Source organism: Panthera leo, chromosome C1 (genome assembly GCF_018350215.1).
Source record: "Panthera leo isolate Ple1 chromosome C1, P.leo_Ple1_pat1.1, whole genome shotgun sequence".
NCBI lineage: Eukaryota > Metazoa > Chordata > Mammalia > Carnivora > Felidae > Panthera > Panthera leo.
Genome location: NC_056686.1, coordinates 81,675,020 through 81,819,198, shown reverse-complemented (window position 1 = coordinate 81,819,198; position 144,179 = coordinate 81,675,020). Strand labels below are relative to the sequence as shown.

The 144,179-nt window shown below is 35.5% G+C and overlaps 1 protein-coding gene across 5 annotated transcripts; it reads right to left on the bottom strand.

The window, feature by feature from the left end:
• Window positions 1-35,273: 35,273 nt before the first annotated feature.
• Window positions 35,274-116,760, bottom strand: PTBP2 (polypyrimidine tract binding protein 2). 5 transcript variants are annotated; one of them, XM_042952966.1, is made up of 14 exons: window positions 116,642-116,760; window positions 114,912-114,942; window positions 89,010-89,085; window positions 72,330-72,502; window positions 71,322-71,465; window positions 65,509-65,673; window positions 65,306-65,416; window positions 59,304-59,499; window positions 44,478-44,632; window positions 42,971-43,004; window positions 42,461-42,553; window positions 35,914-36,130; window positions 35,736-35,813; window positions 35,274-35,574 (listed from the first exon to the last, which is right to left on the bottom strand). In XM_042952966.1, exons 1-14 carry the CDS (start codon window positions 116,647-116,649, stop codon window positions 35,442-35,444), a joined length of 1,614 nt encoding a protein of 537 aa, XP_042808900.1. In that variant the 5' UTR covers window positions 116,650-116,760; the 3' UTR covers window positions 35,274-35,441. The 5 variants fall into 5 exon arrangements, with proteins under 5 accessions (XP_042808900.1, XP_042808901.1, XP_042808902.1 ...); XM_042952967.1 differs by having other exon boundaries at window positions 35,274-35,571; XM_042952968.1 differs by having other exon boundaries at window positions 44,478-44,617.
• Window positions 116,761-144,179: the final 27,419 nt, after the last annotated feature.

Sequence of the window (144,179 nt, the reverse complement as noted above, 5' to 3'; positions counted from 1 at the left end):
AAAGTCTATAATCTGAATGTTGTTTTGATGCCATAATATATATCTTAAAATATACTATCCTCAGAAAAACAGAATGCTGAGTAGGACAACTGCAAAGTTTTCAAATATTTTATAAATCAAATCACTATTAATATCAATTACGCACTGTGAGTAGTCAATAATGGTAAGAAATGCACAGTTACTGGCCCTCTTTATTGGTTTGAAAAGTATGCAGTAACTAATGGTGAAATGCTTATTACAAACCTGATAGTTATACAGGTATATATTAAGAACTGGCACAAAAATGATAAACTGAAACATAGAAAAGAGATTTTGAAGCAATTACTAATCAGGAAAAGATTCTAATAAATCAATCAGCATTAAGGTTGCTCTTCATCAGCTAGATTCATGGTATTGAAAATTATTTACATTTTTAAATGGCTCACCTGGCTTAGCAATGATATTCAAATAATTTCCATAATATCTCCTGACAAGGACATCTTAGAAAATTGTTTATTTAACTCTAAGATTCTAATGGAACAAGGAGGGTGTGGGGGAAAAATAAAAGAAGGAAAAAAACAACCCCACCAAACCAGATAAGAGGAAAATATAAAGGGAAAAATACCAAATCTACAGGAATAAAATGTTAAGTATCAGCAAATATAGAGTCAACCTATCTACACAGAATGTAGGTATAGATGTAGAATTGTGTAATTTCTTTATGATAGCATATCTATAAGTAATTTACATCACTACAGAGTAAACACTGGTAGTCTAAGCCCTTTTTCATACAGTTGGTGCAAACCATATAGTACATAAGCCTATTTGTATTTTTTAGCCTTTTTGATTAGGATATATTTAAGTCTCAAAGAAGAACAATAGAAGTAACAATACATCATTAATATTGCTTTCCAAAAAAACTAGTACTTTTTCTATGTTCTTGAAAAGCCTCTAAGGTATAACTGTGTCTAGCATTGTATAGTAAGTTCTACAGAGCATTCAAATTTTTCCCTGTGGTGGAATTTCATTATATTATACACCTTGCCAGAAATTACTTTCCAAATTACTCTCTGTGCTGAATTGAACAGAGAGTACATAAGCAAAGCAAGATAAGTTCTTCCAAGATAAAAGATCAAAAAGGGGGAAAACTTCTTAAGTGAATACTCATACTATTTTCTTCTGCTGGGCTCTCAGAAACATATGAAATTTGACTTAATCCCAACCCCCAGTGGGCACATGATTTGCTTGGACAAGAGGACCAATAGAACAAATAAAAATAAAAATCTCTTCCAACTCTCTGTACATGATCTTATCCACTCCTATTGCTTAAACTGTTATATATAGGGTATGGCCAAAAGACTTCCAGAATAGTATCTATACTCCCGTGCTTCTTATACGCTTTTACAACCTAAGTGGGCATTTCAACAGTTTTTTCAACCAATAAAACCATAATACAAGAGCTAATTCGTTTCCTACTTTTTTCTTAACACAAATAATAGCACAAATACAAATAATAGCACACTGGTTGTCAACTCTTCCTTTTCCTTCACATCCTTTCATTTAATTGGTTCCCTAGCCCATCTCTGAAAATATCTTCAAATTCTCTCTACTTACACTGTCAGGGGTCACAGCATAATCTTTGGCTTACAATGTTCTAAGAATTTTCCCAACTGATCTCAATTACTCCATATATATATATATATATATATATATATATATATATATATATCTCACATCTTCCTTGTTCACTCATCTATCCATGGATACTTATGTTGCTTCCATACCTTGGTTATTATAAATACTGCTTCAGTAAACACAGGGGCACATACACATTTTCAAAATAGTGTTTGCATTTCCTTGAGTAAAAACTCAGTAGTAGAATTGCTGAATTATGTATTTCTATGTTTATTTTGGGGGGAACTTCCTACTGTTTTCCACAGTGGTTGCACCAGTTTGCATTCGCATTAATAATTCACAATAGTTCCTATCTCTCCACATCTTCACCAACACTTGTTATTTCTTGTCTTTTTGATACTATCCATTCTGACAGGTGTAAGATGATATGTCATTGTGGTTTATTTTTTTATTTAAGTTTTTATTTAAATTCTAGTTAATATATATTGTAACATTAGCTTCAAGAGTAGAATTTAGTGATTCATCACTTACATATAACACCCAATGCTCATTACAAGTGTGCACCTTAATATCCATCACCAGTTTAGCCCATCACCACCCCACTCCCCTCCAGCAACCCTCAGTTTGTTCTCTATAGTCAAGAATCTCTTATGGTTTGCCTTTCTCTCTCTCTCTCTCTCTCTCTCTCTCTCTCTTTCCCTCTCTTCTCTCCTTTTTTCCCTTTCCCCTATGATTCATCTGTTTTTTTTCTTAAATTCCACATGTAAGTAAAATAATATGGTATTTGTATTTCTGTGACTCACCTATTTTGCTTAGCATAATACACTCTAGCTCTATCCACATCATTGCAAATGGCAAGATTTCATCCTTTTTGATGGCTGAGTAATATTCCATTATATATTTTATATATATATATATATATATATATATATATATATATATATATAATGTGATACTATATTATATAATTGTATTATATAGTTATATATATGTGTGTGTGTATACATATATATATATATATATATATATATGTATGTATCTCACATCTTCTTTATTCATCAGTCAATGGACATTTGGGTTCTTTCCATAATTTGGCTATGACTCATTGTGGTTTTGATTTGGGTTTCCCTGAGGATTAGTGATGTCGAGCATCTTTTCATGTGTCGGCCAACTGTATGTCTTCTATAGAAAAATGTCTATTCAGATCCTCTGCCTATTTTTTAATTGGATTATTTGGGGTTTTTTGTGTAGAGTTGTATAAATTCTTTATACATTTTCAATATTAATCCCTTATCAGATATATGATTTGCAAATATCTTCTGTATTCATCAGGTTGCCTTTTCATTTTGTTGATGGTTTCCTTTGCTGAGCAAAAGCTTTTTATTTTGGTTTAGTGTCAATAGTTTATTTTTGTTTTTATTTCCCTTGCCTAAAGAGACATACTTAGAAAAAATGTTGCTAAGACTATTGTCAAAGAGATTACTGCCTATGTTTTCCCTGAGGAGTTTTATGGCTTCAGATTTCACATTTAGTCTTTAATCCACTTAAAGTGGTCCCAGATTCATTCTTTTGCATGTAGCTGTCCAGTTTTTCCTACACCATTTGTTGAGACTGTATTTTCCCTATTGTATATTCTTGCCTCATTTGTTGTAGAGTAATTGAACTATAAGCATCAGATTATTTCTGGGCTCATTATTCTGTTCAGTTCATCTAGATGTCTGTCTTTGTGTCAATACAATACTGTTTTGATTACTATAGCTTTGTAGTGTATCTTGAATTCGGAGATTATAATACTTCCCACTTTGTTCTTTTCAGGATTGCGTTGGCTGTTTGAGGTCTTTGGTGGTTCCATACAAAATTTAGGGTTATTTTTCCTGGTTTTGCAAAAAATCTTATTGGAATTGTGAAAGGGATTGCATTGAATCTGTATATTGCTTTGGGTGATGTGTTAATTTTAACAATATGAATACTTCCAACCCAAGAGCATGGTGTATCTTTCCATTTGTTAGTGCTGTCTTCAATTTCTTTCATCAGTGTTTTATAGTTTTCAGAGTACAGGTCTTTCACCTTCTTGGTTAAGTTTATTCCTAGATACTTTATTCTTTCAGTACAATTGTAAATGCAGTTGTTTTCTGAATTTTTCTTTCTGCTACCTTGTTATTAGTGTATAGAAACACAACAGATTTCTGAATATTAATTTTGCATCTGGCAACTGTACTGAATTTATTTATTACTTCCATCAGTTGTTGGGTAGAGTCTTTAGGATTTTCTATGTATATATCATGTCATTTACATGTAGTGACAGTTTTATTTCTTTCTTGTAAAGTTCATTATGTTTGTTTTACTTGTCTGACTACTGTGGCTAGGACTTCAAGTACTATGTTGAATAAAAGTGGTGAGAGTTACATCCTTGTGTATTTCCTGACCTTAGAAGAACAGCTCTTAGTTTTTTACCTTTGAAAATGATGTAAGCTGGGTGTTCATCATATATGGACTTCATTATGTTGAGGTGCATTCCCTCTAAAAATATTTGTTGAGAGTTTTTATTACAAATGGATGTTGAATTTTGTGAAATGCTTTTGCTGCATCTATTGAGATGATCATATAATTTTTATCCTTCATATGGGTTAATGTATTATGTTGACTGAATTTGCATCCTTGCATCCTCAGAACAAATTCCACTGGATTGTGGTATTATGGTAAATGATCCTTTCAATGTATTGTTGAATGCAGCTTAGTAATATTTTGTTGATGATCCCTGCATCTTGTTTATCAGGTATATTGGCCTATGATTTTCTTTTGTGGTATCATTGTCTGGGTTTGGTAGCAGAGTAATCCTGTCCTTGTAGAATATATATGGAAATTTTCCTTCCTCTTCTATATATATTTTTAATAGTTTGGTGAGAATAGGTATTAACTCTTCTTCAAATGTTTGTTAGAATTCACCTGTGAATCCATCTGGTCCTGGAATTTTGGTTTTTGGGAATTATTTTTATTACTGATTCAATTTTGTTACTATTAATTGTTCTGCTCAGATTTTCTATTTATGCCTGATTCAATTTTGGAAAATTATATTTTTCTAGGAATTTACCCATTTCTTCTAGGTTTTCCAACTAGTTGGCATATAATTTTTCATAGTAGTGTCATAATCTTTTGTATTTCTGTGGTGTTGGTTTTTACTTCTCCTCTTTCCTTTCTAATTTAATCTATTTAGTTTCTCTCTCTCTCTCTCTCTCTCTCTCTCTCTCTTTTTTTCTTGATACGTCTGGCTAAAGTTTTACCAATTTTGTTTTTTGTTTCATTTTGTTTTGTTTTCAGAGAATGAGACCTTGGTTTCATTAATCTTTTCTACTTTTTTATTCTCTGTGTCATTTTTCTGATCTGATATTCGCAATTTCATTCTCCTATTAACTTTGGGTTTTCTTTGTTTTTCTCTTTTTAGTTCCTTTAGGTGTAAGATTATATTATTTAATCAATATTTTTCTTTTTTCTTGATGTAGGCCTCTAATGCTATAAATTTCCTTCTTAGAACTGATTATTCTATGCCCCAATATTTTGGACAACTGTGTTTTCATTTTCATTTGCTTCCATGTATTTTTTTTCTTTTATTTATTGGTTGGCCCAATGATTGTTTTGTAGCATGTTGTGTAGCTCCATGTGTTTGTATTTTTCCAGTTTTTTTCTCTTATAATTGATTTTCTAGGTTTATACCATTGTGGTCAGAAAGATACTTGATATCGTTTCTATCTTCTCAAATTTATTGAGACTGACACTGTGGCCTAACATGTGATCTATCCTGGAGAATGTTCTGTGTGCACTTGAAAATAATGTGTATTCTGTTGTTTTTGGGTGGAATGTTCTGTATATATATCTTATGTCCATTTGTCCAGTGCATCATTCAAAGACACTGTTTCCTTATTGATTGTTTTTGCCTGGGTGATTTATCCATTCATGTAAGTGGGGTGTTAAAGTACTATCATTGTGTTATTTTCCATTTGTCCCTTTATGTCTGTTAATATTTGCTTTGTGCATTTAGGTGCTTCAATTTTGGGTACATATATATGTACAATTGTTCCATCTTATTGAAGTGATCCCTTTATCATCTTGTAATGCCATTCTTTGTCTCTTATTACAATTCTTATTTATTTATTTTTATTTTTTTAGAGAATGCATGCATGGGTGGGGGAGAGGGACAGAGAAAAAGAATCCAATGCTTAACACAGAGTCTGATGGAGGGCTAGATCCCACAACCTAGGGATCATGACCTGAGTTGAAATCAAGAGTTGGATGCTCAACCGACTGGGCCGCCTAGGTGCTTCATAGCCATGTTTTAAGGTCTCTTTTGTCTGGGGAGGAGTTAAGATGGCAGAGAAGTAGGGGGATCCTGGGCTTTCCTCATCCCTCAAATATAGCTGTATTAATATCAGATCACTTGGAACACCCAAGAAACTGATCTGAGGACTGGAGAAGGATATCCACAGTTGGAGGGAGACAGAGTGGCAGGTGCAAGGTATGGAAATGAATTGGGGGAGAGAAAAATAGTGGTGAAGCAGAGGGAAGGAAGCTTTTCCATGGAGATATGAAAGGGAGAGTAAGAGGAGTCTAGAGACTGTGGCATCAGGCTTGCACAAGAAGAAAACCTCTCTGGACCATGGACTAGGGAGTGAGAGGTATTGAGTGTCACACGTTTTTGGCAAACAGCATGTGGAGCTCAAACTCTGAGGTTTTGGAAGTGTACCACTTTCTCCAGAGCTGAGCTATGGCTCCCACTCTTGGGGAGAAGGAGGGCACTGGCTCTGAAGTACATAGTGTAGTGTAGGAATCTCCTGAGTCACACTGGGAGAGAACATTCCCCTTCTGGAATACATTTGGAAGAGAGTATAATGCCTCTCCAAGGACAAAAGACCCTGCAGGCACCAGAAAAAGGCCTTTCATTGGCAGGGGACAGAGATACAGAGGGCAGAAACCTGGTTGCTCCCTTTTTCAGTGCCTCACTATAGATTCCATGAACCTTTCAAGTGTGGGACTGTTTTTCTGGGACAAAGGACATAAGAAACAGCACAGAAAGTCTCTAATATTGGGAGGGGGCAGGTCTGCCAGGTCCACTAAGATTTCAAGGTTTGAATCCTACCAGAGTGCTGAAGATAAAACTTGGGGGAACTGTGGTGCAGGGTGGACTGACAACCCTCACTTTTCTGTGACGGCTTCCAGAACAGCAAGGGGTGTGAGATCCCATTTTCCTCCTCAGTACTAACATGGTGGGACTTCAGAAAGCAACACAGAGGCCCCCAGTGGAGGTGGGACCTGCTTACACCAAACCCACACGCTGTGCCTGGCAACTGCATATTTACTGGGGCAGGACTGACTGAGCCAGTACAATGGGTGTCTCCTCCAGAAGACCAGAAACGGCAGCACACTGCATGCACCAAGCATACTGATCATAGAATGCTTCAATGTGTCACATGCAGTTCTGGTGTGAATAGGACTGGGCTTACTTTTATTCTTCTTTCTTCTTCCTCCTTCCTCATTCCTTTCTCCTCCTCCTCCATCGACTCCTCCTCCTCCTCCTCCTCCTCCTTCTTTTACTTCGGAATAGGATTATAGTTTTTTGTTAGTTTTTACATTTCATTTTCGCTTTTTTTTCTAAGACCAGGTTTCTTTTTTCTTTTCTTTTCTTTTTCTTTTTCTTTTTCCTTTTTCTTCCTTTTTTTTCTCTGGAATAAGGCTTATAGTTGCTTGATTGTTTGGGTTTTTGTTGTTGTTGTTCCTTTCCCTTTCCTCTCTCTCTCTCTCTCACTCTCTTTTGATCAGCCTTTCTTTTTCCTTTATTTCCAGGCATACTTTAAAAACAAATAAAAGCTAACCTAGTTAAAGGCTCAAATATTTCCCACTGCAAGCAAGGAGAAAATCTGCAGAGTACTGATCAGTGGGAAAGAGCAGCCAAAACACAACAGCAGAGTGCACACAGCATGCAGGGATTCTCCTCAAAAGAAAAGTCAAGAAGAAATCACAGCCAGAAACTTGTTCAGAACAGATATAAGCAATATATCTGAATAAAAATTTAGAGCAACAGAATTTCGAACTACTATCTGGGCTTAAAAAAAGTATAGAAGAAACCAGAGAACCCCTTGTTGAGGAAATCAAAGACCTAAACCCTAGTCAAGCTGAAATAAAATATCTCATAACTGAAATGCAAAACTGACTGGATACATCACAACAAGGACTGAAGAAGCAGAGGAGAGAATAGGTGATATAGAAAATAAAATTATGGAAAATAATGAAGCTGAAAAAAGGAGGGAAAGGAAACTATTAGATCATGAAAGTAGACTTAGGGAACTCAGCCTCCCATAAAATGAAACAATGTCCATATCATAGGAGTCCCAGAGAAGAAGAGTGGGAAAAAGGGCAGAAGGTTTATTTGAAAAAATTAAAGCTGAGAACTTCCCTAATCTGGGGAAAGAAACAGACATTCAAGTCTAAGAGGCCCAGAGAACTTCCCTCAAAATGAACAAAAATAGGTCAACACTACAACATATCATAATGAAACTTGCAAAACACAAAGATAAAGAGAGAATTCTGAAAGTGCCTAGGGACAAAAGTCCTTAGCCTACAAGGGTAGACACATAAGGTTAGCAGCAGACCTGTCCACTGAAACTTGGTAGGCCAGAAGGGAGTGGCAGGAAATAATCAATGTGCTGAATGGGAAAAATATGCAGCCAAGAATTCTTTATCCAGCAAGGCTGTCATTCAGAGTAGAAGGAGAAATAAAGGGTTTCCCAGAGAAATAAAAACTAAAGGAGTTCGTGACCACTAAGCCAGACCTGCAAAAATGTAAGGGGTACTCTTTAATGGAGGGAAAAAAAAAGAAGGCCAAAGCAGCAAAGACTACAAAGGACCAGAGAACATCACCAGAAACACCAACTTTACAAAAAACACAAAGTCACAAAATTCATATCTTTCAGTAATCACTCTGAATGTAAACAGACTAAATGCTCCAATCAAAAGACATAGGGAATCAGAATGCCTAAAAAGCAAGATCCATCGATATGCTGCCTACAAGAGATTCATTTTAGACATAAGACACCTGCAGACTGACAGTGAGGGATGGAGATCTATCATGCTAATGGATATCAAAAGAAAGCTGGAGTAGCCACACTTATTTCAGACAAACTAGGTTTTACACCAAAGACTGTAACAAGAGATGCAGAACATTATATTATAATTAAGTGGTCTAGTCATTAATAATATCTAACAATTGTAAATACTTATGTCCCCAACTTGAAAGAAACTAATATATACATCAGTTAATAACAAACATAAAGAAACTCATTGGTAAGAATTCCATAACAGTCAGAGACTTTAATACACCACTTACAACAATGGAAAGATTATCTAAGCAAAAAAATCACCAAGGAAACAATGGCTTTGAATGACACAATGGACCGGATGGACTTAACAGATATATGCAGAACACATTATCCTAAGCAGCAGGATATACATTCTTCTTTTTTTTTTTTTTTTTTTTTTTTTCAACGTATTTTATTTATTTTTGGGACAGAGAGAGACAGAGCATGAACGGGGGAGGGGCAGAGAGAGAGGGAGACACAGAATCGGAAACAGGCTCCAGGCTCTGAGCCATCAGCCCAGAGCCTGACGCGGGGCTCGAACTCACGGACCGCGAGATCGTGACCTGGCTGAAGTCGGAGGCTTAACCGACTGCGCCACCCAGGCGCCCCGGATATACATTCTTCTTAAGTGCACATGGAACATTCTCCAGAATAGATCGCATACTGGGTCATAAATCAGCCCTCAACAGGTACAAAAAGATCGAGATCATACCGTGCATATTTTTGGATCATAATGCTATGAAACTTGAAGTCAAGCACGAGAAAAAATTTGGAAACCCTAAAATACATGGAGGTTAAGCCAGGAAATTAAAGAAGACATTAAAAAAATACATGGAAGCAAATGAAAATAAAAACAGGACAGTCTAAACTCTTTGGAATGCAACAAAGGCAGTCCTAAGAGGCAAGTATATTGCAACTCAGGCCTATCTGAAGCAGGAAAGGTCCCAAATATACAACCTAATCTTACACCTAAAGGAGCTAGAAAAGGAGCAGTAAAAAAAAAAGCCTAAAGCTAGCAAAAGGGAAATAATAAAGACTAGAGCAGAAATAAATGATAGGAAAACAAAAACAAAAACGAGTAGAACAGATTAATGAAACTAAGAGCTGGTTCTTTGAAATAATAAACAAATTGATAAACCCCTAGTCAGACTTCTCAAAAAGAAAAGGGAGAGGACCCAAATAGATAAAATCATGTAGGAAAAAGGAGAGATCACAACCAACACCACAGAAATACAATTATAAGAGAATACTATAAAAAATTCTATGCCAACAAATTGGACAATCTGGAAGAAATGGACAAATTCCTAGAAACTCACGCACTACCAAAACTGAAACAGGAATAAATAGAAAATTGGCACAGATCCATGATCACAAAAAAAAAAAAAAAAAAAAAAAAAAAAAAAGAATCAGTAATCAAAAGTCTCCCTAGAAACAAGAGTATGGCTTTCCAGAGGAATTCTACCAGACATATAAAGAAGAGTTAATACCTATTCTTCTCAAATTGTTGAAAAAAAAAAAAAGAAATAAATGGAAGGAAAATCTCCAAACTCATTCTATGAAACCATCATTACCTTGATTCAAAAACCAGACAAGACCCCACTAAAAATGAAAATTATAGGCCAATATCCCTGATGAACATAGATGTAAAAATTCTCAACAAGATACAAACAAATCAAAATCAACACTACATTAAAGAATTATTCACCATGATCAAGCGGGATTTATTCCTGGGCAGCAGGACTGGATTAATATTTGCAAATCAGTCAACGTGATACACCACATTAACAAAAGAAAGGATAAGGACTTGGGGCACCTGGGTGGCTCAGTCGGTTAGGTGGCCGACTTCAGCTCAGGTCATGATCTCGCAGTCTGTGAGTTCGAGCCCTGCGTCGGGCTCTGTGCTGACAGCTCGGAGCCTGGAGTTTCGGATTCTGTGTCTCCCTCTCTCTGCCCCTCCCCCGTTCATGCTCTGTCTCTCTGTCTCAAAAATAAATAAACGTTAAAAAAAAAATTAAAAAAAAAAAAAGGATAAGGACTATATGATACTCTTAATAGGTGCAGAAAAAGCATCTGACAAGCATCCATGCTTGATAAAAAACCCTCAAGGTAGGGATAGATGGAACATACCTCAAAATCACAAAGGCCATATAATAAGACTCACAGCAAATATCATCCACAATTGGGAAAAACTGAAAGCCTTTCCCATATGATCAGAAGCAAGACAAGGATGTCTACTCTCACCCCGGCTATTTAACATAGTACTGGAAGTCCTAGCCACAGCAATCAGACAACCAAAAGGAATAAAAGGCATAAATCGTCAAGGAACAAGTCAAATTTCCTATTTGCAGATGACATGATACTCTATGTACAAAACTCGAAGACTACACCAAAAAGTTGCTAGAATGAATATGTGAGTTCAGAAAAGTTGCATGATATAGAATTAATGTGCATAAACCTGTTGCATTTTTATACACCAATAATGAAGCAGCAGAAAAAGAAATCAAGGAATCGATTACATTTATTATTGCACCGAAAACAGATACCTAGCAATAAATCTAACCAAAGAGGCAAAAGATCTGTACTCTGAAAACTATAGAACACTTATGAAAGAAATTGAAGAGGACACAAAGAAATGGAAAAGCATTCATGGATTGGAAGAAGAAACATTTCTAAATTGTCTACACTAACCAAAGTAATCTACACATTCAATGCAATCCCTGTCAAAATAATACCAGCATTTTTTCACAAAGCTAGAATAAACAATTCTAAAATTTTTATTTAACCACAAAAAAACCCCAAATAGGCAAAGCAATCCTGAAAAAGAAAAAAAAAAATGGAGGCATCACAATTCTGAATTTCAAGCTGTATTAAAGAGCTGTAGTCATCAAGACAGTATGGTACTGGCACAAAAACAGACACATAGATCATGGAACAGAATAGAAAACCCAGAAACAGACCCACAAGTATATGGTCAACTAATCTTCGACAATGCAGGAAGGAATATCTAATGGCAAAAAGAGTTTCTTCAACAAATGGTATTGGGGAAATTGGACAATGACATGCAGAAGAATGAACCTGGACCACTTTCTTACACCATACACAAAAATAAATTCAAAATGGATGAAAGACCTAAAGGTGAGATAGGAAACCATCAAAATCCGAGAGAAGAACATGGGCAGCAACCTCTCTGACCCTGGCTGTAGCAAATTCTTACTAGACATGTCGCCTGAGGCAAGGGAAACAAAAGCGACAATAAACTATTGGGACTTCATCAAGATAAAAAGCTTCTGCACAGCAAAGGAAACAATAAACATAACTAAAAGGCAGCATACAGAATGGGAAAATACATTTACAAATGACATATTTGATAAAGGGTTAACATCCAAAATCTATAAAGAACTTATCAAACTCAACACCCCAAAACCAAATAATTCAGATAAGAAATGAGAAGTCATGAATAGACATTTTTGCAAAGAAGACCTACAGTGGTTAACAGACACATGAAAAGATGCTCAACATCACTCACCATCAGGAAAATACAAACCAAACCATGATGAGATACCACCTTAAACCTGTCAGAATGGCTACAATTAACAACACAGGAAACAACAGATGTTGGTGAGGATGTGGAGAAAGGACACTTCTTGCACTTTTGGTGGGAATGCAAACTGGTGCAGCCACTCTGGAAAACAGTAGGGAGGTTCCTCAAAAAGTTAAAAATAGAACTGCCCTATGATCCAGCAACTGCACTACTAGATATTTACCCAAAAGATACAAAATACTGATTAGAAGGGGCATGTGCACCCCAATGTGTAGAGCAGCATTATCAACAATAATCAAACTATGGAAGAGCCCAAATGTCCACTGACTGAGGAATGGGTAAAGAAGAAGTGGTGTGTGTATATAATGGAATATTATTCAGCCATCAAAAAGAATGAAATTTTGTCATTTGCAAGGACGTGGATGGAGTGAGAATGTACTATACTAAATGAAATAAGTCAATTAGAGAAAGAAAAATACCATATGATTTCATTCATGTGGATTTTAAGAAACCAAACAGATGAACATATTGGAAGAGGGGAAAAGAGAGAAGAAAGGGAAACAAACCACAAAAGACACTAATGATAGAGAACAAACTGAGTGTTGATGGAGAGAAGTGTTTGGGAGATAGGCTAGAGGGGTGAGGGATATTAAGGAGGGCACTTGTGATGAGTACTGGGTGTTGTGTGTAAGTGAAGAATCAATGAATCCTACTCCTGAAACTCGTATGGCACTATATGTTAACTATACATTTTTTTTTTTTAAGTCTATTTTGTCTGATACAAGTATTGCAACTCTGGCTTTTTTCTTTCTTTCTATTTACGTGGAATATCTTTTTCTCTTCCTTCAATTTCAGTCTATATGTGTCTTTAGGTCACAAGTCAGTCTCTTATAGGTAGCATATAAATGGGTCTTGGTTTTTTTTTAATCCAATCTGTCATCCTCTATTTTGTGATTAGACCATTGATATTTAAAGTAATTATTGATAGGTATGTTTTTATTGCCACATCTGTCATTGTTTTCTGCTTGTTTTTGTTGTTCATCTCTATTCCTTTCTTTTGCTATTCTCTTATTATTTGATGGCCTTTTTTAGTGTTATATTTGTATTCCCTTCTCTTTATTGTTTGTGTATCTATTATGGATTTTTGGATTTTGCTCACCATGAGGTTCATATATAACATCCTAAACATATAGCCGTCTGTATTGACAGTCATTGAGTTTCAAACACATTCTAAAAAAACTTGATTTTTATTTTCCCCTCCACATTTTATATATATGTTGTCATATTTTACATATTTGTATTTTGTGAGTCCCCTTAAGTAACTTTTTAGATATAATTGCTTTTACTGCTTTTTCTTTTAACCTTCATACTAGCTTTATAAGTGCTACACTACCTTTCCTGTGCGTTTGCTTTTACTCATGACATTTTTTCCTTTCCTAATTTTCTTATTTCTAATTATGGCCTTTTCTTTTCTATTTTAGGAAGTTCCTTTAATATTTCTTGCAATAATGGTTTAGTGATAATAAACTCCTTTAACTTTTTTTGTCTGGGAAACTCTTCAACTCATCTTTAATTCTGAATGATAACCTTACCGGGTAGAATATTCTTGCTTTTAGTTTTTCCTACAGCACTTTGAAAATACCACAGAACTCTCTTCTGGGCTGCAGTTTCTACTGAAAAATCAGATTATTTTTTATGAGATTCCCTTGTATGTAACTAGTTGCTTCTCTCTTGCTCCTTTAAAAACTCTGTTTCATCTTAGACATTTTAATGATTATGTGGTATGTGGACCTTCTTGAGTTCATCTTGTTTGGAGCTTTCTGTGTTTTCTGAGCCTGGATATATGTTTCCTTCCCCAGATTAGAGTTTTCAGTTATTATTTCTTCAAGTAAGTTTTCTGCCCCTTTCTCTTTTCTCCTTCTGGGATCTCTATAATGTGAATGTTTGCTTGATTGATGTTGTCCAAGGGATCCCTTATTTTATTTTCATTTTAAAAAAATTCTTCTTTTTGCTGTTCAGATTGGGTGCTTCCCATTATCTTGTTTTCCAGATCGTTGATCCAAGGTTCTGCATTTCCTAACATACTATAGATCCTTTCTAGTGTATTTTTAATTTTGGTTATTGTATTCTTCAACTCTGATAGTTTTTTTTTTCCTCTTTGTTGAAGTTCATCCACTTTTCTCTCCAGTCTGGTGAGCATCTATATGACCATTACTTTGAACTATTTATCAGGTAGATTGCTTATCTTAGTTTTGTCTGGTTCTTTTTTTTTTTCCTGAGTTCTTATTCTTTCATTTGCATATCTTATTCTTTCATAGAGCATAGTTCTCTATCTACCCATTTTGCTTGACTTTGTGTTTGTTTCTATGAATTATGTGGAACAGCTATGTCTCCTAAGCTTGAAGGAATGATCCTGTGTATGGTTGTCCCTTGAGTAGACTGTATGTGCCTGGTGACTTTGGGGAGATGTGGCTGACATGGGTTGGGTGTCCTAGGGCACTCTGTGCTGGAGTTTTCCTGGTGGAATGGCTGCAGCTGAAGCAGGCATGGGTTGTGGCACTCTCTATGCAGGGGACACACTGGCAGGACAGCTGAAACTGAATTGGGTACAAGATAAGGGAGGGATCCTGTGGCTCTTCATACAGAGGGGGCCCTAGAAGGACAACTGAAGGTTAAGGGGACATGGGCTGGGGTGCTCCTAAGGCTTTCTGTGAAGAAAGCAACCTGGCAGGACAGCTGAAGCTGAATTGGGTACAAGACAGGGCTCCCTGAGGCCACAGAGCCCCTATTTAAATATTCACAATTTCTATCTATAGGAAGATTAAAATCTTCAGCATGAAAGCAGAAACTTACCAACTTTCCTAGACTTATCTCTTACCACTCCCCACCTCTCATACTGTTTCATCAATACTGCACTATTCACATGCGTGGAAAATAGCATGTCTTTGCATTACTCTATGCCTCTGCACAAATCTTTCATCATACCTAGGATTCCTTCTTTATTCATTTCTCCTGGCAAATACTTACTTACCCTTTAATTCTCTAGTCAAATGTCACATCCCTTGTGACATTAACTTATCTTTCCCATGTGTTCTCACAGCACAATTATATATACATCTCTATTATAACCATGGCAATATGGTTGTTTCTTCTTCATTAGAGTGTGGGTCATTTTTGTAATTTTTGCTTAAATAGAACAAATCTGGCATGTGCAGTGATAGAGATAAACAGTTGGTTAGGAGAGACAAAATGCAAGTATGGGCTGAGAAATCAGGTAAGGATTTCAGTAGTACAATTCAGTTTTAAGAATAAATACAAGTCAGGGAGTCTGGCTGGCTCAGTCAGTAGAGCATGTGACTCGATTTCAGGGTCATCAGTCTGAGCCCCACATTGGGCATAGAGATTACTTTAAAAAATAAACACAAGTCCAGGCTAGGAACAAAGAAAGTTAGAATATCATGACAGGACAAATGTGTACCAAAAGTGAAGTTATGTTAAATGATCTCTCAGTATTTGCTGGAGGCAAAGTTGGAAATATGCAGAAAAAGAGAATTGACCTTGATCCATAAAATGATTAAAAGATGTTGCAAAGGACTCAGATAAGTTGAGCTATTATTTAAAGGTGTATGATTTTGTTCAACTATACTTGGTGATTTGAGCAAACAATTTAGATTTTGATATGGATATGAACTGGGATTTGGGCAGGTATGGCATAAGTAGACAAGTATAAGGAAAATGAAGATTTTAGTGAGAGCAGTTCAAATGACAGTTCTTGGTTTCAGATGAGGTAGAACTGGGAAGAATCAAGGCACACAGGCTGTTTTCAAAAATCACATATACAGGGACTAAGAAATTAAAAGTTGCAATTTATGGATCTAATAGATATTTATTAAGCATTTACTAAGTGCCAAATACTATTTCAGGTACTGAAGATACAGCAGATTTTTTTTAATTTATTTATTTTATTTATTTTTTTTCCAATATATGAAATTTATTGTCAAGTTGGTTTCCATACAACACCCAGTGCTCATCCCAAAAGGTGCCCTCCTCAATACCCATCACCCACCCTCCCCTCCCTCCCACCCCCCATCAACCCTCAGTTTGTTCTCAGTTTTTAACAGTCTCTTATGCTTTGGCTCTCTCCCACTCTAACCTCTTTTCCTTTTTTTTTTTTTCCTTCCCCTCCCCCATTGGTTTCTGTTAAGTTTCTCAGGATCCACATAAGAGTGAAACCATATGGTATCTGTCTTTCTCTGTATGGCTTATTTCACTTAGCATCACACTCTCCAGTTCCATCCACGTTGCTACAAAAGGCCATATTTCATTCTTTCTCATTGCCATGTAGTATTCCATTGTGTATATAAACCACAATTTCTTTATCCATTCATCAGTTGATGGACATTTAGGCTCTTTCCATAATTTGGCTATTGTTGAGAGTGCTGCTATAAACATTGGGGTACAAGTATCCCTATGCATCAGTACTCCTGTATCCCTTGGGTAAATTCCTAGCAGTGCTATTGCTGGGTCATAGGGTAGGTCTATTTTTAATTTTTTGAGGAACCTCCACACTGTTTTCCAGAGTGGCTGCACCAGTTTGCATTTCCACCAACAGTGCAAGAGGGTTCCCATTTCTCCACATCTTCTCCAGCATCTATAGTCTCCTGATTTGTTCATTTTGGCCACTCTGACTGGTGTGAGGTGATATCTGAGTGTGGTTTTGATTTGTATTTCCCTGATAAGGAGCGACGTTGAACATCTTTTCATGTGCCTGTTGGCCATCCGGATGTCTTCTTTAGAGAAGTGTCTATTCATGTTTTCTGCCCATTTCTTCACTGGGTTATTTGTTTTTCGGGTGTGGAGTTTGGTGAGCTCTTTATAGATTTTGGATACTAGCCCTTTGTCCGATATGTCATTTGCAAATATCTTTTCCCATTCCGTTGGTTGCCTTTTAGTTTTGTTGGTTGTTTCCTTTGCTGTGCAGAAGCTTTTTATCTTCATAAGGTCCCAGTAATTCACTTTTGCTTTTAATTCCCTTGCCTTTGGGGATGTGTCGAGTAAGAGATTGCTACGGCTGAGGTCAGAGAGGTCTTTTCCTGCTTTCTCCTCTAGGGTTTTGATGGTTTCCTGTCTCACATTCAGGTCCTTTATCCATTTTGAGTTTATTTTTGTGAATGGTGTGAGAAAATGGTCTAGTTTCAACCTTCTGCATGTTGCTGTCCAGTTCTCCCAGCACCATTTGTTAAAGAGACTGTCTTTTTTCCATTGGATGTTCTTTCCTGCTTTGTCAAAGATGAGTTGGCCATACGTTTGTGGGTCTAGTTCTGGGGTTTCTATTCTATTCCATTTTTCTATGTGTCTGTTTCTGTGCTAATACCATGCTGTCTTGATGATGACAGTTTTGTAGTAGAGGCTAAAGTCTGGGATTGTGATGCCTCCTGCTTTGGTCTTCTTCAAAATTACTTTGGCTATTCGGGGCCTTTTGTGGTTCCATATGAATTTTAGGATTGCTTGTTCTAGTTTCGAGAATGCTGGGGCAATTTTGATTGGGATTGCATTGAATGTGTAGATAGCTTTGGGTAGTATTGACATTTTGACAATATTTATTCTTCCAATCCATGAGCAGGGAATGTCTTTCCATTTCTTTATATCTTCTTCAATTACCTGCATAAGCTTTCTATAGTTTTCAGCATACAGATCTTTTACATCTTTGGTTAGATTTATTCCTAGGTATTTTATGCTTCTTGGTGCAATTGTGAATGGGATCAGTTTCTTTATTTGTCTTTCTGTTGCTTCATTGTTAGTGTATAAGAATGCAACTGATTTCTGTACATTGATTTTGTATCCTGCAACTTTGCTGAATTCATGTATCAGTTCTAGCAGACTTTTGGTGGAGTCTATCGGATTTTCCATGTATAATATCATGTCATCTGCAAAAAGTGAAAGCTTGACTTCCTCTTTGCCAATTTTGATGCCTTTGATTTCCTTTTGTTGTCTGATTGCTGATGCTAGAACTTCCAGCACTATGGTAAACAACAGCGGTGAGAGTGGGCATCCCTGTCGTGTTCCTGATCTCAGGGAAAAAGCTCTGTTTTTCTCCATTGAGGATGATGTTAGCTGTGGGCTTTTCATAAATGACTTTTATGATCTTTAAGTATGTTCCTTCTATCCCGACTTTCTCAAGGGTTTTTATTAAGAAAGGGTGCTGGATTTTGTCAAAGGCCTTTTCTGCATCGATTGACAGGATCATATGGTTCTTCTCTTTTTTTTTAATGTGATGTATCACATTGATTGATTTGCAAATGTTGAACCAGCCCTGCATCCCAGGAATGAATCCCACTTGATCATGGTGAATAATTCTTTTTATATGCTGTTGAATTCGATTTGCTAGTATCTTATTGAGAATTTTTGCATCCATATTCATCAGGGATATTGGCCTGTAGTTCTCTTTTTTTACTGGGTCTCTGTCTGGTTTAGGAACCAAAGTAATACTGGCTTCATAGAATGAGTCTGGAAGTTTTCCTTCCCTTTCTATTTCTTGGAATAGCTTGAGAGGGATAGGTATTATCTCTGCTTTAAACGTCTGGTAGAACTCCCCTGGGAAGCCATCTGGTCCTGGACTCTTATTTGTTGGGAGGTTTTTGATAACCGATTCAATTTCTTCGCTGGTTATGGGTCTTTTCAAGCTTTCTATTTCCTCCTGATTGAGTTTTGGAAGAGTGTGGGTGTTTAGGAATTTGTCCATTTCTTCCAGGTTGTCCAATTTGTTGGCATATAATTTTTCATAGTATTCCCTGATAATTGTTTGTATCTCTGAGGGATTGGTTGTAATCATTCCATTTTCATTCATGATTTTATCTATTTGGGTCATCTCCCTTTTCTTTTTGAGAAGCCTGGCTAGAGGTTTGTCAATTTTGTTTATTTTTTCAAAAAACCAACTCTTGGTTTCGTTGATCTGCTCTACAGTTTTTTTAGATTCTATATTGTTTATTTCTGCTCTGATCTTTATTATTTCTCTTCTTCTGCTGGGTTTAAGCTGCCTTTGCTGTTCTGCTTCTATTTCCTTTAGGTGTGCTGTTAGATTTTGTATTTGGGATTTTTCTTGTTTCTTGAGATAGGCCTGGATTGCAATGTATTTTCCTCTCAGGACTGCCTTTGCTGCGTCCCAAAGCATTTGGATTGTATTTTCATTTTCGTTTGTTTCCATGTATTTTTTAATTTCTTCTCTAATTGCCTGGTTGACCCACTCATTCGTTAGTAGGGTGTTCTTTAACCTCCACGCTTTTGGAGGTTTTCCAGACTTTTTCCTGTGGTTGATTTCAAGCTTCATATCATTGTGGTCTGAAAGTATGCATGGTATAATTTCAATTCTTGTAAACTTATGAAGGGCTGTTTTGTGACCCAGTATATGATCTATCTTGGAGAATGTTCCATGTGCACTCGAGAAGAAAGTATATTCTGTTGTTTTGGGATGCAGAGTTCTAAATATATCTGTCAAGTCCATCTGATCCAATGTATCATTCAGGGCCCTTGTTTCTTTATTGACCGTGTGTCTAGATGATCTATCCATTTCTGTAAGTGGAGTGTTAAAGTCCCCTGCAATTACCACATTCTTATCAATAAGGTTGCTTATGTTTATGAGTAATTGTTTTATACATTTGGGGGCTCTGATATTTGGTGCATAGACATTTATAATTGTTAGCTCTTCCTGATGGATAGACCCTGTAATTATTATATAATGCCCTTCTTCATCTCTTGTTACAGCTTTAATTTAAAGTCTAGTTTGTCTGATATAAGTATGGCTACTCCAGCTTTCTTTTGGCTTCCAGTAGCATGATAAATAGTTCTCCATCCCCTCACTCTCAATCTAAAGGTGTCCTCAGATCTAAAATGAGTCTCTTGTAGACAGCAAATAGATGGGTCTTGTTTTTTTATCCATTCTGATACCCTATGTCTTTTGGTTGGCGCATTTAATCCATTTACACTCAGTGTTATTATAGAAAGATATGGGTTTAGAGTCATTGTGATGTCTGTATGTTTTATGCTTGTAGTGATATCTCTGGTACTTTGTCTCACAGGATCCCCCTTAGGATCTCTGGTAGGGCTGGTTTAGTGGTGACAAATTCCTTCAGTTTTTGTTTGGGAAGACCTTTATCTCTCCTTCTATTCTAAATGACAGACTTGCTGGATAAAGGATTCTCGGCTGCATATTTTTTCTGTTTAGCACACTGAAGATATCGTGCCAGTCCTTTCTGGCCTGCCAAGTTTCAAAAGAGAGATCAGTCACGAGTCTTATAGGTCTCCCTTTATATGTGAGGGCACGTTTATCCCTTGCTGCTTTCAGAATTTTCTCTTTATCCTTGTATTTTGCCAGTTTCACTATGATATGTCGTGCAGAAGATCGATTCAAGTTACGTCTGAAGGGAGTTCTCTGTGCCTCTTGGATTTCAATGCCTTTTTCCTTCCCCAGTTCAGGGAAGTTCTCAGCTATAATTTCTTCAAGTACCCCTTCAGCACCTTTCCCTCTCTCTTCCTCCTCTGGGATACCAATTATGCGTATATTATTTCTTTTTAGTGTATCACTTAGTTCTCTAATTTTCCCCTCATATACCTGGATTTTTTTATCTCTTTTTCTCAGCTTCCTCTTTTTCCATATCTTTATCTTCTAGTTCACCTATTCTCTCCTCTGCCTCTTCAAGCCGAAACGTCGTGGTTTCCATTTTGTTTTGCATTTCGTTTAAAGCACTTTTCAGCTCCTCGTGACTGTTCCTTAGTCCCTTGATCTCTGTAGCAAGAGATTCTCTGCTGTCCTCTATACTGTTTTCAAGCCCAGCGATTAATTTTATGACTATTATTCTAAATTCACTTTCTGTTATATTATTTAAATCCTTTTTGATCAGTTCATTAGCTGTTATTATTTCTTGGAGATTCTTCTGAGGGGAATTCTTCCGTTTGGTCATTTTGGATAGTCCCTGGAGTGGTGAGGACCTGCAGGCCACTTCCCCTGTGCTGTGGTGTATAACTGGAGTTGGTGGGCGGGGGCCGCAGTCAGTCCTGATGTCTGCCCCCAGCCCACCGCTGTGGCCACAGTCAGACTGGTGTGTGCCTTCTCTTCCCCTCTCCTAGGGGTGGGATTCACTGTGGGGTGGCGTGGCCCGTCTGGGCTACTTGGACACTGCCAGGCTTGGGGTGCTGGGGATCTGGCGTATTAGCTGGGGTGGGTAGGCAAGGTGCATGGGGGCAGGAGGGGCAGGCTTAGCTCGCTTCTCCTTAGGTGATCCACTTCAGGAGGGCCCTGTGGCAGCGGGAGGGAGTCAGATCCGCTGCCGGAGGTTTGGCTCCGCAGAAGCATAGCATTGGGTGAGTGGTGCAAGCAAGTTCCCTGGCAGGAACTGGTTCCCTTTGGGATTTTGGCTGGGGGATGGGCGAGGGAGATGGCGTTGGCGAGCGCCTTTGTTCCCCACCAAACTGAGCTCTGTCATCCGGGGGCTCAGCAGCTCTCCCTCCCTTTGTCCTCCAGCCTTCCTGCTTTCTGAGCAGAGCTGTTAACTTATGACCTCCCAGACGCTAAGTCGCGCTTGCTGTCGGAACACACTCCGGCCCCTCTGCTTTTGCCAGCCAGACTCAGGGGCTCTGCTTGGCTGGCAGGCTGCCCCTCCGCCCTGGCTCCCTCCCGCCAGTCCATGGAGCTCGCACCCCCTCGCCGCCCTTCCTACCCTCTTCCGTGGGCCTCTTGTCTGCGCTTGGCTCTGGAGACTCCGTTCTGCTAATCCTCTGGCAGTTTTCTGGGTTATTTAGGCAAGTGTAGGTGGAATCTAAGTGATCAGCAGGACGCGCGGTGAGCCCAGCATCCTCCTACATCGCCATCTTCCTATCTCTCTCGATACAGCAGATTTTTAAAAAGACAATAATCCCAAGATATTTGTTGAAGTTCAAATTTTCAGAGGTAAAGTAGTTTTGAAGATTTAAAGATCAGACACGTCATGGGAAGGGATGACTGAAATATTGTGGTCTGAGTCACTAGAGTTTAGGGGAGCAAGAAACTCTAAGGAAAATATATTCCATACGTTATAAACATGGATAGCAAATCAATCAGGACAAGTCAGCACTTGGGAGGTAAGAAAAAAAGCCAGGTGCCAAGTCTTCAATGAATGTGGAGTTAACAGGAGGCTGCTACAGTGTAGAGATGGAAACAGGCAGAAGGCACAGTGAGATGCAAAATTTTCATTAGAGTAGTAATGTTTACTTTAAAGTAGAACATGGAGAGAAGTGGAGGTTGAGAGAAAAGAGCATGCCCTACCTTCTGGCCCTGTGGAATACATGTACAATGAGAAGAATCAGGTTTTAATTAAGGAAGTGGAAAAAGCATTATATGAACTCTCTAAGGCTTGTTGACCATGGATTGAGGAGTGAAGTGAGGGTTCGCACTGAAAAGAGCAAGTGCAGAAAACTATGAGGATGAGCGTATTGCAAACGATAAATGACATGAGGACTTTCACTTTGGGCAGTGTTCAAAGGATGGCCCTAGCAGACTCAAGTGTTTCAAAAAGCATAGGTACAATAGGTTGAGTCCGGGTGCTAGACGGAGACTTCCTAAGTTAGATTTCTAGCTTTACCACTTGTATATAAACTCTATATGACTTTGGAAATTATATACATTATGTAGAGCTTACACAGAGCAATTCTTAATTATTAGCTATTATTAGTGTTCTGAAGCCTGAGGAAGTTGTGGGAGGTTAGACGAAGACAGTCACAGGCCTGTTTTATAACTGGTATAGGCTGAGGCCCTAGAAAACAAAGGTCTGATCAATGTCAACAGACACTGAAATCAATCTAAGGTCCCTGGTGGAAATGGAGGCAAGGGTCTTGAGAAACTCACAGAAGACTTGAGGCTAAAAACAAATAGCCAGCTTCAAAACTTGGTAGCAAAGAATCCCATCACCTGGACTCTAACACACTCTCACTGAAAAGTGAGCCTAGTTTGGGGCTTATTTGCCCCATCACCTGCCTCTGAACTCTAGAGCCTGAGGTAGCACAGTGACAAGACAGGCTTAAAAGTATATGGGTTGAAACGACTCATATTTATGAAGGCATATGATAGTTATCATCAAGGTCTGTAGGCCGAGATGTTGGTGGATTAGCATTTAAAACAGGGGCTCAGGCTTTGCCATTTACTAAGTGATTTTGGTAGTAACATCTGATCCTCACTTTCTCTAATGTGGAAATAATTTATTTACTTCACACTGCTACCATAGGAATCAAATGTACGAATGTATAAAAATCATTTCATATGTAAATGTTACTAGAAAATCTTTTTTGAATTCTGCCGATGATTTACTACAGGACCACAAATCTAGACCTATTGGACATTAGATTTGTGTTTTCTGTCACCACTGCTCCAACATTTCCTAAATGTGTACTATTTCCTAAAATCCCCCATTATCTGAAAAGGGGAAACAGATGTTCTCATGCTTGACCTGTGGGAAAAAGATGGAGGACAGCTGAAAGTTCAGGCTATCTAGTGCAAAAATTCAGTTAGACCCTATGATAAAAAGATTTACATCCAAAGGACATAAAAGATGTTAATGTAATTGTGTCAGGGATAAGAGTTATACAGATAAATAACCAAGATGGACAGATTCAATAAAGATCTTTTCTTCATCTTTCTTTGAAGAGCTATCATACAGATAATTTGCTTTTTAGTTATGGTTGTATAGACAAATTAAAGAAATTTGTCTTCTTTTGGTGCTGTGAATCTAGCAAAGTTAGATTAGGTCCATGGTTGGCTCTGACCATGTCTTTGTCACAGATTCTTATAGAATACATAACATTTTCTCCCTTTCCCCAATGGAAGAAAGGGCAAGAAAAGGCTCACACTGATTTCAGATCTCCATGCAGTGAAGTGTTGATTGTTGTGTATAGATACAAAACTGGAAAAAGACACACCTAACCATATTTGTTTTCTTTCAGAAGTTCTGTTACATGTTATATGACTGCTGCTTCTGTATCTTTATAAGCTGGATTTCCTGTCATTTGCTTGCTCAATGAATTTATAAGGAACCATGTACTTCAGCTCTCCAAACCCATCAGAAGACAAGATTCTAACTCTTGAAAAAACAAAAAATTCTTGTGCTAGCATATAGTACTTGTGTATATCATGTTCAGATTTAGAATTTAATAAAAAGTGAGATGGCAAATGAAAACAAAATTTGGATTAATTTTGCCAGTTATTATGCATTTGCTAGGCCACATGTTAGACCAAGATGGTCTAACTTCTCCTTAGGTGAACACTATTAAACTATTTACAACTAAATTACATCTGTTCAGTATGAAGTCATTTAAAATATATATCAAAAGTTTGACAGTCTTTTGGAGTTTCTAAACTGGAATTTGGCCTGGATATCAACTCTATACACCATCCCAATTAGGAATAAAATAAATAATACAACAAATAAATAAAATAAATAATAAAAACAAAGAGAAAAAGATACTTGAGGTCTCGAGAGAGCATATAGTAGTAAGGAACCTCTCTACAGAGTTCCAGGTTAAGTATGGTAACTCAGTGATCAGAAAGAAAGCAAATGCTGGGGCACTTCGGTGGCTCAGTCGGTTAAGCCTCCAACTTTGGCTCAGGTCATCATCTTGCAGTTGTGTGTTCAAGTCCCGCATCAGGCTCTGTGCTGACAGCTCAGAGCCTGGGGCCTGCCTTAGATACTGCATTTTGCTCCCCCTCAAGGGTGAATAAATGTTAAAAAAAATAAAAGCAAGCAAATGCTAACACAAGTATTTCTGGCAATTCTCTTTATCATGAAGCTCAGTATTCCCATAGACATCTTGTTTTCTTGATTTCAAATAATTTTCATTAAACTCAATTACATACAGCTTTTGTATACAAAATGATAAGCCAGAGTAGATAGCAAATTCAGAGGCACAGGTGGTAAAGAAAAGTATGTTGAATTTCCAATCATTAAACTGGCTTTGAGTATGGTTGTAAACTCAAGAATATAACGCAAGTATAATTTTACTTGAACTAGTTAAAAGATAAAGTATGGTTAACATACTTCTATTAGGAAATATTTAAATTTTCTGTGAGACTTCAATTCCTTTTTAATGATTAAAACACTTTTATTAAGGGGTATTTGTCTACACCAATTCTTTTGACTCAATAAAATTGGCATTTCAGATTTAAAACTTCTATATTACTTAAGAGTAGGGATTCTTAGAGTTCTTCAAACCAAATAGCAGTCTAAACAGCAAAGGAGAGTGAACTGATATTCCTGGATTATCGTGATGCACAACCTAAAATGGTCCTTAAAGCATGGTGGCTAAAATACCATGGTTGCTTTGAAATTTCATTTTAAATCTTACGTTGTAATTTATAAGCTTTATATTTTGCATTCTTCTAATGACAGAACATGATATGTCCATGTTTAATGGGAAAATATTTTTAATTACCATTTAAAAAGACAATCCAAAAACATGCAGCATCCCATGCCTTTGTCTAATCCTTATTATATAGAAAAGCATGGGCATAGGGTTTAAACTGTCAGGATAATGCATTAGAGTAAGCGTCTTTTTAATTTATGGTATTCAACAAAAAATACTTTTGGAAGCCTTAACTTTGTATTCTTTAATTCAGTATCGTTTTGTTTGAGATTCTTAGATGTAACGGTTTAAATAAACTCAGTTTTTGTGTGACTTTTTTAGAATCAGAAAAAAAAAAACTTCCTATTTAAAAGAAGTATTTTTTAATAAGCAGGGTAAATTTACCAGTTTTGTCACATCAACCCTGTCTCCTCTCTCAAATCCATTTTACCAATAATTGTGTTTAAAAATCACTGGTCTTAGATTCCAAATGCTTTATTTACCATGGCCCATAATCTGGCCTCTTACTATCATAACGCGTTTCTCTACTTCTTCTGTTTCATAATCTACAAACTAATCATGTTAAATTTATAATTTCTCTAGGGTGCCATAACCTTGATTCAGGTGTCTTTCTTTTAAACACACTATTTTGTCTTCAACCCTTCCCTTCCTCATTCCTCCCTCCAACCCAGCTCTTAAGTATAATTACCTCCAAGAATCCTTACCTGATAAAAGTTGAGTATGATATATATATGATAGCGCCCAGTAGTTTCTCCATAAAACTCATTAAACTATGTAAGTGCTTATTTACTTATCTCGCACCAGATTGAAAGCCCCATGATAAGAAGGAACTGTGTTTTATGTGCTGTTTCACAGCATCTAAGATGGCACATGGTTAGCATGTAGTATTTGTTGAATGAAAAAAATAAATGAATTCTCAAGAGGCAAAAAGATGTTAGCAGATAAAGTAGAAAATCCTTCTAAAATTGACTTATATTTCTAGTTGGTAGAAATCATAGTTTTGGGGGCTAGTATTTCATTTGAAAGCACAATACTGGATGTTTCATACTGACAATCTTTAAAACTGGAATCTCTTTTCAGGTGCTCTCCTGTAGTTAAAGATAAATAAATTCAGTTATTTAAAAACACGCAAGTGGTAATAACCACAGAAACTTACATACATTGTGTTATTACTCACTGTAGTGTAAAGAGCATGGGCTTTGAGGTTAAAAAATATCTCCATTAGCTCAGAAAAATTTTTATAATCACACCACCTTAAAATTGGCCCTTTTGGTAATCTTTGTACAAGACATTCCCAAAGCTCTATTTCTACAGGAATTGGTATTTTATAAAGTGCTTGCATAAATTATCTTGGTTGAAACTAAAAATAACACCCTGAAACAGAACATAGATGAGAAAATGGGCTCAGATAACTAACTGGCCTTGCTCAAGCTACCACGATCAGTAAATCGTGACGCCCAATATCAAGTCCTGTTTTCCAATGTCTATTGTCTAATATTTTGCCATATACTGTCTTGTCATAATGTGAATTAGACTAGAAGCTCCTTGAAAGTAGATAGTTCTACTATAACATAGCATAAACATTTCCAGAAACTTCCACATCATGCAAAATCACAAAATAAAAACTACAGGGCTATGGGAAAAAATGGGTTTGGAGAACAATACTCAAAAACTTCATCAGAAACTTTGCCAGAAAAATGGCAGCAGTTTTACATATGGTAAGTGATTAAAAAATATATATTGTTATAAATAGGACTTTATTTTGAAAAAGACTTTACATTGCTCTTGTTCAAGTGGCGATGGCAAGCAGTTTGGAGCTCGTGAGTTATTATTGTACAGTGTTGGTTACCTCAAATTGGACAAAAAGTTGACACCAGATATGGGTTAAGTGTGGTACCTAATACATGTGGAGAACTGAGGTATCCAATAGATAGATATCTGAGGAGTGTACATAAACACATTTTGTGTAAATTTCTACACAGATGGTTTAGCTGGGTGCAGCTTTTTGCTTTCATCAATGTTTCCCGTGATGAAATTGCACACATGTAAATGTGAAATTCACGTAATGCTTAAATTATTCCCTAACACTTATCAAATATGTTGGAAAATTGTTATAGAACTGACTGTATTGTGGTTCTATTTGGTTTTGAATTCCCTGTAATGCACATAGCAAGTGTCCAATAAATGTCTTTTGAATAAGAAGCCCAATATAATATTTAGGGAAAAAACTTCCATAAATGGAATGCAAAAAATCTTTCCCAAGCAATGGAAAAGAAAAACTATCAATAGCATGGAACTGTATTCCACATACAGTCCCACAGTGAACATCTGAGGTAGATATTATCCCCACTTTACAGATGGGACAGTTAAGGCTTTTAAAGGTCTCACTGTTACTGGGTAGCAGAAGATAGCTTGAATACAGTTTAACTGAACATCAATGCCTACACCTTTTCCAGAATAATAAAATATAAATACCTCACATTATAAAATTCCAAACTTATGAGAGAACTACAGTAATGTTATTATCTCCCCTGGAGCTCTTTCACTTACATCTTTAAAAAATATAAGTAATTATGCCTTTGAACATACATGTTTTACTTTCTAGGTATCATGACTAAATGAACTGGAATCACCTTTTAGAATTTTACAAGTCTCCTTAAAAGAACTCTTTTAACAACAATTCTTTGACAAATTCCCCTCCACCAGAACTGAACATAGTGATAAACACACCAATGCTTCCTTCATGTTTCTGGAAGACTTCCTAGTGATTTGAATCATCTGGAATTGTTACGATCCCAAAAACTAAAAAAGCAAAATAAAAATAAGGCAAAAGGAGTTTAAGCTGAACCAGACAAAAATAGGAAAACATCTAAATATTACATACAATGCACTATCGTTTGTCAGTTCATTAATCAGAAAAAGGAGTAATGTTAATTGGTTGGTTATGGTTACAAAAATGAAAGTCACAGGAGCAAGAAGCTTAATCACAAAGAAGAGAGGAGGGATGAAAAATGAGAGAAATGAACAGTGTAAATGACAGCTAAAGCAGCAACGAGGTTTAGAGACAGCAATAGGGGTGGTAAGCAGGAAATATTTAGCAAGACAGGACACTGGAGAAAACAGCTAGCCAAAAGAACACTAAAAACTATACTAAGGGTAATAGTCCCCAAGGGCATGCTATGACAAAGCTAAATCTCTGTTTGTACCACAGCTCTAACTATGGAGAGTACCAGCAAGATCACTCAATGAGTGTTAGGTATTTCAACTATGAAACTGCTATCCAATTGGGAGTCGGGAAATGGATTGAAGAAGCATTCACTGAGTCGAAAAGCTGTCTATTTACTGAAGTGACCCAAGGGCATCATTTTATTTTACCATTATTTTAATTAGGGTCAACACTTAAAAGTGTTACTTTCTAATCATTTAAAATCAATTCACATGGAGTTTCTTTCCCTGTCCAGCTAAATTTTATGTTTAGTACTGAATTTAAAAAATTATATTGATTTCTACTATTAGCTTTTATTAGCTATTAACTTGTACATTATAGTTTTAATTAGCAGGCCTCTATGTCTTTTAATTGTTAGGACACACTGGAGGACTGGACTGGGAACCCAAGGACCTGTATTCTAAGTACAGGTAAGTCAATATAAATATGTTGCTAAACGATTCATTTGACCTCTCTATAAGTTTGTATTTAAAACAAGGTTAGAAACTATATACATTTGTATCTCTACATATAGATATATGTATACGTGTGTACTATATATGCGCGCACAGTCCTTTTCAGTTTTACAATTATTCCTTAGTGTTACTAACAATATGTATCTTTCAGCAACTTAAAATACTAAAAATGTTCAACAATTTTCACATCAGAAAAAAACCCACGTTTTAAGCTGATTTTTATGACTGAAAAAGCATATTCTAGAGTGCTTCTCAAACTTTAATGTCCAAATGGATCTCACCTGCCAATCTTGTCAAAATGTATTCAGCGGGTCAGGGACAGGGCCAGAGACAGTTTCTAATAAGCTCCCAGGTGATACTAATTGTTGCTGGTCTGGGGACTGCATTTTGAATGGCAAGGTTCTAGGATCTGAAGAAACTGTAATGCTGACTAGTGAGGCTAGCCCAGGTATTACAGACTAGCAACTATGACCAGGAATCAAACACTACAAGGAAAATATACCAGAGAGTCTCATGATGATATAGATATGGGATTTGTATTAGTATGGAAGGTGAGAAGTTGTGGAGGAACAAGAAAGGCTAAGTTGGCAAATGAAGCTCAATGATGGGGGGCTAGCCTTCTGTTTGTTTGTGCATTTGAAATGTTTCACAATAAAGAGTTAAAATTCCTGGACTAAAAAATCTTATATAACAACACTAATGCCAATTAAGGGAATGAAAACAAAGATGCCAAGTACTCTTTCCATTGAAACAGGAGGGAGGCAGGAAGCTGCAAGAAGGGTAGCTATAATGGGAAGCTAGAAAGGATGCATTTGTGTTTAAGACTCTTACACCTAATTTCAGCCTTTAAGATACTAACAATAGTTGTTTACTTTTTACATCTTTACATTAAGAGAAAGTTGAAACTCTAACAGCTTACTCAACATTTATTGAAAAAGAAGTGATTTAAAAGCCTTCCTAAAACTGGTTAAATGTCATGAGATTTTATAAGGGGAGTATCTGAATCTTAAAAAATTATAGTTTATGTGTTGGACAACAAAATATCATCTCAACATCATGAATAATGGGAGTATTTGCAGTATTTAGATAGAAAAATAAATTTAGGCTATAGAATACACAACAAATTCCCTTTGAAAAGCAACCACTGAATAAGAAAAACACCACTAAATTCAAGGTAATGATTGAATTACCTTGTGTAATTGAATTATGTTTGGTAGGGACTAGATCAAGAAGAGGTAGTTCAATCTAATGTTTTATCTCAAATATTAAAATTATACATAAAGTATGGAAAATGTCAAAAGAATCAAGTGCTAAGTGCATAGGTGTTCAATACATTTTGTCTGTATTCTTCTGCAGATTTGAACACTTGTTTGTCCTTAATGTGAATAATCTGACACCTCAACATTTATGCTTTTATTTGCAAAACCTAAAATGAAAAAAAAAAAAAACAAAAAACCTGAAAAGGTGTATATTTAGGAGAATAAAGAACCATAAAATTAAGATTTTTTTTGATGGGGCACCTGGGTGGCTCAAACGGCCAACTTCAGCTCAGGTCATGATCTCGTGGTTCATGGGTTTGAGCCCTGCATCGGGCTCTGTGCTGACAGCTCAAGAGCCTGGAGCTTTTGGATTCTGTGTCTCCCTCTCTCTCTGCCCCTCCCCCACTTGCGCGTGCGTGCTCTCTCAAAAATAAACATTTAAGAAAAATTTTTTCTAATTAACTGATACACAGATTCCAATACTGTGGCTTAAAATTAAGATTTTCTAGAAACATTTAACTACAATAGAAACCAATGTATACTCAATTTCACTAAACAATACTCAGGATTCGTGAGATCAAGACCCTGGAGTTGGGCTTTGCACTGAAAGCACAGAGCCTGCTTGGGATTTTCTCTTCCTCTCTGCCCATCCCGTTCTCTCCCTCCCTCAAAATAAATAACCTTTAAAAAATCCAAACCAAAACACTCAATACTATACCCTCTTTTCCTGAATGAACAAACATGTTTTCAGATTTATGTTCTATTTAAAATATTAAATCAGTGAGGAAACTTTAAAGTCCTATGCTACTCATGAGAATATCCTTTCTTCCTTTCATAGCCTTTACGTGTTACAATTACCTCCACGTTTCACAGCAACGTTTAAAGTTGTACACATAAAAAAAAAAAATGTTTTAAGCGGAGCCTAAATTATAAATACGTATTTTTTTTTAATGTTCATTTATTTTTGCGAGAGAGAGAGAGAGAGAGAGGATGTGAATAGGGAATGAGGGAAGAGAATCCCAAACAGATTCCACGCTGTCAGTGCAGCACCCAATGCAGTGCTCGAACTCACAAACTGTGAGATCATGACCTGAGCTGAAATCAAGAGTTAGACGCTTAACCAACTGAGCCACCCAGGTACCCCTACATATCTATGTTCAATTACATAGATATTATTATAGTAATAATATTACTGGGATATTAAAATAGTTCAAACAAAATACAAGGCTAATAATAATAAATCCAGTCTCCTTTCATTTGGCTTTGGGATGCCATTATATATTTCCATTCTCCATCCTTTTGTTTTACCAGGCTGACACTTATAAAATAATTTTAGATCATTAAAAATACTTCCCTGTGGCAAAAAAAGGCAGTAGGGTAAGATTTATTGTGGATAAAGCTTACTACTGGCAAATCTGGCAGTCCTAAAACTCTGGTGGTGTTACATTTTCTCCTATATAAGCAGTTTACCAATTACACAGTATTTCTGCTTTTGTTTGAGCTTCACAATAACCCTGGTGAGGTGGGCAGAGCGGAATTACAGTCTCCACTTTATAAAGGCTACTGAGGCTTAGAAAGTAACTTGTCCCTCTAGAAACTATATGGTGATCCAAATAGAACTACAGGAACAAATTCAGTTTATTATAATTTGATTAGACTAACCTTAAATCTTAAAATGCCTCAAAAAAGCATCAGTTAATATATTCCTAACATAACTAATAGAATGATTTGTTACCCTTCCTGCTTAAGTCAAGCTATTCTTAGTGACTTTCAAATGCTAAATTCCATTTCTATCGTTAAATATAACATTAGATATAAATACATATGAATCCATTCCTTTGAAACCCATTTCCAAATAAATATTAATGTCAAAACCAAGTTTTTCTAGCTCAGTTACAGAAAAAAATTCTCTTCCTAAATCTTCAAGGTAAGGCCTCTATATTAACAAGCAGCTAAGTCTTAAGAACACTTCCCTGTTAGCCAGTTCGCTGTAAAAGACTGCAGCATATAGTGGTACTACTAGTGATGATGATGACTGGGGTCAATTTAATGTACCAAATTTTAAATATTCTAGAATGTCAAAATTACCACTTCATGGACTTGGTGCTTTGGAAGGAAGGCTGGATCACAGTGTACTCTTAAGAGACTGAAGAATCTGCCACTCCCTGGATGGGAAGAACCTTGGTTGCTAGTCATGCCTGATCAGAGGTATTGTGAACTCCCCCAGGTCGGCAACTGGAGCAACCCAGTTCCTACGTGCATTTCAGGACTTCTCTTTCTTCTTCCAACTCAAACTTCTCTTCTCAAACCACAGAAAACTACTTGAAATGTGGCAAGTACTTACTATCAGCTGTTTCGACCACCACCCAATAGTTCTGAGAAAAAGTTCAGAGAAACTTTGTTCAATTACGATTCATTAATCATGGTGTTGGGTTTTTTATACACTTTAGGCACATCTGTTGCTCAGAGTGCTTCGGTAACACAATCCTATTTTAGGAAGAAAAGACATGAAGGAGATCACCTAGCTTCTAAATAACCTCATTGTTGCTGACTCAAATTAACAATTATTTTTATTTACTATATTCTTATTTCTTGGAGAGGAGTGAATTGTTGTATTAATATAGCACATTTAAAGTTACCTCCTACTCCAATTGTTGTTTATTCTCCTAAAGTAGGAGTTTTGCATTAATTCTCACTTTCTATGCAAAATGTATAACTCCAAAGTTACCCGACACCAACATACCTACTTTTTAAAAGTGGCCAAAAATATACTGGGTAATACAAATAGCACCCTAACTGGACTCCTTTAAAAAGTGAAAATTGTAACATCACAAATTACCCTGAAGTTTTTAAATAACCGGGCAAAAGTAGACTATATGTTACTGTTTTTCCCAACAACATCTAGTACCTTTTGTTAAAATCTCACAAGGTAATCTAAAATTAGTAGGAAATCTTTAGCAGACACAAAAGATGAGAGATGAAACTGCAGCGAGAGAGCATGGCAAATCCAAAAGGTCTAGTAGTGCATAAATCTACTGGAAAAAAAACAACAACAACAAAAGAGATAGAGAGAATTAACAAGATACAATAATAAAAGTTATGTCTTTAAAGCAGATTATAACAGGGTGGGAAATGTTTAATAGGTGTCCTCCTGAAAAGCAGTTACTATCTTTTAAATTAAAAAAAAAAAAAAAAAAAAAAAAAAAACAGCTGGTATATTTTCACAGCATCTAGATTTATTTATGGTATAAAGCCATAGAATTGTAATATTATTACTCCTTTCCCACCCTGGCAGAGAATAAACATGAATTCAGAAGCACAGTGGAGTGAAAACAAAGAAGAGGAGAGAGAAAAGGCAGCAGAGAAAGACAGAAAAGGTGAATACAGAGCTACAGAAGTGTTTATTGAGCATGCTACAGAGGTAAGCAGAGTACACACAAAAGGAAATTAAACAACCATCAAACCTCCCAACTTTGTTAGAAAATTAATTTTTAATTGTGCCGCTTTCAAACTATACTGAATTTTACATTTCTAAAGATGTAAAAACTCAACTAATAGAAAATATACATGACCATTCTGTCTACATAGATAACAGAATCTATGAATCTTGAAACTAAGTACATCAATTTCAAAAAGTATTGGTCATTTAAACAGAATCAACAATTCAGATTGACAAGAACTGTTCAAATTAATTTGACCTGTAGATTCTGAGCCATGTTTTTATTAAAGTCAGATCTATTCCTAAATACAAAATATTTTGAAGATTTATTAAAACTGAATATTACAATGCAAGGTAAATTAAGACTAAAGGCACATAAACTTTGGTCCCACCTGGTTGTCAGTTTTAGAAAACTGCCACAAAATTAATCTTCCTGCAAATTTTCGCAGTACACTTTCTTTATCTTTGAAAAATACATGCACCAGTTCCTGAACTAGCTAGACCAGTCTGCACATGCTCAGAAATCCACAACCATATTCCAAATCTTAATTACAAACTAAGGATGGCAATATATATTTAAATGCACGTAAGTCATGTCAACTTCAAAAACATCTACGAAAAATATTCAGCCACAAACAAGACATTACTTAGTGCTGACATTTATATGATACGTCCCACAAGAGTGTGTACAAAAAGGTTAAGATTCCACAATGCTTTCCACATAGGGCTCAAACTTACAGAAATCACTTTGTTGTCTTAAGAAATTAATACTCTGCATCTTGTTAATTTTAACTAATGCCTACATTCATAACTGAATCTAGACCAGAATTGTGAGATACAAAAGGCCAATGTTTTTTTAAAGCAATAAAGCCTAAGGTAGTAAAAACTAAAAAATGCTGCTTTAATTCTCTCAGTATCATGTATCTTATTTGAGTAAATAGAAAGAAATGTGACAAGCCAATAATTCAAAATAAGTTCCAAGCAGGAGAAACAAAAACTTAACCTTTTTACACACCCCTGCCTAAACATATGGTAATTCCCATGTAACAATGTGCCCTAGACAACCAATTCCTTTTTCCTAGTAAATGCACAATAGCAACACTAGTTTTCCTTTTTAAGGCACGTATGTCAACTAAGTTGAAAAAGGAAAGTATAATTAAACTAAAAATTTAAACAGACAATAAAAATGGCTTCCCTATAGAACAGATGAAATATAGCAGTTAACACTCTGCCTTTATGTATGCCATTTCATTTTATAACCAAGGAATGATAACAGCATGAAAAAAAAAAAAAAGGAAACAAAAAAAAAATCAAACTCTGGTCCCCACTTTTCTGAACAGTCAATAGGTGATGACACCAAACAATGTGATACACCCTCCATCTTCACCTCCCCCTTTTTAAATTGTTGACTTGGAGAAAGACACTCTCAGATGATGGTTTTCACCAAGGTTATAATTATGAAGATCAATCAAGGCCTGGATAGCTTCTTCCACTGTTGCCATCTGAAGAAGAGCCATTTTGTGATCTCTTCTGAAACAAAATTATAAAATTAGATACTTCATAAAAAAATACTTGAATTTTTGCCCACTACAGAATCAAAAATTTCCATAAACAAAAAGAATAAAAACTACTTGAAGAAAACTTTTAACTTCTATCAAGTCACTAATTTAAAGATAAGAAAGCTTGCTTACTGAAAAAATTTAAATGCTTTCACAGTGCCCCCAGTGTTAGCAAACAGTGTTCGTAGATCCTCTTCTGCTACTGAAGGACTAGGAAAATTGGATGGAAAAAAGTAAAGATTAATAATAATTTTCAAATTTTATTTCTAAAATGTATACCCATTTAAAAATCTCCAGCTTTAATACTTACGGGATATTGGATAGGTGTAGGGTTGCAGAAGGAGGAAAAATGTTCTGAAAATTTTTGGATCCAGGTTTCTTAAAACGATGCAATGGGGAATTACCAAAATCCTTTGTTAGCCCTTGATCATCAAGTCCCTCTCGAGGTAGTTGTACAGTCTGATGTTTAGACAGAGTAACACGAATAATTTTGCCATACATTTTCTGTCCATTAAGATGGTTCATGGCTATAAAACGAAAAAAAAATGCCTATTAAAAAACAATATTAACAAAGTTCAAAACAAAAAGAATTCTTTTGGAATAGCCGAAATAACTGAATTATATGATTTTTAAATAAATCTTTTTTTTTTTTTTTTGGTTAAGCTTATTTATGTTGAGAGAGAACATGAAAGGCGAGGGGCAAAGAGAGGCTGGCTCCATGCTGACAGTGAGGGGCTGAGACTCACGAACCGTGAGATCACAACCTGAATCAAAACCAAGACTTGGACACTTAACCTACTGAGCCACCCAGGCGCCCCATGATTTTTAAATAAATCTTGAGTTTTCAACAGTCACTGGTGACAAGATGATTTAAATTTATTTGCCCTAGACCATTTTGGCAAAAAAGCCAGCCTCTTTCACAGAATGAAAATCCTCATTATGAATCTTCTCTTCCTTGCCAATCCTGATAAATCATATACTTAGATGCCACAGAAAGAAACTTAGTACTCATCTGTAACAACTTCTCTCTCCTGCCCCATAACCTAACTGCCAAGTCCTATGATAATCTTTTCTTCCTAATTATCTCTCAATTCTCTACTTTTCAGTCACAATTTTTTGATCTGCTAACTCTGTCTCCCAATTTGTCTTCCTGTTGGATTTTTCCCTACTTTTTTTCAAATGCATCTTATTCCAAAGAGCAGCTGGATGACCTCTATAAATTGCAAATCTCATGTTATTACCTGACCCTAAAATCCTTAGGGTCAGACTAGGAAAGGTATAAAGCCATGTTAAAGAAATGAATTTGGACTATATCCTGATCTCCCCAGCATCTCTGAACATATTTATTGATGATATACAAAACCAATTACTTTGTTAGTGCTGAGAATCAAGTGGTAAGACAAGAACCATCTCACCCCTCATGGAACTTTGAACTTTACCCTCCAGCTATACAAAACCCTATCTTCCTTGAAGTGCCAGTTTTTCTTACCTTTTAGCCCTGTGTGCATGCTGTTCTAGCTACAATAATTTTTCATCTGGTCATTATCCCTCCTAGTCTTTCTCACTGTTCTTCTCTGGAAAGGTTCATATTCCCCATGCAGCACTCGATTTTCTTCTTCTTAAATTCATCACAATTATCTAACTCCTCCTCCTTCTGACTGCAAAGGACATGAAGGTAGGAACCCCGGTCTCTATCCCAGCACACAGCACAGTGCCTAACACAGAACATTATTACATACCTACTTTCTGCGGTAGCAGTTGGGTTATTTTTAAACTAAGCAAACTGGTCTGAGGTTACAGATAAGTTACATGTTTTATGTTTTACTCACTAGTCACAACAACTTACGACCATTTTATAAGTCATATACTTTAAACTGAAGGTCTGATTTGACTACTCCAAGTATGTGTATTAACAGCAGAGAGATAAAGGCAAGGTGGAAGAAAAGGGAAATGAGGACAAAATCCTACTCACAACAGTACGTACACAATCTGACACCAGAGAAATGCACAATTTATTAAATCCAAGCATCTTTTCCTACTTACTCACATAGAATATAAACCAGTTAAACATAAAACAGTTCTGAAAAGGAAAATGCTGTAGAAGTGTTAAGGTACCATTCAGAAAAGATTCAAAAGTAAATTCTTATTTCACTTACAGCTTCCCTAATTTGTAAAAACAAGTTTACTCTTCCCAATTCTTTTACTGTAGTGTTATGTATTTGTAATTTTCTTTAGATTTGCAACCGAGGCCAAAAGAAAAAAAAAAATCTCAGGCCTGAATTCTTTCTCACTTGTTTTACTGCATTTCACATATACTTCTAAATTTTCACTTACAAAATCAACTGCATTATTCAGAGATGGTACATAAACTCCTTTTATAAAACTTATTTGAATTATAAAATATTTTCAAAGTTCTAGAATTCTATTGTTTTAAGTGAACAGTACTTTGCTTATGAAAAAGTGCTACTACATCATATAAGGCATGGGTTATAAGGAATGAATCTGGGAATGAAGTGGTGTAAAGAAGCAGACTAAGGTTGTTATAAGAAAGCTATCTTTGTTCATCTTCAAAAAGTCATGAAAAGACGGCATAAACAGCTGAGCTTTGAGATACTGAAGAGCAGATATAAGAAAACAATAAAAAGTTCTAGGAATAGCACCTGCACCAAGAGGAGATGGATAATAGACTAATGGGATTAAAATAAAGCAAAAAAACCAAAAAGCTATCTCTAGAAGTAGTCAGGTAATGAGAAGTATGTCAAGTCAGCTGACCTGACAAAAGAATATGAAGTAATATGAAGTGGATGAGGGCCGAAGTTGAGGGGTAGAGTACCAGGGTTTTTAAGTATTCAAAAAAAAAAGAAAAGAAAACCTTGTCAAATACTAAGGCATACATAATGATTAAGCAAAAAGCAGAAGAGTACTTGAATTACTAATTTAAGATGAATCAAGTTTAAATACTGGGACTCTGATAACTTGAAGCCTGTTACAAGAAATATGGCATAAATGGACAAAACAATCAATTAACGATAAAAGAGAAAAAAGCCAATGTCGCACAGTGGAAATGGCACTTTGGGTTGAGTATAATTTTCTACTTTTCCCTTAATCTCTGAAGAAGATATCAATGAACAATGAGAAGATGGTTAAAATATATATATATATATAGCTACAGGACGAGTTTATATGTGGAAATGGAGCTATGTCAACAATTATACCCTTTATAATTCAAAAAACTTAGGTGTGTTGCCTCTCTCATTATTCCAAAAAATGAATCTTAACATCTACTTGTCTATTTTATTAATCTATTCAAAAACCCAGCTTCTAGCTTTTCTTTCTTCCTCTCAACTGTCTTCTATACCAGTGATTTCTAGTCTGGTCTTTATCTTCTTCTTTCCTTGGGTTTACACCATCATTCTTAAAGTTAACCTCCTGTCACAACACTGCTTTCACTGTACTACACATACCTAATTTTAGTACAGTAGTTTCATTATTTTAGTTTTTAAGTATTCTAAATTCTTATTAAAGTAACTTCTTTGATCCATGAAATACTGGGAAATATAAGTGTATCTTTTTGTTACTAGCTCTAACTTGACTGTGCAACAGTGAATATGGTCTACATGATACTTCCTCTTTGCCTTATGGAGGGCTGCTTTAGTAATGTTCCCTATGTACTTAAAAAGAATGTGTTACATGTATAATTCTATACATGTGTCATTTGTGTTGTACCATTTGTATCCTTGTTGATCATTTTGTATGCCTGAAATAATTCAGAAAGGTGTGTTGACATCTCTGTGATGGAAGATTTGCTCAATTCTTCCTCCAGTTCTATTCATTTATGATTTACATATTTTGAGGATATTTCATTAGGGGCACACCCACATAAAACTGTTTTATTTTCCTGGTGATCTAAATTAATCTATCTTTTCTATATCCCTTTACTTTCAAATTTTCCACATTCTTGTGCTTTATATGCTTCTTGTAAAGAACTTTTTAAAAATCAGATCTGACGACCTGCCTTTCGACTGATGCATTTACTACTTTACATTTGTTGTTGTTGTTATTACTGATGTATAGGGACTTAGATTCTATCATAATTTTAAAATTTATATTTTCCCCCATTATACTCCATACCATTTGCTATTTCCCTCCACTGGATGGGGGGAATCTCTTGAAATCTCGGCAATACCGCAAAGTGTGACTTAGAGTTCTTCACTATGCGTGACGGTTCCTCTGTGAAAGCCAATATAGACACACACTTAAAAATTGCTCAAATATCATTAACACTAGAGTTACAGGATTTCCACGCACTTTACAGCACACTTTGACAGATGTAATATAGTGGCTAAAGGTCTGTTATAAAGAACTAAGTAAGTTTACTTTTGAGATGGCAGTTATATAAAAATACTCTTTGGTATTTTGTTAAAATTCTGTTAAAGTTCATTTAGGATAATATGTTACTCTTAAAACAACAATTTAAGAAAACGCTAAATTAAATAAGCCATGGTAGAAAGCCATGGTAGAAAGATTATTAAAGAAACACCTTAAAGTTTGCAAATTTTAAAACTCTGGTCTAAAATGATTTAGCATGGCCTCTGAGATTTGTAGCAATCTCGTTCACATTTAAACACTACTATCTCTTAATGTTCTTTATTTCCCCCATACTACTTCCTAAACATAAAAATATCTGCCTAGGGGCGCCTGGGTGGTTCAGTCGGTTGGGTGTCCGACTTCGGCTCAGGTCATCATCTCGCGGTCCATGAGTTCGAGCCCCGCATCGGGCTCTGGGCTGACAGCTCAAAGCCTGGAGCCTGTTTCGGATTCTGTGTCTCCCTCTCTCTCTGACCCTCCCCTGCTCATGCTCTGTCTCTCTCTGTCTCAAAAATAAATAAATGTTAAAAAAAATTTTTTTTTAAATATATATCTGCCTATACCATAAAACAATGAGTATTTTCAAATAGAGTCCTATGAAAACCAAAGGGAGAACAGGGCCCCAAAACATACTAAATTTTTTATTCTAATTTTTTTCAACAGCACACCTTAGTTTTCTGTGGGATTTGAGTATGTGGGTGTGAATTTTAAAGGCATTAATGGTGTGAATACATATTTTTCTGGTCATATACTTCAAAATCTACCCTAAAAGCAATGAGAAAAAATAAATTATTTGCTATTACATATGGTTTAAAAACTACAAATCATGCTATTAGACAGTCAAGGCTCTAGTAAAATATAAGTACTGTTACGCACTGAGCTGTATTCTCCCAAAATTCATATACTGAACCTCTAAGGAGATAGTGAAGGTTAAATAAGGTCACAAGGATGAGGCCCTCATCCAGTAAGACCAGTGTCCTTAGAAGAAGAGGAAGAGAAACCCAGAGAGCTCAGAGGAAAGGCTATGTGAGGAGATGCGGGGAAGGTGGCCATTTGCAAGCCAGGAAGAAAGCCCTTATCAGAAACTCAATCTACTGGCACCTGAGAAAAAAAATTTCTGTTGTTTAAGCCACTCTGTGGTATTGTTTTAGCAGCACAAACTGATGTAAGTATAGTAAAAACTAAAATGCCACTTACTTAAAATAGTCATTATATATATAAAATATCCAGAAGAATTTGATTAAATTCTACCTGAGGTCCTTCTTAACCATGATAACTGTAAATCCTTTACATGAGGGTAATGTCATCCACAGCTCACACAGTGATGAGAAACAAATGAAACACTTGAGAAATGTTTTTTTAAATGCTACTTACAATGTACATAAAAGCAATGGCCATGACTACCCTTACCAGAGTACAGAAGTATACACAGCAGAGGGAGAAAAAAAGATTTACAAGGACACCCAGAACTTGATTAGCACTTTTTTATACATCTTTCATTAAAGATGGGTATCTCCATTTTAAAGAGCAGAGAGCCAGAGGTCTAGTTTTATACGTTGTCTGAGCTACCATGAAAGCTGGTAAGAAATAATAAAATTCAAATTTACTTCTATCTGATACCAAATGCCAAAAGGTGCATATGTCATGCTCAAGTTTATGACCTTCACTGGGCATAAGAGCAAAAATACACTAGTCCTTACGTCATAAGTGACAAATTTCGAAATTAACAACGTGAAAACAACCAACCTGAGGCACCGAATGTCAATGAACAGAATTACAAGCTAAAGATCATACTGATATTTACAGTCTTCTCACACTGTGAATGTGTAGTTGTATTCCAGATTTATGTGATCTGACTTTGTGTATGAAGGCAAATGATGTATTAATTTAATTAAAATACTTACCTAAGTTAAGAATGTAAGTGTAATTTGACTACAGTACATTTTAAGATTCCAAAAGGGATTAACAATGGTGTATTGTATGTGGCACAAGGTTTTCATTTTGTAAAAACCCAGTACCCCTAAAATACGTTTTCCATGTGACTCTTTCTATTATTAAGTTTAGCAAAAATCTAGGAGAATTAAGATAACACCACATTAATCAGGACTCCATGGACTATATTTAGCCTAGCAGTTAACTTCTATCACAGAGAATAAGTAGGAATGAAAAACACTAGGGATCTTTAATACAAATGTCATAATTCTTATGTGAAATTATTATTGCAATTCTGGAGCCTAAACCTTTTTCCACTGGATTGTACTTGAGGAATGGTAAGAGGACAGCAGACAACCACAAACATATTCATCATGTATAATGACTCGCATTAAAATACGAAAGTTAACGTGCCATTTTGAGCCTTGGCTATCCAAAATAATAAATAAATAAATGAATGAATGAATGAGTAAATAAAGGTTCTTACTGCCATAAAAGGGTTTGATTTTATTAACAGATTCAGATTTATAGACGTATGGGTAACTGTTTAACCTTACCAAGCTGTGATTGGTTTCCATCAGCCATCTGTATCAGAGCACTGTCTTTCTTATTGTACAAAATCTTCACACGCTGCACATCTCCATAAACACCTTTTTTGGAGCCACAGAGAGGTAATCCAAAAATGGAATTAATGTTACATGCAAGTCAGCTGAAGATTATCTTTCTGACATATTAATGAAACATTCAGACATCAACATGATCACTCATTCAAACTCATCATTCTCACAAATGAATAAAGAAGATCAAGATTTTGAACAGTGAATTTTGAAAAGAATAATTTTTGATAAACCCTCAAAGCTATGTGAATGATATTAAATTAAAGACCATGCAAAATAAATCAGCATGCATTAAAACAAATTTTGTGTCTATGGAGAGTTTTAAATAGCAAAGAAAAATAGCAAAAGATTTACTATTCAACTTTAAGCCAAAGTGCTAGCTACAAATAAGAATTAAGGTGAAACAAAAATCAAATCAATAATAAAAGTATAGTGCTAACAATAACATACCGAAGAGGGTAAACAGACTTTGGGGCGTAACCATCTTTAGAAGGAGAGAAGAGCAAGCAGCGTAAGACAAGAAGAGAGAAGAGTCGAGGAAGAGCGGAGATGAACAGATCATCCATAACGAAGGGTGGTTCCCGCAGAATGGTGAGGTGGTCATGGATCATGGTTCAAGGCGGTTAATTGGGGCAAGTTGGTCCGAGGAACATTTGTTCAAGCACAGAAGCATGAACATAGGGAATGGAGACAGGGAATGAAGACAAGGACAAGGAAAATAAAGGATAAGACAGGGAAGGGAATGGGCATTTGGGAAAAGACAAGGAAAGGGAAGGTGAACACACAGGGAAAAGGATGAAATGGGGAAGGGAAACAGCAATGCAGAAGAAAAAAATAAGGAATTGGGGAACAAAAAAAAAATAAAATATAGGTCAGTACATAGGAAATGCAGGAATTTGGTCAGAAAATGGTTGGTTTATGTACTGTACAAGAAAAACTGAGTAAAATGTAGTCATCCAAGACAAATATGGGTAAAGTACATCTATATCAAAGAGTAAATTACAGCATTTCATCTCAACATAGGGAAGGAAAGCATGCACAGGAATTTTAAACTTTGAACTTTAACTGCATAAGCATGGCTGGTTATGAAATGCAGGCAAAATTCTTAAAAGAAAAACAAAGGCACTCTGATTCAAACATTTTAGCATGCAGAACTGTGAATGACAATAGTATCAAATGATAAAATAAGCTTAATGTTCGTATTAACAGAGGCCAATTAAAAATGAAACAAATATTCAAATTAGACATTGTAAACTGATACACTGAGCTTCCCACATTTCATACCAGCTTTCATAGCAATCAAAATAAAATATACCAGACATAAAATGTACAACTAAAGAAAATAACTCAGCAATAAATTTTATTTAACAAGGGGGAGGGGGAATAAAGTTGAAAAATATTTTTAGAAGACAATGACTAATAACTGCAAAGAAAAAATTACTAAGAAAGACTGGAAGAGTGCCTCGTCAAGATCTTTGGAAGAACCTTCAAAGAAAAATGTATTAGAGTAGTTCACATAAAATAAGATTTAAAAAAATGCAATGACACATAAGCATGAAATGAACAAGCAAATAATTAGAAAAGGCAAAGAACAAAATTGTTTTACAGTTAAATCTGCAAATTAGATCACATTTGCCTTTGAGAACAACAGAAAGAAAAAGCCATACTACAGTACTTCACCATATTTTTCTTAGGAAAAATAGGTAGTTAGGTTAAAATAATAATAATATAATAATAATAATAATAATAATATATATATATAAAGAGATATGACTGCCTAGGGAAATATTACCTAAACAAATACATAGATTTTATTCAGAAATAGAAACGTACAGAAAATACTTTGACTAATGAATGTACATAAAAAGAAAGGCAAGTGCAAAATGAAATAAACATGAGAAACTTTCACAAATGAAATGGAGTTAAAGAATAAACATTACAAAATTATTTTACTAACCTCTTCATTTAAATTGCTAACCAACAGGACTGTATTGCCACCAGCTGAGACTCCAGGCATACCCACTCGGCCAGCAGCAGCTGCAGCAGCTGCTGCAGCAGCATTTGGAATAGCCAAAGGACTCAGAGCTCCTGGAACAGCTGCAACAGGAAGCCCTAATTTTAAAATAAAGCATATTTTACGAAACACACACAAGTCGTTTACAAAAACCAATTTAAGCACGATGGCTGCATGGCTTACGGCTGACCATTCCAAATGGTTCCTGAAAGTTAATTTGTATAACATTTAGAAAAATGGTTTACTGATAATGCATCAGAGAAAATTAACTGGTTTCAATGAAATCATTAAATATTAGGGCTAAGGTACATACCTGTATGTTAAAAAATTAAATATACCATATTCCATCTCCTATGAAAAAGCAAACAAAGCATAAAGGATGTAATATTTCTAAATCAGAGATTTGAAAAATTCACTTCCACGGTTTATAGCAAGAAGCCACATCTAAAATAAATATCATCTTCAACAAAACAGTAACTCACACTTTTTTCTACAAGTGCTATCGTCTTCATAAACTCATACTTGAAACCAGACAGCTACAGTTTATGAAACAAACAGTAAGTCAGTCCTTCAGTTCTTGGAGACCTATCACCCTGAACATCATTATTTAATTCATTCAAATGACTTAAAGAAAATCTTACAGAAGTTTGTTTGCCTTAATTCCATACTCAAGTAGTCATAATGAACACAACAAATTTCTCAAACACATTTCCCCAGTAGAAGGAATGAGAAAATGTCACCGTATCCACACAGGCTTTCTCCTTCAGTATTTTCCCACATTTTGCCTACCAGTTTTAACATTTCCTTCTCATTTCTATTGTTCTATTTTCCAGTCTTACTGTTGTTCTATCATCTTTAAGATATGCCAGTCTTCACTCTAGAGAGAATTCTCTTTTGTCTCAGCATCTTTTATCCACGTTCCAATTAAAAGAATGAACTCTAAATCCTTTCATCCCTGAAATTCTTACATACCAGCTGATTCCTCAATACATATTAGTTCACTAATGAAGTAAATTGTATGTTACTTTTATTCTTCCCATGAAAAAGGAAACATCCAACCTACATGAAGTTAATCCGTGACATACCTGGATCAAAACGGCCCTTTGTACTGTTGTCCCAAAAGTTCATGTTTTATTTCTTCTTTTCTCTTTCCATCAGCCTTCTTGTCTATGTCATAAGGATGTGCTGTTGCCTTTGGTTTCAGATCTCTCAATATTTTAGCCAAGTTTTTTTTTTTTTTTTTTTTTAAGTCTTTTTATGTTATAGAAACTATGATGGCCTTTCACTGACAGTCTAAAAGGTTAAGATTCACAATTCTTAATCTCTTCAGTTTCTGACTTCTAATTTTTCCCTCCAATTTCTTTGTATCTCTTCTAAGCACTCCAACAGTGGAAAGATATTTTTCTCAATCTTTCTGTGGATAAACTTATTTTAGTGCTTTTTGCCCACTTTGAGATTCCCCCTTTTTTATTTCTCCATCTTATTTTTTAGATTCTACTTTTTGTGATGGAAAATATCCAACACATAGAAAAGAGAGTCTACAATAACAAATCCCACATACCCATCACACTGGTTTACCAATTACCAACTTATGGCCAATCTTGTTCCATCCATTCACCCATTTTACTTTTAAAATAGAAACTTCTCATGTTCTTTGATGCCTTTTTGGATCCATCGGTGTGAATCTTTTTAACCAATTATTCTACAGTGTTACAAACTTCCCCAAGTCAAATACTATAGCCCTATGATTACACTTCATAGGTTGTTTCCATTTAACATTCAATAGATATCTTAATTTGCTGCCAATGGCAAGTATGAGGATACATTCCCAATTCTTAGGTATGCACTAACAGTAATTTTGTTTCTGAATACTGTTAGAAAGTGACCCCTCATCCTTTCTTTAAATATAGTATTCCTTAAGTATTTTCAGATAGCTGTGGCTGAATGTACATACCATTCAACTAAAGTTGACAACACAATTATTTCACACTGGCAGAAACTCCAGATGCAGGCATTACACTGTCAAATTATTTCCTCATTTCCCTGACTTTAATTGGCTACTTTTCAGTGGAAAAAGTAACTTAAAATTCTGTTAAGATTCTTGGTCTTAATGGGATCCAGTCCATGGCCCAAAACAAATACTATCGAAAATACATGGTATGCAGAAGAGGTCAATATCAACCCTCAAATTCCCTTTTAGGAATAAAAGACTTTTTTTTTTTTTTTTTTTAAATCCATCAAAGACATCTGAGAGCAGCTCCTTTCACAAAAAATTAAATCAGCTACATTTCTGGTTTTTCAATTCTACCAGACAAGAAACAATTTTCAGGGCCCACTAAGCCAGAAAAATTTAACTGAAGAATTAGTTACCAACATTAATATAAAAATTTTCCCTGTACATCCCTACTCTTCACTGCCATCTTGTTCATTAAAATACTCCTACTTATCTACTACAATAGTCTTGAACTTTGTATCCCACAATGAAAATGTTCTTTTAGTCTCAGGACCCCTTTATACTCGTAAAATTTACTGAAGAATACAAACAGCTTTTAAATGAGTTGTATTTAACATATCAGAAATTAAAGCCAAGAACTGTTTTAAAATGAACAAGTATACATGATCACATATTCTATTATCCTTTAAAGCAATGTATGCTAGTGAGAATAAGTCAAAAGACAACATTTTAGTAGTGTTATGGATATATAGTTTGGACTTTGTTAGACACCCTAAGAGGGCCTCCAGAGATCTCTAAACATTTTGTGAACCACTGCCATGTATTCTTGGTATGATGCTTTGTACATCTGTGGTTATCAATAAATAAGGAATTGGGAAAAAAAAAAAAAAAAAAAAAAGAATTCACTTCCAAAAAAGAAAATGCTGTAACATGATGGATACACACACACACACAAGAATGAGACATGCAATAGATTACACAGTACTGACACTTCCAGGATTAAGTCTGAAGTCATCTATTACTCGTCTTTCCTTGTTGACATTTCAAGCAATATTATTAATTCATGAAATATAAAATATCAATCTACCTAAATTCAATATATAAATCTAAACATGACAGTCTAAGCTTAATATTTCATTTTTTCAAAAAAGCTTCTTCTGAAATACACCTCTACAATGTCAATATACAATGATCTAATGAAAACTTCACCAATATACTCAAAGGTGATAGAAAATTTGTTCAAAGAAACTTCATTCACGACATAATGGTTTTTGAAATACATTTCTTATTGAAATCTGGATGTTATAATGGAGTAACTTGGTGGCACATTATTTAAAACATGAAGACTTATCATGGAGAAATGACCACTGAGAATTAAGAGAGAACTGAAATTAATTTAAAATGGAAATTGAAAAAAAAAAAAAGTCTAGTCTTTTTTTAGTGTGACAGATCTGAGAGACTTTTTAAATGCCAGGGAATGCCATCTTTTAACAAACAACATTGCACTTTGGTAAAAATAAGACTGCTAATTTTCTAGTGAGAAAATGGGCTCAAAGGAGATGCAACTACCTCCTTCTAGTACGGAGGTAACGGGAAACAAAAAGTGGAATGTAAGCTGTTGAGATCTTCACTGCTGTTACTACTATCCAAATGATATACGTCTCCCCACTTTTCTATTTATTATCACCAATCTGGGCCACTGTGCTATGGCAGGTGATACTGCCAAATCATCTTTCTTCATTTTAGGTAGCCCAGGGTATGGCCTAAGAGTACTTTAAGAGACGAGGGCAGTCTGTCTTTAATACCACTAGCAAGTAGTTCTCTTCCACTGTATCCTCCCCCATGCTGATAGAAAAGCTTACTTAAGCCATCTTTACATAGTTCTAAAATCACTGGAATTAGTCTTGAGTTTTTACTGGACTTTTAAAGTCTCTAACGACAGATTCTACAATTAATTTCTCAGTACACTCTTCTCTGAAAAATTACTATCAGTCAGGAAAAAAAAATTTCGGTTTAACCTAAATGTCTTCCACATTAAAAACAACCTACATTGGGGCACCTGGGTGGCTCAGTCAGTTGAGTGGCCGACTTCGGCTCAGTCATGATCTCGCGGTCCGTGAGTTTGACCCCCGCGTCGGGCTCTGTGCTGACAGCTCAGAGCCTGGAGCCTGTTTCAGATTCTGTGTCTCCCTCTCTCTGACCCTCCCCCATTCATGCTCTCTCTCGGTCTCAAAAATAAATAAAAAAAATAAAACGTTAAAAAAAATAAAAATAAAAAAAATAAAAACAACCTACAAAATATTTCATGATGCACTATTTATTTACACCATAATGATAAATTCTGAAAAATAATTCTGTATATTTATATTAATGTTAACTTCTAGTTGTAAATCAACAAATTTACAATCTCCCCTTCATAAAAATTACATAAAACATGTTATATACATTGGCTCCAGCAAATTATTTCTAGTTGTAGAAATACTTTTAATACTGTATATCTTTAGCTATGGCAGCAGGTATGCTGGAAAAAAATATTGACACATGTTCACGATGAGACATAAAAATGCCTATTCTACTTCTAGGATTGTTATAAGGATAAAATAATGTCAAAGAGCTTCATAAACTGCCACACAAAGGTGTAACAAGAATCCTTTTCATATGAAGTGATCTTCATCAGGTGGGTCACCCAGATATTTTGAGTTGACTCAGCAATTTTATAGATTTCTCATGTTAGTTCTGACACATTACTAACCCTTCCACCACTGAAATGGATGAACACACAGCCATGTATATGATACAGGTTCAAAGTCCAGTGAGATGAAGTGATATTACTTATTTATCTTAAGGTCACACAGACATCCTTAATCTTGCCCAGAAGAATTAAAAAACCTAATTTATTTTTTTATTTTTTATATTTAGTATTTATTTATTATGTATATATTTATGTATTTATGTATTTATTTATTTATTTATTTTTGAGAGAGAGACAGTGTGTGAGTGGGGTAGGAGCAGAGAGAGAGGGAGACACAGAATCTGAAGCAGGCTCCAGGCTCTGAGCTGTCAGCACAGAGCCTGATGTGGGGCTTGAACTCACGAACTGTAAGATCATGACCTGAGCTGAAGTCGGATGCTTACTGACTGAGCCACCCAGCTGCCCCCAAAAACTAACCTTTTTGTTAACTTCCTTTAAATCATTTACAAATTTATCCATGGTTTTTAGTAAGGTTTTTATTTTAGAACAGTTTTAGATTTACAGAAAAACTGAAGCTTCTACAGAGTTCCTATATAACCTGCACACTTCCTTTTCCCATTAACATTTTACGTTAGTGTAATTATTGCAATTAATCAACTAATACTCATATATTATCATCAACTGAAGTCCACACTTTGTCAGATTTCCTTGGTGTGCATCTAATATTCTTTTTTGTTCCAAGATCCTCTAATACATTTAGTCATGTCTCATCCCCTTAGGCTTCTCTTGACTTGTCCTTTTACCCATGATTTTTAAGGATGCACAATTTGTTTTATCCCTTCATTTCCCATTCTAAAATTTATACCCAAAGTCCATTAAATTATTTCTCTTGGTCTTACTTCTTTACCCTGTTTAGGACATCTGGTAGTTTTAAGTCTCACATACTACTGAACACAGTATACTGGAAGGGCCTTCTAATTCATAAAGTATTGGGTTTTCGGTGAGGAGGGAGGTTTTAGAACATTTTATTTCCTGATTTGAAACTAAAAATTTTGCTTTTGACAAAAATGAGAAACGCTATTCTATCCTCAATCCATGCCTCCTCTTCTACAAACCTACCCTTCAATTCCTTATTGTACCTGCTGGAATCCATTCTTTTCTATCATTAACAATCAAATTTTTCTTTTTCAACGTGTTCCTTAGAGAAACTTTTTAATTAAAAGCTTGCTTTGTCCTCTTGGAACTTCTCTTATAACCCTTTCAAAAAGTCATTTTTACCTCCATAAACCCTTCCCCAAAGGAAAGAGAAAGGATGTATTATTCATCATTCTACCCCACCACCCAGTGTTTCTTTCAGACTGCTGTCCCACCACCATCAATTAAGACAGCTTCTGCATGAAATCATTTCTCATCAAAACAACCATCAGGTTACCGGGACATTTTCACTCATTATATAGACTTTTTAAGCACCTGGCTTTATTCCTCCTCCTCTCTCAGCCCCTATTATCATCCTGTGATATGTCAAACACTCTGATCTCGAGATTTCTTTAAAACTTCTACTTTGATAATTTTTACATCAATCCATTTTAGCAACTTCTCTCGCTACATCTTTTTCTTTTTGTTTTGCCATCCATTTCTAACATTTAAATCTCCTTTCCCAACTTCCTTCTTCCATCTTTCTCAATTCTACCCCATACAACCACTGAATCCACTTGTGTCCTTTATTTATTTTAGCCCTTTCTATTCTTCCTGGACTTGACTTCACAATGTAGCCTAAATTTCTTTGATATTCTTCAATGCCAGACTTGGATAAATCCAATCTTGTACTCTGGCTAAACTTTCATGTGCTTAAGTATTAGAGTGAACACAGAACACATAACATACCCCAAAACTGATTCACAAACATTTTGTTATTTAACATCAGCTGACTTCCTCATCTATTTTCAAGAGTTCTCTACAAATCCACTAGACTTAAGTTCAGAAAGTCTACAATTGAGATCAGAATCCCCTTAAGTTTTCCAACCAATTTCAGAAGTCCTCCCTTCCTTCATCTGTTTCCCCTTTTCCTTTTTTTCATAAAAACACAATGGTGAGAGGAAAGAATATAGACTACACAAATGACGACTTCGGTTCTGGCTCTAGCTCTGCCCCTACATTGTTCCCCGCCCCCCCATTTCTGTGTGAGCTTGACAATAATCCCTTGTAGTTCTCACAGTGATCTAAACAAGTACCTCTTTATTTTTTAGGATCCAGCATTTTCACTATAATCTTGAGCCAATACACTACAATCAATTCTGGGACTTAATTCTATCTCAGCTCTCATTACTTCTTTTCTAAAAGAAACATCTTAAAGACTGAGAAATTAATATTTTAAAAATTCAGCCCTGAGAAAATAGAGGATAGTTCAATAATCCAAAGACTCAGGATCATTTTCTAAGAATGCACACATAGGGAGATAGGCATGTTCAACCGTAGTTTCTTACTTCTTAGATGTTAAGACAGAAATGAAATGAGAAAGCCAAAGATATGGGACAGTGAATTAGAACAGGTATTTTCGTGTGATTTATGATTTATGTCTAATATGATAAAATACTGCTTTTCTAATTATATGGTTTTTAAAAAATTTTTGATGTCATGACATTCACCAATACACTTTAAAGATTTATGTAGTTTCATATTTCTGGGAAATATTTCTAGAATGTGTGTATACTTGTAATTATCTTAATCTTTGTTGGGTGATGACTTGCAAATGTGTCTGCAGTAAATGAGTTATTTGGCTTGATTTTATGACCAGAATTTTCTTTGCTATAATTCAGTCTTATAATGGAATATTATAGACAGGCTTTGCTAAAATTAAGATTTTGGTATTTAAGTTTTAATGTGTATTTTGTAAAAACATAAAAATACAAATTCAGTTTGCTATGTTTTGGTTTCCATGATACATACATCTCTATTTTGGATCCACTTTTGAACGGATATATGAACAATACTTTTGTTTTTGCAATCATATAATAACCAGGTCCAACACCTAATGGGCTGGGCAACAAAAAGCCAATGTCTTGGCAAAACAAAACACCTTAGTATAGGAGGGACAAAAAGGAAATTAAAACTATAAGACTTACATATTTACTATATGTATGACATTATTCTATTTTAACTCCATGGGGGGGGAGTTTAGTCAGACTAAGAGGCCCAACTAGTCTACTGCATATTTTATTCAATTGTCTGTTAGGAGTATGAACTCTGGAGCCAGACTGCCAGCATCCCTGAATACCTCAGCCACCCACTAATTATAAGAATCTGAGCAAACTGCTCATCTTTTTGTATTCCAGTTTCTAAACTGATAAAGTAGGCGGACAGTTAAGGGTTAACTTCATTTACGGACAATGTGAGGACTAACTCACAAGGGTTAGGAACAATGCCTGGCACATAACGCATATTCAATCAATGGCTAGTGATTAGTATCCATATGCATCAGACAATTTCATTCTAAGCCATAGTATTTCAAATATTTTTGCTACAAAATAAATGAAATGAAGAACTGCAGCAATATAGGTGGAATCTAAGTAACTACTTTTAAACTAATAATTTTCTAAATATTTATTCCTCTCATGGGAATTACCCAAAAGATGTAGGCATTTTGACAGTGGAGCCATATTTTTCTAGGGAAAGCAAATAGTGTTAGGAAAAAAACAGCTTATCTCTTCTGTCAATACCCATCATCCAAAAAGACCCCACTTGTTAGAAAGTGGTATAAAGTATCCTCAAGACTCCTTTCCACAAGGATCTTTTTAAAAAAGTCTACTTAATGGCCTACATCATAATAATTAAATGAAATCAGACTAAGCTCTGAGGCTACTGAATGGTTCAGAAAAAAAAAAACACACAAGAATTTCTAAATAGCATTCACCTTTGGAGGATACTGTAACAACCTAAATTTATTAAGTAATATCTAAAAGACAATAATGAGTATCTTATTTTAAAACCACACATGGGAAAACATGGGCATCACTTAAATATATTATAAGAAAATAGATGAGTATTGGTCTATTGCTCATTGCGACATACTAATTAATTTCCAATTTGTCTGGATTTGTAGTTTTCCCCCTCATCACCCTACTGAAACAGCATATTGCAATGTTGCATAAAAGATGTTTGTTTTTACTGCATATCTTATAGAACCATATTAAAAATGTATAAACAGACAGACTGCACATACCCACAGATACAAGGAAAAGAACACCTAAGGGATGTTAATCCTTTGAGAAAACAACTCACACTCATATCTGCGGGTCTTTTTTCCCCTCATAAGTAGCTGCAGGAGAAGTGATTTATATTCTTTTGGTATTTAGTAAAGAAACACTAATGCTTCCCAGTTCTTTATTTTAGGGTGATGTATTATTTTTGGGGAGAAACATATTTAAATTTTAATTAGCTCTGTTTAGTCCTTATCCACCACCACCCTTTTCTTTTTTTAGGCCACTGGCTATGACCAAAATAAAAAATTATTATTACATAAATAAAACTGCTCACCTCTGGGCTAAGGCCATTATCTCAAACCACTCTGGGGCTACCAGAACCAGGAAGCAACCTACAGTTTCTGAAGTTTAAAGCAGAAGTTGGGAAGAATCTAGGTTGTACCCATTCATAAACTGGTTTAAATAATTAACAAAAAACAAAAGCTGGGCATCAATTTCTTCCACCTAAAACTAGTAAATAAATGCAAGAATTTAAAACTGTCTAGAACAAACCAATTATAAGGTAAACAGCCTTAGTTGATGAAGGAAAATTCTACAAAGATTTTCAACTAATTAATGGAAAGGGATATGTGAATGGGGAGGAGGAAGGCAACATTTGCAACCCCCATATAGAATAAATTAAGGCAGCAATCACTGGTGGATTCTCAAACCATTAGATCAATATAATGAAGGATCATAACACCTAAACTACAATCTATTTTAAAACATGACTAAAAGTGGGATAACCAGATGTTTTATGCTTCCAATAGACATACAATATGGAACAAGAACACCTATGAAGTATTCCTATGAATATTGAGAAATAGAAATAACAGAATCTAAATTTAATCAAGCTTTTGGAGTTAACTTCTGGTTCACATGGAAACAAGTTAAGATGACACTACAAAAAAGAGCCACACCAATCCAGACTGTAGGACTTTCTCAAAATAATTAGGTTTCCTCATTAAGTCAATGGATCTGAGGGTGGGCATGAAGGGAGAGTACAGATTACCAGGGTCTTAAGAGAAATAACCAGATGTCATATATGGCCCGAGAGGATATTCTGAACAAAGCAACTCTTAAAATACATTTTTTTGAGAAAACCGGGGAAATTTGAAGATGGATTGAGTACTCAATGACATTAAGAAGTCACTGTCAAATTTGATGGGTGTGATAATCATATTATGGTTTGGTAAGAAAATGTCATTATTTTAAAGATATTATGGTAATGTTTGAGATGACATGACATGATGTCAAGGATTTGCTTCAAAATACAATCGAAAAAATGATGAACAGATAAAACAAGTGTGGAAACTATTGAATCAAGATGATGGGAATGTAGGATTCACTATACTGGTATATGATGACTGAAATCTTTGATAGTAAAAAGTTTTTAAAACCTACCATATGAATAACCCATTCGAAAATAACAAAAGCTTTCAGAAATTACTTAAAAATAATTTTAAAAGAATATTTTAAAGTTTACTTGTTGATTTTATGCATCACAAACAAACAGGAAAAAAACTCAATTTAACAGCTAGACAACATTCTATCAGAAAAATGCCAAAATATATTTATTTGGCATGAATAAACAAAGTATTAAAATACTATTCAATAGCTATAAAGAATTTTTTTTTGAGAATTCTGTTAACTTTGCTAAAAAGCTAAATTTAGCATCTAAAAATTACTAACTTTTCTCTGTATTTATCAACTCCCATTACACAGTAAAACCATCTTGGGATTCTTGAAAAACTACAAACTACTGGGACACACTCCTCATTATTTTCAGTGTAAGGGTAGGGCTTGGTGATTTCCACATGCAGAAAAATTTGAGAGACACTGTCCTACAGAACTACAGATTTACCTTTATGAACAAATGTTTGTTAGATCGGTCCTCAATTATCAATTATTTTGACATCAACAGATTTCGTATAAAAAGTTTTGTATTGACTTTTGTTAAGGCCATATGAAGAAATGGATGACAATTACTTTATTCAACTCAAAACGCATGGAAAGCTCTAAAGTACTCTTTGTACACAGTACCTTCCCTAATTTTTTAAATGTAGACAACATGATCATGAAAAATTACTTCCAGCAATTTTTCTAAAAGTGATCCGCCCCTTGATAAATTAAATACACTTCTTAAACATGATAAAATGATCATAGTAACGACATCTCAATTTATAATCTCAAGGATTTTTATCACCTTTTTCTTTGAAGTAGAATACGTGAATAATAGTCTGCTGGATTTGTGATTATGTATTTAGATGTCAGATTTCTAATTATTTACAAAGCACTAGGTCTCACTTCTTGAAAGAAGTACATTTTCTGAGACACTGAGACACTGTAATCCCTAGCACTAAAAGAAAAAGAGAAGCCAAGTATAAATGCTAGTCTTAATAAACCATTATGTAAAATAAACCAATTAAAATGTATAATATTGATTCCGAATTCAGCCAAATCCTTAGATATAAAATTATACGAGGTAAAGTGAATTCCCTAAATATTTGCAGAAAATATTTAGTACTTGTGTTCTTACAGAATCTTCGAAATAAAGGGTCATCTATCAATTATTTCATTTTGAACAAGTACTGCTTGAGGAAGTCTCAGCAGGAAATGGATCAATACCATCAATACCAGTTTGTTGTATGTTGAAGTCACCTGACATTAAATATCATTGCAGGCAAATAAACATAGAAAAGATTTAGTTACCATTCCAGAGGGCATGACCTTACTAAAGTAATATTGGATGTTGCTATAAAGGGTGCCTGAAAGCTACTATAAAAGGCAAAATAGTAAGTGGCTCCTTATAAAGATGACAATATCCACCAATGTGGGGGAAAAAATTAACTTCATGTCCAATAAATAGATATCTTTGGATTGAGATAAATTTAAAAATAATTTTTCTATAAACTGGCTAGCGTAAAATACTGTGTGAATCAAGTTGAAGACTCAGCTTATATGAAATATGGATAACCTTAAAACACACTTTACATGTACATCCCAATAGAAAGACAACCAATTCAGAGACTTCTGTCTAATAAGCATTTAAAAATTACAAGCTAGCTCATAATAAAAAATTAAAATAATAACCTGACACATTCTTATCAAATTAATATCCAGTAAATCAAAAAAATAATACTCAATGCTAGTAGGGAAAAAAGTGGAATAGCCAGCCTCATATACCATTCATATTAGTTTTTTTTTGTTTTTTTTTTTTAAATGTTTATTTATTTTTGAGACAGAGCATGAACGGGGGAGGGTCAGAGAGAGAGGGAGACACAGAATCTGAAACAGGCTCCAGGCTCTGAGCTGTCAGCACAGAGCCCGACGCGGGGCTCGAACTCACAGACCGTGAGATCATGACCTGAGCCGAAGTCAGACGCTTAACCGACTGAGCCACCAAGGCGCCCCCCATTCATATTAGTTTAATATCACCTTTCTAGAAAGAAATTTGCAGTAAGAATCAGGAGTCTTTAACACTTTTTTTGATTTAGTATTTCTAGCTCTAGGCATCTAGTTTAAGGGAATAATTTGAAAGACAAAAAGTTATGTACAGGGTATCTGTCACATGCCATATATGTTAATAAAAAGTATAGAAGAAGATTCAATGTCCAACAAAGGTACTTTCAAAAATATTAAAATTAGTTTTCAAAAAAATTCTTACAAAATAACAATTATAACAACATATCACAAAACTGCAGTGTGATTTTAATTTTGTACAAAAATACTTATTTACATAGAAAATAAGAGCAAAAATATTAACAGTGGTTACCTCTTGTAAATGATCAAAACTATCAGAGTCCATTCCATTATCTGATTTTTGAATCTTGTAACTCCCCTAACATTCAAAAAATATCTGGGGATACTTAAACAAAACCCAGTTATAACAAAATCCAAAACCACTGAAATAGATAAACGATGAAATCATTTAGTAAAAGGTGAATTCACATATTTCCACTACAAAACATTTCCTTTTTCCTTATCAAGCAAGAGTGCAGAAACAAAGATATATTAAAATAGTCAAAACAGAGCGAAGGAGAAGACACTAGCCACATTTATTAAGGAGTGAACTTTACTCATATGCTTTTAGTGCAAAAATACACAATACCTGAAAAATGGATAATGAAAGTACAGAGAAAGACACAAGTTAGTTATGCCAGTGCTTCATATTTATGAGAAAAATGTTTTACTATTACTTAAAAAAAATTTTCATCAGGGCTATGAGGTTACAAGGAAAACAGTGATGAACTCCCTAGAAGAATCTTCATGACTTCTAACCTGTATTCCATCCAGAATCCAAACACACAGAGGCACATCTAACTATACCCAAATGAGCACACACACAAACTCCTTAAGAGTCCAAGGAACTGATTGTTATGGTCCTATGCTTGTCACTAGCTGGAATTTCTTGGTATTTTACCCTTAAATTGTTCAACGAGTTCCATGTGAATTTTTAAACTTCTCAAAAAAGAGACGTCATCTGCTTTGGTTATTTTAAGGATTAAATAATGTGACTGAACAGTGCCTAGTAGAATGCCTAGGACCTAGAAGCTACTCGATAAATGTTGATGTTTTCTCTTCTGTAAAAATCATATCATTTCTATCAGTAAAGAATTGAAGAATCTATAGTAATGATTATAATCAAAGATCATGTATCACTCATTGTCTCACTCTTGCCTTTACCTTTAAAATGGTACATTACGAAATAATCAATTTAAGAAGCCAAGTTAAGGGAGTAAAGGCTTAAAGTAGGCCCACACTGTGATAGAGATTCTGTCAGAAAAAAATATTACCAACCTTTAGACTCTGTTAAAGTCATGAAAGACAGTTAGGGCTTGTGCTAGATGTGTTAGAACATTAAAGGGTCAGTTTGGTCTGAAGTCACCAGAATTAATTTCAAATGTCAACTGCTTCTCTTGTGCATTAGGGTGTCTCTGTTCACAGATGTATCACCTATACTGCACTTTCAATGGAAAACACCATTGTTACATATCCACAATAAATATAAATCTATTTCTAAGAATTACTTCATTATAATATGCTTTTTCTGACTGAGGGACACAAACTAAACTGTAAGAGCTAGTTTTTAACTCCTCAATCTTGGGTTCCATATGGACACACTCTGATTTAAAGAAAATCTTACAAATATCAAATGTCAAGAATTTCTGAAACACAGCAAATAAAACTAAAATTTCATCCTAAGTTATAAATCACTCATTTTACTTACAAAGTAACATTTTCCCTTATTCTTCATTCCCTATTATCTTCATCTTTACTCCATCAACTAGTTGTTGCAAATTTTTGTATTTTTTTTATGGGAGGTGACTCAAATCCATTGTAGAACAAGGTGAAATATAAATGATTGAGACAAAATGTGAATACCAGAATAAATCTTCATAGCGAATTCTTCGTTTAAATTGTTTTTTAAGAGACAGATTATAATATCATTGAAAAAACCCATATGACTAATCCCATTACATGTTTCACCTGTTCACTTTTCACCGTTTCTGTGCAGTACTAAATTAAAGCAATCAGAATTGCTAAAGACTAAAGAATATGGACAAAGACTCTAGACATAGACCAAGACAGTGTGTAATCAAGTTTAACGTGTAAATAACTCAACAGTATTTCTTTATTAGAGCTCTTCTCTTAACAGAGAAACTGAGGATGATGAAAGGAATATAGCTGATAGAACTGTAATTAACACTTTAAGCTTTTCTCCCAACAGCATTCATATGCATCATAAAAAAAATAATAATAATAACCTAACACAATTTCTTAAATTCCAAAATGGAGGATTTATTATACTTACTGTAGTTTTAATAGGCACTTTCCCATTTGGCAAAATGGGAGAAAAGTGGTATAGACAATAAAAATCATACCTAAGAGAGAGGTCTCCTTGGCAAATGCTGCAGCAATAGCTGGGTCCAATGCAGGTTGTCCATCCCCAGATGGAAGATCAGGTCGAGTATAATCCCTACTTTTATCATTGTTGTATTTTACATTCAAATTCACAAGTTTGGAAAAATCAATCCTTAGTGTACAGCAAGCATTATAAATATTCTGACCATCTAGGGCCTGTAAAAGTGAATAAAGTATATCAGCAGTCTTAAGGAATGAAAATTAGCAAGAAATAGGATTTCGACAATAAAACCCAATATTGAAGACCTGCACATAAAAGCCACCAGGAAACGGACCAAGTATCATGCATCATTCTTCGTTATCCCAGCTGTACATTATTTGTTTCCACAAATACTATCTTCTTTAAACAGAAAGTGCTACTTAAATCTAAAATACAACCAGTTGAACACATTTGCTAATACTTTTAATTCAAAATATCTGCAAATAATTTAAAAAAATAAACAAGGATGACAGTCCTGTCAAAGTCATACCATAATAGTCTGCTTAATACTTTAATTTTATTATACACATTTTTTGCTGGATGGCAGTACTTAGAAGAATTGTTCGAATTTTGTAAGGTAACTTTTGTTTGATGACACATTTTATGAAGTGCCTCAAGCCAAGTAAGTATCACTATAAGGCATAATAGCAAGTCCCATAAAACGGGGCAAAAACTATTATTTCCGTAACTTGAGGTGTTCAACCTGAATCAAAATAACTTGAAATAGAAAATCCAACATCATCCCAGGAAAGCTCTGGAATAGAAGAGTACAGGCTCTAGAGCTGAAAAGTCTACATTCAATTACGTCATATTGAGCAAGTTACTTAACCTCTCTGAGTATCAGGATCTTTCTTAATCTGGAAAACAAAGATGGTAATGGCTGCCATGATCCTCACAGGTTACTTTGAGGATTAAACAAAAGATCACGTATGTGTAAGTATAATGTGAGTTATAAAAGACCATGCTGCTGTTATGATTATTATGGTTTTTTTTTCCTGCTCCTATATAATCACAATTGCTACTCCAGCTGGATATAAGCCTAGAAGAAACTAAAGAACAAGGGAATATATTAATTTTTCATTAGAAGAATAAACATTTACTGTATAAAACAATAGTTCAGAAATGAAGAATGTTTAGCTAAATCACCATGAAAATGAAAATGAAACAAGTTCTTCTGATAATAGATCAATAGATTAAGCCTGATGTTTACATAGACCAAGATCCATTATATGTATATATTTAGAACTATAGTACTTTAGTAGTAGACCAGCATTTTTTTTTTTTTTTTTTGCAGACTTTTGAAGACTGGACTGAAATATATATGAACCTTAGGACAAATTCAAGAGATTGTTGAATTTTTCCAACACTCACTAATGCTCCACTGTTAATCTGTTTTTTACATAGCCTTCATTGTCTTAATAAGCATAAAAATGTAGCAACTGAGGGGCGCCTGGGTGACTCAGTCCGTTGAGTGCCTGACTTCGGCTCAGGTCATGATCTCATGGTTCATGAGTTCAAGCCCCATGTTGGGCTCTGTGCTGACAGCTCAGAGCTTGGAGCCTGCTTCAGATTCTGTGTCTCTCGCTCTCTCCCTGCCCCTCCCCTGCTCACTCTGTCTTCCTCAAAAATAAATAAACATTAAAAAAACTTTTTTAAAAATGTGGCAAATGAACTACAAAGTTTAGAACCAATTCATTTTGTAGTATACTGAGATATACAAGGATGACTGCAAAACAGGAAGAGATCTGTAGCACAGCAGGTGATGTTCTCCGCAAGTGCTAGGAGAGTTGTGACACAGTATGAAAGTTCTAATACCTACAATATGCTATACACCGTGCTATGTTCTAGGAATATATGTTCTAGGAACAAAGCAGAAGAGCCACCCACTCTTATATAACTTATAGGAAAACAAAATATAGACATCTCACAAGTAATTACAAATTTGATGTGTGGTAGTGAGAACAAAGGAAGGGATGTGATGTAGCTGGAAGTTTACGGAAGACTTCTCAGAGACTTCTAAACCTGAAAGAGGAAGACAGGTAGAGGTGGACATAAAAAGACAAAGAGAAAGCAGTAGAAGCAAATGAAACATCAGGTTCTAAGCCTGAGAAATCAGAGAAAATACAGCATATGCAAGCTATTTTACAAAGTCCAATATAGTTGGGGTGCCTGGGTGGCTCAGTTACTTGAGTGTCCAACTCTTGATTTCAGCTTGGGTCATGATCCCAGGGTTGTGGAAATGAGTCCCGTGTTGAGCTCTGTGCTGAGCATGGAGCCTGCTTAGGATTCTCTGTCTCCTCCTCCTCCTTCTCCTCCTCCTCTGTCCCACTTCCCCACCTACGCACTCTCTCTAAAATAAATAAAATGAAAAACTTTAAAAAAATTCCAATTTAGTTAAAAGAAGAGAGATGAGATTGGAAAGACAAACACTGAGGATTGCTTTAGAGTTCTGTAAGCCATGTTAAGGACTGAGAAGTTTACACTAAGGACAAAAGCCAGTCACTGAAGGGCACTGAGAATGGAAGTAATAGGACTTTATGTTGAATCATCCTTAGTGCTCGGGAGAAAAATAAGTGTAGGGGAAGAACTCAAAGTGGTGAGGTGAGTCAGAGGCCTTCTGGGATTCTTGGACTAGCTGTCCAAATCACTCTGCATGAAAAGGAGTGTGTCAGAATCTGTATTAACAGCGCACTAAACACACTACTAGAAGTATGCTGACTTGTATTTTGGCAAACGCTCCTGGTACCATCAGAGACCAGCACTTTGAATAACACCTGGTTTAGACGAAGGTGGTGTGCAAGAGAGCTGGGAGACAAAAGGATAGATTCAACAGAAATTTAGGATGAGAATAAGATTTGGTGGTAGGATGAAAGGAAGAGGAATAAAAGACATGTTTTCTGGCTTGTTACTGACATGGAATTCGATACCCTGAGCTTTTTACTGACACAGGTGAGGAAGGGTTTGGGTTTTTTTTTTTTTTGGGGGGGGGGGGGAGGGGGTGGGGAGAAAGGCTGAGTGGGTAGGTGACAGGAGCTGAACTGATCACACTAAGTCTGAAGGTGCCTAATGGTCCACTAAGTTCCTACTCTGGGTCTCTCAGAAGAGATCTGAGCTAGAAAGAGCCACGTGGGCATGTCACAGTCATGAAGGTATAATTGAGCTATGGGAACAGGTGAAGTCCCCCAGGCAGAAAGAAGAGAAAGGATATGATGAGACAAAGAGAGGTGGAACATATCTAGGCAAGAAGTGTTGAGACCAGGAGAAGAGAAGATTTTAAGAAAGAGAATGGCTCACGCTGTATGAAAGGTACCTAGAGGGTAAGGACTGAATAAGGCTGGTGAGATTTACCTACTGTAGTGATCCTGGGGACACTGGGAAGAATAATTTCAGTAAATCGGGGCTGAAACCAAATTATAGTAGGTGAGGAAATAAAAAGGGAAAAAGTATACAAAGCAAACAGAGAGCTTATTTAGTAGGTCTGGCTATAAATGAAAAGGGAGGAGAAAGGGTGATACATGTGTGGAGTTCAGGGTAAATTCACTCAAAATGAGAGAAATTTAATGATGCTTGTGACACTGGTGACAAGTAGCCAACACAGAGAAAAATGTAAGAGAAAGAGGGATGAACGATAGTGCAAAGTCTCTTGAAGGGGAGAAGAAGACAGGATCTGGAGTTTACTTGTCCTAAAGTCATCTATGCCTTTTATTAGAAGAGAACGATAGGTGTGGTATAAGTGGATTTTGTGAGAAAACCTGATGGGAGTTTCCATCCGATACCTTCTATTTTTTCTGAAAAATAGTAGGCAAGCTCATAAGGAGGAGTGAAGAGAGTTGGTAGACTAATTTTCTGATACAGTCTTTGTGAAAAATGGGACAGCATGCTGGAGAAATGTGGTGACATTTGTCAAGCGGAATAGAGGGCCTATTTGTAATTAATGCTGATAAACTTCAACTGGTATCAACTGCTAGATTACAGGATATTCTCTAGCTACACCCAACAGTCTGGATACAGGCATGAAGAAAAGATTACTAGAGTCATCAAAAGTATATGTTTTAACAAGGAATCTGGATTACAAGATAATGGGGCAAGCAAGTTCGGGAAACGACCTCTTTTTTCCTTCTCTAATAAGTGAAATGATGTTCAGTTCAGATACAAGAATAGTTAAATAATGAATATTAAATAATTACCTAATAACTCCCTCGGAATTACAACTGTAGATCTTTGTAGAGAAGACATGATTGAGTGTAACCCTCACAAATATTTGATGCTTATTATCCTACACAGACGACTGGTTAAATTTAAACCTCAAATATCTGATAACATAATTAAAGTACAATCTTTTGTTCTCATTACTATAGATTACCTCAGACAAAACACATAAACTACTCTCCCCATTGGATTATACCCCAAATGCAGTGTAATTTCAAATTAAATTCCATTCCATTGCCTTCTACCAAATACTCTCCCCTCTCCATCAGAAGGGATGACAAAAAATATTCCACATTAAGAAAAACATGCACTATATTTAAATATTTGGAAGTGAAATATTTGGAAGTGTGAAAAGTGCCATAAACATCCTGGCTTCTAGACCGTATGCTACTGATCAAACCTCATACCACATGGATTTTGGTTACTCTTTAAATATAAAATATCTCCAAAGTTAGAGGTCAGGGACATGTAAAGAGAAATCAATATTTTTGGAAAAAAGAATCCCAAGTGTTAATGTATGCCTGAAAAGGAAAATATAATAAGATTAGATCATGTAACTTAAGAACAAGTGAGTAGCAACATACTGGAGAAAATCAGACTGAAAATACGTCTACCTTATATATAGTGAACATTGTAAGTAATTTACCTCTTTAAATATTAGCATCCCCTTATAACACAAGAGTAATTCCTGTTCTGTTGACTACATATTAGGAAAAAAACGAGATAACAGCACTTGGTAAACATTTCAATTATGCCAATATAAACGGTATAGCAAAAATATCTTAAGCTATTTTTGCTTCCCAAATGACATGCTGAAGTTGGAAACACAATGAAACAATCAAAAATGGTCTGGGTTCAATACAATCTATCTTGATCTAGAGGAAGCACTGAAGTATTACAGACCATAATTATTTGAAAGTATGAGTAAAAGGGAGAAAAAAGAGGTAAGACAGAAGGTAAAGGAAGATAAGACAGCTGATGTAATGGTTTAATAATGAATATTTGATCGTTTAACAACAGAATAATAATCACAATGAGATAACATGGCACAAGACGTTAAAGAGCTAGAGCAAAGGTAGATTTAAATACGATACACAAATAGAAGATTAAAGCAGTTGGTAGCAAAGATATGATATGCAGTTTTCAATAGTGGTCATGATACGGGAAGATATTTTACTTCTTTTAGTAGTTTCTTATCCTCCATATAGAACAACAAAAAAAAAACGTAAATGATGGAAATAAAAAGCAGATCAGGAATGTATTCAAAAAAGCAGTCTTAAAAAAAAAAGCCTTTAAAGAGAGTATTAAATATACTGTAGTCTTAAATAAACTGAGAGCTTATCATAATATCTGAACCACATGTGTGATGATTATTTCAGCCCAAGTGTCTTGATAGCTAAATTAATTACTCTGAAACTCCCACTGGAAAACACTCAAAATCTTTACTGGTGTTCATGCACAATATATCCTGCCATATCCTCAGGAGCATAAAACTTTGGACCTAAATCAAAAATGGAAAGTAACAGAAATCAATTATAGATAACTATAGATAGAACTATCCTTAGAAATAAACATTTCTATCACAAATACCAAGCTTTTCTAACTGTATGTAAATGATACCAATTTGTGCCATCTACAATGCTACATGGTATTGCCAAGTTATGTCCATATTAGTAACATCAGCAATATATGTGTTTATGTGTACCCACCATTGAAAAAGATCACTATCTATTTTAAAAAAAAAAAAAAAAAAAAAGCAAGCTCCAGACTTACTAGTTTTGCTTGTTGAGCATTTACTGGATCACCATACTGGAGAAGAGCCTGAAACTGGTTATTTTTTGTAAATGTGATGATCTTTAATACAGCACCAAACTTTGAAAATATCTGTTAAAAAATTAAAATCAAAATATTATTTATCTACTGTTATCTTTATTTCTCCAATTTATAGGTAAACATGAAAATTAAGTTAAACTTACTTGGTGAAGAACATCAAGTGTTACAGGGTAGTACATATTGTCAATAATTATTCTAAGCACTGGACTCTGGGCTGGAGTCACTGCACTCTCACTAACTGTGGTGCCACTAAGAGGCGTATTTGCTGTCTGGACAGCTGTCACAGCTTGAAGAACTGCTTGAGCACGCTGAAAATTAAAAGATAAGCACTTTAGAAACACACTCCATATTTTCATTTAAACTTTGCTACATGTTACACTATTAGTTCATTTTTTTCTACAACACACACAGATTAAACAAAATTTAACAATCATTCAATAAATACTTTGGAGCTCCTACCATGAGCCAGGTATTATCGGTTTATAATTCAAGTATCTACTGGTATTTACTTCAAAACAATTATCTAAGGTTTGGGACCTAGATAATGGAACAAACGAAGAAAGGCAACATAATTTATTTTCAAAAGAACAAAATATAGTTTGGCAGATTCATATCATCAGAAAATGTTTTAAACAAACTTTTAGAGAACAATAAAACTTCAACTTAACATTATTCACTCCATAAAAAAGGTACCCAGTAAACCTCAGCAAGGGGATTACCAGATTATCCAAAAGAACTCCTGTAAAGTTTATTATTTCTAATACAATCTTAAAGGAGAAATATTCAGGACATATATTAAGTCTTTTTCATAGTAGCATAACTTCTAAAATACTACTAATTAAACCAGACAAATCAACGACACTTAAGACACATCTTAATTTCGGAGATTTTAAAATGTGAAAAAATATACATACTAGAATATTACTACTATGATAGATTCACCAGTAAGGAAATAGTATTTCTACCTATCTGGGGTCAAAAAACCTATACAAAGGCAAATAACTGTTAAGTAACAATAACAAATACTACTACATTGTTTTACAGTTTGAAAAAGCTGTACTGGCAGATGAATAGGAATATAAACTCAGCATGATAAATGAAAAGGAAGGCAAACACAAAAGATATGAGAATAAACAAAACTGGTAACTTTGACAGCACATATACTATGGTAGAAATAATTTTGCAATCCGTGTGTCAAATCAACACAATATATACCTTAAATTTACACAATATATCAATTTTTATCTCAATAAAGCTGGAAACAAAAAAAAAAAAAAAGTCATTTCATTGACATGTCCCATAACCAGGAGATCACGCAGTTTGGAATTCAGAGACCACATGCCCATCTGGTCAAACCTCATTATTTAAATGCTAATTAAACAATAATATGACCTACAGATCTATATATTGGCTGAGGTGACTTGAAGTATTTTAAGTAGTGTACTGCAATATTACTTCCTTCACTAGTGAAGCATGTCCTTACATATATTTATGTTATTGCAAGCATGGAAATATCACAACTTAGGAAAATACTAACATCTCCTACCTCAAATAATGGAATGTCTTTTTAAAACAGGAATCACATGATATACTATCCAAATGGAACAAAAGGTTAAAAGTTTCCTCTGCAACCCTGTCACCCTGTATCCTTTCTCATACCCATTCCATACCGATATAAACATGGGTACCCTTCCATATATCACCTAGGTGTGTGTGTGCGATATGTCTATTACAAACCTTTCCCCCCAGTACTATTCACTTTTCTCCATCTTCTCTTTTTAGCTTAACAATTAGGTTTTCTACTATCATTAACAAATAACTTTCCATATTTTTTTTAATTGATGAAACAGAGTTGGCTTGCCAACAAAGATTTTAACTGAACTTAGTGAACTATTACATATACATATAAAAGGACACGGATCCTAAGAGTATACAGCTCAATAAAACATCACAAATTGGACATATCTGTAAAATGACTAGATAAAAACAGAGCATTGTCAAAACCCTAGAGGCCACATTCATGCTTTCTCCCAGTTATATAAAATGGCATCATATGTGTTCTACTTTGGTCTGGCTTCTTTCACTAAACATTATTTTTATGATATACATCCATGTTTTGCAAGTATAAGTAGCTTGATCATTCTTTTTGTATTCTAAGAAATTCCAACAAATGAATATGCCACAACATATTCTACTGCTGCTGAACATGTAGATGATTTCTAGTTTGGGACTATTATGTATTAGTGTTCCATGAACTTTCTCATACGTATCTTCTGATGCACATATTACATATTTTCTCAGGTATGTAACTAGGATAGATTTACTAAGACAAAGATTATGTATATGCTCAGCTTTACTACATATTTCAAGTTTTTAAACATAAGTCTACTAATTTACATTCTTAGCATGTATATATGAAAGTTCCAGCTTCCCAACCTTGTTACCAACATCTGGCATTACCCATCTTAATCATAGGCAATCTGACACAGTACATGGTAGTAGCTCAATGTGGTTTTAATTTATGTCAAAGTTTCTTTTTTTTTTTTTTAAAGTTTATTTATTTATTGAGAGAGAGAGAAAGAGAGAAAGAGCATACACATTCACATGCTAGCAGGGAAGGGGCAGAGAGAGAGGGAGAGAATCTCAAGCAGGCTCTCCACTGGCAGTGCAAAGCCCAACATGGGGCTCAAACTCCTGAACTGTGAAATCAGATCCTAAGCCAAAACCAAGAGTTGGACGCTTAACTGACTGAGCCACCCAGGCACCGGTGTCAAAGTTTCTTAATGCAAACCTCACCCACACTGTGGATCAAAAGATGGCTTTCTAGAGGAAACTAAGGGGAGACCTGAAGATGTCTACTAACCGGCCATGTGAAGTGTGGGTTGGAAAAGTGGCACAAGGGTAGGCAGGCCTTAATATTCCAGGCAAGAGTGACATCACAGAAACATAGTGGCCTCAAAAGACTGGAAATAAGAGAAAGCATGCCAGGTTGGAGGATTTACAATTACTTTTGGGTAGAAGCACAAGGAAACATACAGCCGTAAGACAGAAATAGTAGCCATCTCTTCTGAAGGGCTTTATCCTGAGCATGAAAAGGATATGGCTGCAGGAGAGTAACTAAAATCAGATTTGTCTGTTTTACAAAGATATATACATACTTAGGGGTACCTGGGTGACTCAGCTGGTTAAGTACCTGACTCTTGATTTCGTCTCAGGTCATGATCTCACAGTTCATGATTTCGAACACCACATGGAGCTCTGCACTGCCAGTGTGGAGCCTGGTTGGGATATATTCATTCATTCATTCATTCATTCATTCTCTCTCTCTCTCTCTCTCTCTCTCTCTCTCCCCCTCCCCCCGCCCCCTCTGTCCCTCCCCTACTTGCACACACTCTCCCCCACTCTCAAAATAAATAAACCAACTATTAAAAAAAATATATAAATATATATATTTAAGAGAGAGGGACGGGGTGAGGGGAAAGAGACTAATAGGGAAGGGGAGAGGGGAAGTGTAGGGGAAGGGGAGAGGAAGTAGGGAGGGAGAAAGAATTCAAGAGGGGAAAGCAAAAAAGCAGATCAATAAGAGAGCTGTTATCACAGTACAGCCAAAAGGTAACTGTGTCTGAGCTACTAAAGTAGCAAGAAAGATGATGAAAACTAGGCAGATATTAACAAGAGTGAACTGGTAAGACTTGGTAATTTGAGGAAGGATCATGGAAGAATTCAAGGTTGACTCATATTTATTGGACTCTCTTCTATTTATGAAAGCCCAGAAAAATGCCTATAAATGAGGTGATGGGGATTAAAGAGTACCCTTATCATGATAAGCACTGAGTAACATACAGAATTGCTGAATCACTATATTGTGCACCTAAAACTAATTAACACTGTGTTACCTACACTGGAATTAAAATTAAAAATAAAAATGCCTATAAATTAATACAACATGGAATAAACCCAAACACTGAATAGAGAGAATGTCCTCATTAGCATAGAATACTTTTACCAAAATTCCTGGAATGCAGAAAATAAATGGAAACAAATGGGAACAAAGAAGACTTAGTGAACACAGAACAAACAGGGTTTGCACTGTTAACCGCCACATTATGTCAGATTAGAAACTGGCAGAGTCCTAGGATGAAAATCAAAGGGTTAATGGAAAGTCTGCATAATGAACAAATTCCTCTTTCTCCCATTCCCTCATCATCTCTCTCCCTTATCATTAAAAAAAAAACCAACAAAATCCTCCCCTAAAAGAAAGAAATTCTAAAGAGAGTTTTACAGGCCCAGAATAAGGTGCTCTTTGGTATTTATGGGATCCCAGCTCAGTGTCCAAACTCCTTATTTTACTCTAGAGGAAAGCATACCAGTCCAATAAAACCTAATTGTCCTTTCTAAAATATATAAACACAACTGGGGGGAGGAAGACAGACAGATGGACAGAAGATAAACATAACAGCTAACACTGAAAGAATGAGATAATTTAGATAGAGTGAGGTATTTTTAAAAATACTATTAATTAGTAGTATCCTTAAAGAATTGTGAAATCACAAAACACTGACTAATTGTAACCTAAAAAGGATTATCAAAAAAGATTAAAGGGCTTCTGAAAATTAAAAATATGGCTGCAAAAACAATTGTTTTGTTTTGTTTTCCCAACACAAGCAACTGTTGCATTGATTGTTCCCTATGTCTGGAATAGTCCAGGCCAGAATAATTGTATTTATTTCCAAATCACTTTGAAGTTTGTAACTGAAATGTCACCTGTTCATGGGGTTTTCACTAAGTATTCTATTTAAAATTATAAATCCCCTTCCCTTACATGCATTTGTCTATAGATGCCTTATCTTTTTTCATGTTCCCTGCAATGGAATCTTTTAAAATGAGAATGCATTCACAAATTACTAAAAATACTAATATATAAATAAAATTGAAATACTGAATGCCATTTTAAATTCTGAGTAAAATAAATATAGAATATCTTTTAGCATATTTCCTCATGATAAATTCCTAGAAGTACAATTTCTGGTTCAAAAGGAATGAAAATTATTACCAAATTAAAACAAAACCCAGCTGAAAATTCAGCCTGGTCTTTAGACAAAAAATTTTAAATATTTATTTATCAACTATCAAAATGATCTGGAAAAGTCAGTTTTTATGAAGGTTAAAATATATGAGGAATTATTTTCTATTACATTTTCAGTAAGACAAACAGCCAGATAGTTTATATTTTACTGAAACATAAAACATATAATTAGCTAAAAACTGTATTAAAAGAGCCAAAAGACCATTCCTTAAATGCTATGTTTTTAGGTCTAAAATCATTCCTATGCTATTTAAAAAATATATACATATTAATTTTAAATAATTGGTATCTTCTACATCACACTTAAAAAAATTCAATATATTCATATATTCTCAATTCTTACATTCCCAAACACCCCCACTCCCACCAGAAAACCATTCACACATCTTCAATAAAAATATTTTCATAAGACCTACAGGTCTTAAGTTTCTTATAGAAATATTTTTATTTCTAACATTTTTATTCCTAATTTTAGTTATTAATAACTAAAGGTATTAAACATACCTTAAAACTCTAAGCAACAGACCTGTACAGTTTATGCTAATAGTAAGCCCAATCTCATGTGCAGTTTCTATACAAAAATTTGAACTTGCAACATGAAAATGAACATTTTGACTAGAACCTTAAAGCTTTGAAAAAATATTACTTCATCAAGTACCAATTTAAAACATGCACATAATAGACTTCACATACATTTTGTAAATTAACATAATATTTAATACTTAGGGACATACTGCAAGAAAATGTCTTTAAAATAACAAGAAAATGCCCATAGCTTCTGAATGGTTAAATATTTTTACTTTCTGTTAATATGTTTCAGACTCTTAATATGTCCTAGGCCATTTTATTTGTGTACCTACACATACTCACTTGGTTTAATGTATTATCTGTTTTTAGTTCTTTGTGATTGGAGTACTGGATATAAATTGGTTGGTTACGGAGATGAGGTGTCACAGCAGAATAGTAATTAACCATAGTAATAGCGGCTTCCTCTGTTGCTAGTTCCAAAAATGCCTGAAAATTTAAATAGCAAACATTTTAATACCATGAATTATATTCAAATAAACCTCAGTATCTGTGTAATATATTCAGTTAATAAGAAAAATCAGTACAAGACTATAACCTTCCCAGTTACATTTAGATGTTCAAGTAAGTTATCCTTACTTATCCTTATTTTCCATATACCACAAATATAGTCCCCCAACAAAAGCTAAAGAAAATAAAATCTAAACGTTTTCTAACATCAGAATTTTACCACTCTTAGAGACATAAGAAATCTTAGTCATTTTTAAAGCAGTATAACTCAAGAGAGAAAGAAAAAAATTAAGAATTAAATATCAGATTAGTGACATTTATTATATTTAAGAGCATGTTAAATTTCATAAGTTCTTCTAAATGATATTAGAAATTTTAAAGCAAAATTTTAATATGCCAGGGCACCTCTGCCACAGATACATTTATTAAATGAAGAATTATCTAGGATTAATGACTGTTTTCTTCTAATGCTATCAGATAAACACTTCCATGAGAACTTAAAGGAGAAGATGCTACTAGTATCCACCCTGTTTTCTGATATCAAAGCCACAATGAAAGAAATACTTCATTTGTATTTTCCACAATCTCATTATAACAACTGTTCAATTAGAGTCCAAAAGTGAATTCAAAAGGCAAAATTTAAAACTACAGTAACTCATTCATTTTGGCTCCCTAGTATTAATTTCTGAAACACCATTACCAGGAAAAGTCAAGAACTTCTGTTATGCTCTTTTACAAAAGTTAGGACCTACTATATTCTACCCTTTTATTAGGAGATAGCTAATTCACACACACAGGATAGCTTGGGGCTTAACAGTTTTGTAAGTCCTGAAAGAAGCATACCTGATTTTTTCCTTTCAGCATAAGGATGTTGGTCACTTTACCAAAAGGTAAGCCTAAAGCAATAACTTCAGTTTCTGTCACTTCACCAGGTAACTTTCGAATATGAAGTACACGAGAAGGAGCACCATCCATTTTATCTTCTCCTTTAAATTTTTTACTATCATTACCATTGGCTGAAAGACATTTAAAAAAATAGTTTATTAATTTTTCCCATTTGTGTAAAAAAAAGAAACCCCACAAAACAAAGTTTAAAAAAGAACTTAATTGAGCCCTGGGTCACATTGGGCTCTGTGCTCACAGCTCAGAGCCTGGAGCCTGCTTCGCTTTCTGTGTCTCCCTCTTTCTCTGCCCTTCCCCCGCTCATGATCTGTCTCTCTCTGTCTCAAAAATAAACATAAACATTAAAAAAAAATTTTTAAAGGGGCGCCTGGGTGGCTCCGTCCGTTGAGCATCTGACTTCAGTTCAGGTCATGATCTCACGGTTCGTGGGTTCGAGCCCCATGTCGGGCTCTGTGCTCAGAGCCTTGGAGACTGCTTTGGATTCTGTGTCTGTCTCTCTCTCTCTCTCTCTCTCTCTCTCTCTCTCTCTCTCCCCCCCCCCTCCCCTGCTGTGTCTCTGTCTCTCAAAAATAAACATTTAAAAAAAAATTTTTTTTTTAACTTAAAAACATAGCTGAGTATGCCTGAATAATTTCTAAAAATTAAAAAACTGGGCTTTCAAAGGGAGAGAGAAAAATCATATCCACCAATTATTATCAAATAAAATTATGTTACCAATTAAGGTAACTACTGGGTAAATGTTTCTGAACAGAGTGTGTGTATGTATATACACACACACACACACACACACGTAAAGAGTAATAAATGACAAGCAAAAATTAAAATGCAATTTCAGAAAGAAATTTTCCAATGGCTAAAGAACGCAATTATCTTACAATTTAATCATCTTATTATAGACTAACAGAAATACAAAAAGTGTGAAATATTGACTTAGCAAAAATTAGGGTGATAAGAAATTATTAATGGTTTAATTTGAAAAATATTGTACTCAAAAAGTGGAATCAAAGAAGGCAATGCTGTAAAAATAATCATGCAGTCAATCCACATTACAGCTTAACTACAGTAAGTCTCTCCTAATTTACTAATATTATCTCTTAATCCACCTAAGTATTTTGTCACTATCAACATCTATGTAATATAAAACACTCATGGACTTCATTAACTTACTGTTATTCTGACCTTTAAAATAAACTGATATATTTTTATCCAACAAATTAGTTACCTGCCTTTATTCCAAAGCCTCACCAAAAAGAAAAGTCCTACTAAAGACACAAAATTGGTGATATTTTATGTAAAACTGTTTGAAGGACTTGCAATCTATCCAATATTCCACAAGAGTAGTTCCTAATTGTCTAAAGACTAAGGGATATTTCTGAAACTAACTAAAATGAAGGATCCTCAATAACACTGAGAAATATGTATACTCCACTTGTGTATAATTTTAGGTACTTCATGGTACTCCCCAAATCAACACTACCCATAAACATTATATGTGTGTGTTGTGTATGTATACATATTCAACAATATCTATAAAATTCTAAGATCAATTTGATCTCTAAGTGGCTTTAAAATTCATTTACACACGGATTCTTTAAGAGTTACTGAGTATCAAAAAAAACCAGTTACTGAGTGTCAAGAACATGTTTTTAGCACTGTTTGAGGCTCTGGGGGATACAGCAATGAACAAAATGATCAGTAAGATCCCCAATGCTCTCTTACAGTCTAGTAGGAGAGGTGGACTAACTTACATGAACAAAATGTCTCTTATAGTGATTAACTGCTATGAATAAAGCAAAGCAAAATGTTGTTGATTAAAATGGACTTAGCAGAGAACCAGAAGAAGGTGGTGTGATAGTGACTTTATTGGATGATTAAAGAAGGTATCTCTAGGAAATAATATGTGAACTCACTTGATAATTAACTTATTAAGTTAAATTTAAGTCATATTTTATGCTAAGAGCTTTACTGAAGTTTATATACAGGAATGGCCAGCCAATGCCTTTAGAAATCCTCTTTGGATGGCTTTGTACAGAAGAGTAGTAGGCTCTGGCCTCTGGATATATTACCATGAAAATCTTGCTGGCTAGCTCCTAATCACTCCAGAAATAAGAAAAACTAAAGGAAGCCCTCTATACTTCATAACTAAGGACGATTTGTACACGCACAAGCATCTGAATATATAGAAAGAAGAAAGAGGCTGAATTTTCTCTTTTGTGGCATTTTATTGAACAAAATCATGACTGGGTCTGTTAGCCGAAAATGTAAGTAAAGCAGGAATTTAAGAATACATGTATACTTTAAGACTTATAATTGGCATACAAACATATACTCTTATGTAAGACTACAGCCATTTCTTGGCAAAGCAAACGGAGTACAGAATCCTGACAGTTTGTGTTCTCATTTGTTCATTTGTTGGAATAACAAGAATGAATACTTCATAATCCAATCTAGAGCCCCAGGAGTTATAGGTTATGGTATCAGTAAATTTCAGTTTTTCCTAATTTAGTCTGTCCTTTTCTTTCTGGGGAAAAAAAAAGCAAAAAAAAAGTACATCACAATAAAGATACTATCTATTATTGCATACATAAAGGCTTCCCTTTTTAAGTTATTTTTAGAATATGATCCTCAAAAGGTTAACAGCTTGCATTTTCCCATTATAAAGAAAATAGGATAGTTTATTGTTCTGGATTTGTGTTGGGTAATTCCTGGGCAGTGTGAATTGTGAACGTTAATAAAACAGTTAAATAATATGGAAAGGTAGAATCATTTTGAAAAGTCAAAGAAAATAAATAACCTTATTTTTTGAAGCTACTTTTCTTTTACATCAATATTTAACATTCCCTGCAAATTAACTACATGCCAAACACTGTACAACTCTATAGTACAATCCCATTTATGGATAAGAGCTGGTTAAGTCGACCAAGGTCAGACATTAAGTAGTAAAAGACAGGAAGTAATAGAAAAAGACTGAAACTCAGGAAATAGGACTCCATGGCCTGTGGTCTTAACCCACCACACTATACAAGGATCCCAAAGACAAATATTGCATTATACACAATTGCCAAGATAGGATCTGTCCTTTTCTTCCAAAGACCATGTAACATCAAAACTTACACTTTTGTCACACTCTGATATTCCCTCAGTTAGTTAATAGTTTAGAAGGGGTAGCTACTAAATATTCATACTTTAGTACTAAATATTTATATTTTGGTGTGAAATATTATTAAAGTTTGCATTTTAGATAATGAGACTATGAGAACATGAAATTGGGAAATAAGGACTTCTTTAATCATATTGACTAAAGCATACTTTCATATATAAAAACACTCCAGCCCTAGAAAAGAAAATGGGCACAGGAAAATATATAGCCCTTAGCTTATAAAACACATATGCCATTTATTACCCTATCAGAGAAGTAAGGAAGATTGGGTCTCTCTGGGTTACAGATCTAGGATTCTTCAAAGGCAAAGAATAATTTGAACCTCTTTCCATGATCTTTTCCCTTCCACTCCTCAAGTAAATCCAGAAACTTTTGGTTTGTGTATGTAAAACCAGTAACAATTAAAATGATTTCTAAGAACTTAGGCAACAACAATATAGTAATACTTTTATTTATGCATACAGGTTGTATATAAATTGCAGAAATCTTTAATATTATTTTCCATATATTATTCAGCCTTCTTAAAGCCTTTTGCTTAAGATGTTCTTCTCAAATTTGAAACAAAATAGTATGTAAAAATATGCAAAAACTGTTTCTATTTGAATACTTCTCTGCCAAATTCAAAAGTGGTTTTCTACCTCAATTCTAAAGTGACCATGTTCATTCACCTTTAATCAGTCTCTTTTTTCCCTTGACTGACCTTTGCTTTTTACTGGTGTTTATCACAGTTTTCACGTAACAGTCTCACCAAGATTCTGGGTAATTTGTTAAATCCATCCATGGCCAAAATACTGTAAGCCCTCTCATACTTACCATATCTCTGTTCTCACAGCACCCCTAACAATTCACATCTAGTTTTCTTACTTCCCTGACTCACTGTATAGTTGTTTGAACTTTCTGTTAAGCACGCATTCCCAGTAATGGTGGGAATTCCTCAAGCTGTACTGACCCCAAAGTCCTATCTTTACTTCCTCATGTAAAACCTGGGTCTCAAAAACCACCTGCTCATTTAATTTGTAAATCTATTACCTTAGTCCCACTCATTCACCAATTTTCTAATTCTATACTTTCAACTGCATCAGCCTGAAGTGCAACATTACAAAACTTTATACTTCCACTTATTTATACAGTGGAAACTATTTAACAAAAGATAAGTACATTCTCATTCTCTGAAGTCTTTCAGACCCAACCATTTATAAAAAAGCATTGGTAGCATCCTTATCAAATGTGAAACTGAGAGGAAAAGCAGTTTCAATTCCAATCAGTTTTAGTTAAGCTTCAGGGCAAAGCATAATGTTATAAAAGCTGTTGGCTTTAGAAAAATAAAAAATAAAAAAAACCCTGAGTTACGAAAAATGAATGCTCATATTCTTTACATTCCTATCTGGGAAAACAGAAAACCCAAAGAAGAATTGACCAGAAATGCAGGTATATACAGAAAGATACTTCTGTTATTCTGCTAGCTGTTTAGTCAGGTCCAACAGCCACCACACAAAAAATCTTAGGCTTAATGTAAAAACTGGCTATAACTCTGCATTTTCAAGAAGCTGCACTGCACAGCCTACTTGCCAGAAGTACCTTACGCATGAGCTAGGAAAAAATAGAAGGCTGAACTAGAAGACTCATGTGCTGGAATACTTCAAAGCATTATAGCAAAATGAAATGGCATTATATAAAAATGTCTTCACATAAAAATTAAAATCTCAAAGAATTCTGAGTAACATATACCAGAATCTATGGGATGATTTCAGTTTTTTCACATAAAGCAAAATATCACACTTTTAACAATATTTAAATCCTACTATTATAGAATAACAATCAGAATTACTGGCAGAAATATGTATACTTTAAAGGGACAGTCCATATCCAGAGCTATGAAGAAATGACTCAAAAAATTAAAGAGACCATGTTTTACAATTGTCAAACCTCCTCCCCAATGAAAACTAGTTATTCCTTTCAATAAAAGCCAAATCCAATACTAATTGGAGCTAGGTTTTTTTATTTTTTTAATGTTTCACTTTTATTTCTGAAGGAATATATTACAAAATATTCTTTTTTTTTTAATTTTTTTTAACATTTATTTATTTTTGAGACAGAGAGAGACAGAGCATGAACGGGGGAGGGTCAGAGAGAGAGAGGGAGACACAGAATCTGAAACAGGCTCCAGGTTCTGAGCTGTCAGCACAGAGCCCGACGCGGGGCTCAAACTCACGCACCGTGAGATCATGACCTGAGCTGAAGTCGGCTGCTTAACTGACTGAGCCACCCAGGCGCCTCTATTACAAAATATTCTTAATGCAGGGACTTCTTATTTACCTGAGACTAAAATTCTAATGACGTTAACTTTTCTCACTTCTAAAAAAAAATTTTTTTTTTTCTGACACAAAAAACTGGCATGTATATAGAAAGTCTGGACAGATGAGGGAAAGGCCATTGAACAGACATTTTTAGAAACAGAATTCTATAGTAAAGTGATTTTGAGGAAACATTTTGGATAAAGCTGGAATAGAAGAATGAAATCCTCTTCTGTATCTGATAATCATAAAAGTTTCCTTGTAATACTGTCTGTAAAAGTACCTTTTTGAGACACTTGGATGAAAATGGCATTTTTTTTTAATAAACTTTTTTAATGTTTTATTTATTTTTGAGAGAGAGAGAGAGAATGAGGGAGGGAGGGACAGCATGAGTGGGGAGGGGCAGAAAGAGAGGGAGACACAGAATCCCAAGCAGGCTCTAGGCTCAGAGCTGTCAGCATAGAACCCAATGCGGGGCAAGAACCCACGAACCGTGAGGTCATGACCTGAGCTGAAGTCAGTTGCTTAACTGAGTCACCCAAGTACCCTGACAATGGCATATTTTTCCAGGCAAGTAGAATCACAAGTTTTTAAAGGTCTTTTATGCTGTTTGCTCTTATAAGCAATAATATTCAAATTGGGGTCTGTGAGATCATGTACAGACTCTCATCTTTTTTGTTAAGGAAAAAACATCTTAAAACTCAGGGTTTCCAATGTGAATGAAGGTAAATAAATTGAAAGCATGTAAATTTCTTATGTTAAAACAAGGCTTTAAGGAATTTTATTCCATCAGAACACAAGACTCAATCATTCTTTAGTCACTGAAGTACATTGTCTTTCCTAAAGATACTTTTAAAAAGATAGTAACAAATTATTGTTTCTTTCCACCAAAACCCAATCTCCTTTCCCATGATCTTCCCTTTGTTAATGGGACTATCATCCATCAATCTAGTGATTATCTAAACCCAAATGAATACTTCTCCCAAACCAGTCTACTTCCAAATAACTCAGAAGTTCTAATTTCTTGATACATTATTTCTTCCATATTCTAAGAACCTAAAATTCAGAACACCTTAATATCTCTGGAGATTACAGTACAGTGTTTAACTGTCTACCCTGTGTACAGTAGTAACCTTCACTCCATACCCCACGAAACACAAATGGAAGAAAAATCTTTTCTAAAATGTAAATCTGGTAAAGTCCAAGATCCCTAACATAACAAATCAAATCTTATATGCAAACCTCTACCTATCAGAACTCAACTTTAGTCACTCCCCTTCTCATATTTCACATTTCAGCAAGATAAAACTAGGACTAGCTCATGGTTCCCAGAGGTATTCTACAGTTTCAAACGAATTTTGGACTTGTTTGAAAACTTTGTAAATCCATATAGAACATGTCCAACACCACAGAGAATTAATTCCCTTGTACTTCCTGTTCATCCGAACACCCACAGGCAACCCTTATTCCGGCTACTATACTAAAACTTGATTATCTGTTCTTTATAAAAATGGAATCACACAGTGAGTACTCTTGTGTCTAGCTTCTTTTGGTTCATAGAAGGTCTAATATTCACTCATGTTTTTGTGTTAATAATCATTCTTTTGTTATGAGTAAGTAGTAACCTACTGTTTGATTATACTACAATTCACTGATATTTTCCTATTTACAGACATTTGGGTAATTTCAAGTTTGGGACCATCATAAATCAAGTTTTTTATACACATTTGTACAAGTCTTACAGTGAACATGTTTACACTGCGTAAAAACCTAGACCAGAAAGTACGAGGTCATAAGCTGTCTTCATGTTTAACTTTATAAAATACTGCCAAAGTTGTTTTCCAAACTATTTTACACTTTCACCAGCAATGGCAAGTTGTTCCAATTGCTCCACATCCTTCCTCATCAACATTTACATTGCCAATCCATTTAATTTTAGCTTAAATTCCAGTGGGTGTGACATACCTCACAGCAGTTATAACTTGTGTTTTCCTGATGACAAATATTTTTGTGCATTTATCAGCCATTCATATACCTTCTTTGGTCTATTTCAAAAAAAATTAGGCCGTTTGTGCTTACAGATGTGAAAGAATTCTTAAGCTATTTTGGATACAAGTCCTTTGTCAGATATAAGCACAAATATGTGAATATTAGGATCTTTACCCAACCCGTGCCTTGCCTGTTCATTGTCTTAACAGTGACTTTGGATGAGTTTTTCATTTAGATGAAATGTCTAGTTTATAAATTATTCTTTTATGGGTAGTGGTTTTTGTGTGTTCTCTAAAAAAAAAATCTTCATTTACCTGAAGGTTAGATATATACTCTATATTTTTTCAAAATGCTTTATGTATTTAGTTTTTTAGGTTTAGATATACATCCATCTAACTTTTCTGTACAGTATCAGGTAGTTTGTTTCTTTTTTTCATATGTGTTTCTGTTTTCTGGCACCATTTCCCCAAATGAATGACCAAGGCACCTTTGTAAATAATCAGTTGATCATAAATATAGGAGCTTCTTTCTGCACACTATTCTATAAATACTAATCCTGCTAATATTAAACTGTTTGATTACCACAAATTTACAGTGAATCTTGAAATCAGATAGTGTCACTTTTTTTTTCTTTTGGAAAATGGTTTTCATCTAGGTCCTTTTTTATTTCCACATAAATTTTAGAATCAACTTCTCAATTTCAATTTAAAAGCCTGTTGAGCTTGACTGACTTATAGATTCAATTCCATCCAATATGGGGGAAAATGACATTTTAACATATTGAGCCTTCTAATTCATGAACATGGTTTCTTTCTCATTCAGGTCTTTAATATCTCTTTGTAGCATCTTATATAGTTACTGATATACTTGTCTCCCAAATTATTTTTTAAATGTATTCCTTGATATTTGTGTTTCTGGTATTTTTGTAAATGGATTTTTTTCATTTCATTTTCCAGGAATTTGCTAATAATATCAGGAAACAATTTTTGTATACTGAACTGGCATCATATAACCATTCTAAATTCACTGATCAGTTCTATGCAACATTTTTTAGATTCCTTTGGGTTTTTTATTTTAAAAATTATGTTTACTGAGAAGATAGTTTTACTTCTTCCTTTCTAATCTTTATGCTATTTTATTTGCCCTATGTAAAGAAAAAAGCAGGAGAAAATGTGAAAACAGACATTACTTCATTCCTGCTTTTAAAGAGAAAACATTCAATATTTCACCATTAAAGAATGGAATTTGTTTTAGGCTCTTATTGGATGTCCCTCACTCAACCTGTGGAAGTTCCCTTACCAGTTTTCTGAGTTTTATCATGAATGAATGCTGTATCTGTCCTATTGTATCTGTCCTATTCTCCTATTGACATTTTTTCCCCTTCATTCTATTATTGTGATAAATTACACTGAGTTCACTTTGAAATGTTAAACCTTACAATCCTTGGGTCCGCCTCAATTAATAATCATGAATTATCATTTACAAATGATAATTCTAAAATCTAACATTTTGTTAAGAATATCTGCATTTATGTTAATGAAAAATATTGGTTTGAAATCTTGATTTCTTATATCCTCTGGTATCAGTTATAGCAGCATCACAAAGTGAATTTGGAGTATACTCTGCTTCTCTTTTTCTAAAAGCAGTATACTGAAGATGGCTATTATTTCCTACTTTGAAGTTTCATAAAATACAACAGTGAAACCACCCATATCTGAGTAAACTCACCTATGAGTGAAATCACCTACGCCTGGAGTAATCTTTGTGAGAAGATTACTAATCTAATTTTTATAATAGACATAGAGCTAATCTGTATATATTATGGAGTAACAGTTCATGTCAGTTTTAGTAAGTTAGGTTTGTGAAGGATCTTGTCTATATCACCTAGGTTGCTGAATTTATTGGTATTACTACTCTTTGCAGTACTGCCTTATTTTCCAGTTAGTTTCTGTAGGATCTGTAGTGGTACCTCTACTTTCATTCCTGATATTGGTAATATAGCTTTCTTTTCTTGACAGATTAAACTTTTTAAAAAAATGCTTATTTGAGAGAGACAAGGAGAGCATACATATGCACAAGCAGCGGAGGGGCAGACAGACAGGGAGAGAGAGAATCTCAAGCAGGCTCCATCCACACTGTCAACGTAGAACCTGACACAAGGCTTGAACTCCTGAACCATGAGATCCTGACCTGAGCCGAAATCAAGAGTTTGATGCTTAACTGACTGAGCCACTCAGGCACCTCTAAAGCTTTTTCTAAAGTAGGTATTTTCTAATATGGGTATATACATAGACGTATTTTCCCCATGTACTTTCTCAAATGAGCCAACAAATTTTAATATTTTCACTTTCATTCAGTCAGAAAGATGCCCTTAATATCTTCAATCCATGTATTATTCAGAATTGTGTAGTTCAATTTTCAAATATTTGGTGATTCAAATTCTACTATGATCAGATACTATATGAGCTTTCAGTCATTTGAAATCTATTATTTTATGTCCTAATATATAGTCGATCATGGTGCTATATACACTTGACAAGTTTTTCTGCAGTTAGGGTATAGTTTTGTGAATGTGAGTTAAGCCCAGCTGAATGTTCAGCACTGTTCAAATCCTCTATTTATTTATTTTTTTTTTTAATTTTATTTTTATTTTTTAATATATGAAATTTACTGTCAAATTGGTTTCCATACAACACCCAGTGCTCATCCCAAAAGGTGCCCTCCTCAATACCCATCACCCACCCTGCCCTCCCTCCCACCCCCCATCAACCCTCAGTTTGTTCTCGGTTTTTAACAGTCTCTTATGCTTTGGCTCTCTCCCACTCTAACCTCTTTTTTTTTTTTTTTTTTTCCTTCCCCTCCCCCATGGGTTTCTGTTACGTTTCTCAGGATCCACATAAGAGTGAAACCATATGGTATCTGTCTTTCTCTGTATGGCTTATTTCACTTAGCATCACACTCTCCAGTTCCATCCATGTTGCTACAAAAGGCCATATTTCATTTTTTCTCATTGCCATGTAGTATTCCATTGTGTATATAAACCACAATTTCTTTATCCATTCATCAGTTGATGGACATTTAGGCTCTTTCCATAATTTGGCTATTGTTGAGAGTGCTGCTATAAACATTGGGGTACAAGTGCCCCTATGCATCAGTACTCCTGTATCCCTTGGATAAATTCCTAGCAGTGCTATTGCTGGGTCATAGGGTAGGTCTATTTTTAATTTTCTGAGGAACCTCCACACTGCTTTCCAGAGAGGCTGCACCAATTTGCATTCCCACCAACAGTGCAAGAGGGTTCCTGTTTCTCCACATCCTCTCCAGCATCTATAGTCTCCTGATTTCTTCATTTTGGCCACTCTGACTGGCGTGAGGTGGTATCTGAGTGTGGTTTTGATTTGTATTTCCCTGATAAGGAGCGACGTTGAACATCTTTTCATGTGCCTGTTGGCCATCCGGATGTCTTCTTTAGAGAAGTGTCTATTCATGTTTTCTGCCCATTTCTTCACTGGGTTATTTGTTTTTCGGGTGTGGAGTTTGGTGAGCTCTTTATAGATTTTGGATACTAGCCCTTTGTCCGATGTGTCATTTGTAAATATCTTTTCCCATTCCGTTGGTTGCCTTTTAGTTTTGTTGGTTGTTTCCTTTGCTGTGCAGAAGCTTTTTATCTTCATAAGGTCCCAGTAATTCACTTTTGCTTTTAATTCCCTTGCCTTTGGGGATGTGCCGAGTAAGAGATTGGTACGGCTGAGGTCAGAGAGGTCTTTTCCTGCTTTCTCCTCTAAGGTTTTGATGGTTTCCTGTCTCACATTCAGGTCCTTTATCCATTTTGAGTTTATTTTTGTGAATGGTGTGAGAAAGTGGTCTAGTTTCAACCTTCTGCATGTTGCTGTCCAGTTCTCCCAGCACCATTTGTTAAAGAGACTGTCTTTTTTCCATTGGATGTTCTTTCCTGCTTTGTCAAAGATGAGTTGGCCATACGTTTGTGGGTCTAGTTCTGGGGTTTCTATTCTATTCCATTGGTCTATGTGTCTGTTTTTATGCCAATACCATGCTGTCTTGATGATGACAGCTTTGTAATCCTCTATTTATTTTAAAGATCTGTCTTATCAATTACTATAAGAAATGTTAAAATATCCAACAATGATTATAGACTGGTTTCTCTCTTTAGTTTTACACATACGTGTATTTTTTCATAAACTTTGAAGGTCTGTTATTACTGGTATAAAGTGTTTTTCAATATATTAACCCTTTAAGCACTACAAAATATGATATTTTTATATCTGGTAATACTCCTGTCTTGAATTTTACTCTGAGGCTAATATAATCAGATGAACTTTCTTGTGCTTGTTGTTTGCACAGAATATTATTTTCAATCCTCTTTACTTTCAGCCTATCTGTGTACTTCAACCTGACTCTAGAAAATACTGCAGTCAGACCTTGCTTTTTAATCCAGTCTGACAATCTTTACCTTTTAATTGGACTTCTTAGACCACTAATGTCCAAAGGAAATATTCTGCAAGTCATGTAATTTTAAATATTCTATTAACCACGTCAAAAAATGAGGAGTGAAATTAATTTTAAGAATAGATTTTAGATCAATATACCTGAAATATTACCATATCAACATATAGTCAATATTTTAAAAAATGAAATATTTTACATTATTACTTTTGATACTATGTTTTTGAAACACAAAGGCATACATCTCCATTAGGAACAGCACAGTTCATGGCCTCATATAGCTAGGGGTTACTACAGCAGATTAAAGGGTTTTTCTGTTTTTTTTTGGTTTTTTTTTTTTTTGCTAATTTACATTTACACATTTATGTTTAACATCTATTTACTTTCTTATTGCCTGGTGTTTTCATGGTGTTCTTCTCTTGCACTGCACTAACAGAATATTTGATAATATTCCATTTTAATTCCTCCATGGGCTTTTTCCTTTTAAACAGCCCTTCTGAGGTATTATTCACATGCAATAAGCTGCATACATTTAAAGTATACAATTTGACAAGTTCTGATATATGCAAACATCCACGAAATCTTCACCCTAAGAAAGTATATATATCATTCACCCCTAAATTTCCTTGTACCCTTTGCAACCCATCCCCCTTGCTCCTCCCCACTCCCAAATCCAATCTGCTTCAGTTTGTATCTCCTTGGGTTTTATATAAATGAATTCATACAGAATGTATTTCCCCTCCCCCGTCCATTTCTTTTACAGAGTAGCATTATTTGGGTATTTATCCCTGCTATTACATGCATCAATATCTTATTCTAGGAGTGGCTGACTGGCTCAGTACAGCATAAGACTCTTGATGTTGGGGTCATGAATTCAAGCCCCACATTGGGCAGACAGCTTTCATAAAAGAAAAATAGCTTATTCTACATGTCTGAGTAGTATTTCATTGTATGCAAAGGAATACGAGGCCAAAATTGCAATCTATTTATCCATTCATCTGTTGATGGACATGTGGATTGTTTATGGCTTTGCTTATTACAAACAAGCTATTATGAACATTCAACTGATTTTTTTAGTTTTTTGGGTTTTTTTAAATGAACATATGCCTTCATTTTTCATGCATAAATGCCTAAGAGATAAACAGCTGACAAACGTCATTTGGTAGTTTAACTTTTTAAGAATCTGCAAGATTATTTTGTCCAAGTAGTTCTTCAAGTTTACGTTCTCACCAACATGAGAGTTACAGTTCATCCACATCCTTTCCAACACTTAGTATGGTCAATCTCTTAAATATTAGCCATTATAATAGGTGCGTAATGTTATCTCACTTCAATTTGCATCTAATGATTAATGACATAGAGCATCGTTTTCATGTGCTTATTTGCCATATGTTTTTGCTGAACTATCAAGTATTTTTGCCAATTTATTACACTAGGTTGTTTGTTGCCTTATTAAGTTTTAGCATTTATACAGTCTGAATTTATATATATTCTGGATCAAAGTTCCATATGCTCTGTAAAGATATTCTGCTACTCTATGGTTTGTGTTTTCATTCTACTATCAGTATCTGCAAAAGAACTTAGAGTCTAAAAGCTGATGAAATCCCACTTGTTCTTTTATAGTACTTTTGGGGTCCTATCAAAGAAACGTCTGCCTAATCCAAGGTCACAAAATTTTTTTACTATGTTTCTTCTAGGTCCACTCAGAGTTAATTCTTCAATATGGTATGGGGTACACATCCAAGTGTGTTTTGGTGTTTTGTTTTTGGTTTTTGCATAGATACCTTAGTCAAAAACCAGTTGTCCATAATTATGTAGGTTTATTTCTGGATTCTATTCTGTTCTATTCATCTATTTATCTTTCTTTATGCCACTATGATACTGTTTTGATTACTCAGCTTTATTGTAACTTGAAAACAGGGAATCAGTCCTCCCAACCTTTTCTTTATTCACTTTTAACTGTACTTCCTTGTATGTTTTTTTAATTATTTCAGTATGCAACCTTAATAGAATCTACTTTAAGTTAGAGTTAATATTCTATCACTTCATGTAAATAATAAAAACCTTACAACTGTAAAATTCTATTTATCTTCACTTAGTGCTAACTGTTGTCATATAAACATCAACACACAGTCTCTGTGTGTTCACTCACTAGCATTTTCCTTTATAGCTTTAAAAATATCTATAATCCTTGTGTGTTAATTCCACTATCTAGGTCACTTTGGTGTCCGCTCCTGTTGAATGCTTCTCTATTAGATGGAATGTTTTCATGCTTCTTTCCATAATTTGTAATTTTTGATGGTATGGGGGATATTATGAATGATAGTTCACAAAAAAAGACTGAGTCATGTCTTCCTTAGGGGGTGTGGTTTTGTTTAGGCAAGCAATTAAATTACTGGTGATCCTTATTGTCTTGTCAGGCCAAACTATCTAGCTTCTTCACTCTTCCTTTTAAGGTTGGTGCTTAGTGTAATGGGTGATCCATTCTCTTAAAGACTGGGCTTTCAGTAGTCTAAATTGAATGCCTGAGGTTCTCTCCAAGATGTCTGCATTCTGACTTCCCAGAACTCCCAAGATCTCAGAGCACTACAGAACCTTGGGAATCACCACTTTAGCTCTCAACCCCAGAACAGGTCCGTTCTGACAGATCATGCAGAGTTCTCAACCTGTATACAGGCAGCCCAGCTATTATTCAAAATTCTGAATCAAGTGAATCACCATACTGAATTCTGACCCCTGCAAAATGCCCAAACCCCTGGAGAGCTTCCTTTTTCAGGACCCTTCACAAATCCCAGATGTCTGAGCAGCTTTGAATTCCAGTCTATCTTTCCAGCTCAGTGAGACCTCCATGCTCTGCTTAGATTCTCCTTTCCTGTGCTACAACAATAGGGTAGCCCAAGGCAGAAAGCCAAAGCGATCATGGGACTCCCCTCATGGATTTCCCTTCTCTCAGGGATCTTTATCTGGTACTGTCTGCTCATCAATTCAAGACAATATATTTTATACAGTTTTGTAGTTATTATTTTTTTTTGGAGGGCACATGGAAGGAGAAGGAAAAGGTGCTATCAGTTATTCTGTCATAGCCCTACATACTAATTTTTAAAACATTTCAACTATTCATCACTATATGTATTGTTTTAAAAAAATCAAAGTGGCAAAGCAGCGTTAGACATTTGAACCTATTTGTTCAATTATTTGTACACAGTATTTTGACTATCAAAATCATGGCCTAGTGATTTTGTTTTGTAATCACGGAAAAGTCAATAATAATGATGTGTGGGCAAATTCATTATCACATCATTATGACTATGTTAAGTACTTCATTATAGTTTTTACTTAACTGAACTGCCAGGCATATGTATGTGTGTGCCAAGGCACACCTATACATAAGCAATAGCTACCTGAAATAAATCAAAATGCTTCTAGTTTTTTACAATCCTTTTACTACCCAAAACAATTAATTCCTCAAGCAAGTAATTCAGGAAAGGGTTCAGAAAAAAGGAACTTCGGTTTTAGGTAAACAGTGTAAAATGCAGGGGTATAGGCAGAATAATTAATTCATCGTCATTATCATCATCATTATCCCCATATCAAATTTTGATCCATAAAACAAGAGTCTAAAAATTAGTTTATATTTGTTTAGACAGACCTTACACACAACCAACTTTATTTCAGACATATATACAATTTAAGAAAAATACCCTATGAAGATAATATGGAGAAAACATTAAAAAACCCAATTCAAAGAATTAAAATATTGTTATAGCAAAGAAAAAAAGGTTGAAAGCACACAGAAATGAAAACTATCTAGCTCAATCTTTTGACTTTTATTTAGTTGGGCTTTAGAGCTTGTGGGATAGAGAATACTTCAAATATAGTAATTCCCTTTATCTGCTGTTTCACTTTCCATGATTTGTTACCAGTAGTCAACCATGATCCAGAAGCAGATGATCCTCCTTCTAAAATACTGTCAAAAGGCCAACAGTACCCTAACACTGTATCACAATGCCTATACATCATTCACCTTGCTTCATCTCATCACACAGCCATTTTATAATCTCACACCATCACAGGAAAACAAAGGGTGAGTATAATACAATATTTTGAGAGACAGAGGGAGAGAGTATGCACATTCACATAGCTTTTATTACAGTTTATTGTTATCACTGTCCTATTTTTAGTTTTCGTTAATCTCTTAATGTGCCTAATTTATAAATTAAGCTTTATAGATATGTATGTACAGGAAAAAACACTGTATATACAGGGTTTTGTACCATCTACAGTTTCAGGCATCCACTGCAAAACTTGGAAAACAAGCCCGGGGAGGTGGGGGGGAACTATTATAAAAAATTTTTCTGTAAGACACTCAAACACAAAAACTAAAAACAAAAGGATAAAAGGGGCAAGAATGAGGGGACTTTTAACATGAAAGGAAAAGTTTATATTTTTGTGATTAAAGAAAGGGCAAAAACACTACTTCTCCACAAAAGTGACCAATTTTAGGTATTTTACTTGACACATATATACTCTAATAAAACTTCCTCTGTAGTGTTTCAACAGAAACATTTCTTTTTTCCAACAGGAACATTTAAAACATTTACCATAAATTATAAAAGGCTATTCTGGTAAAGCAGACTAAATATTAGTTTTAATATTCTGACCCATAAAATGGCAAATAATTAAATTAAACACTGTTAAGAGAGTAACACTTACCTGTAACCACCATGCTGCTCATATTAGAGTTTGGACTACTGAGAACACTGCCTGAGAGTAGTTCGTCAGATCCTCTCTAGAAAAAACAGAAACACATTAACATAAGTTATCTTTAAACTTAAAAATATTAATCCATCACTTATCTGTTTTTCCAAGTATTCGCTGAAAAACAAATGTCAGGTGTTACATACACTATTGGCAGTATTTTAAAATATTTTAAAATTGTAACCACTAAAATAGAAAATTAACTTTCTTGTCAATCTCTCTTTTCCACAAAGCCAACAGGGCTTCCTTTCTTCCTTTCACCTAAGTATTGGCTCACTACCAATAATAAAAATGTTTCCAAGCTTTCTTTTTTTTCTTTTAATTTTTAAGAGCAGCTTTAGGTTTGCAAGAAAATTGAGAAGGCAGCCAACAGAGACTTCTATTTACTCCCTTCCCCCATACATACATAGCCTCCCTCATGATCAACAACTCCCACCACAGTGGTACAGTTTTTACCAAGGATCAACCTGCATGGACACATCATAATCACTGAAAGTCTGCAGTTTACCAGAGGGTATTGATGTTGTACATTCAGCAGGTTTGAACAAATGTGTTAGGATGTATTTCTATCATTATAATATCATATAGAGGATTTTCACTGACCTAAGAAATTCTCTGTGCTCTGCTTTATTCATCCTTCCCCAACCCCATCCCTGGTGATCACTTAAGTTTTTACGGTCTCTAGAGTTCTGCCTTTTCCAGGACGTTGTATAGTTAGAATCATACAGTATGTAGACTTCTCAGAATGGCTTCTTTCATTTAGTAACATGGATTTAAGGTTCCCCCTTATCTTTTCTTGGCTTGATAGGTCATTTTCTTTTACTTCTGAAAATTATCCCAGTGTCTAGACATACCACAAAGACTTTTGGATGCTCCCAAGTTTTGACTATAAGGCTGCTATAAATATCTGTGTGCAGGGTTTTGTGTGTACATTAAGTTTTCAACTCCTCTGGGTAAATACCAAGATGCACAATTGCTGCATTGTATGGTAAGCGTACATTTAGTTTTATAAAACTGCCAAACTGTTTTTCAAAGTGATTATACCATTTTGCATTCCCACCAACAACATACGAAAATTCCTGTTGCTTCACATCCTCGTCAGCATTAAAGACTGTCAGTGCTCCACATTTTGGCAATTCTGATAGGTGTGTATCTTGTTTCAGTTCACATTTCCTCAATGACATATTTTGTGGAATATCTTTTCATATGCTTCTTTGCCATCTGTACGTCGTCTTTGGTGAAGTGACTATTACGGTCTTCGGTCCATTTTCTAATTGTTTTCCCACTGTTAAGTTCTAAGAGTTCTTGATCTGTTTTGTCCTTTATCAGATGTATCTTTTGCAAATGCCTTCTCCAGTCTGGGGCTTAGCTTCTAATTCTCTTGATACTGTCTTTTAAAGAGAAGTTTTTAATTTTAATGTGGTCCAGCATATCAATTATATTTTCATGGACTGTGTCGTTGGTGTTATATCTAAAAAGGCATCATGATACCCAAGATCATATAGGTTTTCTCCTATATTATCTTCTAAGAATTTTACAGTTTTGCATTTTACATTTAGGTTTATGAGTTAATTTTTCAGAAGAGTGTTAACTGCGTCTGGATTCATTCTTTTGCAAGTAGATGTCCAATTATTCCAGCAGCATTTGTTAAAAACGCCATATTTGCTCCACTGTCTTGCCTTTGCTCTGTCATCAAAGATAAGCTGACTATGTTTACAGGGGGCTCTATACTAGGATCTCTATTCTGCTCCACTGACCTATTTGTCTATTCTTTCACCAAAACCACACTGTCTCAATTACGGTAGCTTCACAGTAAGTGCTGAAATTGGGCAGGATCAGTCCTCCGATTCTGTTCTTCTTCAATATTGTGTTGACTATTCTGGGGTCTTCTGCCTCTCCACAGAAACTTTAGAATCCGTTTGTTGATATCCATAAAATAACTTGCTGTAATTGGGACTAGGATTGCACTAAATCTGTACGTCAAGCTGGAAAGAACCAGTATCGTGACAATACTGAGTCTTACTATCCACAAACATGGAATATCTCTCCATTTATTTTGGTTTTTGGTTCATTAATCAGAGTTTTGCAGTTTTCCTCACATAGATCTTCTATATATTTTGTCAGATTTATACCTAGGTATTTCACTTTCTGCGGTTCTGTCAGTGATACTGTGTTTTTAATCTCAAATTGCACTTGTTCACCACTGATATATAGGAAAGCAGCCGATGTTTGTATATGAACCTTGAATCCTGCAACAGTGCAATTATTGCTTCTTAGTTCTAGATTTTTTTCAGTTCTTTCAGATTTTCTACATATACCATGTCATCTGTGAACAACGATTTTATCTCTTCTTTCTTGATCTGTGTACCTTTTCTCTTTTCTTGCCCTACCACATTAGCAAAAGCTTCCAATAGGATGTTGAAAGGAAGTGATGAGATGGAATGTCCTTTCCTTGTACCTAATCTTAGAAAGTGTTGAGTTTCTCACCATTAAGTACGATGTTACCTGTAGGTTTTTTATTTTTTGTAGATATTTTTCATCAAGTTGAGGAAGTTCTCATCTATTTCTAGCCTTTGTCATAAGTGGATGTTAGATTTGTCAAATGTGATTTTTCTTTTTTCAGTCTACTGATGTAATAGATTAACCTAGTTTTCATTGTTTTTACAAGTATGCAATATTGCATTAAGAAAAGGGGCTCTGTAGTTTAGTTTCCACCTACCAGCTATGTAACTAGTAAATAACTATCTTAGGTTTTAACTTCCTCATTTGTAATATGGAGAAAGTATTTACATTAAAATCCTTGGGATTAAATGCTGTAACACACAAACAGTGGTTACCAGTGTGCCTAGCCCACCGCAGCAGTGTTCACTATAATATTCTGAAGTGTCAACCAAGCACAGGGTCCATATATAACTGTTGACTAATCAATGAATGCTGATTATTATTAACAGTTGCCCAAGTTCTCAGAAAACACAGACTCCCATACTTTTCAAAAGTATACTTGACCTGTTTTCATGTATATATATATTATTAGTTTACTTTTTAGATGTTTGCAGGAGTCATAATCCTTCCATACCAGTGGGGGTTCATAAGTAACTCTGGAGATAAGGGGTGAGGAATCTTAGGTCTTCTGAAGTATAAAAGCCTGTAATTCTGATGTGTGGTGTGCAGAACACTCTCCTTCCTACAACATATGTTCATTAATGAATTAATTTTTTTTTTAACATTCTATTTGTGGTCTTGTTTCTCCCTCAAATGATTTCACACATGCTGCTAAAATACAGTAGGTTTAACAGCCTTCATAACAGAGTCAGAATATAAAATTATTTGCAATTCTTGATATTTTTACCAAAATTACTGAAAATATGTTTATAAACATTATTTTTTAAAAAAGTTATGGGGTGCCTGGGTGGCTCAGTCGGTTGAGCGTCCGACTTGGGCCCAGGTCATGATCTCACGGGCTGTGAGTTCAGGCTCCGCGTTGGGCTCCATGCTGACAGCTCAGAGCCTGGAGCCTGCTTCAGATTCTGTGTCTCCCTCTCTCTCTGCCCCTCCCCCGCTCATGCTTGCTCACACTCTGTCAAAAATAAACATTAAAAAAAAATTTTTTTTTAAAGTTATGTTGGCCTTTCCACTGAATATAAAGCTTACCACTACTATGCCCAAAATAAGTGATTCTATAGTACCAATAACATTAATGTTTCCACATTAACTTATAGGACAATTTTATTTGCTATATCTTGACACTGATGCTTAACTTGGAAAAGATATAAAATCAAATGACTCAACAGAATCGTGATTGATGGTTGTTCTACAATACTGGCTATGGAAACAAACTAAATTAGAACTTAAATTCGGAATAACAATCTCTACTAAAAATGCATATTTTTATAATTAATTCATCTAAGATGGATGTCAATTGATTTTAGATTCCGTTAAAAAAAGAAATGAAGTGTTAAGATACGCATTGACGTGCTTTTTAAAATCTGACCACAGAAACTTTTTCCTGTATAATGACCATTTCATGAGAAATTAGTATCCCACAAAAACAATCAGAAAAATGCTAACATGGAAAGATACAACTTATACGTCAAAGAAAACATAAGCGTAAACACATAGGATAAGTATAAAAGCACATTTAAATGACATTTTACAATCATTCCAGTATTTGAAATTTTTTAAATTTTATTATTAGATATTATGTTCATCATAATAGTACAATCCAAGTACCATTCGTCACTCCCAGGTGGAAGAGCTGCTGAAACTACCAGGAAGGCAAGCAATAACTGGAGGCTGAGGCTGACAAGAGTCCTGGGCTCTGCCAGGTTTCAGGACTAAGAACTGCCCAAAGACTTTCTTTTCTGGAGAAGAAGGAACCACGACAGAAAGTCATGGGGCAAGGATGCCAACATCAAATTCCTGAGAAAAACTAGATTTTCAGAAAGGAAGGAACTCACTCACATGACTATTCCTGGTGTCCTTGACAAACCTCAGGTTGAGAATGATCAAAGGAAAAAAATGAAACAAGACAGCACAATTATACATCACCAAACCATGCAGACAAGAACAAAAGCTTAGTAAATAAGGAAGCCACAAGATGAAGCTGGCCTAGTGAATAACCTTTATGGTACAAACTGATACCATTTTAAGCCAGCAGGACTTTGGCTTATGAGAAATAAACTTGCCTATTTCTGCCACTATGTTCTGCATTTTATTACAGTAACTTAGCCTTCACCCTAACACATATTTACCCGTAATGTGAAGAAATGGCACTGCCATTTTTATTTAACTGGTTATCTCTATAAGGTCACAAAAATTGAAATTGGATCCCTATCTAATACAATACACAAAAAATAGTAATTTTCTGATGGGTTAGACAAATGTCAGAGGCATTAATTTAAAAATTTTGTAACGTATGAAGATACCTTTATGACCCTCAGGTCATGTAAGGACTTTTTAAGTTATAACACAAGAAAATGAACCGTGTGAGAAAATACTCCTACAGAGTAGCCACAAAATTTCTCTAAAAGAAACTGTATCCCAACAACAGATGAAAACATAAAAACTATTACTAGAGATGGCTTTAAAGATTTCCAACAATCAACAGCAAAGATATCAATAAGAACAAGGCAAAGATTCAAATGGTGGAAAAAGAACACATAAATAATTTTAATTATGATGGCAATGGGAACTCATGGCCATATTAAAACTCTATACACTAAAATTAACAGTTTTTATTCATCAAAACACAGTATTAAGTGAAAAGGAAATCTACAAACTAGGAAATGATATGAGTAACATAAATAACAGGAATCAATAGCAATACATAAAAAACTATAAAGTTGGTTAAATTCAAATTTTTATTAGGCAAAGACATAAATAGATATTTCATAAAATTTCCCAAAAGAAACACTAATGACCATAAATATGTCGGGGGAAAATAAAGATGTAACGCCTCATTAATAATTAGGGAAATATAAAGAAAGACCAAAGAAATTATTACATACCAAGATGGCAAAAACCAAGGAATTTAACACTTGACCAAGTGCTGATGAGAATCTGAAACAGTAAGAACTCTTGTATACTACTGTTAACATTAACTGGAGCAAAACACCGACAAATAATCTGTACTACCTTATGAAGTTTAACACACTGTACATCCTAGCAATACTTGTCCTTAGATATGTACCCTCAAAAACTTTTGCACACATGAACCAAGTAGTACAAATATGTTCAGAGCAGCATTATTCTTAAAGTCAAAAACAGTAAATGACCCAGAGGAATTCCAACAAGAAAAGAGATAGATCAGGGTATTTTAACAGATGAATACTACATTGCAAAGAGTATTACATAACTATATACAAAAGCATGGCTAATAATTAAAAACACTGTCAAGGTAAAACACAAGTGAGAGAAACAGAAAACAGGCATACCATTTTCACAAAACTAAAAATATAAAACAATACATTTTTGTCATTTACATGACAAAATATGAAAAAGATAAAATAATTCTGGGCAGTCACTACTCATAGCAGGGTAACACATAAGCATATACAACAGCACTGAAAACATTCCATATTAATTAATTCCAAATATTTAGAAACTTCAAGTCCAAAATGATAGAAAACATAAAGTTCTCCACAGTCCAAAATTTGTCCTTAAATTCAATACAATTCCTTTCCAAAAATGTATATATATCTACATTTTTAATATTCATACAAAACAATCACACCATACCTGCTGCTTAACACCATTCTCCTTTCATTTAATAAAACATCTTAGAGATTTTTTAAAAAAAAGATCAACACTACTAATCTAGTTCATTTTATCAACAGCTTCGTAGCATTCTAGTATATTAGTATACTACGGTTTTTTAAATTCTCCAACTGATGTTTCAGTTATGTGCAATTCATCCTTGTATTTAAATACCTGTGAAAGTCTCAAAAGCAGATCATAATCTATGTAATGAGTAACTCAATAAATTCCATAAAGAAGAAATTGTGCAAACCATATTTGCTCAAACAGAATATTTTGAGGGGAAAAAAACTGAACAAAATTCAATTGTTTTACCTTTTTTTTTTCTTTTAATAGAGAGAGATACAGTGGGTAAGGGGCAGAAAGAGGCTCGATCTCCCGACCCTGAGATCATGACCTGAGCTGAAATCAAAGAGTCAAACACTTAACCAGCTGAGCTACCCAGGCAGCGCTCTGAAAATTCAATGTTTTAATCAGATGAAATTTTGAAATAATTCCTATATAACTTGGATCAAAATGAGAATATAAACTTCAAATGCAGACTATTATAAAATTTTAGAAAGACTAGTTACCCCATTTAAAAAACTGGGCAAAAGATTAATATGAAAAGCTGTTTAACCCTGATCATAGAACAAAACAAATTCAAATTAATACTACATTTAGGTGCCACCTCATCTATCAGACTGGCAAAACCCCAATCACTGAACAATATACTCTATTCAACAAGCTATCGGGAATGGAGGCACTCATATATTTTCTATACAGCAGTACAAAAAAAAAAAAAAAAAAAAAAAAGACAAAAATTTCCCTGTACAGCCATGGAGTGATCTCCAGGATAAACTTATCATTAAAAAGGAAGTTGTAGCTGTTATAACCTGTATACACTGTCACTCTCTCTAGGGTGATGGGAAGGAGAATGTAGGAAGCAATTCACATTTGTTTACATTACACAAAAGAAGGATAAGCCAAAAATTGATGAAAATGACACCTATAATGGGATAGACAAAGCAAAGGAGAGTGGACAGGAAGTATTAACCAGACTTCTATAAATGTAGTTTATTTTACTTTTGATTTGGGAAAATTTAGCCAAAAATGTTAGGGGGGAAAAAATCCCTAAAAATCAAAACCAAATGAAAACATGAAACCTATCAGCTTGGTAGTAGAACCACACACAGAATTCTTTCAATAAACTTTGATATTCTGTTTTTATACTATAAGGACAAAAATAACTGCAAAGAAACATTAAACTGTATTCAGTAATTATAATGTCAGTGTAATACTGATGTTCCTTTTTAACTAACTAGTGTATATATATGTACATATGTTACAATTTTAATATTAGCAAGCAAAATTATTCAATTTATACAAGAGGTAGAAATATAAAATCAGAAAAGTAAAAACTGTAAAGTTATATTGGAAATAACAAATGAGCTCACAATATTATGTCTCCAAATTATTTGCTAGCTCTGTTCACTAAAAGGGCTTTGAATGACCACCTAACAGCAATTAGCACCTTTGCACCCACATTACTGTGGTCTCTTAAGGACCACTACTCACCCAAAGAAACCAGGATTTTTTTTAAAGAAATGGCTAAGATCTAGAACAAGAAATGATACTTCAAGCAAGTAAGTATCATAGCTACTGGTGTTATAAGCTCTCAACAGCTCAAAATGAAAAATTAAAGACTTCTTAAAGAATGATCATTGCAATAAGACTGGGAAATAAATGTAGAAGCCTGTTTTCTTATAAAAAGGGAATTCCAGTATGACAAAATACTGACGTAAAAAGTTAACAGAAAAATCTAAAATAGGCGGGGGCAGGGGGAGGAGTGGATCACCATTTTTGCAATACCCAACGAAACTGCAATTATTAACTAATAAAATCAAGAAGGTATGAAAGGATAATGGGAGCACTCTATACTGGATACATCATGCTAACCAAACCTGAACCTCCTGATAAATGTTAACGTCACAAAAAGATAATGAGATATGTTCCTCCTGGTGTGATACAACAGGAAAAACACACAGTGCATCTACAAAATATTCCTGCTAAAAATTAAACCTGAATCTGATCAAGCCTCACCTCAGGAAACAGGACATGAGGAACATGTAAAACAATGACATGGAAGTATAATCACCAAAATCAACAAAGTGGAAAACCGTACAGAATAGATGACCCGGTTTCTCTAATAAGCAATAAAAGAAAAAGCAATAAAGGGAATGGAAGGTAAACTGATTCATAGTTATCTTTATAGAGACTTAAAAGACGTTAACCAAATCAGGATACTGACTTTCCTTGGAATCTGATTTGAAAGAGAAAAAAACACATTTTTTTTTTAATGTTTATTTATTCAGAGAGACAGCACAAGCAGGAAAGGGGCAGAGAGAGCGAGGGAGACACAGAATCTGAAGCAGGTTCTAGGTTCTGAGCTGTCTGCGCAGAGCCTGACACGGAGCTCAAACCCACAAACTGTGCGATCATGACCTGAGCCAAAGTCAGACACTTAACTGACTGAGCCACCCAGGCGCCAAGACATTTCTGAGGCAAATGGAAAATTCTTACTGCTAGAAATTAGATATTAAGAAATTATTTTAAATTTTATTAAGGTATAATAATGGTATCAATATCATCCTTAGGAGATTATTATGTTAGAGACACACAATAAAGTATTGAGTGAGGACATGAAATGATCTCTGAGATTTACTTTAATATTATCCAACAGGAAGGATTTGTGTATTATTGTACCATTACCATTCACACTCCTTTTTATGTATCTTGAAAGTTTAATAATGAAGTTTTAAAAAAATTTAAAAAGGGAAAAAAAATTGACACAAATAAATGGAAAGACATTCTGTGCTCCTGGTTTGGAAAAAAATCAGTATCATTAAAATGTTCATACTACCCAAAGCAATCTACAAAATTCAATGCAATCCCTATCAAAATTCCAACAGCATTTTTCACAGAAATAGAACACACAATCCTACTATTTGTACGGAACCACAAAGGACCCTGAAGAGTTAAAGCAATCTTGATAAAGAAGAACAAAGCTGAAGGCATCACACTCCCTAATTTCAAACTAGTAATCAAAACACGATGGTACTGGCATAAAAACTAGATACATAGATCAATAGAAAAGAAATGCAACCATACATACATATACATACACACACACACACACACACACACACACATATATGGTCAATTAATTTATGACAAAGGAGGCAAAAATATACAATGGGGAAACAGTCTCTTCAATAAATGGTGCTGGGAAAACTGAACAGCCACATATAAAAAGAATGAAACTAGACTACTATCTCAAACTATACACAAAAACTAACTCAAAATGAATTAAATACTTGAATATAAAATCTGAAAGCATAAAACTCAAAGAAAACATAGGTGCTAAGCTCCTTAACAAGGGTCTAGGCAATGATATTTTGGATTTGACACCAAAGGCAACCTGAGGACCTACAGAATGGGAGAAAATATTTAAGTCATATACAGTTGTCCCCTCTTACCTATAATTTCAGTTACTCATGGCCAACCATAGCCTGGAAGTAGATGATCCTTCTTCTGAGGTATTGTCAGAAGGTCAAGAGCATCCTAATCCTACATCACAATGCACCTATGTCATTCACCTCACTTCATCTCCTTGCATAGCCATTATTTCATCACAAGGGTGAGTACAGTACAATAAGACAGTCTGAGAAAAAAAATTTTTTAATGTTTATTTAGTTTAGAGACAGAGAGAGCACACACGCAGAGAAGGGGCAAAGAGAGGAGACACAGAACCTGAAGCAGGTTCCAGGCTCTGAGCTGTCAACACAGAGCCTGACATAGGGCTTGAAATCATGAACCGTGAGATCATGACCTGAGCCAAAATCGTATGCTCAACAGACTGAGCGCCCCCTGAATCCATTTTTAAACAAGAAAGTCAATGAGTTCAGGATCTCAAGTGGACTAAAAGACAATAAAATAAATCTCATGTGAGGCAGAAAAATAAGGATAAAAGCACAGATTAATCAATTACAGAAACAAAAAAAAAAAAAATAAGAAAAGCTGATTCTTTTTACAGACCAGTAAAATAAGGTCTCTGACAAGAGAAATAAACAGAATACAAATTATCAAAATTAGCAATAAAAAGGAATTTAAAAATGCTATAGAATTCGGAGATATCTGAAGCCCAGTAAAATATAATTGTCTAAGAAAGCAGTAAATAAACTAGTAACTTTGGAAGAAATTGAACCATTTATCAAAGACGTATCCCTCTTTCCTCACCCTTTATATATAAGCTGCATAAAATCTTTGTAATATATAGAGGAAATGATGGGAAGTATATACAGTGCTGATTAACTTCGGTAAAATCACTGGTGATTTAATTTACTTTCCTTTTTGGCTAATGCATTAAGCATAACCTCTATAATTGCAGAAAATATTATGGGGAAGAAAGAGATAAATTTTTCAAATGTTAGTTTCCTACCTTTGAGCTCAAGCACTGCCATCTTATTTTATTGATAATGTAAATATAATATTACAATTATCCTATAAACTTCTTTAAATGTTTGAGAGACAGAGGGAGAGCATGCATGGGAGCAGGGGAGGGGCAGAAAGAGAATCCCAAGCACGCTGTGCAGTCAGTGCAGAGCCTGGCACAGGGCTCCATCTCACGAACCATGAGATCATGACCTGAGCCGAATCAAGAGTCAGATGCTCAACCAACTGAACCAGTCAAGCTCCCCAAACTTAGTGCAATTTAATCAAAACCAAAAAGTCTTCATGGAACTCAGCCGACTGATCTTAAAATACACATGGTAAAGAAAGTGCCAAGACAATTTTGAAGAACAAAGTTGTGAAATTCACTCTACAAGGTTCCAAGACTTACTGTGACGCTACACTAAATTAAGACACTGTGGTACTGGTACAGGATAGACAAACAATGAAACAGAACAGATAGCCCAGAAACAGTTCCATCCATCTATGGAAATCTGACAGCTGACACTGCAGATCAGTGGGGAAAAAACATGAACTATTCAATTAAGTTGGTACTAAATGGGTTATTCATAAGGGGGGAAAAATCATTAAACTTTATCATAAAGTTAAATTCCAGGTAGACTGAGGCCCTAAATGTGAAAACCAAAACTTCAAAACTTTCATGATAAAAACCACTATATATAAGATCTTGAGTTAAAGAAAAATTTCTTAGAACTAAAACATAAATGTGACATTAAAATTTCCAAATTCTATTCAATGAAAAAAAAAAAAAACCACAAGCCACAGACAGGAGTTAATGTACATAAGTAACATGGCTTTAGGACCCATAATGTATAAAACTCCTAGGAAACAACTTAAAAAAGGATAAAAACTACATTAAAAAGAAAATGGATAGACTCTATCCATGAACAGGTATTTAACAAGAACGGCCTATAAATAAGAAAATGTATCCATTCTCAGGGAATTCAAACTAAAACAAGAGATCTATTCACATGTTCCTCAGTCTGACAATTAAAAATTCCAACAACGCCAATTATCAGAGAAGACGTACAGAAACAAGAATTCTCATACACTGCTAGTAAAGTATAAATTAGCACAACCATTTAGGAATGCAACATGTCAATATCAACTTGCAAATAGACACACAATATAATCCAGCAATTCCACTTCCAGAGAAACCTGAATAGTGGCATTTATTAATGCATGCACAAGAATACTCACAGCAGTAATTTATAACAGGAAAAAATTAGAAACAACCTCAATATTTGTCAGTAGGGTAAGGTACATTCACATAATCATATACCATATGGCAATGAAAATGAATTAGAGCCACATGTAAACCTGGGTTAAAAAAAACAAAAACGGGGACCTGGGTGGCTCAGTTGGTTAAGCGTCTGACTTTGGCTCAGGTCATGACCTATCTCACAGTCAGAGTTCGAGCCCTGCATCAGGTTCTGTGCTGACAGCTCAGAGCCTGCAGCCTGCTTCAGATTCTGTTTCTCCCTCTCTCTCTGCCCCTCCCCTGTTTGTGCTCTCTCAAAAGTAAACAAACGTTAAAAAATTAAAAAATAATAACATTGAACAAAAAGAACAAGTTAGAGAATACAAGCAGCATGTGGCACATATACACAGTTTAAACATGTAAAACAAAACCATATATTGCTTATGACACAAAACATAAATAACACACACAGGGAAAGTACAGACATTCACAGGAATGGCAAACACCAAATTCAAGATAGTGGTTACCTGGGGTGGAAGTGGAGGGAAATACAGGATGCAATGAACTGAATGTTAATGACCACCAAAATTCATACATTCAAATTGTAATTCCCAATGTGATGGTATTTGAAAATGGAGACTTTGGGAGATAATTAGGGTTAAATTAAGTCCAACTCCATACCTTCAAAATTCTACATTTAAAGGCTGAAAGGAACCCTCCAATGAACCTTTCCTAACACCATTAAAATGAGTTCACTTTGTGACCTTTTTTACTTTTTTCCCCCCTGAATTCTTTTGGATTAGATGTCTTTAATTTTAGTTGCCCCAATTCTCCAATTATTTTAGAAGTTATATATTCTATCCCTATGTTTACTGTGTTGACCCTTACAATTTTAAAATATAAATTTATCTGATTCACTTTAGTCTTAAAATTTCCACCCTCCAGACTGGTACAGTCCAAAAGAAATGTAAGATGAGCATATAGGATGATCTTATAATGTAAGACGATCTTTTAAATGTTCTAATAACCATATTTTTAAAAGACAAAAAAAGAACACAATTTTATTGAACACAAAATAATATCAACATGTAATAAATATAAAATTACATTTTTTTTTATCATACTAAGTCTTGGACGTTTATGTACATTTTACAACTGGAGATCAATTTAGACTAGCCATATGTCAAGTGCTCAATGACTACGTATGACGAGTGGCTATTATAATGGACACCATAGCTCAAAACAATATTAGAAGCATCAGAACTTAAACATCAGTTACTCAACTACTCTCTTACACGTTGTTATAATATTTTTAGTTCAACTTTTTAAACCCCAAATCAAACAATCACTGCTATCACTTTCTCATACTGTCAATAATTATATTTACCCACCGGCCTACCAACTTCTTGGTTAACCTTACTTTTCCTACCCCAAACCTCCTTTCTGGAGTCATCAGCTTTCTTCCTACAGCATAAACTCTAGAAATTCTTCAGTGAGTCTGTTGATAAATTTCCTCAATTGCCTTTTTTGGGGGAGGGTGAAGGGAAAAGGGGTTTCTGAAATGACTATTTTGTTCTTCTCTTTAAGTGATAATTTAGCAGACTACAAAATAACAGGTAGGTACTTGTTTTCATTCAACACCTTGAAGATACTATTTCACCATCTTCTGGATCCCCATGTTGCTGAAGAAGCATATTGTATCTTTACAGTTGTTACTCCTTCTTGGGAAATCTGGTTTTTCTATGGCTGCTTTAAAGCTCTTCCGTGTGTCTAATGGCTTGCTCTTTCACTGTGACGTGGCTAGGTTTTCTTGTGCTTCCTAAATCTAAGAATTCATGAAGCTCATCAATTTTGGTAAATTAGGAGGTTTTTAAACTTTCATATTCCACTTCCCTGCAATCTTTAACTTTCACTTTCTGGTAGTCTAGATAATTTGTTAGAATTTCTCTTCCTTTCCTCTTTTAACCTCTGCTTTTTTGTTGCTCTGTGTTAAATTCTGAGTAATTTTTATGTTTTAATTTACTAATTCTCTCTGTAGGGTTATCTGCCCAGCTATTTTTAACCTGGACTCAAAGCTCTCTTAAAAACTTATGTACAGGGGCGCCTGGGTGGCTCAGTCAGTTAAGCATCCGACTTCGGCTCAGGTCACGATCTCGCAGTCTGTGGGTTCGAGCCCCGCGTCAGGCTCTGTGCTGACAGCTCAGAGCCTGGAGCCTGTTTCAGATTCTGTGTCTCCCTCTTCCTCTGGCCCTCCCCTGTTCATGCTCTCTCTCTCTCTCTCAAAAATAAATAAATGTTAAAAAAAAAAAAACAAAAAAAAACTTATGTACACTTGAGGGGGTACCTGGCTGGCTCAGCTTGGAAAAGCATGCGACTCCTTTGATTTTGGGGTCTTGAGATTACTAAAGATTATTTGAGATTACAGAGATTACTAAAAAAAATTAGTAAGCTATTGAAAAAACTTATGTACACCTGAAACTAATACTATGTATGTCAACTATACTTCAATAAAAAATTTAATTTGGGGGCACCAGTGTGGTTCAGTCAGTTAAGCATTTGACTTCAGCTCAGATAATGATCTTGTGGCTCATGAGTTTGAGCCCCGCATCAGAGACTCTGCTGTCAGCGGGGAGCTGGCTTCAGATCCTAGTCTCCCTCTCTCTCTGCCCCTCCCCTACCTGGCACATGTGTGCATACACTCTCTCTCAAAAATAAATAAACTTTTTAAAAATTTTAATTTTTAAAGAAAAAATTTTGTCTCTAATAGCCAGTTAAAAAAGTTCGTATTTGGGAGTCCACTGTGGTGCTCCTCCCAAATCAGGTGTACAGAGTAAAGAGCTACAGTAACAACCACGATCCTCATTTGAGCACTTATGTGCCATTCTGTGCTAAATCTTACATGTTATTTCATTTAATCTCCAAAACAACTTTTGAGGTAAGTCCTATTAAGACCATTTAAAAATCTGTTAAACTAAAGCTCAGAGATTACCTTCAATGTTATAGAGAGGCCATACTCTAGCCTGCTAGCAAATTCTAAATCACATGCTCTTGACAAGACCTCCACTAAAAAATTCTTGTCTACCATCAATAACTACAATTTAAGTTGAACTTTAATACTGTCTTTCCATCATATAAATTTTAAGTGAACTTTAAGATACATTTCTTTTACATATCCTTTAAGAATACTGATAACAGATGTCTACTGAACTATGCTGAGCAGACAATGATGAACACAAAAAAGGTGAAAGAAGTTATTATAAGAAATATTATTGGGAATAACATTACAGACACACACAAAAATCAAATATATGTCTTCTAATGTAAAAACATACCACCACTTATAAAATATTACCAAAAACAAACAAAAAGAATATGACAGTCTCTAGATCCAACACCAATTGACAGATACATGAACATTTTAAATTATAACATCAGAACACAATTAGTAGATGCAGACTCGGGGGGCAATTCTGTGGAATCAACAAGTATTCTTCAAAAATAAAATGCAATGAGACGCCTGGGTGGCTTAGCTGGTTAAGCATCCGACTTCATCTCAGGTCATGAGCTTACTGCCTGTGATTTCCAGCCCCGCATCAGGCTCTGTGCAGGGCTCTGTGCTGATAGTTCAGAGCCTGAAGCCTGATTCAGATTCTTTGTCCCTCCCCTGCTCCCTCTCTCTGTCTCTCTCTCTCTCAAAAATAAAATAAAACATGAAAAAAAATGTTTAATAAAATGCAATGTTAAAAAAAAAACTTCACGAGTGAAAGGATAACATGCAGATTAAAAAAAAAACTAAAAAAAGGCTTATCAACCTATTGAATTTGCTCATCTTGTTTCATCCTGATCTCTCCTTCTCACCAAAAAACAAAAAAAAAAAAACAAAAAAAAAAAAACAAAAAACCCCTGTAACAAATACTTTGACCTTTATGAGACAATTAAAATGTTTTTTTATTCAATTTTCTTTTTATGTTTTTATTTAGTTTTTGAGAGAGAGACACAGAGCACAAGAGGTGGAGGGGCAGAGAGAGGGGGATCCACAAAATCAGAAGCAGACCTCAGGCTCTGAGCTGTCAGCACAGAACCGGACACAGGACTCGAACTCAACAGACCATGAGATCATGACCTAAGCTAAAGTCGGATGCTCAACTGACTGAGCCACCCAGACGCCCCCAAATTAAAAATTTTAACATTAATTTGGCACTTGATAACATTAAGGAATGTTTTTTTTTCTGTCCTAACAGTATTGTGGTTATATCAAAAAAAAAAAAAAAAAATCTTATCTTTATGAGACACACCAAAACATTACAAGTAAAATACTGTATCTGCTACTCATCTCAAAATAACATAGGAGAGGGGCGCCTGGGAGGCTCAGTCAGTTAAGCATCCGACTTCGGCTCAGGTCATGATCTCGCAGTTCGTGAGTTCGAGCCCCACATCGGGCTCTGTGCGGACAGCTCAGAGCCTGGAGCCTGTTTCAGTTTCTGTGTCCCCCTTTCTCTCCGCCCCACCCCTGCTTGTGCTCTTTCTCTCTGTCTTTCAAAAATGAATAAACATAAAAAAAAATTTTTTTTTTAAATAACATAGAAAAGTACAGTGAATATCACAAATTCTAGCAATGGTTTATTGATGATTATTGGGACTAAGTGACAAATAGTGGTTCATAACTATCAGGTCTTTTTCTATGTTCAAATTTCACAATAGGTATAAAAAATCATTGTTCAAAAACACATCTTTCATGATAAGTTTCTGTGATACCTTTACCACTTCTAAAGTAAAAATATTACTTAACCACCTTAAGCCCCTAATGCAGTATGTCCAAAACTAAATATTACACTTTAGCAACACAAATAGACCACATAAGAGTTTATATTTTAAATTTATAGAGATTCATGATTCTAATTTATAGCACCCCACGTAATACCAAAGCCAGTCTTTTTGGAGTTAATTCTCCAAATTCTAACAAGAGGATAATAATGAGCTACTTTTTATGTATGGGAACTTACCAGTATTTACAGAATAGTGCCTACCAGATCAAGTACAGATTTCATAACCTGCACTTGAGACCTTCTACAACCTATATGCCATCTTTCTCTCAAATTCATATACAAATCTACTGACACAAAAGCTATTCAGTGGTTCTCAATTTGTGCCAGCCCATTATCACAACTCTGGCCATGTCATTCCCTCACCATACACTACTCACCTCCTCTCCCCAACTATTTTTAATGTATAGGTCACAACTCACTACTTTCGTGAGGTCTACTCTGATCCTACCAAACCAGACTAATCTTTTATAACAGTCATAGGCACTTGCTTAAACCTTGTGTTATCTCTTTAACCAGATGAGGTCCTAGAAGACACAGCTCTTTTGGATCTCCAGCAAATAGGAAGAATGTTATGAAATAAAATTGATGTTTATCTTTTCACTGATAAGTGGCTTGAGATGATAAGCATACTGAAGCCAGACCCATTAGGAGTTATTAAATATTTAGTGTGTATGTACTACTTAACACATACTACTGATGATGGAAGAACAATAAAACAAATAAGGTCCCTACCTCTACCCTCAAAGAGCACATATTCTCAGTGTTTCTGAACTGCCAGTTAACAGTGTTGGCATTTTGTAGACACACTATAAATGTCTGCAACTTGCAATTCAAATATAAACACCTAAGCATGCATATGTAGCATTTTAAGAAAAATCACACTCTAAAAGTCCAAACAGAAGTTTTTAACACACTTATTATAAACAACCAGTTATATTCGATCGCATTATTTCATTGCAATTATCTAAAAAGCCCACGTTGGTGAATTCACATCTCAGTTAAGTTCAGCAATTTACAAACAGTGCTTTCTATATACCAGTGAGATCCAACATGGAAAATGCTAATAACTTATTTTAACAAATATGTCCTCTATTGTCCAGTTTTAAAGGCTTCATTTAGTAGTTAATTTAGTATGAGAGCTAGCACCAATTTCACGGTTTAAAATATCCATTCAAAAAGTTAACATTTTACCACAAGGAGTATAATCTTGAATTACTGTGCAATCACTTCATTCATTTCTGTTTTCCTCAGTAAAAGGCCGATTACACTGCGATTTCAGTGGCAAAATGGTTAAGAGTATAAAAATGAAACCATGAAGTTAATTACAAATTACAAAGAACAAAAAAACCATTTTACAGAAATGCAACAAATCTCTTTATTAAAAATTCATAAATTTCCGAGGCGCCTGGGTGGCTCAGTTGGTTAAGCACCCAACTTGTGATTTCAGCTCAGGTCGTGATCTCCTGATCATGAGTTTAAGCCCCTTGTCAGACTCTGTGCTGAATGTGGAGCCTGCTAAGAATTCTCTCTCCCTCTCTTTCTGCTCCCACGCAGAATAAATAAATTTTTTAAAAAATCTTTAAAAAAAACTCACAAATTTATTTTTATACTCTCACTAAGCTAACCAAAAAGAAACAAGTCTAAAATCAACTGAGTAGCTACATCAAATTTATAAGGGTAATGAAAAATGAAATTTCAACAAACCCTAAAGTTATAAAATTCAGATATTCTATATGTAGTGCAAATCAGTTAATATTAACTGAGGACCTGGTTTGTGAAAAATACTTTTTATGCATAATCACATTTAATCTTCAAAACTATTATAATCTCATCTAAAAAGTAAAGGACCTGAAGCTAAAAACATTTAAGATCAAATAATAAAAAACTATACTCCTTAATAATACAAATAAATCTATATGTCCAACACTACATGAAGAAATTCAAAGTAATAATCTGTAAGAAAATGTACCTACAATGTGTACAGGAAATCAATTTTACACAGAAGTGTAACAAAGATTCCCAGGCATTCCCATACATAGTTGTGGAAAGAATCCTTTTGGCATTCTGGTTTTCATAAACTTTTTAACTGTAAATTTCATTTGACACAGGATTTTTACTTCCATTGTAAATATTTCCACATACTCTTTAACTACAAACTAGAATCAAACTATGTCATCAACATAGAAACTACATCGTGGTGTAGCCATATAACAAAGAATGAGGCAGATCTAGAACTACAGACCACATTATGTAATTTTTTTTGAAAAAAGGAAAAAATAGGTGGACTTGTACTTCCAGGCAAGACAGTGTAATATGCACGAGTTTCCCACTGAAACTTTAAAAAAAAAAAAAAATTTACACATGACACGTGTAACAATGGTTTTCAAGAACCAGACAATGATGGACAATGATCCCTGAAATTCAGAAAACAAGGTCAGTCCATGATTGCCCCAGCTTACTATCTTGAAAGACCAGGCCATGGCACAGCCCAGGTGGAGAAAATGGCCAAACTTCAAAAACTCCCTAAGAGGACATGAGTCCAAGGAGACCAAAGCAAGTAGGGTTTCTGAAGCAAAGTACCAAAGAGAGTTGCACAGAGGCAGCTCTGGGAATCTGTGGAAAATCCCCCCGAAAATTCAATGCATGCACACAACTGTGTTATGATTAATATAGAAAATATTTTTCTTATTGTTTAAGTAGTATTTAAAAGATAATTAGCTGTTTCAACAAATAATATATGACATGTAACATATACAAAAGTAAAATATACGATACCAATAGTACAGAGGCCAAGAGAGAAGAAATAAGTCTTGAAGGAAGACTGTAAGTTAAAGATGTATGATACAACTCCTAAAACCAGCCACCAATATAACCAGAGTTATAAGCTAATCAGTTAACAAGAGATATAATGGAATTAAAACATTATCCATCCAAAAGACAGCAGAAAAAGGGAACAAAGAACACAAAGCACAAACAGAAAAACAGCAAAGTAGTAGTTTTAAAACTAATCTTATTAGTCAAAACAAGAGAGTGTAAGTTGGATGTAAAAATGGAATTCCAACTTTATGCTATCTACAAAAAACACATTTTAAATCTAAGGACACAAATAGGTTGAAAGTAAAAGAATGGAAAAAGATATGCCATGTGAACCCTATTCAAAAGAAAGCCAGAATGGCTATATCATAAAAGTAGATTTTAAAGCAAAGAGTATTACCAAGGATAAAATGGTCACTACATAATAAAAAAGGAGTCAATGCACAAAGAAGACATAGTAATCCTAAACATTTATGTACTAATCATAAACTTAAAAAAAATAAATAAATAAAAACTGGAACTGCAAGCAGAAACTTAGACATGCACAGGTAAAAGAGGAAATTTCAATATCCTTCTCTCAATGTGATAGCACAATACACAGAAAATCAAGAAGGACAGAGATCACTTCAACAACATTATCAATAAACAAATGACATTTATAAAACACTACCCAAGAGCAGAATACACATCTCTATCAAGTGCACATAAAACTTAAGATATGTGATATTTGGATCATAAAACAAGTCTCAACAAATTTACAAAGATTCAAGTCTTACAGTATGTTCTCTAGCCACAATGGAATTGAATTAAAATAATAGACACATTGGGGCGTCTAGGCATCTGTTGGTTAAGCACCCAACTTCAGCCCAGGTCATTATCTCACAGTTCATGGATTCGAGCCCCGTATCAGGTTCTGTGCTGACAGCTTGGAGCTTGGAGCCTGTTTCAGAGTGTGTCTCCCTCTCTCTCTGCCCCTCTCCCACATGCGTGTGCGCAAGTGCACGTGGGCTCTAGCTCTCTCAAAAACAAACTAAAAAAAAAAAATTAAATGAAAAAAGTAACAAACATCTATGGAACACTCATAATATTTGGCAATTAAATAAATAACATACTTCTCATAACACATGGGGCAGAAAAATGTATTACAATGCATTTTGAACTGAATAAAAAGTATGCATGTCAAAATTAGAGAGATGCAGGGGTGCTTAGGTAACTCAGCTTGGGTAGCTCAGCCGGTTAAGTATGGATCTCTTGATTTCAGCTCAGGTCATGATTTCATGGTTCCCGAGTTCCAGCCCCACATCCGGCTCTGCACTGACAGTGCAGAGCCTGCTTGGGGTTCTCTCTCTTTCTCTCGAAATGAATAAACTTTAAAAAAAAAAAAAAAATCTGAGAGAGGCCACGAAAGCTGTACTTAGGAGGGTAATATATAGGGGCACCTCGGTGGCTTAGTCAGTGAAACATCTGACTTTGGCTCAGGTCATGATCTTGCAGTTCACAAGTTCAAGCCCAGCTGTGCTAACAGCTCAAAACCTGGAGCCTGCTTCAGATTCTGTGTCTCCCTCTCTCTGCCCCTCCCCTGCTCACACTCTGTCTCTCCAAAATAAATAAAAACATTAAAAAATTTTTAATTAAAAAAATAAAAAAAGGAAAATACATAGCACTAAACCTCTATGTTAGAAAAGTATCACGTCAACAATACCAGCTTCAACATAACTAACTTGGAAAAGAACTAAATGCAAAGCAGAAGAAAATTAAAACAGTAGTTATCAATAAAATAGGACACAGAAAACTCAATGAAACCAAAAGCTGATTTTTTGAGACTATTAACAAAATCAATAATCTCTAGCTAGACTGACAACGAAAAAAAGACACAAATGATCAATATCAGGAATGAAAAAAGTGACAGCACTACAGATTCTACAGACATCAACAGTATAAAAAAGGTAATTATCATAAACAACTCTATGCAAATACACTCAGTAACTTGGATGAAATGGACTAATTCACACGGAAGGCACAAATCACCAAAGTTCACTTAAGAAGAAATAGATAACTTGAATAGTCCTGGATCTATTAAATAAACTAAATGTGTCATTTAAAACCTCCACAAAGAAAACTGGTGAATTGCCCAAACATTTAAGAAAGAATAGCATTTAGGGGTTCACCCTAATATCATCACTTCTATTCAGCACTGTACTAAGATATCACAGGAAAAAAACGGCATCCAGATAGGAAAGGAAAAAGTAAGATGGTCTATGTAGAAAACCTGATAGCGTCTACAAAAAAAGCTATTATATCTTAACAAGTGAGTTTGGCAAGAGTGAATAATACAAGAACAATACACAAAATATTTGTGTTTTTCTCCACTACTAACTAGAAACTGAGATTTTAAAAATACCATTTATAACAGCACCAAAAAATACTGAAATAGGAATAAATCTGACAAAAATGTCCAAAAACTGTACAATGAAAACTAAGCACTGCTGGGGCGCCTAGGTGGCTCAGTGGGTTAAGCATCCAGTGCCTGATTTCGGCTCAGATCATGATCTCACGGTTTGTGGGTTCGAGCCCTGCATCGGGCTCCTCACTGTCAGTACAGAGCCCGCTTGGGATTCTCTCTCTCCCCTTCTCTCTGCCCCTCCCTCATGCCTGCACACATGTGCACTCTCACTCTCTCTCAAAATAAATTTAAAAAAACCTAAACACTGCTAAAAGAAATTAAAGAAGATCTAAATAAATGGATAAACTGTGTTCATGAGTGGGAAACTTCAACATTGTCAGGATGTCAATTTACCTCAAATTGCTTTCTACATTCAAGTTACTTCCAATAAAATCCCAGCAAGCTTTTCTGTAGAAACTGACTCCTATAAAAATATGAAGGACATAGAAGAGCCAATACAACTTTAAAAAAAAAATAAAGAAAACCATGATTGCTTGATGTCAAGCCTTAACATAAAGTCACAGTAATTAAGACAGTATGTTTTTGGCATCTACATGGACAAAAATGGGTCAATGGAAAAGGATACAGTACAGAAATAGAACCACTCATACAGATAGCTGATTTTTGACAAAGGTGCAAAGCGAATTCAATGAACAAAAGACAGCCTTTTCAACAGTGCTGGAAAAAGTTTAACTCCATACCCCCCAAAAAAGAAATGCACCATATTAAAAAAAAAAAAAAAAAAAAACCTCAAATGCAAAACCCAAACTATGAAACTTCTATTACAAATCAAAGGAAAAAAATCTTTGTGACCTTGGGTTAGGCAAAGATGGCTTAAACAAGACCTGAAAAGTACAAGCCATAAGAAGACAAAAATGGTAAAGGTCATCAGAATTAAAAATTGCTGTTCTTTAAAAGACACTACTGAGAGAATGAAATTACAAATGGCAAAAAAAAAAAAAAAAAATCTATGAACCATATATCTGATAAAGGACTTATAACCAGAATGAAGGCTTCTTAAAACTCAATAGTAACCCAATTTAAAAAGTGGGCAGGCGATCTCAAGAGATACTTCACCAAAGATGATATGCAGCTGGCAAAAGAAAACACATGAAAAGATATTTAACATAACAGACATTGGTGAAATGCAAATTAAAACCACAAGATTACCACTTCACCCCCTCTAGAATGTCTAGAATCAGAAAGACAAGCATTGGAAAGGATGCAGAAGGAATGGAAATCTCATACCCTATTGGTGGCAATGTAAAATTATACAACCACTTTGGAAAATAGTCTGCAGTTTCTTAAAAAGTTAAGAACATATGTGTATCATATGATCTAACCATTCCCATCAAAGGTATTTCCCCAAGACAAACGAAAAGTTCACACAAAGACTTTTACAGGAATGTTCACAGCTTTATTTACAATAGTCAAAAACTGGAAAAAAAAACCAAATGTCCATCAAGAGTTGAATGATAAATTGCTGTATATCCATAAAATGTAATACTACTAAGCAATAAAAAGGAATGGACTATTGACAGACAACACGGGTAAACTTCAAAATAATCACACAGTGAAATAAGACCAAATAAAAGGGGCGTACATGCGGATTCATTTAAAATTCTATAAAATGCCAACAACCTATAGTGACAGAAAGCAGATCAGTGGTTGGAGAAAGAAAGGCAGAAGGAAGGGTTACAAAAGGGCAAAATGATATGTTCATTATCTTGATTGTGATAATGGTCTCATAGATGCTGTATACTTAAAATATGTCCAGTTTATTTTATATCAAATTGAATCTCAATAAAGTTATGTTTTTAAAAGGCAAGATGTGGGCCAGTACATGTGTTATGAATCCACCTGTGTAAGTAAGCAAGGATGCTAATGTTTGATAATATACAAAATGGTAACACCTCAGAGGGGAAAAAAGCACCAGGAAAAATTTAACATAATTACCTACACCTGAGAAACAGGACTGGGATTTGGGGAAACATACCTTCCACTTTAAATTTTTTTAAGGGCACATAGAAATATATATACAATGAGAACTTAACTACTTGTACATATGCATGACTCCAAAGCAAAAATTCTTAACCACTGTCTCAGAAAAGTTCATAAAACAAAACTTCGGTTATTCAAACTTTTATATTGAACAAAGGATAAAAAAAATGGTTGGCAATTATTTTTACATCATTTTCCATTTTTTTCTCCTCAAACCACTAACACAGAAACTGGTAGAACCAATAAACCATACCTGGACATCCAATCCCGAGTCTCCTCCTATCTCTGGGCCAACTCATGGTGGCTCCTGTCTGAATTCCTTCTCTCCTCACCCACTAACAGTGAACAACTCAGACTTGGGTCATTCATTCTTTTACAAAATTCCACAGGATACCCACCTAACTGAATGGTAACTATACATTTTACATCTTGCACTCTTGAGCTATTCCCGATTTCAAATCCTGCAACTACCTCAACTTACAAAATAACACTGCCAAATAAAAATGCCTTCCCCAGAAAAAGCTCTTTCTCCCCCAATGTACATAGTAGAAACTCAACAAATAAGCCTAAATATTAAAGCATGGTAAGTGGGGAGCCTGGATGGCTTAGTTAGTTAAGCATCCAACTTTTACTCAGGTCATAACCTCAGGCTCAGGTCATGATCTCATAGTTCATAGGTTCAAGTCCCGTGTTGGGCTCTGTGCTGACAGCTCAGAGCCTGGAGCCTGCTTTAGATTCTGTCTGTCTCTCTCTCTGTCTCTCTCTCTGCCCCACACTCCAATGGTGCTCTGTCTCCCTCCCTCTCTCTCTCAAAAATAAATAAAACATTAAAAAAAAAAATTTAAAGCATGGAAAAGTATCCAGTGCACTACAGGGCAGAGGACAGAAAATAAGCAAGGAAATACAAAATATTCCCTAAAGTATTCTAAAGACTATCACAAAAAATACTGTGAACAGTCACCATCACTATACTACGGACACAGCCTCTCAAGACTACTCACGCTTGAAAGGGGGAAATGTTACTGCATCCAACAAGTATTTGTATATCAGGTTTGGAGTATGTTGTGCCAGGCTTGAAAAATTAAAAAGACAGAAGACAAGGACCATGCCCAAACACGGCAGACAGGTTTGCAAACAAAAATTTTAACATATTATGCTGTTAAAATGTGCAACGATTCAAGGAAATCAAAGGCCTAAGTATTAGAACTAAGGTCTAAAGGAGTAGTTTTCCTGGCCAAAAAGTGAGGGAAAGATTCCAAATGATCTGTACCATAACAGCTATTTTCCTTTAATAGAAAGACAAACCAGCTCTTAACTTCTGACTCTAATTTGAAGCTAATTACTGAAACAAGTTTCGCTTGTTTTAAAGATCAAGATAACTGATTTCTAATGTGGCTCACTACGGACACATTTTAGTCTTCATAATCAAAAGTTAGAAACACTTAGATTAATAAAATTATATGATTTATGTCAAATCACTTATCTGCCCACTTAAAACCATAACTTCCCCTCAGAAAATTGGGATATCATTTTTATATTCACAAAAAGTCATGTCTGAAAGCATTTTTAATTCCCTGAACACCATTCATACCTACTTTAGAATGTTCTCACAAACTTTCTAGAAAAACTTAGTTTTGTCTATTTAGATTATAAATTATATAATCCAACTTTTAAAATTAAATGAAACACTTTACACTTGGGTTTTGTTAACTCTAACTTTCAAAAGCTAACTTAAAAATTTCCGTTGATGGTAATAGTAGATTCAGCCATTCTGTTTTCATTAGTTTCAAACAATTTTTTCCTACCTTGACGCCAACTGCAACCTCAGTGACAATTCTGTAAAGAAAAAAAAAATAGTTTCAACCTCTTATTCTTTTAATGATCACTGTTGGTCTCTAAAACTTTAGGGTAGTTCACCATTCATAAATCTTCCACTAACCATGCAAATGGAAAACAGATACACAGATGGTCAGTGACAATTCTTTGTACTATTTTAAACTCAGTTTTCTAAAAACTGCTTTCAAACTTAAGATGAAATCACTAAACTCATGGTATTTTTTAATAACCTATTAAATATCAAAAAGAACAAAACCCCAAGAACTATAATGCCATTTCCACAAAGCTAGTATACTTAGATTAATAGTTTAAAACTTAAAACAATTTAGTTATCCTGACAGAATCAGAAAACATGAATTCCAGTGCCAACTTTTGCCGTCAATTTTCATTTTAACCTGGGGAAATAGCAAACTTCTTTAGATCTAGATTTCATGTGGAAAATTATCTCTAGATAACCTCTCGGACAACTTAAGTTTGGTTACTTTGTTCACTTTGATATGGTCTTCCCTTAATATCTTTTAAAAACACCAAACTCCAAACACTTAATTAAAATAAACTCATATTTTACAGGACTCTTCATATACTACCACTGATTCTACTAGATGTACTTTTTAAATGATTCGTTTTTATACCCCCAAATGGGCCCAATACAGCTCTCTTTTCGCCCTCAAGGGTGCCTCCTTTCCAACAATTAAATCATTAAGAGTCTTTTCAGATGTAGAGCATTAAGTACCAGGGAGACCCCGGTCCTGGTCGCTTGCCAAAGCCCTTGCCCTCACCTCACTCAGCATTCTACCTGCACTAGGGCTCTCAAAGATGCAGCACGGTTCTGGCTTTTTGTTTTTCCCGAAACCGGTCAAAGTGGCTAAAAAAAAAATGGCCCTGTGTTGACTATCTGCTCTTGTTTCTGCCATGGCTGTTGGCCTTTGCCCATGTGACTGATGCCGACCACAAACACTTGGGTTTTTCAGATGATTTAATTTCTGGGCCCTTTTGCCAAGCCTTGAACGTTTAGGCCCCCACAAAAAGGCATTTTTTTTCGGTCTCCCGCCCCCACTACCAGACTCAAGTGAAAACAAAGGAGTATGACATCTGCCTTCCCCCTTCCTCCCGCCGCCGCACGCCCTCCCCGCCCCCCCCCCTTCCCCAGCGGCTCCCACTTAGCTTTCCCCCGAGCTCCCGCCACCGGCATCTCCCCCAGCCTGGGCCCGCCGGGCGAGGCCCGGCAGATGGAGGACGGCTGGGGTGCACACAGACGCCTTTCTCCCATCCCCTAACAACCCCCACACAGGCCTCTCTCTTTGGCCACAACATTCGCTCCCACAGGCGCGGCTACCCAGGGTTCGGGTCCCAGGTTACGGATCGAAATGGCTCCTAGAGGGGGCAGGGACGGGCCAGACGTTCTGGGGTTCCCACCCCATCCCCCGCCGCCAAGTCCGTGCCCGCTCCCTCTCCGGGGTCGTCGCCCCCGCCATCGCCCCAATGCCTCTCCAGTCTACGAGCCCGCTTTCTTCTCATTTTCTCGACCAGAGCCCGCCGGGGGAAGCGAAGGGAGGGGTGTGTGCGATGGGGCGGGGGTTGGGTAACGGCAGCCCAGCCCTGGGAGGGGCCGCCGGAGGGTTTCTGGCCGACCCCGAACCGGGCCGAAGGAGGGTCCAAATCCCCTCTCACACACTTCCTTCCCGGCCCCATTACATACCCGTCCATTGCCGAACCGGACAAAGCTTCGCTCACAAGAACCGAGCCACGCAGCCAGCGAGACACACAAGCGGCTAGAAAATGGCGGCCAGGGCCCGACGGAAATTGCCGAAGGTGTCGGAGCGCACGGGGCAGCGCGCGGCAGCGGCGGCGGCGGAAAGAGCCGAGCGCGCCGGCGCCCGGCTGCGGGAGGCGAGCGGCGGGGCGCGGGGACGAGGGGGAGTGGGCGCCGTCGCCGCCGCCTCTTCCTCCGCGCGGCCGCGCGCCTGGGGCCCTCCGCCCTCCGCCCTGTGGGCGCAGGCCTGCTGCGGTGGAGCAGGGCGGCCTAGCTTCTTTTTGCACGCGCCTGTGAGAAGTCCCTGATGTCTTTCTTGGGCAGCGTGGTTGGAACACCTCTCAACCCTTCACACCCATTGCCCTGGATCTCACGGGGGTGGTCCCAGAACTGCACGACTGCCACCAAGCAGCCTCCACTTTTAACTCCAAACCAGGTCCCAACTTGGCCACCCTCGACCTACTTGGGCAAAGGGAAAACCATTTTATAGCTGTCCTCCTACGCCATCTTTTATTTGCAGACCCTCTCCATCCTCTCAAACACACACACACACACACACACAACCTTTACCCCACTAAATGAAACCACTGCTTTGTACAAATCAGACTGAACCTAGATTTTTGCTTCCAGACCCTTGTAGTTCCCTGCCAACTGGGAGAATGTAATTCTCACCTCAGCTGATGATAATGAGCACTTACAGGAAACAGTCACAGTACCTTGGATGGAAAAGAACACAGGTGGAGCCTTGTAATAAAGAATAGGTATGAAAAATGCAGCGATAGTTAGGATCTACCATTTGGGAGCTCGAAAGGGAAAGTGGGGATGAGAGTGGTGCCTCAGTCTTCATTGGTTAGGGATGGAAGGAACATTGAAATGGGCCACACAAATTGACTCCCTTTCCTGTGTATCTCACAGTCTTCATTTTAATTCTAATAGTATATTGGACCTTTCCTTTAACATGTTTTTCAGGGGCTCGACAAAATTTCAACAAGCATCCATTTTGGGGAAATGTGCTTAGTGGGGTGACTCTGGCCGGCAACTTACCCTCTTCTCCATCCATCACCCCGAACTACAACACACACACACACACACACACACACACACACACACACACACAGGACAAGTATTCTCTGTATTCTCCAGTTACTCTCAGTGCCCACTCTGGGTCTATACCTCCTACATGCAACCCTGTTACTCCTTTATTGATTGGTATTTCACTGCACTAACCGCTACGTTCTATACAATTCATAAAATAATACTATTTTTAAGGTGGACAGACCTTAAAGAGCATCTTGTCCAAATATTTTGCTATAGAACTCTTAAAAGTATACAAATGTTATTTACCTCAGGGATTGGCAATCCTTAAAAAAAAATCTATTTCGGGGGCGCCTGGGTGGCTCAGTCGGTGAAGTTGGGGTCATGATTCCGTTGGGGTCATGATCTCACGGTTTGTGGGTTTGAGCCCCGCATTGGGGCCTGTGCTGACAGCCCAGAGCCTGGATCCTGCTTTGAATTCTGTGTCTCTCTCTCTCTGCTCTTCCCCCCCTCGTGTTCTGTCTCTCTCTCTCTCTCCTTCAAAAATAAATAAATATTAAAAAAAAAAATCTATTTCCAACAATGCCTTTGCCTTCACCATTGACTTACAATATATAAAGGACCCATTATCAGTCCTATCACTTTTCATATATTTGTGGTTTTGTACATGTATTTCCCTCAACAATTAAATATGTAAGCTCCCAAAGGACAGGAACTCTAGCATAATTTTCTGTATTCTCCATATTGACTCAATCGATATTGATTGATGGTCAAAGACAAACTGTCTCCATGAGGGAAGCTTGTCCTTAAATGGCAAAAGATATTATAATATTCACAAAACCACGTTTTTCTCTATTTTTTCTCCTAATAAAGTACAAGAGTATGAACAAATAATAGTCAATATGATTGTTTATTTAAACCCTCCACTTTCTAGAAAAGATTTAAAGTTCTTTACAAGTCAAGACATATAAAATACTAGACAAAATGTCAAAGTCAAATAAGGAGTAAGACAAATGGACAAAAATATAACATGGAGTCAAAAAGAGGCTAATGTAACAATGTATATCACAAAAACATGTTGATTAAAAACTAGTTTCAGATTTGAGCTCTTTCATTTAGCAGCTGTGTGACATTAGGTATGTTCACTAACTCCTCCAGGAAAAAGTTTCTGTTACTGAAAATATGGGATTTATTACTGAAAATGAAAAAGGGATTTAAAATAGGGACTTCATCCTAGATGGTTGTGAGGTCTAAATGCCTTAATGTATGTAAAGTATCTCTCTAGTTCAGTGATGGGTTATGGTAAATATTCAATAAAGACTGCTATCATCATAGTTATTTTACTTATTAACTGTTATTCACTCGACAAGAAACCGGTAACAAATTTAGCTCTTGGATTGTTAACAATCAACAGTATTCATATAATAAATCGATATAGAGATTTTCACAAAGGTTAAAGATGTCATTGAAGTAATTAGATTGGCTGGTATCTAGTGGAATAAATCTGGGAAAATGTCATAGATAAGTTTTGAAACCTCATCCAAATCTAAATTTACATGATTTTTATGAGTTAACCATGAGACAGATTATTAATCTCAACATTAGCACATGGCCAACCTTTGTAATATATGACAAGATTATATTAGTGTTTATGGATTCCTAAAAAAAAAAAGGCAATAAAAAGTGAGTGCCTGTACAGTATTATTTTCATACCCATATCTTTTTTCAGTGTAACAATTTGTTCTTTCCCTTCTGAGTGGTAAATGTTTTGACCTTTTACAGAGATTTACACTTATGTGAACAATGATTAAATTTCAGTGTATGCTAAGACAAAATGAGGTCTAATATGGATGCAATAAAAGTAGGAAATAGGATCTTGTTCATAATGTTCTGATTTTATTCCTGTCTCCTCTCATCTGCATATAGTACCAAAGGCTTCCTTTAACGTTTTCATAAAGCAGTTTCTTCTTATGAGAAGAGAGAATAATAATGTGATCAGTTATATCGTTTATTTTTTTGATATGTATCTTTGAATAGGTGATATAAATTCAAAATAGATAAAGTAAATTCCAAAGGTATAAAAGCATATACAAAATGCCCAGAAAGGGTAAATACCTACAGACAAAATGGGTAATAATTGTAAATTAACATAGGTTTCTTTTTAGGCTGATGAAAATGTTCTGAAACTAGATTGTAGTGATAGTTGTACATATACCAAATATACTAAAATTTATTGAATTATATACTCAATATTGGTGAATTTCATATCATATAAATTATATATCAATAAAGCTGTTACAAAAAGAAAAAGCACCTATTTCTTCTCCCCAGCTGCTGTTACAGAAGCAACCCATCTTACCAGTTTATTGCATAATGTTCTAATGCATAAATTGATTAGATACATAGTATCAGTTTTTATTTCAAAGTAATAACTACAGTACACACTTCTGCAACTTATGTTTCAACTTTAAAAATATATCATAGAAATCTTTCCTTATTGGTACATTTAGAACTGTCTCTTTCTTTGTATATGGCTGCATAATATTCCACCAAATGAGTAAATCATGATGTATTTCACTGGATCTCATTGATGAACATTTAGGTTGCCTCCAATTTTAGTATTTACAAATAATTCTGCAATCAATATTTGTGTTTCTAAGTCATTTTATATTACAAACTAAATTCCTGGGTAGAATGCATTTTTAAATTTTTAAAAATACTATCAAATTGTCTTTCAGGTTAGTGAGCCCTTGTGGGGAAATGTTAGCAATTCCTATTGTAAGAAAGAGGGCTGATTTCCTTAATATATTAGGAGTTACTACAAATAAAAAAGTCAACAGCCAAATAGAAAAAATAAGTAAAGCATACAAATAGAATCTGAACAAATATTACAGAAAAATAAAAACAAAAATAAATGCTCAGCCCCACTTACAATAAGAGAAATTAGAGATAAAACTGTACTCGGGTACTCTTTTTCACCTGTCAATGCCCACCTGTCTCCTTCCCTAGGAAACATAGCACAAAGCTTCCTGACTACTGAGAAAAAGGATTCCTTTCAAAACTATCAATCTGTGTGAAAATAGAATAAACATGCTTCTAAATACACTAAATTTATATGTCAAAAAGTTTGTTTCCTATGCATTTCTTCTTTGATATCTTCTGGAAGATGTATTTCCCAATGAGGGAATATATCAGTAAAGAAAATATGGTATCCTGGAAGCCAGACATCCAACACGTAAGAGAGGAGAAATAAATTAGATATTGATCAAAGAACACTCAGGCCAACAGCTACACAGCTATATAGCAGTTCTTGGGTTCCAATATGATATGAGACCAGAAGGCCCCAGGAAAGATGTCTCTAAGACAAAACAAAGAGCTTATATAGACCAAAAATGTCTGACTATATTGAGCAGTTTTGTAATGCTGTTGGCAAGCATAGGGTAAGAAATTAACTCAGATAAATAAAAAGTTGTAAGGAAATAAGTCACAGTGCACTCTATGGATCAGTTGTAAAAAATAGTTATGTCTTCACACAATGTGAGCATTGAATATTAACAAAATTAATATTATGAAACACTATCATGAGAGGATAGAAGAGAAGTATGGATGTGTGCGTGTGTGTGTGTGTGTGTGTGTGGTGGGAATATGAATTCTCATACTCCAAAGTAGAAAGTCAACAGATAATGTCTAGAATTGATAGGTGAGAAAATAGCAAGTGAGTATATTATTCAGAAGCATAGAGGTAAATACCAGAAAAATCAGGGAAAAGAGTTCAAAGTGGTTGTTTCTGGGGCATGGTACTTGGGGATAAGGAAAGAGGAGAGACAGAAGAGTATAGTTTTGGTTTTGTTTATTTTGTGATAAATCTTCCAGAACTATTTACTTGTTAAGCTTTGTGCATGTGTTACTTTGATAAAAATACATTTTACATTAAAAAACGAAAGGATTAGATGGCAGTGAGCAAAGGACTGTCCTTGCACAAACATTGCCTCTTTTGTATTCAGCAAAAGTGACTGCTTATCTACATGCTCACTGAAAAAAGCTCAGCATAGCTGGCTGTCCTTCCTATACTGTGCATATAATAGAGATTATTCTTGGAAGAGAACACAATAGTTTGAGTGGATCAGCAGTTTTTAGAATGATCATGCATAAAGAACTAAAGTAGGGAAGAGAATGAGAAAAGTAAAGAAAAATACACAGAAAAGTAAAAGGTGAAAAAACATGCTACATACAAAGGAAACAACATCATTTTGCTTTAAAATATTGTAAACTCTGAAATGTTATAAATATATTATAAAATCCACATTATAATTCACGTAGCTTTATGTAAATAGCCACATAAATGATAACTGACAAGTGATTTGCAAATAAAAATGCAGGTTTTCAGATCATTCCTGGAATGAGTAGCTCTTCCTGACTAAATTCTTCTTTGATAACTTCACAAAGAAAGAAACCAAATAACAGATGGAAACCATCGGCCTTTTCAAAATCTTTTAATATTTCTAAAGTTTTCTAAGTAGTTTGAATACATTTGCTCCTTAACACTGGCAATGAAAAACTGAGAAATGAGAGCTGAAAATAGTTCAGATTTGGTTAAATCTCTTAATTATTTTACAATAGATGTCTCTCTTGGAGCATTGTCACCTCCGTCCATGATCCCCGGACCCCCTACACCCACTTTCTATTAGAGAAACAAAGCGGCTTTTTAAGAAAAGAAAGAAGAATATGATTTTGTCCTTATTTAATATTCACAATGAAGTATGTTTACCAAATTTGCAAATGACAGATAACCTGTGTCAGGAAGATAGAATCCACATTCAAGATGGTATTGAAAGGAATGTAAGGTCTCATATTTAGATTAAAAGAAACAGCTAAAGGGGTGCCTGGGTGGCTCAGTTAGTTAAGTGCCCAACTCTCGGTTTCGGCTCAGGTCCTGATCTCACCGTTCATGAGTTCAAGCCCCACATGCGGCTCTGCACTTACAGCGCAGAGCCTGCTTGGGATTCTCTCTCTCCCTCTCTCTCTCTGCCCCTCCCCTGCTTGCATTCTCTCTCTGTCTCTCTCAAAATAAATAAATAAACTTAAAAAAAAAATAAAGAAACAGCTGCAAAACACTCTACATATTAGGGGATATATGGTTTGATGACAGAACCTCTAAAGAAATCATAAAGCATCGAGCAAAAACAATTACGATCTTAGGATTTGTTAATGGAATGAAAGTATTCTACTCAAATTTTGCCCATAGATTATGTTTACTTAGAATAAGTGCTAAGAAAACAGTAATCATTAGACCGGTATATTTCTGGAGGGCATTATTGTTGGCAGCTCAATATTCGTTCTATTCTCTATTGTGGAGTAGTTGAGCCTTTATTTCCAGCTTCATGGAGAACCCAATCAAGGTAATCATTGACCTTCCATAGTGATAGTTTCGGGTAATTCTTAGTTAAGGCCAATCAGAATATGGCATTCCTTTGAGCCCAGGGATTGGTTCAGGAGTGGGTCTATCAGCATGAAATTTGCTATCATTTGATGAGGGTAATAATCATCATCTCCCTCTTGATGGACACAAATGTGGAGGTATGCAGCTCTGATCATTGCAAACAACCACACTATAATCACAAAATGAACTTACCTAAATGTAAAACCTACAGAAAGACAGAAAGAAACTTTTACCTCCCAACAATCTATTTTGAGTAGGAGATAGGAAGACTCTTTTTAAATGTAGGTAAGGTCATGTCACTCTTGTGCTCAGACCCCTGAAATGGAACCTGATTTCATTCTGAGTAAAAGGCAGGATCCTTATAAAAACTTATAATCCTAGATGATCTGGTCCCCTGTCCTCTGTCTTCAATCCTGATGACTTTTCCCTTCGCTCATTCTTTGCCATGTGCTAGCCTTTTTTGCTGTTCCTGGAACATGCCAAGCACTGTCTTTCCTTAGGGCCTTCATTTAAACTGTTTCTCTGCTCTTCCTGCAAATACTTTTGCCTACTTCCCATGCCTCCCCCAATTCTCTCTTCCTTAAGCCTTTATTCAAATCTCAGGGAGATGCACCCTGATCACACTACTAAATACAGCCACCTGCCACCCTGCTCCAATTATCTCAGTCCCCTTTTCCTTGCTCTACTCTTTTTATTAAAGGCACTTACCACATTCTAATGTACCATGTAGTTTATTTTTTTATATGTATTGCTTACCATCTGTCCCCCTCTCATTGGAATATAAGCTCTAGAATGGCAGTTTGTTTTGGCCTTGATGTATTTCAAGCACCTAATACAAATGTCTGGCACAGAGTAGATACTTCTCAAGCATTTGCTGATGAATGAATGAGGAAGGGATCTGCTGGATCACCTAGTTTCTGAAGACTGACTCTAGTAGACTTGCCAGTGATGTGAGCCAGGGTGATTCCTTTATTGCTTTATACATTTAGAGTAGGAACGTCTTTTTTAGACAATCAAAAGCAAACTAGCTATTAAAATAGCAAAGGATGAGGGATCCATATCAGAAAAGGAATGTTTGAAGGAGTTGGAGATGTTGAACCTGGGGAAAACCAGTGAAGAACATGTTAGTCGTCCTCAAATAAGTGAAGGGCTGTCATGTAAAAAGAGGACTTAAGCATATTATTTATTGTTCCACAAAGTAGAAGGGATTAAAGTTATAGAGAGGCAAATTTCAGCTCAGTGCAAGAATGAACCTTCTAACAATAAAACTGCCTCACATTGGAATGAGCGGCCTCATGCTTTAGTCAGCTCTCTGTTATATGCTCAAGCAGAGGCTGAATGTATCCATCAGAGAGAGGATGGAAGAGATCACTGCACAGGGCAGTGGATTGAACTAGGTGATTTTTTGAGTCCCTTTCTACTATTGAATTTGGTATGAAGTATTTTGATGGGGGCACTTATAGAATATTTGCTTAGCCTCAAAATACATGTTCTTTCTCTGTGAACTCTCTCTCTCTCTCTCAATTCCTTGACTCTCTTCACATGATGGGCTTTCAGCAGCCATATTTGTAATGCAAGAGCCCAGTTCCTATGGCCATAGCTAATTAGGCCAAGAATGGGCAGCCTAGCAAAGTATGTCAATCAAATTCTTCCACCTAGAAACTTAGATACAGGAAGAAAAACTCTCAGTCAGTGTTCTTAAGTGATTAGAAAGGCAACACCCTAACTCAGAAATACTGGACAACTATATTCTACCGTGTGAGTTAGGAGTGGAGATAACTGGTCTGCATGAAGGACTAAAAGATTGAAGCTGATACAAAGAGAGAGCAACACTAACTAACAAAGGCTATATTGCCTGTCTATCAGGCTTTCCAGTTTCTAGGTCCAGTTCTTCCTAAGGTGTAATGATGTTCTCACCCATGAGTCTAACTAACTCTTTTCACTTTCTTTCTCTTTCTTTTCTGTAAGCCACTCAAGTTGTTTCTATTACTTGCAACCAAAGGGTTATAATCAGTAAACACTTTATTTTGTTTTTAACTACTGTATCTCTGTACAGGATCCCCATTTATAAACTAAATCTTCTATCATTTATATAAAATGCGTAAAAATAAGATTCTCTCTTATTACATATTACATATTACATATATACATATACATATTACTTATTAATTGAAACTGCATACACTGTCAATTAATTCAAAAAAACAAGTTGTATGACATTTCTTTTAATGTATCAGTTGCCTAACTATCATTTCTATCATGTTAATACTTGACATAAAGCTTTAAAAACTGTGATAACAGTTCTATTATGTTGAGTATTTTGGGACTTAACAAATGCACTGTATATTTCTATTTGGGTACCTTAACGTTATTATTGCTATTATTATGCCCTACTCACTTGGTAGTATTTTCTGTTCTTGTCCTTTACTTAGCTTTTTTATTCTTTCAGGTTTAGCTGTTGGTGGTACTGTGAACATGATAAAACAGGTGTTATCTAAACATTTTAAAAAATTGGGAGTGACACATAAGTGCAAGAGTAGGGAGGAAGGGCTTTTTCATTGATGCCATTTACCAATTACTGGGAGCAGTGACTACTAAGGTTACTCCCCCACCTCAAGTGTTGGGGTCCAGGAAGGGATACATAAAGAAACAACCAGAACCTTTTGGCTAGGTCTCCACCAAGAGAACTGATCTCACAGAAGTCAGATTTGGCCCTTAAGTAAATGGTTTCACCTCTACCAGTCTCCCCTCCCTCAGTGCATGAGAACAGAGTCTCTTTGGGAGAAAAACTCTGATTTGTTATGTTTGTTGATTTTCATGACATAAATACTTCCACAAGGTTGATTTCAAGCTACAAATGTGACTAAACATGGAAAAAGTGAGCATAGTTGGCTCTTGAGGGCATGTTCAAGCTGGCTCTAGCACACCACTGAGATAGGCTGCCTTGTATCTAGAACCCACTGCCAAAGACAGTCAGCCTCAGGCAGTGCCTTCTGTCTTGAATGCTCTTCTTCACATTTTTAAACTTAATGTTTATTTACTTTTGAGACAGAGAGTGTAAGTTGGGGAGGGGCAGAGAGAGAGAGACAGAGACAGAGACAGAGACAGACAGACAGAATCTAAAGCAGGCTCCAGGCTCTGAGCTGTCAGCACAGAGCCCAACGCAGGGCTCAAACTCACAAACTGTGAGATCATGACCTGAGCCACCCAAGCGCCCCTCTTCTTTACATCTTTACAGGGTTTTCTCCTTTATTTCATTCAAGTCTTGCTCAGAAGACTTCATTCAAGTCTTGCTCAGGTAGGCCTTCTCGGAGAGTTCTATTTAAAATACCAACTCTAAATAAATAAATAAATAAATAGGCGGCTGTATCCCATCACTCCATTTCCTTCCTCATTTTCTCTTCTTAGGAATTAACAGCCTAACAAATTGTGTATCTATATGTTTAGTTGATTATTATTTGTCTCATCTCCCAAAATGCAACTAACAAGAGAGCAGTGAATTTGCAATTTTTGTTCTTTGCTGCCCTCCCAACACCTAGAACAATGCCTGACACAAAGTACATAGTCAACAAATAATTGTGGAACGAATTAATGGATAGACTTTGTTAAATCAAGTGGCAATCGTCTCTACATCCTAAGTGCTTAGCACAGTCCCTGGACCAGAATTGGCACTCAATAAAAATGTTTGAATATATGAATAAGTAATTACATAGATATATAAGACAAATGAGCAAGAGTGGGAAGTTAGAAGAAAGTTCATTTAGGAACACTATATTTCTAGTGATATGCCTGCATACCAGATGGCAAATCTGTTCTTCCTTATCCTGTTTCATAGCATGGAAGACTGACATACAGAAAAACAAGTTGACTTTACCTACATACACAAGATGTGCTGTGTTTCTGTAAGGCTAGTAGGTCAACTCAGAAATGAAAGTTTGGATTTGAACCAGTCTGATGTAATGGAAAGAGCGATGGACTGATAATTTAGGAGAGCTTGCTCCTCCTCTAGCTGCCTAAACTGAGTAGGATGAATCATTTAACTTTTTTTCTTACATTAGGTAAAATATCCCATTCAAACAAAGTAATTTTCTATTCCAAAGGTTTTCATTCATGTTGTTGTTAGTGAGCTAAAGTTATTTAACTAATCCTAGTTTAAATATATATAAAATAGCTGACTATATGAAATATAAGATATTCATTCATTCATTGAACAAATATGTATTGTTCAATAAACATTTATTTATTCATAAATATTTATTTGACCACCCTATTTAATGGTGTAAACTGTCCCCTTCACACACCTGATCCTTTTTACTCTACATTCATTTTCTCGTAACATCTTCCAAGCTAGGAAATATTTTCCTCATTTATTATGTTGATTTTTTATTTTTTTTTCTTCCCCCACAACTTCCTCCTGCTGGCAACTCACAAGGGAAAAAGCTTACTTTGTTCACCAATGTATCCTAAGCACTTAGAAGAGTACCTGGCACTCAATAAATATTTATTAAATGAATGAAATTTATACTCTCTATGTTTCAGACACGATTTTGGGGACTAGAGATACAGTAGAGAACAAAACAAAGACTCTGCTCTCAAGGAACTTACATTCCAGGGGGAGAGACAGAAAAAAAAATTATATATATATATATGTGTATTTCAGAAAATGATAACTGCTATGTAGAAAACTAGCAAGGCAGGGTAGAACGAGGGTAATAGATGAGAATTGAGTGATATGTTTCAATAGGGAGATTAGGAAAGGCCATTCTGATAAGATGACATTTAAGCAGAGACTTAAAAGAAGATAAAGATAGCAGAATGAGCCTGTAGGCTTGGTAATCCAGACCCATAAAGATGCAGAAATACATTCACTGTGGCTGTTCAAAATTTTTGAAAATTCAGTTATCTAATGTGTATTTATTAAAAAACTACCATGTTTCAATCTCTGTGCAAGCTACTGAAAACAAACAAGCAAACAAAAAAACCCAACTGTCCTCAGCCTCAAGTAATTAGACTTCTGGTAGAGAGAAGATATGAGGAAATCAGTCATTAAAATTCGGTGCAAAAAACCCCAAAAATTCAGTGCAGTACCAGCACAACTAGGTAAAGCACAAAGGAGGTCGCCACCACAATTTTTCCTTTTTAATGTAAGCTGGAGAGGGTTGAAGATACATGATCAGGATTGCTGGGTGGTTGAAGCTTTAACTGTTAGGTTGCCAGTAGATGAGGCTGGAAAGGCATCACTGATATAGAAACAGCATTTGCAAATCAGGGAGTCAGAAGAGAGAATAAAGTGCTCAGAACCGGTACACAGAGAGATGATAATAGTGTTGAAGATTTGGGTGTAAGAAACGGAGAGTGAAGAGGAAACCTGATCCTCAAATGTCTGTGTAAGACATGCTGATGAGTTTGAACCTTAAGGGAAATGCAGCAGGGAGTTGTTGGAAGGTTTTAAGCAGAGGAGGACATGAGGTCTTTATAAGATACTTGGGTAGAGATTTAGGGTACACATTGAAATTTTAACTTTTTGAAGTCATAAGACTTTCCTAAAATTGTTATCTATTTGCCACATTTGATATCTCAAAAGGGAAAAAAGCAAATACAAAGAATTTATAGTTTCTCTTTAGCATTGAAATACATAAAGGATACTTAAGCTTCAAGATATTTATGTTAAAATTACTCTTTCAGGACACGTAGTATAGCCTGGAAACTGTCTTTGATATGAAGCTTCTTTAATAGGCCAATAAGATATTTTCCCACTTATAGTATTCCTGATAATATGATAATATTGCCTTGATTTTACCTTGGTTAATGGGCTAATGGACTTGCTTTTGATATTAATTAGAAAAAGTTTATTTATATCTCATAAAAAGTTATCTTGTTCTCACATTTTCAAATGCAGAGAGTTTTGTTAAGTTTGGGGAGGAATAAACAAAATCTTGTCCTTTGAAGGGTAGAAGACTTTGCCACCCAAAACATGCCACTTTGGCATAAGGATGATTTTGAGCTGAAGGCAATCGAAAAAAAGCAAATATGAAAAAAGCTCTCCTCCTATTTATCTAAAAACAAGATTTTACAAAGATGCCCTTCCTCCCCCTCCCCCAGGAAGAACACATAAAGAACAACTTTAGTCCCTTATCAGCCTGGAGACAGCACCCGAGGAATCTACTACGTAACAAACTTTACTAACCAGCCTTTATCTACCATTAGTTTCCCAGATAGTTGTCTTCCCATGATTTGAGCCCTAGAATCTTGAGGTATTTTCCCTTTGTCTTGCAGCTGCTCTAAAAAAATTATGATTCCATTGTTATAATGCTATATAAGCCCAAGGTCTAGCCACCCCTTTGAGTTACTAATCCCTGAGTTTCTCCCAGATACGTGTGAAATATACGTTAGTAAACTTGTTTGTTTTTCTCTGGTTAATCTGTCTTTTGTCTGTCTAATTTACTGGGTTCCAGTTGGAGAACTTATGGTAGGCAGGGGAAGTGGTTTTCTTTCTCTTTTTCTTTTCTTTTTCTTCTTTCTTTCTTTCTTTCTTTTTTAAATCTTTCCCTGTATCCCATTGGGCACAAGGATGTAGTTAAAAAGAAGATACCAATCTGGTCATTCAGATGTTATATGTGCTATGGAATGCTTTGTGACCAATTAGGGTATATTTTAAGATAGGTTTTAATAGTTTATACAATATATCTTTGGACCTTCTTGTACTCATGTCAATTATGGCCACATCTTCTGGAACTCCTTCCCAATATCACTAAAAAGACAAAAAAAAAAAAAAAAAAAGGAAAAAAGAGAACTTAAAAACTACAATAAAACCTTTCAAAATACTCCTCACAATATTCCGATTTTGTGTGATTTAGAACTTCTGAGATTGAGTTAAATTGGAATAGAGTTCATCTTTGTCAAAAATAATTCCTTGCTTATGAACAGTACAATTTAATTGTATTAGTGTTAGCAGAATGTTTAAAATAATGTAGATTATCAACTGTTTCTAAGCACCTTCAATACCCTCAAGTACTTTCAGAAGTAGTTAATTTGCATACAGTTGATATGCTAATTATAATTAATCTTTGAATAATTCTTATCTATTCGTTAAATCAGTCCCCCAAGGATTTTTATTAGTCAACATATTGTTAACTGTAAGCTTGAGTTGCTTAAGACTTGATAGCTGAATGAGTACTGCAAAATTGTGACATGTTTTCTGCCCTTTATCTCTGTCAAATGAACTTGGATAATTTCTTTTTCTTTAGTTACTATTCCAACTTGTTTGGTACCTCTTTGTTTAGGATGCAACACCATTATGTCTGCTGAAAATATCCACCTCCAGGGTAATTTTTAAAAAAGTGTTTATTTGAGAGAGAAAGCATGAGTGAGGGAAAAGGCAGAGGGGTGTGGGCGGTGAAGAGAATCCCAAGCAGGACCCATGCTGCCGGCACAGAGCCCGACAAGGGGCTCAATCCCATGAACTGAGATCATGACCTGAGCTGAAATTAAGAGGCGGCGCTCAACCAACTGAGCCACCCAGGCAGTGCTACGGTGTAATTTTTGAAGACATAATTATTAACAAAACTAAGAAAAGTATAGTTTCCATCTTACGGGGTTCAGGACATGGTATCCCAAAATATGAGAATTTGGCATTTGAATGTCTTAAGCTGGAGGATTTTGAGAAAAGGGCAGAAGAAGGAAGATAACTTGCCACCATCCTCCTTACCCTTCTTCCCTGAAACAACTCGTGAAACTCCGATGTAAAAGATATTCTTCCTGTACAAGGAAGAAGGGTGACATTCTTATAACCAGAGATGGGGAATTTGAGGTCAAGAAATCTGTACAAACCTTGTTAAACTTATGCTTATCTTGTAGTTACTTCTTCACCACTTGCTACCTGAACCCAAACCCCTGTATCTTACCAATTCTTCACGAATTCTTTGTTTCATTCTTCAAAAAGGAACACCTTCCTACTCTGGTCTTTTCTTTAGGTCTTCATTCTCCTGTGAAGGCCCCCATGTACATGTAAAATGTCAATAAAATGTGTATGCTTTTCTTCTGTTAATCTGTCTTTATCAGTTTAATTGTCAGACTCAGCCAGGGATCCTAACAAGGTTGAGGAAAACTTTCCTATTCACATCTCATCAGCTCCCAGTATAATCTAAAATTAAAAAATAAAAAACAAAACACAAACTAAACCTTGCCCAACACATTTTCCTATACTTGGAAGCATTTCATTGGAAAAAAAAAAAAAATGTGGTGCCCCAGCTTTGCTGTCATCTTAAACACAAATTTAATATGATTGGTTAATCCAGCATTAGCTCCAAAAGTGACCAACCTGACAAATTTTTTTCCAGATAAGGTTCTGGACCAGAGGAGAACTGAGAGCCAGCATTCACCTTTCAGAACAGATGCCTATCAGTTTTGGCACAGGGTTGTTACAAGGGTATAATAGTTCTGGAATGCACACATGTTTCTGGTTATACAGTCTCTCTTGGAAAATTTACATGTGCTATCACAGTACTCTAATGTTTGAAAATGTCGTGCCCTTGTTATTTGAAAATGACAGTGCTGAGCTGTGCTTTGTGTTGTTTATTTGAAGGCAGTGAAAGGTCAGAGATCCAGTCACTCTTTTCCTTCTGTTCTTCTTGTAAAAGGTAGCATTCATCCTCAAGGAGGATGACTCAGAATAGAGTTATCTATTGAATGCTTTGTATGTATAAGGCATATGATAGGCAGTCAGGAGATACAGAGGGATCAGTCTGAATCCTGCCCTTTAGAAGCTATCATGGGGCCTTCCTGCCTCTGAAGGTGAACTTGTCAGGGATCGCTAATGTCCAGTCCTAGAAACTGAAATTCTCATGATCTACTCTGCTTCCAGATCCTATGTCTGTATTTCCTGCATTTGTACATCTTGCATTAACCTGTATGTGAAATTCAGTCCCTGGTGTAGTTGACATGATAAATTAGTTTCCACTAAGTCTTTGTGAGAATGTCCCTGAATATTTAGCAATGACCGTGAGGAGTTGTTATATTGTATTGGGGTTAGACATCAGTAGCCCCTCTCTCTTCCTTCCTTCTTTCTTCTTGTTTTTGTACTCTTTCCTTCTCTGTTGAAGCAAACCAAAATTTCCTCCCTCTCTCATGCATATCATTTCAGTGAGCATCATTTATTGCCTCAATATACATTTGGGGGTCTCACTCACAACTCCAAGAAATAATTCTTCCAAATAATACTATACTTTGTTCTTCCCAAGAGAACCCTTGGGGGACTGATTTTACCTCTCCCCCTTATAGGAGATGAGAGAGAAGTTTTAAAAGGTGGATTTTGATTATCTAAAGAAAGCTTTGAATTGCTACTCAGAAAAACTCTGAAACCCTACCCTCTCAACTCAATGCAACAAAAACTGAATTAGAACTTCAAACTATCATCTTCTCTTTCCTACACCTGAGCGGTTGGACACCACTAGGCAAAAAATCTCCCAGTCTTACAGATGCTGCCGCCATAAAATCATAATTTCAAACTGCAGCCAGATCCTTGGCTTCTCCTACTAATCCCTTGAGCTTCCTTTCCCTCAACTACTACTCCAAATCTGTACAAATCTCATACAATTCTCCACTCACTTTCAGCCCACTTTCATTTGCAAAACTTAGGCCATTATGCAGAAATTCTCTGAATTTTCAGATCTCTCACCTACAAAATAATTTATATAAACCATTCACATGTATTCCTTTCCTCTAGTTTTGAACATGAAGGGTGTCTCTTCCAGTTCCTTGATGCTATACCATCTGGGCCCTTGATCCATCAATTACTCCCTCACCTCTATCATTAAACTTTGTTTAGGGGTAGGCATCTTTTTTTTTTTTTTACTTTCATTCTTTTTTTTAATTAATTTTTAAAAAATTTGCATCCAAGTTAGTTAGCATATGGTGCAACAATGATTTCAGGAGTAGATTCCTTAATGCCCCTTACCCATTTAGCCCATCCCCCTTCCCACAATCCCTCCAGTAACCCTCTGTTTGTTCTCCATATTTATGAGTCTCTTCTGTTTTGTCCTCCTCCCTGTTTTTATATTATTTTTCTTTCCCTTCCCTTATGTTCATCTGTTTTGTCTCTTAAACTCTTCATATGAAGTCATATGATATTTGTCTTTGACTGACTAATTTCACTTAGCATAATACCCTCCAGTTCCATCCACATAGCTACAAATGGCAAGATTTCATTCTTTTCGATTGCCGAGTAATACTCCATTGTGTGTGTGTATATATATACCACATCTTCTTTATCCATTCATCCATCGATGGACATTTGGGCTCTTTCCATGCTTTAGCTATTTTTGATAATGCTGCTATAAACATTGGGGTGCATGTGTCCCTTCAAGACAGCACACCTGTATCCCTTGGATAAATACCTAGTAGTGCAATTGCTGGGTTGTAGGGTAGTTCTATTTTTAGTTTTTTGAGGAACCTCTATACTGTGTTCCAGAGTAGCTGCACCAGCTTGCATTCCCAGGCATATAAGTTTTTATTTCTTTGTTTGTTTGTGTGCTTGCTTTTTATTTTATGGTAACACTGTGCCCACCAGAATATGTTTGCCTCACAATGGTTAAAATACAAAATGTGAACTTCATAATTCCAACATTTTATCCTTACTGTTAGCAAAACTGTTAATCTGTATTGTGAAATATTTCATACATACTGTATGCAGATGTTCATTAACAGTTTAGAGAATGTTAATGAAATTAAGACCTTCTGGGTTAACAAATAATGGCCAAGATCCTGAGTAAATCCCTGGTAGCAACAAGGTTCACCAGTCTGGACATCTGGCTCAGCTATACTGGGGACATGATCCTTGAGCTACAGCAGAAATAATAGCCTCAGGAAGTAGGCCATGCTATGTTTTCTTTTTCTAAGATTTCAATGTTCTGTCTCCAGCTTTCAGGAGTACATCAGACTGAACATACTTCTGTACAGTGATATCAGGGTTCTCAACTAATATAGCAGCAGTACCTGGAAGGGAAAACAGAAACTTCCCTAACAAAGAGTCAAGACAGGTCAACCACGGTTAATAATCTGGGCTAGGCTCATGAGCATCCTTGGCCATTAAAGAGTAACTGGAACCTGACTTGTCCTCCTACAATTAAAAACAACAACAACAACAACAACAACAACAAACAGAAAACTTGAAAAAATATATAAAGAAAAAACTGTTTTCATATATTGGGCAACAGGCAGTGCGTGACTGAGAAAAAAAATAAATGAGGCAAACCTTATGATCACTCCAGCTTTGTGCCTGAAGGCACTTTCTGGAATATGGTAAGGAGAAAGGTAAGCAAAACAGAAAATGACACTCTCAATAAGCTGAGGTGACAGATATGAGATTTAAGAGAGGCAAAACACCTGCAGTTTGAACTGATGAGAACTGGAAAGAAAGAAGAACAGAGAAAGAGCTCCAAAACACTTCAAGAGTTATCCTTGAGTCTACCAGTGAACACTGAGCTACACATGCATAGGGTTAAACTCCATAAGGCTGGTCAAAAATGATTGAGGATCTATAAGCTGAGCAATTCCCATTACTCACACAGGGCCAGGAGATTCACAGGACTGGGAGAGAGTTGAGTTGTAATAAGCTATAGTAGAGAGCCCTTGTTGAACTCCTTGGACATTCAATAGGAACCCCAGAAAGGTCATACCTTAACAGTAGGGCTCACTAGCACTAGTGTTAAGAATACTCTTGGGGCACGTGGGTGGCTCAGTTGGTTAAGTGTCTGACTCTTGATTTTGGCTTGGGTCATGATCTCATGGTTCATGAGTTTCAGCTCTGAGTTGGGCTCTGCATTGACAGCATGGAGCCTGCTTGGGATTCTCTCTCTCCATCTCTCTGTCTGCACTTCCTGTGCTTGTGTACACATGCACATACTCTCTCTCTCAAAAAAAAAAAGACCGTCCCTGCCCAAGTTACCAAAAAAAAAAAAAAAAAAAAAGGAAGAGTTACACAGTTACACTGAGAGACACCTGGGTGGCTCAGTTGACTGAGCAACTAACTCTTGATTTTAGCTCAGGTCATGATCCCAGGGTTGTGGGATTGAGCCCCATATTGGGCTCTGTGCTGAGCATGGAGACTGAGATTTTCTTTTTCTCTCCCTCTACCCCTCTCCCCTGCTGTGCTCCCTCTCTCTAAAATAAAGAAAAATCACATGAAAATTTTAGCACTGAAAAAGACAATATTTGAGATGAAAAAAAACCTGATTTGTTGGGCTTAATGGAGTTTTTAGACACTGCAGAAGGAAAGATCAGTGAACTCGAAGACATAGAAATCAATAGAAACTCTCCCAGTTGATACACAAAAAGGAAGAAAAGACGAAAAAAAAACTGTAGAGTTTCAGTGACCTGTGGTACAATATTAAATAGTCTAAAACATGTGTAATTGAAGTTTGCACTTAGAGGGGAAGACTGGAATATTAATGACTAAAATTGTTTCCAAATTTAATAGAAACCATAAAACCACAAATCTGAAACTCAACAAACACAGCAGAATAAACACACAAAAACCCACATAAAGCCACATCATATGCAAGTTGCTAAAAATTAACGATAAGGACAAAATCTTAAAAGTATCCAGAGAAAATAAAGAATAACTGCAGATTTCTCATCAGAAAAAAATTGCAATTCAGAAATGCAATGACATCTTTAAAGTTTTGAAAAAATTGCCAAACTAGAATCTGGCTAAAAATTGTCAAACTAAGAATTCAATATCCAGGGAAAATATCTTCCAAAAATTAAAGAAAAGGAAATAATTTTTTTACACAAACAGAGCTGAGAATATCAGCAGATCTATACAACAAGAAAAAATGATTCTCAGATAAAAGGAAAATTAAATCTAGATGGAAATTAAATCTTAATAAAGGAATAAAAAGTGTTAGAAAAAGTAAGTATGTGGGTATATTTAAATTTTTATATAATAAAATTTCTTCAAAAGACAATTGACTGCTTAAAGCAGAAATTAATAACATCTCACGGTGAGTTAAAAGAAAAGAAAGTCATTAATATTGGTTGAAATGTTATATAAAAATGATAAAATTTGTCTTTTCATGTCTTTTATTTTCAAAGTAAGATTGTTTTCCAGTGTTGCAATGATAAAAAATATCATATGTAGAAGTAAATGTATGATAACAATAACTTGTGGGGTGGAAGGGGAAGAATGGAACAACAATGTAAGCATTTTACATTATGTGAGAAATGGTATAATTTTTAAAGGGAGATTGTGATCAAAGATGCATATTGTAAAACCTACAGCCACCACTCTAAAGATATAACAAAGAATTATAGACAAAAAGTCCACAGAAAAGATAAAATGGTATCATAAAAATAATCCAAAAGAAGGCAAGAAAACTGAAAGGTAACCTGTGTTATGGGAGAAGATATTTGCAAATGACATACATGATAAAGGGTTAATATCCAAAATATACAAAGAACTTATAAAACTCAACGCCAAAACCCCGAGCAATCCAATGAAAAAATGGACAGAAGACACAAATAGACATTTTTTAAAGAAGACATATAGATGGCTAACAGATACATGAAAAGATACTCAACATCACTCTTCATCAGGGAGATACAAATCAAAACTACAATGAGATATCACCTCACACCTGTCAGAATGGTTAAATTCAACAATACAAGAAACAACAGGGGCTGGAGAAGATGTGGAGTAAAGGAAACCCTCTTGCAGTGTTGGTGGGAATGTAAACTCGTGCAGCCACTCTGAAAACCAGTATGGAGGTTCCTCAAAAAAGGCAGAATAGAACTACCCTTAGAATCCAGCAATTTCACTACTAGGTATTTACCCAAAGAATAAGCAAATGCTAATTTAAAGGGATAAATGCACCCCAATGTTTATAGCAGCATTATCTACAGTAGCCAAATTACAGAAACAGCCCAAATGTCCATGGGCGGATGAATAGATAAAGAAGATGTGATATATATATATGCAATGGAATATCACCTAGCCATAAAAAGAATGAAATCTTGCCATTTGCGACAATGTGGATAAAGCTAGAGAGTATTGTGCTATGTGAAATAAGTCAGTGAAAGAAAGACAAATACCATATGATTTCACTTATATGTGGAATTTAAGAAACAAGAGAAAAAGCAAAGGGGAAAGAGAGAGAGAGGGAGGCAACCCAAGACACAAACTCTTAACTATAGAGAACAAACTGATAGTTACCAGAGAGGAGGTGTGTGAAGATGGGTGAAATAGGTGACTGGGATTAAGGAGTGCACTTGTTATGATAAGCACTGGGTGTAGTACTGAATTGATGAATAACTTCATTGTACACCTGAAAGTAGTATTACACTGTATGTTAGCTAACTGGAATTTAAATAAAAACTTAAAAAAAAAAACAAAAAAAAAATCAGAAGAAGGCAAGAGAAGAAAAAGGAAATGATGAAGCAGCTAGGATAAAGAAGAAACAAAACTAAGGTGATAGATTTAAATCCAATTTTATCAATACTAACATTAAATATTAATGGCCTAAATAGTTCAATTAAACGACAGATATTATCAGTTTCTGGATAAAAACAGAACCAACTATATACTGTCCACCAGAAATGCACTTTAAATATAAAGATATAGCTAGGTTCAGAAAGAAAAGAAAATGAAGTAGTTATTATTGGTTGAAATGCTACATAAAATTGATAGTAGTTGATCTTTTCAAGGTCTATTTTATTTTCAAAGTAAAATTATTTCCAATGTTGTAATAAGAAAGTAAAAACCACCATTATTTTTTTTTTAATGTTTATTTATTTTTGAGACAGAGACAGACAGAGCATGAACGGGGGAGGGTCAGAGAGAGAGGGAGACACAGAATCTGAAACAGGCTCCAGGCTCTGAGCAGTCAGCACAGAGCCTGATGCCAGGCTTGAACCCACAGACCGCGAGATCATGACCTGAGCTGAAGTCAGATGCTTAACCGACTGAGCCACCCAGGCGCCCCAAAAACCACCGTTATTATTGTCATAGTTAAAACTATCTTATTTTGTAAGCAAATTATCATTCACATAAATGAGAGATTATTTTTTTCTATTTTCCTAGAATTAAAGAAATAGTATCTTCACAAAAGACTTCTAATTCTAGTAATAGAAGAAGCAAATTCCACCCTGTGTTTGAGTGGCTGTTAAAAGACATGGGTTTGTTTTTAGTCTGCAATATTTTATAGAGGTACTCTCCTGGTATCCTGATCTTTAATTCATCATTGCTCAATACCTTTTGAAGCTCTAGCCAGAGGAAACAATTATTTTTTAAAGAATTGACTGTTAGCTATATCATCCATTTCTTTCTTTATATACTATAAAATCTATCCCTGTAGTATGACAGGTAACAGAAAGCATATACACCTGGACACATTGTGTTAGCCGCATGTTATGCTGTTAGTTTCTATTAAGGCACATTGTGGGTTATGTACACAGTGGCCATATAGCCTAGTTGGTCTGGGACAGTTCCTGATTCTACTTGTCCCATTGTGATTGTCATTAGTGCCCTTTCCACTCTCAAAAGTGCCTGTTTGGACAATAAATTATATGTTCATCCCAGTTACAGTCGACTTTGATTTTCTTCTTTCCTTTATTGTCAGTTTTCCTTAGTGCTCACATATGACTTTTGATGCAAGAAAAAGAGCTATAAATGCTACTTTAAAGAAGAAAAAAAATCTTTCATATCATTTGTATATCCTCACAAAATACCGAACTTCCCTCAGAATTTTTCATCCTTCCAGCAGAAATTACTGAATTACTTAAAATCATAGAATGTTAAAGTTAAGAGTTTGTTTAGATAACACTTTGTCTAATCACTTCATCAAATAGGTAAGGGATCTAACACTAGAAGGCTTCTATGACTGACCCATAGTCATTCAGCCAGCCTGGGGCATGGGTGAGATTATCAGTCAAGATGTGTGCTGCAAGGCTAATCATTAGCCACCTGTGGCTATTTCAATATCAATTTTTAAAAAATTGAATACTAAAAAAATGAATATTATTAAAAGTTTGTTATATATATTAGACACATTTCAGTGCTCAATAGTCACATATAACTAGTGGCTACTATTGGACAGTCCTGGTATGATGCTTCCTCTACTACAGTAGCTTAAAACAGTAAAATTTTCAGGCACCTAATAAGAGTAACTTTGAGGGACCTAAATGTGTATGTGACTCTCACTCTAGAGGAGCCCAAAATACAGCTACAAAGGGGAGGCAATCATTGTATCAGTTAAAACACTGAGAGATATGAGAGATAGAAAACTAGATTTAAATAAGGTTGATTAAAAAGTGAATTTATTGTTGGGTGGCTCAGTCGGTTGAGCGTCCGACTTTGGCTCAGGTCATGATCTCATGATTCGTGGGTTCAAGCCCCCTGTCTGGCTCAGAACCTGGAGCCTGCTTCAGATTTTGTGTCTCCCTCTCTCTCTGCCCCATCCCATGCTTACACTCTGTCTCTCTCTCTGTCTCTCAAAGATGAATAAACATAAAAAAAACATTTAAAAAAGTGAATTTATTGCTTCACATAACTGCGACATCTAAGAGTAGAACTTAATTTAGGCCCATGTGGTAGATTTATTTAAAAACCAATTCTTCATGCCTCCCTGCATCCACACTCTTTCCAATGGGACTTCCATCAAGACACAGAATCTATTCCCTCCCACTTGAATCTGGGCTTCCCTGTGACCTGCCAATAGCATTTGGCAGAACTGATGGTCCTTATACAAGAGTAAACAGTCCTTATACACTCTCTGCTCCCTCCCTAAAACACTGTTATAGCCATGTGAGCAAGCATGGACTCTCCTGTCAGACAATGAAAGATCAATTATAGTTCTCTTTAGCCCCAGCCTACAGACAATTCACCACCACGTATGTAAATGAAGCTCTTATAGACCAGTCAGTCCCTAGATGACCACATACATATAAGTAAGCCTAGTCAAAATGAACTGGCCTGACCAGGTCAACATAGCTACTCAGTTGATGCATAGACTTGTGAGCAAATATAAATGCTTATTGTTTTAAGCCACTGAACTTATTTGTTTGTTTCACACACAGAAGCAGATAAATGATACAGAATAGGTGAAAACTTTGAGCACAGAACTTTAAATGATTATGTTAAGATCTGCTTTTTCTTTAACTCTTAGCTTTGTTTCTTCTATGTTGGTCCCATTCTCAGAGAGGACCTTCATCAATTATGTGAAGATGATTCTGGCCTGTATTCTTGCAACTTCATATCCAATGGAAAAAGCAAGCCTCTTCTTCTGTATCTCCTACAAAAGTTTTGAGATTCACTCTGGATAGCTTGGGTCATATGTCTAACCCTGAACCAATCATTATGGTTAATTTGATGTGAGAATTAAATGAAAAAGTGCATGTCAAATCCTTAGGATTGCCTGGTATAACTAAAATGATAGCTAGTATTAAAAATAACACTCAGCAATTAAGTCATTATTTCTTGTATTCCTACTCGCCATGATCTTTGGTAGGTACTTTCAAATATGGTGCTTTTGGCTCCTCAAAAGAGGTATTTTAGCAAAATAAGGCACTCTGCAGTGAGTTTTCTTATTTTATCAGTTGACTGATTGTGGTTTAATTAAGATATTTTAACATAATATTCCCAAACCCAAGAACACTAAACACCAAACCCCGGAACACTAAATTCAATTGGCTTCAACAATAAATAGAACATACTCATTCATGAACTAAAAAGCCCAGAGGTAGACTATATTGATTAAAAATTAGACTTTACTTTTTCCTAACTTTCACAGCTTTGTCTTTCTCTATGTGTTGACTCTCTTCAGGCTGGCTTTCCTCATGGTAGCAAAATAGCTGCAGCAACTCCAGGTCATATAGCTGCCCACCACATCCATTCAGAAGGGAGATTTTTCTTTCTAAAACCATTGAGTGTTAAGTTCTGGTTTTCACTCTGGTTGGATCAACTAAGGCCACACACCTATCCTTAAACGATCACTGTGAGACAAGGATTTCAAGTGCTTAGAGTACCATAGTAGGAAGTAAGATTGATTCTACTCAAAATGCCTGGCTAATTCAGTGTGGAGTTATAGATTTGGAAAAGAACAACAACAATGTCTACTATACAGTTAACAACAACAACAACAACAGTTAAATTTGAGAGCTATTTAAATTACCTCCACAATGAGAAATCTTGCTTGTAACTATTATGGTTTTTCAAGTGGGCCATCTACCTTAAAACTTGCTACTTCAGACAAGACTCTTGTTCACAAGTGATGGAAAACTCAAACTCTTAAACAGTGAAAGGGAATTCATTGACTGCTGAAGGTGAAAAGTACAGAGATAGAAAAGGTCAGGCAGAATTGGATTCAGGTACTCAAGGTTTGGCAGGAGGCCTCAGTCTTTCTCTTGGTCAGGTTGCTCTCTCTATGTTGGCTTTACTGATAGGGAGACCCCTCGTGACTCAGGGGAAAGAGGGCTTCTCTTTTTCTAGGAGTTACAGCAAAAATCCAAAATTGATTGTGATTTGGTCAAGTTTGGATCACGATGCCATTCCTGAGCTAATCACTCTCAGTGTGAGGGTCAGGATGATGGGTTACATCCATTTCCCAGTGCTAGATTGCCTGCATAACTGATTGTTGTTTCTAGAAGAAAGAAAAATCCTGGCAAAGTGAAGAAAAAGCAAAGAAGCTACTCTATTTGTCTAGCAAGTTTATCCCTTTATTTACTTAAACAAGAAGTGTTTATTGAGAGCCTACAGTAGACCTGAGTTTGTGTTAGGGAATTGAGGAGGGAACAAGAGGGAATACAAAGCCATCCTTACTGTAAGATGTGGTAAGTGTCATGAGAGGCAAGGCATGGGGTGCCATGGTTGACTCACCTTGCATAGGAACATAAGGAGACTTTGCAATATCTCTCTACTTTTTCAAGTGGGAAAAAAAAACCCACTATTATCTCCCTCTGATCTCTCAAATTTAGCTCTTTGCCCTTCGAAGCACAAACCTGCATTACTTGATATTTACATTGAATAGTTCCCTAGCAACCATCTCATATATATGAAGAATGGTACAAAATTGCTTTAATAGAGCTGAAAATTAAACAAATCTCAGCTGTATCAAAATATTGTTATATAAACATAAATTCAAAGATTTTTAAAAGTTTTACCATGGAATTAAATGTATAGTCACCAAACATCATTTCAAATGGCCAACGTGTCAGTGATTGTAAATTTTTCAAAATAATAAAAAAGAACTCAACTTATGCTAGCAAATATTCACTAAAACTGCTTACTGAACATATTGTAATGGGCTATCACCCCCAGTACAGAGTAGCAGTTGGGAAGAAGGTTGTTAGGGATCTATGGCTAGACAATCAGGAAATTCAGCTGAGCTAGAATGGTGGCTGGTCTGGAAGGATTGGGATGATAAGCTACAGAGTCCAGAAAAGGGAGAAGGTATGATTGCTGAAGGCAGCAACACTAAGGGACAGAAGAAGGGAATGAGTTTGTTGAATGATTCTGTTACAGGTGGTGTTGACCTCTGACCCCACTTTGTGTTGTTCCTGGGAATGGAAAGCTGTTGACTTGAAATAGGCAATAGGAAGAATCACAATTCTGGCTCTCAAAGTGCTGGAACTGGGGCAAAGCTTGAAAGCTGTATGAGCATTACAGGGTGATCTTTATGCCAGCATCCTAAGAAGATGCTCTAATAAAAACGCATATATTCAGCCTTAAAAAGGAAGGAAATTCTAATACATAATACAACATAGGTGAACCTTGAAAACATTATGCTAAGTGAAATAAGCAGACACCAAAGATAAATATTGCATAATTCCACTTATGTGAGTGATCTAGAATAGACAAATTCATAGAGACAGAAAGTGGAATAGTGATTACCAGAAACTGAGGGATGGGGTAATGGGGAGTTATTGTTTAATGGGTACAGAGGTTCAGTTTGGGATTGTGAACAAGTCTGGTGATGGATTGTGGTAATATTTGCACAACAATGGGAATGTACTAAATGCCACTGAATCCTACATTTAAAAGTGGTTAAAATGATACATTTTATGTTACATATATTGTATCACAATAAAAAAGACCACATACAAGCATTCACTCATTCCTTTAACATTAATGAACATCTATTAGGGTTGCCAGATAAAATATGAAATTTAGATTTCATAAAAACAATGAACATGTAAATATGTACCATGTAATACAATGTTTGGGGCCTACTCAAAAAGTTATTTGTTGTTTATTTGAAATGTGGCATGTTTATACCAAAAAAGTTCATTGTTTATCTGAAATCCAAATTTCACTGGGATTTCTGTAGTTTTCTTTATCAAATATAGCAAAATTATCTACTATGCATCAGATATTGTGCTTTGTACTGAAATCTAACGAAGCATAATATATGATTCTGGCCTTTGAGGGGTGTTCTCGAGTTATGGTAATTCTTAGACATACTAACAATATGAATTCTACCTCTATGTACAAATTACTAAATATAACAGTGATATAACTTTAAAAGAAGTCTCTGAGGGGAGCATGGGTGGCTCAATTGGTTAAGTGTCCTACTTCAGCTCAGGTCATGATCACGAGGTTTGTGAATTTGAGTCCCATATCTGGCTCTCTGCTGTCAACACAGAGCCCACTTTGGATCCTCTGTCTCCCTCTCTCTCCACCTCTCCCCCACCTGTGCTCACTGTCTCTGAAAAATAAACATTAAAATAAAATAAAAAGAAGTCTATGAGTTATAATTTCTAAATGATTAGGAAAAGGAAAGCCTAAGGCTAAAAATAAGAAAACAGGAAAAGGCCTATGAATTCATTGCCAGTTTTGTAGTAGTTTGCTGGTAATTTATATGTAGTGTTGGTATAGTGTCACATCATATTGTAACTTTTTATTCTTCTTATTTGGAAGAACACAATTAAAGGGAAAGATTTTTTTAAAACTTATTTCCTTATAAGAATAATACATCTCTATTCGAGACTATAGTAATGATGTTTTACCCTTTTTTTAGA

Coding starts and splice junctions, on each gene's coding strand:
- PTBP2 (XM_042952966.1), bottom strand. Junction 72,503..89,009: donor GAGCAGCATGGTGGTTACAG/GTAAGTGTTACT, acceptor AATGTCTTTCAG/CCAATGGTAATGATAGTAAA. Junction 65,417..65,508: donor CACTTGATGTTCTTCACCAA/GTAAGTTTAACT, acceptor ATTTTTTAACAG/ATATTTTCAAAGTTTGGTGC.